We start from the raw sequence: 144,179 nt of genomic DNA, 5'->3' as shown, positions 1-144,179 counted from the left end.
TTTTCTCTTGCTCATTTCTTTTGTTAAGTTCCACATATGATTGAAATCATAAGGTATTGGTCTTTCTCTGACTTATTTTACTTAGTGTTATACTCTCTAGCTCCATGCATGTCATTGCAAATGACAGGATCCCATTCTTTTTTATGGCTAAAGAGTAATTCAGTATATATCCCTCTGAATCAGTGTTTTTGTTTTGGGGGGGTAAATAGCTAGTAGCATGCTTATTGGATCATAGGGTAGTTTATTTTTAACTTTTTGAGGAATCTCCATACTGTTTTCCACAGTGGCTGTACCAGTTTGCCTTCCCACCTACAGTGCAAAAGGCTTCCTTTTTCTCCACATCCTTGCTAACACTTGTTGTTTCTTGTGTCATTGAGTTTAGCCATTCTAACAGGTGTGCCATGATATCTCATTGTGGTTTTGATTTGCAGTTCCCTGATGATGAGTGATTATAAACATCTTTTATGCATCTGTTGGCTATCTGGATGTCTTCTTTGGAGAAATGTCTGTTCATTTCTTCTGCTCATTTTTAAATTTGGATTATTTGGGGTTTGGGTGTTGATTTGTACAAGTTCTTTATCTATTTTGGATACTAACCCTCTCCTGGATATGTCATTTGCCAATATCTCCCATTCAGTAGGTTGCCTTTTAGTTTTGTTGATTGTTTCCTTCATGTGCAGATTTTTATTCTGATGTAGTTCCAATAGTTTATTTTTGCCTTTATTTCCCTTGCCTCAGGAGACATATCTAGAAAAATGTTGCTATGGCCAATGTCAGAGAACTTACTGCCTGTGTTCTCTTCTAGAGTTTTTATGGTTTCGGGTTTCATATTCAGATGTTTAATCCATTTTGAATTTATTTTTGTGTATGGTGTAAGAAAGTGGCCTGTTTTCATTCTTTTGCATGTAGCTGACCAGTTTTCCCAACAAAATTTGTTCAAGAGACTATCTTTCCCCATAGGATATTCTTCCTTTTGATAAATATTTTAGGTTTTGCAGGCCAGGTGGTCTCTATCACAACTATTTGTGTCACTGTTACAGCATGAAAGCAGCCAGAGGCCATGTGTAAACAAATGAGTGTGGCTATGTTCCAATAAAACTTTATTTACAAAAACAGGCAGAAGGCCAGATTGACTCTGGGCCATAGTTTGCCAACTCCTAGATTAGAGACCAAAAGAAGTATTTAAGATCCAACCCTAGCAATGACATAGATCACTCCTGTTCATCTTCCACTGTCCAGAACTCAGTCACATGGTCCAATTTCACTGCAGAAATCTAGGAAATGGAGTTGTTCTGTGAGTCCCAGAAGAAAAGCAGTGGAATTTGTGAGCATCCCGCCAGACTCTGCCACAGTGTGATTCTTGTGTTGAAAGCCATTTTTTAAACATGATACAACCCTGAAATATATTATACAGTTCTACATCTCTATTACTAAGTAAAGTAGTATACACTTTACTTCAAAGGAGACTTGGAAGATTTTCAAAAGTACTTTTCATGGTGTGTGAATTTTGTTCCATGCATTCGCATTGGAACTTAATCTCCATGTGAACTGTGACGCCACATCAAGTGAAATCATGAAGACCAAAAGAGGAAGAAGTCAGATAGACATGGTTTAGCTCAGGGTTGCCACTAACCAGTTCTGGGGAGCCAGTCTCATTTCCTTCTTGATCCTCAGTGTCTCCTTTTCTAAAATGAGATGCTAATGCCCAGTCCATGTGGTTTTGGAAGGATGAAAGTGATACCATATAACTAAAGCCCTAGCCGCCAGCATTTAGTCAACATTCAACAAGTAGCAAAGACTATCAATTCTTTATTAAGTAAAGGGGCATATAATATAGGTGATCGAAGTCTTACGGGGTAACCAGATGCAAGCTTCTTCATCTTCCTAACCCTGAATTACATCTATAAAATAAATAATCAGTTTCTTCAGCATGTGTGGTTGGGATAAGAACTTCTGTGACTCTTATTATTAAAAATAAATTAAAAAATGGTAGTACTACTTACCTGAGAGTGTTGTTGGGAAGATAAACTTTATGTCAATAAAAACACATAGAGGGGGGAAAAAAACACATGGAGGGCAGAAATATGACAGGCAGTAGAGTAGGTTCTGGGGAAACAAACACAAATGAGACATTGTATTGACTATCTACTGCCCCAGAGCTCCATGATTTAAAACAATAGTTTTAGTGCCATAATTCTGTGAGTTGGCCCAGTGGTTCTTCAGCTAGTTTCACTTGGACTCACGTACATAGCTCCAGTTATCTGGTGGCTTGGCTATGGATTATGTTCGCAGGGATGGCTGGGAAGGCTCTGTTCTGTGAGAGCAATCCCCTACTTACATCATGATTGCTGATATCCCATTGGCCACGTAAAGTCACATGGCCATCAGAGTGGAAGGGAACCACACCAGGAGGAGGAATTCTTCTGGGACCATTATTGTAATAATTTACCGTAAGTATCTTATATACTCTTAAGAAAGCTGCCATGAGGGCCACCTGGGTGGCTCAGCCTGTTAAACATCTGCCTTCAGCTCAGGTCATGATCCTAGGACCCTAGCCTGACCTGGCCCCAGGTCAGGCTCCCTGCTCAGTGAGGAGCCTGCTTCTCCCTCTGACTCTCTCCTCTGCTCATGCGCTCTCTCTCTCTCTCTCTCTCTCTCTCTCTCCCTGTCTCTCCATCTCTTTCTCAAATAAATAAAATCTTAGAAAAAAATAAAGCTGCCATGAAATGGCCACCTTTTTTCTTAATTATAATTATCTTTATTTTTTAACATGAAAAGTCCATCTTGTTCCACTAGATTGTCTTCCACAGCCCACCTTCCCTGACATCCCCCAAAGAAGCATTGATAAAAGAACCACCTGCTGAGCCTGCATAAAATTGTGTAAGTCTGACTTTCCACCCACAACATCAGGCATCATAACGCCCATCTCACACCATCAAATCACTCCTATTCAGATCCCATTGGCCAGAACCCAGTCACATAGCCCCAGTATAACTGCAAAAGAGTCTGGGTAATGTGGTCTTCCTGGAAGTCCTAGAACTGAGAAATGGCTCAGTTCTCACAGAGACTCTTACATTGGTGTCATTTCTGCCTCCACAGAGTCCCTCACACTCAGGGAAGCTCACAGTGGGATCTTCCTCTACCCTTGGCATGACTTGGCTGACAGTGTAGCAGCTATGGAGAGATGGTAGGATCTGTAGAGGTTGGACAGTTGCCCAGGCCTATAGTACAGTGGGTCTAGGAATGTCCAGTCATTCCTGGACATGAGCCCCTCAAATGGACAGTGGGTGGTACAGCCCTGTAGAGTATGTCCCTACTTACCTTCTGGGAAAACAATGTAAGGAGAGAATTGGTTTTACTGTTTTCCTAGAAAGGTAACATTTCATGGGTTGTTCTGCCTCAATATCAGAAATCAATTAGGACTTACCTCTTCCCACAATACAAAGGTCAAGGCCTCTTGGGTCTTGAGAGTGGCTTCTGGATCTCCCCCACATGGAGTCTCCCCTCCACCTATCCTCTACCTCTCTTGTCTCTCCTTGGTCCTACAGTTCTCTTTTTAAGCCATTCCTTATACAGTATCTCTGCTTTGCTTTTTCCTAGACATGCCAACCATCTTTAAAGAGTGAGAGGCAGGTGTCTCACAGAGTGTTGGAATTGAGGGATATGAAAGAAGGCAAGATAATGAAGGCACTGCCAGGCTAATGAGGCTCAGAGGATAGATGAAAAGATATTTAAAACAACAGAATTTGCTAGTGTGGGGTTCTTGACTCATTTCCTTGATGTACTACCCAAAGCCAGCTCCATAATTTACAGGTCCAGTGTTAAAAAAAAAAAATGTGGGATCCTTTTCAAAAGGCAGGAAGAAAAGTGCCATCAAAGGTACTAAAATCTAAAAAAAATAATAAAAAATAAAAAATAAAAAAAAGGTACTAAAATCTTTTTTTCTCTTCTCCCACAGTCTGTTTTATGACCTTTCATGGTACTTTTTATTTGCTATTTATATTCATTCTAAGTAAAGAAAAATTAAAATTTTAAATTAGTAGCCTGAATTTTACCTTTCACCTTCATATTGTATAATGTCAGTTTTAAATACAAAAAGAAGAACATTTAACTCCTATGCAGAATCACCAAAAGTACACAATTCTTGTTTCCTGGCTCCCACATGTGGATTTCATTTTTACCAGAACAGTGGAAATTGTGCACCCAACTAACTCAGTTGTTTCCATTTTTTAATTCACCCACATTCTACCCAGAATGATGAGTAAGGAAGGAACGAAAGGAGAAGGGACTATAGGTCGTCTATGTTTCCCTCTCCTTCTATACCTACATTTTCAGCCTAAGTAAGGCTATGATAGGATTGCTCATTTGTGTTTCTTAGAACACCATTGTCTTCTTTCTGTGTTCTAAGAATGTTGTTTTAAATGGAGGTATGGCTTCTTGGGGTTGTCAGTGCCCTTACTTGGCCAATCATAGATGTAACATATTTACCTTATACTCACTTTGAGTATTACTGAACTCCTACACATCATGAATCTACTAACATTTGTGTTTGGGGACGTGACAACCACTATATGTGAGTAGGGTGGTGAGGATTAGCAGACATATATACTGAGTGTAATTCTTCTGCTCACACACATGTTCTGTTGTCCAATCCAGCTTCACTTAATTATGAAGAATTTCAAGATGGCAATAGGAGAGGATTAAACTAAGCACAGGGCTCATCCTTCTGAGCAAAAAGTCCTGCACATGCCCATGAAGCTGAAATAGGCATCTAGAATTTTCACTAACACCTCCAAAAAAAAGCACCCCAAACTGGGTGCCTGGGTGGCTCAGTGGGTTAAAGCCTCTGCCTTTGGCTCAGGTCATGATACCAGGGTCCTGGGATCGAGCCCCTCATTGGGCTCTCTGCTCAGCAGGGAGCCTGTTCCCCGCCCCCCTCTGCCTGCCTCTCTGCCTACTTGTGATCTGTGTCTGTCAAATAAATAAATAAAATCTTTTAAAAAAAAGCACCCCAAACTGATGTCTTGATCCACCACCACGACCACCATCAAATATTCTCCTCATGTTCTCCTCCCCATCTCAATAATTGGTTCCGCTGTCCACCATTGTGCTGAAGTCCCACCACCGGTAGACACCTTCCTCTTCCTTAGCACCAGCCCTTCCCCCCACCACACCCAATCCACTGCCAAATCCTGTTGATTTTCACCTCTAGAATACTTGCCCAATCTGTCCACTTGTATTTATCTCCACTTCTCCCAGGGTAAGCCATCATCAACTGTTGTCTGGACAACTGTAATCACCTCTGAATTGGTTTCCCTGCTTCCATCTCTGCCTTTTATCCATATGGCTTTCAGAGTGATCAACCTAAAATGTGAAAACTCCATTCAACACTTACTACTGGCTCCTTCTGATCTTTCAGATCGGAGCTCAAATGTTCCTTCCTCAGAAAGACCTTCCTGGGTCCCTGAAACAAAGTAAGCCCACCCCATACCTCCCTGCTTCTTCTCAGAGAGCCTGTTCTTCCCCTTTGCCATGCTTATCGTAACTTGAAACTACATATTTGTGGGTGTTTCTTGATTCAGCATATAAATTCAAAGAAGACAAAAACTGTTTCATTCACTACCTATATGCCCAGCAACTAGCACAGTGCTTGGTCTTTGATGGGTGCTCAAATTTTTTTAAGGAAAGAATGAATGGATTCATGAGGTGGAGACGAATGGAGGATCTAGGCTAACACCCAGATCTCTGGCTAAAGAGGACAGGGAGCTAGTGGTGGCAGACAGAAGAAGGAGCAGCTCTAAGGGGAAAATAATTAATTTAGAAAGAGAATGAGCTGATGTAGATGAAATTGCTTTGTAAGCTACAGATATTATAAATGTACGATAGAAAGTAACAGAAGCCAACACTACGTGCTGTAAGTTGGGTGAGTATATCATCAAAACCAGTGCACTTTAAGAGCAAATGGGATAGTAGAAATAATCATGCTTGGGTAATAGGCATAAATCAGGACCGGCCATGCAATAAGACATATGGTCACCCTAGGAATAGATTATAAAGCCGTAAAGACACAGGGCTGTGTCCCAGGGCCCAAGAGGAAGAATGTCCTGCTTTGGCCAAATGCCAACACCCTAGTTCACTCTACTAGGACCAGGGCACAAAGCCCACTTCACAGACATGGTCTTCTGGTAGTATATGAAGCAGGGTAGATATTGATCTCAAAGAATTCAATCACGAGGTATTAAGGTATTCCAACTTAGCTGGCAAGTCATGATGTTGCATGAAATAATTAGTAGTCAAATGTTTGCAAGCTCCAAGCCGGGAAAGGCAGTCAGGGAAGAGTTCCTAGAAAACGTGATTCTTGAGAGACTGGCAGACTTTGGACAGAGGCAGAAGAAGCAGAATTAGTGTTTCAGGAGAAAAGAATAGCATGAACAAACATCAGGAGGCAGGAAAAATGAAGTTAAATTGGTCATTCTCATTTGTCCTTTGATATCCCCCCCCCCACCACCACCATTTAGCTCACAGACCCTTATTGTGAAGTCTTTTTATTTGGTAACCATCTGTTCGGGGATTTGAAACTTTGCTCCCATCATCATCCTGCTCTGTGTGGGTGAACAGCAAAGAGGAGCTGACCATAACTGGCATAGTTGGCGTGGTCCAGGGGACTGGGCCTGGGACTGACTAATTAAATGGCCATTTTGTGAGAAGCTGATGAGACCATTTGCAAAAATGTCTGTAGCTGTGTTTTTCCAATCATGCATTAGTAGGTCAACCAGGTTTGGGGATTTTTTTTTTTTTAGTAATATAAAACACAGCAGAAGAGAACATACCAGAATTAATTGCAAAAGTAGGGATAAATTATTGCTTTATAAAACTTTTGTTTTAGTCACATTTATATGAATGTGAGGGTCATGGTCAAAAATCTTTAAGAACATTGCTAAGTCAGAGTCTTTTTATTAACTTCTATTCCTGAGGAAAGGGCTCTTTGGGAGAAAGTAAGGTGGAGGTCTCTGATGTTAATTGGATGCTTTTCTAAGATTCAGAAAACCAACAGAAAAGAATCCTCCAGCTTTTGGATTTTGCATTCTAAAAAGGAGTCTGAGATGGACCTCATGCTACATTATAAAGTGCTTCTCTTACCTTCCTCTCCTTCTCTACTCCTACCCTCCTTCTAAGCCATTAATAGGTCCATCCATATGGAGCAAACAAAATAGAGACAGCACAGGCTGCTAGGCAATATTGACGCATGGTGTGGACAAGAATTTGCGGCTCATCAACCTCAACATGGATTTCTCCGATGGGCTATTTCTGGAAATGCCTTAACAATGATTGATCAGGACCCTTAACTGTCTCTCTAAGGTACAGAATGACCAGACCTCCCTCCCATCCATAAACAAGATCAACCCTAATCTTCAGACAGCCATGCCAAGCATTTGGGTTCACCAGGTGGCTCAGGGTAAACCAGCCCCTGATAAGCAAGCTAAGCAAATTCCTAGGGTTCCAGCTATTAGGTCAAGATCCTAAGAGCCAGTGGATCCTGCTGTACTCTTCCCCACCCATGGAACATTGCGGCTCGGGTCACTGCATAGGCCACTGAACCAATGCCCAGTTGGCCCATGAGCCACGCCTTGATCACTTCACTGTGGGAGGTCAGTTTCCTTTTTCCCCAAGAATCCAACACTGAATTTCCCAGTCTGTCTATTCTCATTATAGAAGCCAGCTGTTTCCTGCAGCCGCCTGCTGGGATGTGAGCACTGGGCCGGGAGACCTGGCCCCGAGACCCAGTCTCCAGCCCTCTCCAATCACAGCTCTCTTCCAAGTCCACTGTCCTCTTGGAGCTTCATTTCTTCATCTGCAAAATGGGAGGGCCCTCCCTTGCCTTCCTACAGGGCTGCAGAGAGGATCTGGGGGCATGATTGCCACTTTGTTCCCCTTCTGTAAGCAGAAGGTGGTGGTCGTATTAGAAGCCACGGCTAATAGCTGCAGTCTGGGGGGAGCCTGAGGGGTGGGGGTGAGAGAGAAAAGCTGGGGTTCGTGCTCCCACAAAGTGCTGACCCAGTGATACCTCCATTGTACTTGGCCCTCGGCCCACCCACAACTTTCCCAGCAATCTTGCCGCTGCCGCACCTTAAAACCACCCAGCAAGCAAAGGGGGAAACTATTTCTCTCAGTAAAGCCCTCAGGTCCTCCCTCTGAAACCAGAGCTTCGGGGAGAGCAGCAAGCAAGCGGTGACTCAGTGTTTAGTCTGTGGCATTTTGTGTGCATACGGACTCTGGAGGGTCTAGCTGAGCTCCCAACATGGCCCAGAGGCATCTGTGGGGGGAATGAAGCACACTCAAAGGGCCACCAAACCCAGGACAGCCCCAGTTGAGGTGGCACGCTGGACCGGGTTGAGTGAGGACGGAAAGGTTTCCAGGGATGCCCTGAGTGGGCAAGTTGGGGTCAGGCACGGGACAGGCTGGGGTCAACCAGAATGGCCATCCAGGCAGAAGTTTCTGGAGCCAACATGAAGCAGCTTGGTGGTCGGAGAGTTTCTTTCCCCGACGGCGCCCTGGCTGTGAGTGTAAACAGTGCATGGTCTCCTCAGGGCCCCGTGCGTGACTGAAGCAGAGGAAGAGCTCCTGGCCCACCTCAGGCTTCTGGTCAGACCCCCCACCTCGAGCCCTGGGAGCAGCCAGGGATGATGCCCCCACATCTCAGCCACACCAGACGTGGAAAACATAACATGGGAAACATCTGCTCCTCTTCACAGGAGTAAAATGGCCTCTGTGTGTGCTTCTCTGTTTCCTCCTTGCGCCTCCCCTCTCCAATCTCTCTTTCCTCCCGACTTCTGTAAATGTAAAATGTGGTGCCAGGGCTCGCAAACCAAATCCCAGAGATATTTGGATGGGTTTGACGTGAGGTTCATTAGCAACCACAAAGGCCAGCCTGCCAGCGGGGGGGAAACATGTCTGTGAAGAGAGGGAGAGGAGGCCCAGGAGGCAGGGAGCATGTCGGAGGTGTGAAAGGAATCTGGACAATGGGGCCAGAGCTAGACTCACACCTTGGAGATGTCACCACCTTCTCAGCCCATGTGCTTCACGAGAGCCGTGGAAGCTTTGCTTTGTCCCGTCCTTGCATGGAAACCCCCTCAGCCCCCGGCCATGCCTTCCACCTGCACCTTATTTCATCCAAAGCTTACTGCCAGGACTCAGCAAGTCATAAATAATGGCAAAATAAAGAACATCCAGTGGATGTTAAATAGTTCAATAAATCAGGCTAACTAGACTTCTTCCTGCTCTCACTGAAGGGACCAGTCACAGCAAAAGCAGCTGTTCTCTGCTGGCCACTAGCCACTCACATCATGGATCTGGACCAATAATCAGATCAAACTGGAGCACCCATAATTATTTACTTCTATCGTGATTGCGAAGCCCAGCTACTTTCTTGGGCTTGGCCTTTTATCTCTCGGCCTCCCATTTCCTAGTCATAGGAGACCAGACATACTCCTGCTGATGACAGGAGTGTCTTCTGAGGAGTGTCCTGCTGACTCAGAGGCTGAGATGTGAAAAGAGAGTGTTGACCTGAACAAAGGGGTCACTCGCTTACTGGTCTGGATATGGGGAGATACTACCGGAAATAAAATAGTCTTTATGTCGCAGCAAGAGAGAAGATGCTTAGTCCCCTTCCTTCATAGCATATCATTTTAACACTGCCTGCCATCATAGTTGATGTTTTATATGTATCTTTTGGCTATTCCACTGTAAGATAAGCTCCATGAGGTCAGAGACCTTGACTTCTAGAGTTGATTGCTCTCTACTGTATTCCAGTGTCCAGGACCCTGCCTGATACTTAGTAGGCATTCAGTGACCATTCCTTCAATGGGATGAATGGTTGAATGAATCTATCTGATCAGATTGGATCAGAAGCGACAAGTAAAATGTCTAACCATATGCACACAATGGACACAGACATGCGTGCACACCCACATACCTCGGGCAGTGAGGGTTTGTGAGTGAGGATGATAATACCATTTTTTTTGTAATTTTTTTTTCGGTGTTCCAAGATTCATCGTGTATGCACCACACCCAGGGCTCCATGCAATACGTGCCCTCCTTAATACCCACCACCAGGCTCATTCAACCCCCCAATTCCCCTCACCTCCAAAAAGGAGAGTAATGATACTATTAATTTAGATAATAGTGGCTTAAAGTCAAGCTTTTCCATGCCAGGGATCGTGCTGAGCATTTATGAGCATTGACTCAGTCAATACTCTCAATGCTTCATCCTATTTTAAAACAGATAGAACTTTCAGAGAGATTAAGTGACTTGGCAAAGTTAAGACTTAGTTAAGAGCAGAGTCAGGCCTTGAAGTCAGGTCCATCTGCCTATAAAGTCCCTGTTTCTTAACCATGATACTTGCTCAAAGTCATCGTTTCAGTCAGGCATTAATTTTATTCAGCAAAACCCTAATAGATGATGATTGTTTGACTTCTCATGGGTACCTTATTTCTATCACTAAATTAGAAATTCCTCGAATTAGGGACTATATCTTATTTTTTATTATGTTCCAAGCAAAAGCGACTATGACCTGGACATAACAGAAATACAGTGCATGTCTCTTCAATTAATTAATTATTATAACCATTAAGTACATAACAAAAGAGAAGTCAACCACAGATGACATTCAAAGAAAGAAAGAAATGAGAAGACAGAAGTGTCAAAATGGCCTTACCTGGCTGGAAACCTCTGCTGGGTAGGGCCGAGTCTTATTCCTCTTTATATTTTCAGTTGTTCCCAAATTCTTGGCATCATGTTCCATGTATAAATTAGGAAAAACTGGTTCACAACCTGGAGCTTCCCATAGTGGTAAAATTAGTCTTTTTTTTTTAATTTATTTATTTGACAGAGAGAGATCACAAGTAGGCGGAGAGGCAGGCAGAGAGAGAGAGGAGGAAGCAGGCTCCCCGCTGAGCAGAGAGCCCGATGCAGGGCTTGATCCCAGGACCCTGAGACCATGACCTGAGCCGAAAGCAGAGGCTTTAACCCACTGAGCCACCCAGGCGCCCCTAAAATTAAATAGTCTTGAGGGGTTTTTATCTAGACTTTGGAAGGTTTTGATGGATAAGCACCTAGGATGATATCTAGCAGAAAATATTAAAAAAAAAATCATTGAATAGGGGTGTCTGGGTGGCTCAGTCATTAAGCATTTGCCTTTGGCTCAAGTCATGATCCCAGAGTCTGGGATCCCAGAGCCCACATAGGGCTCCCTGCTCAGTGAGAAGCCTACTTCTCCCTCTACTACTCTCCCTGCTCGTGTTCCCTCTCTCACTGTCTCTGTCTCTGTCAAATAAGTAAATAGATATCTTTAAAAAAAAAAAACTTATTGAATAAATCAGAAGTGGTCTCAGAGTACCTGGCATGGTATCTGACATAGAGGGACTACTCAGTAACTGGTCACCAAAATGTATGATTAAATGATTTTTGCTGGTCTAATAAAAATAGTTTCTATTTTCCTAGCTGGGCACATTCTTTCATTTATTATCTCATTTAATCCTCATATCAACTTTATGGAACAATAATAATATAGGAAATTAAGGGAATGGCCTATGAAAGCAGGCCAACACAATTCTGTCTTAGCCTCACCAGATGTCTTATCTGTATTTTATAAATAAAGCTGAGGTTCAGAAAGGTTAAGTAATTTGCCAAATGTCCCACAGATATAAGGGGTAGATATAGGAATTGAACTGTTTGACTCCAACAGTTTAGCCATGAAGCTTGGTCCTTCCTTGTCAGCTCCTTCTGGTAGAGGCACTGTGTCCTAACATCATGATCATCCTGGGAAACCCCTAAGCCCCATGAGCCACCTCCTAGAAAGAACTTCAGGTACATGGCAGTGGCTTGAAGTGACACTCAGTCTTCTGACTTCCCCCATGTCCCACAGCCAGAATCCTCCATGCTCTCCCTGCCTGGCAGTAACAATTTCAAAACATGGGAAAGAATATAAAACAATTGAGGACTCTTAGTCCAATAATTAGATATTGATTTTATTCCCATTTTATGGAGGAAGATACTGAGGCTTACGGAGGTTGAGATACGTGTCTAAGTTCACACAGCTGGTAAGTGGCAGAGCTCAGTTTGAACTCAGGTCAACTGGCTTCCCAAGCTCTTCACCATCAGGACTGCTTTATTTTCATTTATGGGGTCTAGAAATTACCAGTTAACACATTACTATTGATATAATAATTATAATCATGGCAACCACAGTGTTAACTTATTGTTTCTAGGCACTGTTCTGAAAGTGTATTCTTATAAATAAAATATTTTTTAAGTGTATTCTTTATTTGATCCTTCTGTTAGTGCTATGGGATGAGTACTGTAGCCACATTTTACTGACAAGAAACCCAGCCTAATGCAGGGAAGTCACTGGTAGAATCAGGACTCGAACCCAGGTGTGTTCCAGAAATAAGCATGTTGTGTTGTTATCATTCGAATCAACACTGTCAGAGCGAGTCTGACACTTAATTGAACTAGAAAATGCATCTGAGTATAACTTAATCGAGGAATGATAGTAACAACCCTTAACATCTGTATGATTTCATGGTGTGCAATACTTTTTCACCTACATTGTATTGTTTTGTCCTTACCACAACCCATTGAGAGCTACAGGATTTCCATTTTTAAAAATTTTTTAAAGATTTTATGTATTTATGTGAGAGAGATAGAGAGAGCGCATTAGACATGGGGAGGGATAGCGGGAGAGGGACAAGCAGAGTCCCTGCTGAGCAGGGAGCACAATACGGGCCTTAATTCTGGGACCCTGAGATCATGACCTGAGCCGAAGGTAGATGCTTAATCAACTGAGCCAGCCAGGTGCCCCAAGATTTCCATTTAGATAGAAGAATACTGAGGTTCAGATTTTAGGTTTCCTGAATTCAAATCCATTGTTTCTTTTATCACTCTTAAATGTAATAATAAAAAATAGTAGTAAGAATAATAAAAATAATAAAGGAAATTAAAGGAATGGTCCAAGAAAGGTGATATTACGCTCTCCCCCCGCTTACAATACAAAATTCTGTCTGGATCTTGCCTAATGTATTGGATGTATTTTACTAGGGATGATGAAAAATGAGTTAAATAGATGTGATTCCTCCCTCTGGATGACAACATTTCAGTAAGTTAATAGTGCTGCCCACCTAACGAGTATGCATTTACTCATTCATCAAAAACAAGAACATATGCCTTTGAGGGAACACAAGGAGCTTTTGTGCAAATTACAAAAAGCTGCCTTACCTTCAGAGCTGACGTGACCCCCAATAAAGGCACAACTACCAACCAGCAAGAGCCCTGGCCAGAATTTTAGCCCCCACTTGTCCCTCTAGCCAGACACCTTTGTCTAGTGCACAGATTTCACAACCAGAGACAGAGACTCACACCTTGGAGGAGGAGAAGACATATAAATGATCATTACAGTGATGTAACAGACACCATAAAAGAGATTTGAAAAAGACATTACAAGAGGGTAAGTTAGGAGTTCTGTCAGAATTTTACTTTATACAGTTGCTAAGGTTTGAGAGAGCTCAACTAGTGGTGTCCTCTTTCCCTGCCTCTGAGCCAATTGAGAAATAAAATTTAGAAATAAACTGCTGTCAGAGGATGTGATTTTAGTTCTATGGAAAAGTAAACTTCGTACTAAGCCCCAGAATCAGACCAATTGACCACCAATCCTATATTGCAGGCAGTATTGGATTTTTTTACTGTATACAACACAACTGACTCACATCAGGGCCTCACCATGCCAAACTCAGTTTTTGGAGAAGCCAAGCAGAATGCGTGCTTCCTATAAAGGGATTATATACCAGAGAAAGAGGAAAGTAAGGGTTGGATTCTCGTTCCCAGTTACCTATCCAAAATTCACAATTTCGAAACTTTGAAAGGCTGGGAGCCTCCATGGAAAGAAACACCAAAAGTGGGAAAGAATTTCCCCTCTACCCATTCCCTGTGTAACAACATGATGATGTATTCATTCCTATTCCCAACACCAGACCATAAGCAAGGACATATCTGTTCCACTTTCCACTTTATCTCCATGGTACCTAGTAGGTGCTCAATAAATATTTGCTGAAAAAAATCATGATTGAGGGGCACCTGGGTGACTCAATCATTTAAGCATCTGCCTTCGGCTCAGATCATGGCCCCAGAGTCCTGGGATGTGGGATGGAGCCCCATAATGGGTTCCCTGCTCAGTGGAGTGTCTACTTCTCGCTCTCTAGTGCTCACTCTCTGTCTAATAAATAAATAAAATCTTTTTTAAAAAATCATGATTGACATGTTGACTGAAATGATCGGGAAAGGCTTCCAGAAACATTATTTCCTTCTAGAAAGGAAATAATGTTTGGTTAAGTCTTAAAGAATCAGCAGCCAAGAAAAAGCAGCAATTAAAGGGAAACTGCAAATAGTTCAACGGACAGCAGATTTTACGAAAGGGGGAAGATTGGAGGTGGCCCGGGAGAAAGCACGCCATAACGTGTCTTGTGTGCCAATCAAACAGGTCTTGGAATACAGAGAAAATTAAACAAGGATGAGCCATGGATTGGTGGAGTGGTATCTGGGCTCACAGGATAGCCATTGTGACATTACAGGTACGCCTCCTCCACACCTCCTGTGCAAAAACCCACAGGGAGGCTCCAAAAGGTAAAAACATCATCAATAGGATGAGCAAAAGATAAGGAAGAATTATAAGTTACATAATTTCTGGAAGTGATACATGTGGTGAGAAACACTGAGAAAGAAGCGGAGCCAGGTAAGGGGATCAGCAGTGTTCAGTTGGAGGAGGGTGGGGGTGGAGTAGGTTACGGCTTTTTGCAGAGCATTTAGGGCAGGCCTGCCTGAGGAGGCATTTGAGGAAAGATTTGAAGGAACTGGGGGAATGAGTATCTGGGGGAAGTGTGCCAGGCAGAGGAACAGCCAGTGCAACAGGCTTCCGCTGGGGGAGCGCCTGGCCATTCCAGGAACCACATGCAGCCCAGGGTGGTTGAGGTGGAGTGGGCAAGGGGAGGGAGGAAGGAGGTGAGAACAGGGGGTAAAAAGGGACCTCACCACAAAGACCCTTAAAGGTCTTTGACGCTTTCTCTGCAGGAAACTGGAGACTTTGGGGGTTTAAGAGTTAAGGGTGTATATGACTGAGTCTATGTAAAAGGGTCACTCAGGCAGCTGTATTGAGGCTAGACCATGGGGGTCCAGGATGGAAGCGGGGAACCAGCCTAAGGGGCTATCACAGTAATCCAGCTCAGAGAAGACAGCGGTTTAGACCACAGTGGAAGATGGGAGATGAGCTCATTCTGGGCCTATTTTGAAGGAAAAGTCAGTAGGATTTCCTGATGGATTGCTCAAGCGATGATAACAGGATCAGTGATGATAATAACATTGTTTGTGGCCTGAGCAACCAGAAGCATAGAATTGCTATCAACTGACTAAGTTTGGGAAGGCTTTGAGGGAGCAAGTTTAGGAGTCAAAAATGTAGATCAGTTTTGATATGTTGAGTTTAAGAAATCCATCAAACATGCAAGGGGAGATGTTGGGCGTGCAGTTGGACATTTTGAGGGCAGAGTTCAGATAAGACACCTGGGATGGAAATCTGAATCAGAGTTTTCAGTGTATGAGTGGCATTTAAAGGTTGGATGGGATTATCAAGGGAATGAGCATAATCAAGAAGACCAAGTCCAATTCTTAGGGCTCTGCAATAGCAGAGGAAGGAACGTCTGGGGAAACAGAGAAGGAGCAGCCAGAGAGATAGTAAAAGCAAGAGGGTGGTACTCTGGAAACCAAGGGAGGAAGTAAATCAAGAAAGAGAAAGTGATCAGCAGTGTAACCAGCAATTGATAAGACAAGCAAGACAAGAACTAATTAAGTGAGGCTTGGGTATGTTCTCAGGTTAGGCATCAGGGACCCCGCCCATAGTAATTTCAATGGAACAATGGGGCAGATCAGAGAGGGCTTAAGAGAAAGTGGGAGAAAAGGAGGTGGAGACAGAGTATAGACAACTCTTTTTTAAAAGAACTTTCCTGCAAAGGGAAACACAGAAAAGAAAGGCTTTGGGACAGGAGAGTCACAGAAATTCATTTGTTTTTAAGATGTGAGAGATAACAGACTTGCATATGTTTGCAGGTTTGATCTAGCAGGGAGCAAAGATTGATAATGGAGGGGTGAGAGGGGCAAATCACTAGACATAAAATTGAGTGATTGGTTTTAGACTGAAGCCTGAGTAGCACATTTAGTGGAAGGAGAGGGAGGGCAAAAAGGGCGGATGTGGACCCAGGAGCAGCATGGACGGCAGGCCAGGGAGGGCACAGAATCAAGGGTTGCATGTGAACAGGGACACTAGCTAAACATGTTATGGCATTTATGGAGAAAACAGTGAACTTACTTAAATTGAAAGCCCAAAAGTATAACAAACGATTAAGTTTATATGGCTTCGCAAAAGTACATGAGAAAATGTAGTAGTAATGAGAAGAGGCTGGCTCTATAATCTCAGTTTAAAGTTGAAAAAAAAAATAAACCCTAAGATATACATGCTGAGGGAGGCAGAAGATGAAAAGATTAAAAAAAAAAAAACCCTCTTGGATTCAGGGATTAAAAGTAATTGGCCCTCAACTCTGATAATTATAGAAATATGGGTTTCAAACATAATATCATTTCAGAGATGATAAAATCTGTATTTTATTTCAAATACAAGTATTTGAAATCCAGATGCCCAAAACATCTGAGAAGTCTGATCACTTGTCCCTATAAGCCACGGGGGACAGGCCATAGCCACACCCAGAGGGAGGCCCCAGAGGTTCAAAGGGCTGCATTGGAGAAGCAGAAGCTGAGTAGCTAAGGAGCCTATTACACTTTCATTTTCCCTTTCAGGGGATATGAATCACTTATGAGATTTGCAAATTATTGAAGGCAAGCAGAAACTTCCACGCACCCACTGGGTACAATGGACAGGCCTGTCACCTGTAACAATCATCATTGTCATCAAGAATCATAAACTTGGGGCATCCACTGAGGGCTGGCTGGGGGAAAGTCGTCTCTGCTCCTTCTTAAAGACAGGAAAAAACCCATGTTCCTATTCTCTGCACTCTGAGAGAGCCCTGCTCCACCCATCCTCCTTTCCTCCCTTTCTCCTCCAATCCTACCCCTCCCAACACACACACACACACACACACACACACACACACACACACCACCCAGCCCCACTCCTTCCCAACACACAAGCAGCTGTGTTCTCATGACTGGAATGATATGAGGTCTGTTTATTTTGGGTTAAGAAGAAAATGTTTATAATTCACAAAGTCAATGAATGGTTTCCTAGCAACTTCTTGTATAACTATTGTGAAATAATATTCTCTCGCTTTCTCTCTCTCTCCCTCTCTCTCTTTCTATCTCATATCCTCTTCCTGACCACCAAGGATTTTTTTTTTAAATAACAGAATACATTGAAGGTTTGATAAAAACTGGGAATCTCTCTCTAGGAAATATATGCGAACACAAGCATTTTCATTCACAATTCAACTGCAATATATTCAATTCTATATATAGTTCAAGGAGTTCATAGGATTCCTGAAACCTACCCATGGAACCCAGTTACTAACCCTGTCCTACACATAGGTAACAACACATTCATTTCCTCTCTCTCTCATCCAGGCAAGGAAAAAAAAAAATGATGGCAGGTGATCATCCTTGCAAAAATTTGATAGGCTCAGTTCACTTCAAAACATCTCTTCCACCCTTCCCTGACATGACACATTCGAATCCCAAAGCATCAGTGGTTCTGCCTGGAGGAATCTGATCTGCCTGCTTCTGCCCACATTCCCTAGCCAGCACACACTTGAGAAATGTGAATACGCTTTATGATGGCCTGAGGAACACGCCATTAAGAAAAGGCAACTTGAAAGTGTTCCAAAACTCAACAGAAATGGCATCAGTGGTCTCCTCACCAGGCTTCATTCCAGAGGCTCAGCCACCACTGGACATGGACCATCTGTGACTGCCCAAGAGCCAAGGCCAAGTGCCGATGCTGAGTTGCCCTTCTCTCTCCCATCTCTTAACACAGCCCAAGGTTGACTTCATTGCTCCATGAGGCCCAGGAGCTTTGCAAACATCAGCTGGACTGGGGTTAGTCTTAGATCCTTGATCACATCAGTGTCACTATGTTAGAACATCTTGACCACGTCCTTCATAAAATGAAAAACACTGGGGATGCCTGGGTGGTTCAGTTGGTTAAGCAGCTGCCTTTGGCTCAGGCTGTAATCTCAGAGTCCTGGGATCAAGTCCCACATCAGGCTCCTTCCACAGTGGGGAGCCTACTTCTTCCTCCGCCTATCTCTTCCCCTACTCGCACTCTCTGTCTCTCTCTCTGTGACAAAGAAATAAATAAAATCTTAAAAATAGATAAAAAATAAAATCTTAAAAAAAGAATAAACGCTTCAAAGTATAGGGATAGAGGGAACATTCCTGAACTTCATAAAATCTATCTATGAAAGACCCACAGCAAATATCATCCCCAATGGGAAAAAGCTTGCAGCCATCCCGTTGAGATCAGGAACACGACAAGGATGCCCACTCTCACCACTCTTGTTCAACATAGTATTAGAAGTTCTAGCAATGGCAATCAGACAACAAAGAGAAATAAAAGGTATCCAAATTGGCAAGGAAGAAGTCAAACTCTCTCTCTTCACAGATGACATGATTCTTTATATGGAAAACCCCAAAGACTCCACCCCCAAACTACTAGAACTCATACAACAATTCAGTAACGTGGCAGGATACAAAGTCAATGTACAGAAATCAGTGGCTTTCTTATACACTAACAATGAAAATACAGAAAGGGAAATTAGAGAATCGATTCCATTTACTATAGCACCAAGAACCATAAGATACCTGGGAATAAACCTAACCAAAGAGGTAAAGGACCTGTACTTGAGGAACTACAGAACACTCATGAAAGAAATTGAAGAAGACACAAAAAGATGGAAGACTGTTCCATGCTCTTGGATTGGAAGAATAAACATTGTTAAAATGTCTATACTGCCTAGAGCAATCTATACTTTTAATGCCATTCCAATCAAAATTCAACCGGTATTTTTCAAAGAGCTGGAGCAAATAATCCTAAAATTTGTATGGAATCAGAAGAGACCTCGAATTGCTAAGGAAATGTTGAAAAACAAAAACAAAACTGGCGGCATCACGTTACCCGATTTCAAGCTTTACTACAAAGCTGTGATCACCAAGACAACGTGGTACTGGCATAAAAACAGACACATAGACCAGTGGAACAGAGTGGAGAACCCAGATATGGACCCTCAACTCTATGGTCAAATAATCTTTGACAAAACAGGAAAAAATATACAATGGAAAAAAGACAGTCTCTTCAATAAATGGTGCTGGGAAAACTGGACAGCGATATGTAGAAGAATGAAACTCGACCATTCTCTTACACCGTACACAAAGATAAACTCGAAATGGATAAAAGACCTCAACGTGAGACAGGAATCTATCAGAATCCTAGAGGAGAACATAGGCAGTAACCTCTTCGATATCAGCCACAGCAACTTCTTTCAAAATATGTCTCCAAAGACCAAGGAAATTAAAGAGAAAATGAACTTTTGGAACTTCATCAAGATCAAAAGCTTCTGCACAGCAAAGGAAACAGTCAACAAAACAAAAAGACAACCCACGGAATGGGAGAAGATATTTGCAAATGACAGTACAGACAAAAGATTGATATCCAGGATCTATAAAGAACTTCTCAAACTCAACACACACAAAACAGATAATCATATCAAAAAATGGTCAGAAGATATGAACAGACACTTCTCCAACAAAGACATACAAATGGCTATCAGACACATGAAAAAATGTTCATCATCACTAGCCATCAGGGAGATTCAAATTAAAACAACATTGAGATACCACCTGACACCAGTCAGAATGGCCAAAATTAGCAAGACAGGAAACAACGTGTGTTGGAGAGGATATGGAGAAAGGGGAACCCTCCTACACTGTTGGTGGGAATGCAAGTTAGTGCAGCCACTTTGGAGAACAGTGTGGAGACTCCTGAAGAAATTAAGAATAGAGCTTCCCTATGATCCTGCAATTGCACTGCTGGGTATTTACCCCAAAGATACAGATGTAGTGAAAAGAAGGGCCATCTGTATCCCAATGTTTATTGCAGCAATGGCTACGGTCACCAAACTGTGGAAAGAACCAAGATGCCCTTCAACGGATGAATGGATAAGGAAGATGTGGTACATATACACAATGGAGTATTATGCCTCCATCAGAAAGGATGAATACCCAACTTTTGTAGCAACATGGGCGGGACTGGAAGAGATTATGCTGAGCGAAATAAGTCAAGCAGAGAGAGTCAAGTATCATATGGTCTCACTTATTTGTGGAGCATAACAAATAACATGGAGGACATGGGGAGATGGAGAGGAGAGGGAGTTGAGGGAAACTGGAAGGGGAGATGAACCATGAGAGACTATGGACTCTGAAAAACAACTAGAGGGTTTTGAAGGGGCGGGAGGGTGGGAGGTTGAGGAACCAGGTGGTGGGTAATAGGGAGGGCACGTACTGCATGGAGCACTGGGTGTGATGCCAAAACAATGAACACTGTTATGCTGTAAATAAACAAATAAAAAAAAATTTAAAAAAAAGAATAAAGGAAGATATGAACAATGATCTTGTCCTGCATATGCTTCCTTAGTCCTCATAAACAACTTTCTCAAGTATCACTTCAGGAGTTAATATGGTGGGGGAATTAAACAGGTAGCCTCTAGAGACAGTCACCTGGGTGGGAAACTCATTGCCACCATAGAGCAGCTGTGTGACTGGGGACAAGTTGTTTGCCTCTCTGCACCTCATTTCCACCTGCAAAAGGAGAATAATAATAATGTTGAAAAATATCTCTGGTATAGTGTTGTCCTCAGGGTTAAATGAGTCACTACATATAAGACATTTGGACAACCTCTGGCAATTGTAAGTTCACAGTAAATGTAAGCTACCACCACTCTTCCCATTTTACAAATTAGAGACCAAGGCTTAGAGGACAAAGTGACTCTCTCAAGGTCACACCCCTAAACTGTGTCTCTAGCAAGTGATTCCGAGGACTGGGATCATAGCCACTAAGTAAGGCTGTGGATCTTTCTTGAACACCAAACCCTTTGAAACCATTGCTTTTTTCAAATTAGTCTTTATGACACTGTATTATTCCTGGGTAATTCCTGTCCAAAATGCAAACTCGTATCTTACCATATAAGGAAACATCACACAACCCAAACTGAGGGCCAGTCTAAAAAAAAAACTGGCCCATACTCTCAAAAAAAGTAGAGGTCATAAAAGACAAACTTGAGGATTATTCCATCTTGAAGGAAATTAAAGAAACATAACAATTAAGTTTAACACATGATTCTGGATTGGACCCAGAACCAGAAACATGTAGGGGGTTTTGCTATTAAGGACATTATTAGGTCAATTGGCAAAATTTGAATAAGATCTACAGGTTAGATATTAGCATTATAGTAACAGAAGTCACTTGATTTTGATTATTGTAAGAGAATGCCCTTGTTACACAAGAAAAAAACACATCGAAGTATTTTGAGACAGAAGGACATCATGTCCAAACTTCCTCTCAAGCAGTTCAGAAAAAAATGATAATATGTATATTATAGAGAAAGAGAGAGAAAGAGAGATAACATATACATAGAGAGGGAGAGAGAGCGAAAATGATAAATGGCAAAATGGCAACATTTTGAGAATCTAGGGGGAAATATTAGGGACTCTCTGTTATTCTTGCAGCTTTTCTCTAGATCTGGAATTACTACAGAATAAAAACATTTTGGGAGGGGTGCCTGGGTTGTTCAGTCAGATAAGCATCTGACTCTTGGTTTCAGCTCATGTCATGTTCTCAGGGTCGTGAGATCGAGCCCTGTGTCGGGCTCCAGGCTCAGAGTCTGCTTGAGATTCTCTCTCTCTCTCTCTTGCTCCCCGACCTTCACACTGCCTAAATAAATAAATAATCTTAAAAAAAGTTTTGAGAAACGAAACACCAAGGATCAGTCTTCTCACTGCCAGATGGCCCCTGAACTACCACGTCTAGAGCCGAATTTCTCTGCAGTGTCATCTAAAGACACAGCTTCATCCCAGAGAAACCTTCCTTGTTGATGTGAGCCCAGTAGATTTGTTTTTCTAGGAGAAGAATTACCCGAAAACCACTGGACCCTTAAAAAGAGATATATTTTAAAATTAGAAGACATCAGTATCTGTTGTCCAAGAGGACATAACGGTTTCTCATCCCTTCCCCAACTCCTAAAAAAAAAATAAAAATAAAAGTCCATGGTCACACTCATCACTTGACACCCACTCACAAAGCCCTTTTTTGTCTGCCAGATTTTCACAGGCTTCTAAAGAATGCAGTGAATTTGCTGTTCCTGAGTGTGGTTCATTTGCGCAAAATTCCTCAACCCCTTTTTCCATCCATGCTTTCATCATCTGTGCCCTTTTGTCCGATAGGCCACTTAAAAGCAACCCCACAGGGTGAGTGGATGGTCCAGGCTAGAGCAGAGGCCGTGGGTCACTCAGCTGGCAGGCCTTCATTTAGTGAGCACCTACTAGGCACCACCAACTGAGCCCGGGACCCAGCAGGGAAAGAGGCAAGCCGGGCCCACCCTCCCAGGGTTTGCACCAAGAAACAGAAGTGGTGACCATTAACCAAAGCTTGGAAAGTGTCACAGAAGGGAAGGTACAGGGTGCTAGGGGACCTGTACAAGGGGAGCTAACTTACCCTGCGCAGGTCAAGGGAAATCTTACACCACCCATTAGTTAGATCAGAGGGAGCTGGGTGGGGAGCAGGGAGGAAAAAGAATGCTTTTCACTCATAAAAATAAACATCCATACTTTCTTGAAGTGAAAAAAAATAGCACCAGGGTTAGAAAAGGGAGTGATTCTTCCTTAGCTTTTTAATCCACAGGGATAGACATTCCCAAACTTCCTGTCGACTTCCCTTCCTTCCTCCCTGCCAGCATCACGTCACCTGGTTGCACCCGAAGTTGGATGGTCAGTGGAAGGAGAGCACCTTGATTGGCACTCACCCATCGAGACTCATCCCCGGGCTAGGTAAGGGCTCAGTCCTTCCAGAACAGCACAGTCACCACTATGCAAAACCAAATTGTCCTGGTAGTGAGTACGGGAACAACGGGGCTGGGTAGGAAAGGAAAGGTGTCTACCATGTCTTAATCCCGTGTCTCTAGACTTCCTTCTCAGCTCAGACAGGCCGATTTCACATAGAGCCTCAGGGCAGTGGTTCTGCAACCTAACCACATGTCATTGTCAGCTGGGGACAGAAGCTTCTGTGATTGGGGCCCTTGAAGATGTCACCTTCTATACTACTCACCCGCTGGTCATTTGTACCTTTGCTAAAGAAACAGTAATTTTAAGTATATCCCACTCCTGAGTTCCTGAGGGAATTATCAACCAGGGTTTTGGGGGGCAAGTCATAGGAATCCCCAAATTTGTGACTAAGCCAGGCAGGGTGTGGGTAGCCTGGAGACACCACTTGCGGCTGGCATCTGAGGTAAGGGCAGCCTTGTTGGGAGCCTTGCCCTTTAACGAAGGGATCTGATGCTAACTCCAGGCAGTTATTGTCAGAATTGAATTGAAACACCCACTTGTCAGAGATTGGTGTGGGAAGGCACATATGTAATCATTATATATATGCACATATGTAATGTACACGCACATATAATGTACATACCTACATAATATATGCACATATAATATATGTACACATATAATATATACACATATGATATAGAGTATATACATATATAATATATATGCATATATAATGTTTATAATCCTTATTCCCAATTTAGAGACAAGATGCAGAGACTGAGAAGCTTTCTTGTTCCCATGATCACAAAGGAAGCAGGGGAGCCCAAATCGACACTCAGATGTTGATCTCCAGAGCCTGAGTTCCAAATCCAGGGGACGGCTCAACCCAACACCAGGGGTACAATTTCCCTGCTGTGTATATGAACGATGCAACACAGAGCTTTGGAATCACCTCCCCAGTGTGAGCCAAACTCGTCCGATCATGAATCACCTGGGGCATTTGTTAAAAGCAGGGATTCCCAGACCCCTCCCCCAAAGATTCTGATTCAGTAAGTTTGGGGTGAGGCCTGGGAACTTTATTTTTAACAGGCTCCCCCGGTGTTCCTGACAGGCAAGTTTGGTCAACACGGTGCAGTGCTGCCCTCAGCAGCCTCCTTCCCCAGCTGCGTAGATGGGCCGAATAACCACGCCCTTCTGCCACCCAGTTTTTGTCTGGGTACCAGACGCATCCCAAAGCAGAGTTTCTAAGAGCTGGATATAGTCTCCGAGCTCCACACTATTGCTCAGTCTTCCGCTTGGAAGAATTGTAATCAATTAGGCAATATGAAACTGACATGCCATGGTCAAAGCCAAACCCATCTACAGCCCCATTCCTGCTTCCTGCTACGTTCTCCAAGTCAGCAAGCTGGCGAATCCCCTGCCATCCACCCAGCACCAGAGCTGGTGATCTTTAGCATATCCTTGCTGCACTTTCTCTTTCATCCCTCATCTCCTGGTCACTGTGTCCTAGCGATTTCTTCCTCCTACATGATACAAATCCGCTCCTCCTCTTCTCTCCCCACCTGGATGATACCTCCGCAGCATTTTTCACCCATACCAGCTAACTAATGAGCCTTTCTGCCTTCCTCCTTCACTCGTACCCCATATATGCCACCCTGTGGAGGCAGAGTGTGTATTCCAAAGATGATTACAACACCATCTCCCATGTCACCTGTTCTTCTAGAATCTTGCTGCTGTTCCATAAGAGGTAGGGACTCATTCCTCTTCTCTTGAATATAGGTACATTTTTATGACTATTTCAATCAAGAGAATATGCCGAAGTGATGCTACATGACTTCTGAGGCTAATTTCTGAAGGAGACTCAGAGGCCCCTTTGCCCAACGTGACATTCACTCTGGAGAGCGTTGGTCTCCACCCATGTCTCCGTGTCAGCAGTCACCCCTGAAACTTTCCATGCTGGAAAGAAATCCAAATTGGTCCATGCAGAGAGGCCACGTGGAATGGCTCTGGGGCTACCCAAAGGAAGGGAGAAGCCTGACAGACCCTCAGTGGCTGTCTGTTATTCAACTCCAGCCGCCATTTGGCTGCAACCACAGGAGAGACCCCTAAACCAGAACTGACCAGTTAAGCCCTTTCCAAATTCCTGACCCAAAGAAATGGTGAGAGGTGATAAAAATAATTGTGGGGTTTTTTTTAAAGATTTTTATTTTTATTTGAGAAAAAGAGAAAGCACAAGTGGGGGAGGGGCAGAAGGAGAAGCAGACTCCCCACCGAGCAGGGACCCTGACGTGGAACTCGATCCCAGGACCCCGGGATCAGGAACTGAGCCGAAGGCAGACACCTGACCAACTGAGCCATCCAGGCGCCCCAGATAATTATGGCTTAAAGCCAGGATGTTTCTGGAGTGGCTTTTGTATGTGGCAACTGCTAGCTGGAGCAGCCTTCAGTGGGCACACAGTGGCCAGAACCGTATGAAACAGAGCTATTCAGAGTGTGTTTCTTGGCCCAGGGCTGGAGGGTGGACTGGTTGTTATCACTCAATATGGATTTTGAGAGTAAGTGCTTTTGACAGGGTGATTTCTTCCTTGCTGAATCTTGCCATAAGAAAAGAAAAGAAAAAAAGAAAGAAAAAAAAAACTTGGACTTGTGCTTCGTCTGGATTTGGGCAGACCTGGGTTCAAAGAAACCACTTTTGCTGGGTTGGTCAGACATTGCCCCTCTTGGAAACTGTGCTGCATTGGAAGGATGAAAAAAGCCTGTCGGGGAGAGGGGAGAGGAAAAAGCACAGCAGGCAGAGGCAGCAGTATGGGGCTGGTAGTAGTCAGGGGATGGGGGAGGGAGTCCCTATATAAGACAAGAAAAGAAGCGACATGCTCGTGGGACTACAAGGAAGTGAGGTGCCCTTCCACAGTGCTCACCTTGGGAATCCCTTCAGGTGCGAAATAGCAGAAAAACCCTGCACACCAGCCAGTCTCCCAACTGCCCAAACTTACAACTCCATAGGGGCTTTTTCCCAAGTCACAGGAGGTCACTCTGTGCGTGAGTGGGATAACTGAAGTGTGTGCTCCACTCTGGATCCTGCCGTCCCCTGCTCAGTGAAGCTCCCTGGGCCCACAGGGGATTATACGTGCTGATCACCCTTTCTTCCTCTCTCCCAACCATTGTCTCCTATCGACACTCCCTCTTCAGCATTTCCTCAGACCATCTGCCAAATGAGCTACTTGCATTCTGCAAAGCTAAAGCAGCAGCCGTAGCAAGACTGAGAATGGTAGGTGCTAATGCTGGGAAATAGGCAAGACTGAGAATGGCAGGTGCTAATGCTGGGAAATAGGCAGGGCCCAGCGAGGCAGGGACTTGCCTAAGGAGCCGCAAAAGGTGGTGGCCGCGCTAGGATGGGCCCTGCCCCTGGGGTAGTGCACCTGTCCATCTCAGGATCCCCTGTGCTCACTAAGGTGTCAAGAAACAAAGTCGCAACTGAGAGTTGCTTCCAAAACAGTCTTGGTGGTTCTTTCTGCGGATGGCCTCGCGAGAATTCTTACTTCTCGTGGCTTCTTCCCACCATGCAGCACCCACCGCACAGTGCTTCTCTGATACTGAGACTATCGAGAGGCCACAACCAAACAAAAACAAAGACTCGGTAGGAGCTGGGAGTGCCTGACAAGTATATCCACGTCCGTCAGCTTAAAGTGAAGGGAACAGCACTTGGAGTCAGACGGCTCTGCCCAGATGCCCCTTCCACCTGCCAGCTGTGCGGCTCAGCGCAACATGTGCAACTTCTCTGGGCTTCCTCCGAACAAATACAGGCACGCTCATAATGCTACCTTGCTGGATCATTTCAAAATAAAATATATAGCATGGAAAAGTGCCTAGATCATGCTTGACCCCAGTATACGCTCGGTAATAGCCACGCCCCTCCCATCTCTTCCTACACAACAAAATGAAAGACCGAGTAGAGGTGTCTTGGCCAAATAATCGACTCCATTTGTCTGGTGTTTCTCGGCCCACTTGCTTCACCTGATTATTTCTATGAGGCTACTACCTCATTACAATAACAGTGCACTCTAATACCAGTGGGCCCATAAACAGAGGCCCCACTAAAATAAAACCATTATAATCAAGGCTCAGATTTAATCACTGGCTAGTGGGCTCCCTGGTGGTTTGACCAGGAGCCAGGCAATAGTCAAGTAATCAAACTGCAGATGCTGGGATAGCAAATCAGCTTCAATTTAAACAGTGGCAGAGACCCAAACTATAGTGGGGAGAGAGAGGAGATGAGGAGGGGGAGATGCAGGCTTGCACAAGGTCGGAATTTCCCTTCCGTAGCCTCCTAAGTTAATTGGCCCATAAAATAACCAGGCTTGTTAATGAATAAGAGGCTTGTTCCTGAGAGTCTCCTAGGTCAGGCAGTCACTCTGGGCCTGCTGGCTGTTGATTCTGCACTTAGAGCTGAAAGGGATCCCGAGGGTGACATGAAGACAGAGGCATTATGATCTCCACCCTACTAGTTGCTCATGGGCCCTCGGCTACTTGGAAAGAGGAGCCTGAGTCATAGAGCCAATAATGAGAGGGAAGGAGATCCAGATCAGTTTTGGTGGGCTGAGGCTTAGACAATTTGGGAGCCCTCTTTGAAAAGAAAAAGACAAAACTCTGCATATAAAATATGTTCAACTATCCGGGACCATCTTGCATGAAAGGGTGGTCCCCCAATACCATCCAACCCAAGGAGAAGGTTGAGGGAAGGGAAATAGAGTGGGAAGAGTTAACAATCCTAGTCCACCTTGTAGTTCGAATGTCTTACAAAAACACAGGGTCACATAAACATGAAGCCACCCCGAGGCAAGTGGGGGCCTCTGAAGCTTCCATAGCTTCATGGAAAGCCCACTACAATAGGAAACTAAGACAATGAACTCCCGAATTTTTCACATTTTGCTTCCTAATATCATTCCATGAAACCATGAACACTGGTGCTCCCTAACTTCAGAGATGTGCTGAAGTCACTAAGAGCATGGTGAGCAGAGTATATCCTCGGGTGAGTATCTCAGGGCACATCAGACTCTTTCTAAAACCAACACACCAAGGGCTTTTGATTCCCTGGGTTGTAGTTCTCTCTGTTATCCTTAAGAAACTGTGTCTTTAAAAATTAGATGCTTCATGAAATAGGCAGACATAGAAACCCAGATTGCTCCAGGGAACCTAGACGTTCTGAGAGAATTACAGTTCAGACCCTCAGCAGGGAAAGTGTCAGTGGCTGGAAGGATCATGGCTAAGATTAAATTCAACAGATTTGGGTTCGAGTTCTGGCTCTGCTATTTGGGATTCTGTGACCTCACATGACTGACTTAACTGCCTTTGACACTGATTACCTCTTATGTGATATTAAGGTAATGAAAACATCTGTTTCGGGGCCCCTGGGAGACTCAATTGGTTAAGTGTCTGCCTTCAGCTCAGGTCATGATCCCAGAGTTCAGGGATTGAGCCCTGCATGGGGCTCCCTGCTTAGTGGTGAGATTGCTTCTCCCTCTCTCTCATCTCCTCCCCCCTGCTCATGCTTACACACACTCTCTCTCAAATAACAAATAAAATCTTTTTTAAAAATGTTTGTTTCATAGAGGTAGAAAAGACTAAGATAATTCATTTAAGTCATTTAGCATCATTTCTGACACATAATCCTAGGAGAATAAGGTTCTCTGAGATTAAGAATAAATCTTAATTTTAATCTTTGGCCATCGCCCCTGCCAAGATTCATACATTGAAGCTCTAGCCGCCAATGTGACTATATTTGAAGATAGGACTTTCATGAAGGTAATTAAGGTTCAATGAAGTCATAAGAGTTGGTTTCCTAATCCAAGGTGATTAGCGCCCTTATGAGAAGAGATATCAGAGAGCTCTCCACCACGTGAGCATACAGGAAGGAGGTGATCATCTCTAAGCCAGGAAGGGGTCCTCATCAGAAGCAGATCCTGCCAGACTTTGATCTAAGACTTCCAGCCTTCAGAACTGTAAGAAAATAAATGTCTATTGTCTCTTCCATAGATACAATTACTGGCCAGCAGACCCTGTATGTCCTCTCAAACATTTGCAGCCAACATGGAACTTTCGCTTTGCACATGATATCAGACCAGAAGGAGAGCACCATGAAGGGAGACTTTAGGCTGGTCCTTCCAGACTGGGTTCTAAGAGTCTCAAGAAGGAAATAGACATGCATACAAAACTTCCAGTGGTGGCCTTCTTACAAGGATCCTTGGAAATGGGAGGTGGAGGGAGAAGTTAGTACACTGAACATCAATAGTGTGATAACTTCATCTTACTCTTCTGCTCTAAGATGGCTTCAGAGTGATGGCAAACACTGCCATCAAGGCTCAGGAAGCAACTTAAGTGAAGGTACCCATCTTCCCTAAACTGAGCTATCATTTTTTCTTTCCATAGTAAACACAAATTTTGATTGTTCAAGATCACTTCCAGTTGTGGATATACTCCTCCCCAGTCCAAGAGTTCTCTGGGGACTGACAGTCACCCACTCCAGCTCCAGAATGACCAATCAGAACACATTATTTCCCTCTCCAGCCACAGTGATTGTACGAGGCAGACACATGACCTGAGCCAAGCAAGTCAGTCTTCACTGAGACTTTTCAGCTAAAGCAGTCTGGGAAGATGGCTTCCGTTATAAGGGTTCTTAAGAGGATGTGAAGTCATGCCTTCTAGTGGTCATCTTCCTCCACCACAGGGAATTAACCTGTCTGTAGGAGGAGAAAATGAGAACAATGCAGAGAGGGAGGGAAAAGAGCAAAGAGATGAAGAAATACTCTCTGAAGATGGCTGAGGCCTGGATCCAGCTATGCCTGAAACATATTTGGACTTTCCAGTCATGTAAGCCAACAAGTTTTATGTTTTCCTTGAGTTAATTTGACTTGGTTGGGTTGGTTTGTGGTGGTGGTTGTTGTTTCTGTCACTTCTGTCAAAAAGAGTCTTAATACATTTCCCATGATACACAACCTGACTGGAAAGTTTTGGAACATTTTGGCAGGTGGGTCTCTGTGAGGCGGCAAGTTTCTCACATTACTTCACACTCAACAGTGGCTAGACTCCCTTGTAGCCTCCTCTTCTGGCTTCCCAGTCCTCAACTGCCAGGTGCCATGGGTGGCATCACACCCACAGACCTATGTAAGGCCTGCTGCCCATACCACAACAGGGAAGGCAGAGTAGAAGCTACTCTGCTAAAGCCTATTCCAGACACCTTTATGTCTGCAAATCCAGTTTTCTGAGGAAAAGTTAATTTGCCAATCGAGCAGGGTCAGCAAGAGGGAGCAACTGAAGTTCTCCTGTTACCTAGACAAATGGCTTTTAAAGTGGGCACCATGTATCTACAACTTGCTCTGGAGAGAGAGGCAGTTTGTCTGCCTTGGCTTGTCTGTATGCCACAGGGAGCAGAGGGGAGGGGAGCCAGGACCTCCATCGACAGGACACAGCGAAGTGAAGTCAGCTTACATTTGAAGATCATCTAAGTGCTGTGACATGTGACCAGGGCACCAGCTTCTGGGGGAAAGCACATTCCCACATGTTTATTTGACAGCCCAGGACATACAAAACAGACCTGCTCCTGGGCTGCCACGTCACCGGCCCAGGCTTGTTGGAGACAAACAGCACATCCAGGAAACAAGAATCCAGAGCCTGATGGCATTTCCTTCCCTTGTGACCTATGAGGGACTTTCACAGGCGTGGGTTCTGACCAAGTTGAGGACAGAAGGAGGGGACAGGGCAAGAAGGGGTCTTTCCATGGAGAGACTGAGGTTACGTGAGATCAAATCGCTTCCTCAAAACCATATTTTCAGTCCCGTGCCTCACCTTCCCTTCCTTAGCCTCTCCCAGCTGTACCTCATCTTGGCCTAATGGTCACCCACCCACAAAACCCATGAAGAAAGACTTAAGCAATCCTGTGGCATCCTGCCTGACCAGCCTGCACTGAAGCAGACATTTCTTCAACACACACACAAGCAACCACCTCAACATACACACCTTCTTACACATATACACACACATGGGTGTACCCTCACTCCCGTGTTCCCACGCATGTACATATGCACTCTACATTCATGCACAGAGGCTCACCGCAAGCACACATGCAAACGTCCGTTCAAATATGTAACAGAAAGACACCCCCACACATTCACCTCTAGCGGAGTTTAGTAACCCTGGCACATTTTTCAAGTCAAGTTCATAAAACTGATGCCTGCATTCCTCCATTGAGCCGAGTCACTGAGCCTGTAAATCCCTTCCCCACACCCCCCCAGATTCCAGTGATTTCACCCAGGATGAAAATCTGAGGTTTTTGGGTTTTTTTTTTTCCACTTACAGCCTCTCACTGATGCGCCAAAGATACATTCTGTCATGACAGCCGGAACAAAATCTGTCACTAACATATGTGGAAACGCAACAGAGAGGAGGTAGGATCCCATGAAAAGACAAGGGACTCGCTTGTGCTAAAAACTAGACAAGGAGACCACACAAATAAAAAAACCATCATCCATATTCACCAAAAGAGATTATAAATGAATGAATTAATGTTAACAGATCAGACTCAGCACTCTAATAAGAGAAATACAAGAACCATGAAGATGTCTTTTATTGTAATTCACTCCATTAACATTAAAAAAATTTTTATTGTGTTATTTGAATACACATTCTTTGCCAATGTACTATTGGCTCAATTACAGAGAAGTAGAGCAAAATAGATTGATGAACATGATTGATCCCATAAATATATAAATGGAATAGGAGATTCTAGATGGAGACCCGTATAGAGAGAGTAACTTCAATGGTAAAGGTGACAATTAAATCAGAAAGAAGAAAGGAAAGACCATCCAGTCCGTGCCACTGATACAACCCTTCATTTGCAAGGGGAAAAATAAAATCAGATCCTGCTCAACGTCATTCTAAACAATAGGTCCCAGATGCATGAAGCTTCAACTTAAAAACCCAAACCAAGAAACAGACTCTTAACCATAAGGAACAAACTGATGGTTACCAGAGGGGAGATGGCTGGGATGGGGTTGGGTGAACTGGGTGATAGAGATTCAGGAGTGCCATTAGGATGAGCACCGAGTTATGTATGGAAGTGTTGAATCACAGTATTATATGCCTAAAATTAATATTACACTGTATGTTAACTAACTGGAATTTAAATAAAAACTTTTAAAAAATCCAAAAAACCTGAAACTGCAGAGTATGCCCTATAGCAAATGAATTCAGATAACACAACTAGGGCTTGCCAATCAGTTCTCCCTTTCAGCACAGTAACACTGATCCCACATTTTGAGTGATAATACATTGGGCCCCACTTCCAGCATTATGATGGGGTTTTAGGACACTACAAGAGAACATGGGAGAACACTCTTATAAGCTTGAGATGTGGAGAAGCTCTTCCTAAGCAAGATGCAAAACTCAGAGCTGCAGAAGGAAGATTAAAAGATGTGACTAAATCAGTAATTAAAATTCTATCAGGGGTACCTGGGTGGCTCAGTGGGTTAAGCATCTGCCTTCAGCTCAGGTCATGATCTCAGGGTCCTGGGATCAAGCCCCGCATCAGGCTCTCTGCTCAGCGGGGAGTCTGCTTCTCCCTCTTACTCTCCCTCTGTGATTTCTCTCTCAAATAAATAAATTAAATCTTTAAAAAAATAAAATAAATTCTATGAAATAAAGACCAAATGAAAGTTCAAATGTGAAACACTACAAACATTCAATTTTTAACAGAAAAATCATTAATCAATGTGATTATATCATTTATCGTAGATACATTTTTTTAAAGATTTTTATTTATTTATTTGACAGACAGAGATCACAAGTAGACAGAGAGGCAGGCAGAGAGAGAGGGGCGGGGAAGCAGGCTCCCTGCTCAGCAGAGAGCCCAATGCGGGGCACTATCCGAGGACACTGGGATCATGACCTGACCCAAATGCAGAGGCTTTAACCCACTGAGCCACCCAGGTGTCCCCATTTATCATACATTTTATGGAATCTTAAGTAGTGGTTACCAAAAAAGAAGCAAAGCTGTACATACAGCTTTGGTAAAATTTCCACAATACAGAGCTAAGGGTCCAAGACAGGTCCTGGAACCGGCTCCATAGACAGAGGAATACCATTCATGTTTTAAAAGTGCATGTGAAATTTCTTATAAAACTTCAGGAAAATGGACTATACTCCTCTGTAATGAACTGTTCATGGTGGTTTATCTCTGAGAAGGATGGGGGTCCATGGGTGAGGGATGAATTTCACTTCCTAGCCTATAAGCTTCTGAATTAGTGAATTTTTACAAGGAGAATGAATTCATGCATTTCCTTTGTGTCATATGTAGAGACAAAGAAAATCATAACATTTGGAATCAGATCATCAGACTGTCGTCCTGGCTTTCATGTACTTCAATTTTGTCACCTGTCGCAACGGGCTCAGTCAAACTCGGGCAACAACACCTGCCTCATCATAATGTTATGAGCACTGAGTAAGATAAATTATAACTACTGTTTACTGAGCACCTAGCGTATACCAGGCTTTTTAGATGCACCGCTACCTTTTTTTTTTTTTCTAATTTTAAATCTTGAATTTTGTTTTCATTTTCATCACCTATTTTTATTAATCTATTTTACGGAATATTTAGTATTTCTGTTTTTTTATATTATGTTAAGTTAGCCACCATACAGTACATCATTCCTTCTCTAAATACACTACCATGGTGATCCACAGTGGCAGCCTCATAAGTAGCTGTCGCTAGTGATTCACATGTAAGGAAACAGAGGCCCAGAGAGGTGAACTAACTTGTCCGAGGTCACAGAGTGGGGGGTGGGGAACTGGTTCTTTTGACTCTAAGACCAAGCCAATTTCCCCCATGTTCCTCACTCATGGTCCCTTTGTTTTCTCTCTCAGAATGGTGCTGGCACTGGGCTTAGACACAACACCCGGGAATCAACCTTGGGCCAGCTCCCACACAGCCCCCAGGCTGGACCCTGCAGAAAGGGGACCAGGAATTCCTGACTCATAGCCGCAGCCGATTGCTCACAGGCCGTGTCTGGAAGCACCCATCTCCCACTTCCTCTGAAATAGATAACAGCGATTGTAACCTCAAATGATCCTGTTCATGAATTACATGAACAGTAATAATTCTGGAGTGGGAAAAAAAAAAAAAAACCCAGCTCCTTGTAAAATAGCAGCCAAGGACTTGCATTATAAAACTCTACCCCAGTACAGCCTGCCGGGACCCCCACTCTGAGGACTCCTGGCCAAAGAAAGGGAAGGAAGAAGAGAAGACCAGGAGACAGGTACCATGGTCAGTAAGGGCTAAGTAGAACCATCAGTGGCAGAGACGAAGCAGATGCTAAAGATGAGGAAGGGACAATTGGGTGTTTGAATTGTTTACAGCAGGGTACACAATCTGATTTCTCTCTGTGAACCTGAAATTTTCAGTAAAGCCCAATATACCTACAAATATTAGCTAAGCCCTTTTAAAGGTTTACTATGTGCCAGCAACTCTTTTGGAAATTTCCACAAATTAACCCACTCAATCCCCCATGACAACTCATCCCACTTTTCCAGATGAGGAAACTGAGGCACAGAGAAGTCAGGTAAGTTCCCAAAGCCCAGACAGTTGGCATCTGCACCTCTAACCACTCTTTAAACTGCCTCGCAAATACCTGTGTGGGGAAATTGTTTGCCTAAGGAAGGAGCTGGAAGTCAGGTCTGGATTTATGTAGTGAGAGAGGTTAACATCAACACAAAACTGACCTTGAGGATATCAAGATACACAGAAGTCTGAAGAAGAGAGTTGGACTTCCCAGGGTGTGGAATGAGCTTTCAAACTGATCTGATCTAGATCAGAGGATTCCAGAGACCCAGCTGTCATCTGGGTTATGTTTCTGAAGGATGTTACCACTTCCTCTCCCCCAGATCCCGCTCAGGGGTCAAGAAGTCCGGATGTGTGCTGAGCCTGGCGTCCTCTGGTCCTTGGCAGTTGGAGTTCTCTGTCCCAGTTCTACCACACTACTGTCCTTGCTTGGTTGCACTGGGACTTAATCTCACCTCTGCCCTGCCCCACCACCCCCAAGGCAAAACACATCTAGAACTATAAATGCAGAAAAGTCAGGCAGGGGATCAACTGCCAGCTGTATTACTGCGATTGCCTGAATAGAGAACAAGACTGATACTCCCTGGCTAATTGGTTTCCATCACCTTTCCCGGAAGTTGAGCCCAGTGCCGTCCGACAGAACTTTCTATGATAAAGAGAATGTCCTATATCTGTTCTGTCCAAGGGGAAGCCACAAGCCACATGTGGCTATTGAGCAGCTAAAGAGTGTCTAGCGCAACTGAAGAAGTAAATTTTAATTTTGTACTTAATTTCAATTCTAAGTGCTACACATGGCTAGTGGCTACTGTTTGGGACAACACAGCTCTAGACCTTGGAGCACAGCCTCTGGGGAGGAGCCAGAGAGCATGGCAGCAGGAAGGGGAATGAGTCTGTATTTGTTTCCTATTGCTGCTGTAATAAATTACCAAAACATAGTGACTTAAAGCAACACAAATGTATTACTTATGGTCCTGGTTGTCAGAAACTCAAAACATATTTATTTCATGGGCCTAAAACCATGGTGTCACAGGACTGCATCCTTTCTAGAAGCTCTAGGGGAGAATCTTTTCTTCATTCCTTGCCCCAAGGCCCCTTCTGCCATCTTCACAGCTAGCAGCACTACGGGTTCTAGTCTCTCTCTTTCCTTATCACATCACCTTCTCTCTATAAGTATGTTATGATTACACTGAGCCCACCTAGGGAATCCAGGATAAGCTTCTCATCTCAAAATCTTTAACTGAATCATATCTGCAAAGTTCCTTTTGCCATGTAAGGTAATATATTTAAAGATTCTGGGAATTAGAATGTGGACATCTCTGGGAATGGGAGGTATTATTCTGCCTACCACAGAGCCCTATATGGGACAGTGAGAAAGGGACTTCCAGATCTGCCTCTGAAGCCTGTCTCTGGGACCTGACCCAGAGGAGTCTACCATTTTGGGGGCTGGAATTGGAAGAGAACGCAGGGCATCCTGGTCAACCCTAGGAGGTGCCATTTGCTCCTTTTATGTAGATGATACCCCATGGAGTTTTGCATTGTACAACCTGAGCGGCTGTATATGGGGATCTGGGAGAAAGCTTCTATCCTGCAGACAGGCCATCATGAAAGGAGAGAGAGAGGAAAGGTGAGCATACATACTCAATTCCTTCTCCTGGTTTGGATAATCGGATTACACCTTCTTCATTCTTTGGTGGAAGATTCAGTGAACAAAAAGTAGGAAATGAATCATTGCCAAGTACTTTTCACCGTCTAGAAAGTGGGGCAAAATTTCCTCATAGAAACATGAGGATAGGAGAAGAAGTTTCTCCTAAAGGGCTGTCTAGCTCACAGCATCAAGCTCCTAGTTGACTGGAGTAAAAATTCCTCCCCACACCACAACACATACCCATCATCTCCCCACCCCAAATGTTTCTGGACCGATGCAACCAGAAGACTGATAAGACCGAAAGTTCCTCATGGGCAAGGAGTGCCCTTTATAACAAGACCACAAAAATGTCCTGTGAGGTTGACCTTTCCCCACTGTGGAGAACTGAGTGAAATCAGCATTCTTTATAGCTCTCTCTGCCTTAGTCCAGTTAACCATGCCCCAGCTCCCTTAAAGAAGAGGATTTGTCATTTTAGCCACAATTTTCCCCTTTACCTAGTACCAGTAATATAATTTCTCTGGCTCTACCCCCACACAGTTGGGGAAGCTCCAACTACCATCAGACTTCCCCCAGGGAGTTCTGAAAGTCCTGGGGTGGGGGAGGCACTCATGAGTACTCACCAATGTCACCTCCCAGCCACCAGGTAGCATGGGACATTCTTTCTCTGCTGCTCCAGCAATGACATCTTGTGGTCCCTCCAATGGTCTGGGTGAATTCCAGGCTCTCCTACTTCTCTGATGGTGTTGCAAGCTGGGCCACTTACAGCCTGACCACTCTTTGTTCCAGCTCCTCCTGCAAAGGCTACCACCCCAGGCTGCCTTGAGTCACCAGGGTCTGGCAAGAGCAGCTGGCATGGTTCCCTTAACATTGCCTCCTACTTTGTTACCATCACCTCCTCCTGGGCCTCTGCTTTAGAAAGTAATGGGCGTCAGGAAGATGGTGAAACACAGAGATATGTGTGTGCCTTGAGGGTCGCAGGAGGGGAACTTTAATGGGGTGGGCATGACATCTTTGGGAAATAAGGTTTGAGCTCTCCCTTAACCTGACAGATGAGAAGAGCCAGCTGTGCAAAGGGCTTAGAGCAAGAGCGACCCAGGCAGAAGGAGAGGTTGTGCAGAGTCACCAAGGCCAGGGCAGGCTGACTTTTGTCTGAGAAACAGAAAGGAGAGCAGGTGTGACTGGCGCTAAGTGACCAAAGACAGGGGCCCAGAGACAAAGTAGAAAAGTGCCAGAGTAGAAAGGGTCAGACCACCAGGGCTTTGCCAGCCATAGCAAGACATTTGAGTGACTCCTAAGTTCGGGGGTCTCCAAAACTGGGTAGATGGGGCACCATTCACTGAGGTAGAGAAGTGGGAAAGGAGGGGAATGGGCTTACAAAGGGTATGAGGTAGAGCTAGACTTTTTGTCCAAAGGAGCCAGCAGGACTATCCGTCAGGAGGCTGGACACTTGGGACCATTTGCCCAGTACAAGACATGATTTGAGCAGGTTGCATATTGTCTGCCCAGAGAGCTCTCTGGAAGTGGCCTAACAGCCTCCTGGCTGCAGAAACAGAATGGGACTCACAGAGGCACTGACAAATGAAATTCTCATTCCCTTCATTAATCCCACCCTCACTAAGTCAGCTACAGACTCCTGTTTTCAAAATAGTAAATCAGCCACAATTTAAATCAGGTGGTCTTGTTCTCCTGCTGAAAATCTACTACTGGGCTTCCATTATATTTAAAGGAAAAAAAAATTCATGTTCCTGATCCAGGTATTAAGGCAGGACTAGCACCTGAATCAGGGACATCCCCAAATCCCAGCAGCCAAACCGAATAGAAGTTTGCTTCTTGCATATATGCTTCGGACTGAATGTCTGTGTGCCCCCAAAAGTCATATGTTGAAGCCATAATCATCAGTGTGATGGTATTAGGAAGTGGGGCCTTTGGGAGGTAATTAGGTTCAGAGGAGGTCATGAGGATGGAGCCCTCATTATGGGATTAGTGTACTTCTAAGAAGAGATTAGAGCTCTCTCTCTCTCTTTCTGCCACAAGAGGATACAGCAAGAAGGCTAGCACCTAATCCTGGGCTTCCCAGCTGAGAAATAAATGTCTTTGTTAAAGCTACTCAGTATGGGGGTGCCTGGGTGGCTCAGTTGGTTAAGTCTCTGCCTTAGGCTCAGGTCATGACCTTGGGGTCCTGAGATCGAGCCCCACATTGGGCTCCTTGCTCAGCAAGGAGTCTGCTTCTTCTCCCTCTCCCTCTGCTCCAGGCCCCTGCTTATGTGCATGCCATCTCTCTCTCTCAAGTAAATAAAATCTTTAAAAAAACAAAAACAAAAACTACCCGGTATGGTATTAATTATAGCAGCCCAGGCAGACTAAGATAATACATAAAGTCCAGACAAGTGATTCTGATGAATGGGCAACTGACCTTCTAGCAGTGATTCAAGGATTCAGGCTCCTGCCCTCTATGACTCTACCATCTTAAACAGGTGGCTTTTAAGGTCACCGTATTGGAGAAAGACCGGCAAGCACTGCACCATTGAAGATGCCATTGGCTAGAACTGTTACATGACCAAACCTGACTGCAAGGAATCCTGGGAAATGTAGTCTAGCCCTGTGGCCAGGAGGTCGAGGAAGACAATACCTAATGGGCTCTGCCCTCCATGCTTACAGAGTTCCTCACAATTTGGCCCCTGTCTACATCTCCAACCTCACCTCCCACAATTCCCTCACCTGCCATGCTTCAGCCTTCTTTCTGTTTTTTTAACACAAAACCCAAACCTCCCAAGCTTATTTCTGCCTCAGAACTTTTGTACTGGCTGCTCATCTGACCTCTCACTGGCTGATTCTTCCCATCATGTTCCCCTTCATTCAGAGATCATGTCACGTTCTTCACCCCATGAGACCCCAGCCTCCCCCATCAGTTCCTAGCCCTTTACCTGACTTTTATTTTCCTTATTCCATTTTGCACTATCTAAAACTAAATGATTTATTTGCTTACTTAGTGTCTTTTCCTTATTAAAATGAAAACATCAACTTTGTGTTGTTCTCTATCGTACAGAGACGAGGGGCTCAATAAATATATGTTGAACAAAAGGAGGAATATCACCAGGATTGCATCTCTATCAGTGGTCCTCTCGGCTGTTTCAAGACAGCCTGGAGCAGGGCTTAGCAACCCAGCAGCCGGGAATCAAGTCTCATTTCCACATGATCTGGAATGATAAATTCATAAGGCTCTAAAGTCTTAGTTCCCTTAGCTGTAAATCATAATTATCCTGACCTTGGTTGTTGTGAAGATTAGAAGTAATGTCTCTAAGATGCCTGAGACTTTGTAGGAGCTCAAATAAGTGGTAGGTGCCTGCAAAGGCAGGTGTCTTGCTATTTTAGAGAGAAATGAATTGCTATTTTAATTAACTTTTATAGAGGTCCCGCTCCATGCCAGCCACTGGGCTGACCTCCATGAATGATCACGGTGATCATATCATGACCATGAAAGGGGGGTTGCTGTTATTTCCTCTGTACAATTGAATGGGGTTGCCAAATTTAGCAACTAAAAACACAGCATACTTGGTTAAATTTGGGTTTCAGACGAATGAATGATTGTTCAGCATAAGTGTGTCCCTACATACATACCCATGCTTTTAAAAAATGAAGCACAATTGTATAGCTGTGTTTTATATTGAAATATGTATTCATATTTCTAATAGATGCCAGGCATGATCCAGTAAAAAAAAGTAATAAAACAGAATCCCAACCCTGGAGGAATAATGTTGCCCCAACTGAGAACATATGGGTCAGCCCTTTTTTTTTTTTTAAGATTTTATTTATTTGACAGGCAGCGATCACAAGTAGGCAGAGAAGCAGGCAGAGAGAGAGGAGGAAGCAGGCTCCCAGCTGAGCAGAGAGCCCGATGTGGGGCTCGATCCCAGGACCCTGGGATCATGCCTGAGCCGAAGGCAGAGGCTTTAACACCCTGAGCCACCCAGGCGCCTCCAGTCTTTTGAGGGGAAATTCTGCAATGAATGTCAAGTGTCTTTAACCTTGACCTAGAAATCCCACTGTATATGAATTTCTGAAATGTTAGCTGATGTTCTATGTCCTTAGTATATTTCATAATTTTTTGGCACAGCAGGTTACAATTGCAAAACATCACTATTTTCATCAAGAAAAATAAAAAAGAAACAATCTGGAAACAAATGGAGGGCTGCTTGAGGGGAGCAGGGAAGGGAGATGCGGTAACTGGGTGATGGGCATTAAGGACACGTGATGGAATGAGCACTGGGTGTTATATGTAACTGATGAAACACTAAATTCTACATCTGAAACAAACAAACAAATTAATAAACTTTCAAAAAAACAAAGAAATGATCTGGACTAATGTCCTTATGGTGGTAATTGGGAACTCTTTTGGATTAAAATAGAATCTTTACAGAGGCAATCAAGGTAACATGAGATCATTAGGGTGGACTCTATTTCAATATAACTAGAGTCCTTGTAAAAAGGGAGACCCAGAGGCAGACACAGGAGAGGGATGAGGACGGGAAGAGACACAGGGAGAAGGGGGCCATCCACAAGCCCAGGAGAGAGTCTGGGGCAGGTCCTTCTCTCACAGCCCTCAGAAGGACCAACCCTGCTGACACCTTGATTTTGGACTTACGGCCTCTAGGACCATGAGACAGCAAACGCTGAGTCTAAGCCTTTCACTGTGCGGTATATTGTTACGGCAGCCCTTGGCAACCTAACACCAGAACACTATAGCTCAATTTTCAAGTTCTGGAATGAAACAGATCATGAGTTTCTTTTCCCTCTATTTTGTTTAATTTGGCACATGATTTGAAACCTGTCTGCCCCTTGGGTTAAATGAATTGTGGTACGATAGAAAACTTCACAGCCATGACTATGAACAAAAAAAGATTAGGATGGTTGGGGCGCCTGGGTGGCTCAGTGGGTTAAAGCCTCTGCCTTCGGCCCAGGTTGTGATCCCAGGTTCCTGGGATTGAGCCCCACATCGGGCTCTCTCCTCCACGGGAGCCTGCTTCCTCCTCTCTCTCTCTCTGCCTGCCTCTCTGCCTACTTGTGATCTCTGTCTGTCAAATAAATAAATTTAAAAATAAATAAAAAATAAAAAAGATTAGGATGGCAAGATATTCCCGTCTATCGTTAAATGAAAAAAGTTTGGGTTCAAGCTGCCAAGATTCAAATACTGGATTCATTGTTTATGGGACCTTTTATTTAACCTCCCCATGACTCAGTCTCCTCATCCTTAAATTGGGGATGGTCATATTCATACCTACCTTATAGTATTATTTTTGAGGATTAAGCAACCTAGAACATACAAAGATATTAGAAAAACACCTACACATGGATGGTCCTCTATAAATATCAGCTATTACAATTGGTAGTACAGTTTGATCCCATATTTGGAGTCAAAAATCACTTATATAAATTATATAGAGGGTGTCAGGAAGATATATAGATAAATAACAACTAAAAATTCTGAATGGTTGGGTTATAGGTGATTCCTTTTTTATATTTTCTTTTTCTTTGTATTTATTAACTATTCTTTTTCTTTATATTTATTAACTATTCTACAAGAAGCATGTGTTATTTATATAACACGTTTTAAGGAATGTTTTTATTATTTTAGAAATGTTCTGTGTTCTGACGGTCCTAAAGTTATATTGCAACACAATGATCTACAAGGAGTTGATCGACAGCCAGTTAACGAAAGAACATTTTCATCCTGGTGACCTGAGCTTGGGTTTTTGGTGGCAGGGAAAGAGAGACCTGCAAGTTTGCCATTGACTTAGCTTAGCTCTTCTTCCTGTCCCGGAGGAGGGCTGCAGTTCCCATGAACAGAGGGAAAAGGTAACCTCTGCCAGTCGGTGACCTGACTTTTGCTGATGGTTTTGTCTGTATATAGTGTCTCGGTTAGCAAGGCTCCAAGTGTTCACTCAACTTAGGTTCGTTCTATTGATGCATTCAAGAAACATTAATGAAGTGTACCCACTACACACCAGGTCCTGTGTTAAGGATCCAAAGATGATTCAGAGGTGATTTCTGCTCTCAAAAAGCTCACAGCCCAGTGCCAACGACAGATGCTACACCATGAGCAGTGACAGTACACACAGAGAGTTAAGTGATGACCCATGCAGGAACACGAAGACGATTAGCAAGGCCAGTTGAGCCACAGAAGCTGTGGCCAGACTCTCTTCGCCAGGACCCCTTCAGAGCCCGTTTGGTTGATTTTGAGTTGTTATGTCCCATATCAAATCCCCTGCACTGCTAACCCAGGGAAAGGGTCTAACATTGCCCTTGACATTTTGTTCTTTGATATTTACACAACCAGCGGACGAGAGGAACCCAGACATCTGAGAATGAAAAACATTCCCTTCCCACAAAACACAAAATGTTCCATTTTCTGACACAGGTACTATTATTAACCTGCTAGGTTAATAATAGCTAATAAAAAAATTGTAAAGAGCTTGGCAAATTCAATAGAAGGTATTAAAAAGCCCAGCCAATGTTGAGAGATATATAAATGTAATAACTGGATAGCATTCTATAAACTCACTCCAGAATCTCAGGCCTCAGGCCAAGAAAACACCAGTGCTTCACGTCATCATCTCCGGGGTCCTGCCTTCCTCCCAAAGGCTGAGCTGCCTCCTTCAAAAAAGCTTCCCCTGTGGGTTGTGTTCTTTGCAACCCACACTGCCTGTTATCCTCAGGATGCCTGCAAGACCCAGGGAGGGGCTCTGAAGCTGAGGCAGGTCAGAAAAGAGAAAGAAAAAAAAAAAAGATCTGAGCTTGGGAAGGAAGGAGATCAATGAGTCCTCCTCATTACCACCAATGTCCTTGCCACCTTCACCATCGTCATCCTCTCCTAGAGGATTTCATTGAGCACCAACACTGTGATCAGCCCTACTGCATGAGCAAGATGGAGGAGCTTTCTGCCCCCGTGGAATTCCCATGATTGTGGAAGAGAGACAATAGGAAGTTTTCAGAAAATTCCAGACGGATGATAAATGTTTGAGAAAAGGTAGGACAAAGTGATGTGTTAGAGAGGAGCTTGGGCAAGGAGAAACTTCAATAAGGAGATGAGAGATATATCTTTGGAGGTTAGAGCATAGTGATAAGAAGGGGCCATGAGGCCAAAAACCCAGGAGGAGAGCTCTCAGTATAGATGGAACAGCATGTGCAAAGACCCTGAGGTAGGAAGAGGCTTGGCATGTTTGAGGAGCCAAAAGAAGATTGTTGTTCTTGCACAGTATGCAATAAACTGCTAGGAGAGGGTAACAGATGGGGCAGGGGACAGACACAGGGCCAGATTACATGGGGTTTGTAGACTGTGACCAGGAGGTTGAATGTTGCTCATAACTTTATTGAGCACACCTATAGTGTTTCAGGCCTTTTACAGACACTATCTCTTTAAATCCTCCTGTTAACCACCCAATGTTGAGGCAATGACCACTACGTTAGAGATGACAACAATATGACATAAGAGCTCACAGGATGTGTTTTATCTCCTACAGCAAATGGCAGAGCTGGAATTTAAATCCACATTTGTCAGACTCCAAAGCCCAAGCAGCTAACCACTACCTCATGCTTGGTAAAAAGGTAGGATTTTCACGGTGACAGGGCCTCTGTGGGTTCCTCCTCCTCCCTCCTCTTCACAGCCCTCAAATGCCTGCCCCTCCTCATTTCCCCTGCTCTTCCCCTCAGACATCTGTGGTATGTGAATAATGGGAGGGCCAGAGCAAGACAGCCTCCCTAGAACCTTACATGACTCCTAGAGCCTAGGACTCTACATCAACACACAATCCTGACATTTCCCACCATTCAGTGCAGAAGGTCCCCTAGGGTAACTCTCTCAGCTTCTGTGGACCCCTCTCTTCCCTCCCTCCAGGGAAGAAGGGGTGATATAACATGCCTAGAGAGGTTGAAAAGAAGTCCCTTTCCTTCCCTTCCCTCCTCTCCCCTCTCTTTTCTCCTTCCCTTTCCTTCCCCACAGCGCCCTGTTGGTCATGCACAATATCCGTTCTGTTCTTCTGTTCTCCTACATCACGGTAGGCTCTGACCTCACTGGGCAGGTGCTCCTAGCGGCCTGTGGTGAGTGGGTAAATTTGTCTGTTGCAGGGTTAGTATCAGGACACACAAGTTGGCCATCTGACCCACAGCTAGCTCACTTCATGCTGCTTCCTGAGGAACAAATAGCATAGGAGACCATTCATATTCAAGGGTATGATATCATTTTGAGGCAGCCACTGCAGGCCATCATCACCCACGGGCCTCTGCTTAGGTCCCCTGAGCAGTGGATGGCACAACGGTAACAGTTGAGTTAATAATCTTAGCTCTGCTTACCTCCCTAAGTGATTGTGAGAACCAGCTGAAACAAGATAGTAAATGACAAGGCAGTCCATGAACCAAGTAGCCCTATTAATTAGGGTAGAGGGAGAAGAATATGATTAGTACAAAGATACAGACATCCTAGAAGTAAAAGGATCTCCAAGGCAGGAGCAGCCAGAGTGTGTGAGGAGGAGAGATGAGGGGCAATACTACATAGCAGAGGGGCAGAACATTGGGGTTCAAGATCTGGGTCAGCAGTTTGGTGGCTTCCCTTACCAGCTGTGATTTAAGGTATCGGTCTAAGTCTCAGTTTCTTCATCTGTGAAATGGGTGAGGCATCTGTTCTTCTGCCCAGCCAGCATCCATACCCTCTCCTAGTAAGAGGCTCCTGATTATCCTTGACAACTACCCACTGCCCCCCCCCCCCAGGCCATGGTCTAAAGCTGATCTCACTCTCAGGTCCAAGGTGGATATTTGACAGAGATCTGAACTTGAGCATGACATTATGCCCAAAGCCAAACTGAGCAGCTCAGAAACAGACACACGAATGTAGTTTTGTTCTGAGACTTTTACTGAAACTCTTAAGAAGAGAGAATGTCTTCTGATTTTGAAGTGGGTGGATTATAAAACTGGAGCTGCTGGAAGAAAATTTATCAGCCTGATTGGGGCAGGCAGCCTGATTGAGAAGCAGATCCAAGGGATGGAGAAAATAAGACTAGGACTTGATGACATTTTCTGAAGTCCTGGATCTAGCCATACCTAAAGCACAAAACTCTTCCAATGCAAATAAATAAATTATCTTTATTTTGATGAAGCCAGTTTAAGATGTCACCTGTTACTGAAGGTTTCAACTAATAAAGCATTTAATTTAATAGTAGATTCCAAGTGCTTAAAGCCATGCCTGGTACACAGAATCCACTCAGTATCTGCAAGCCATTATCCTCAAGCTCATATGAGTCCACTTTAGTGATAAAGCCTGAACCGAAGGTCTCAAGGAAGCTTAAGTTAAGTCCATGTTATAGAAAGCAAAGGGAGTACTTTCCCGTCTCTACAGTTCCTTGCCTTCTACATGGAGTCTGTGAAGCGTCTTTGATCCTGGAGCCCCTGGCAGCCAACTGAACACTGTCACACTAAGTTCTCCCATCCTCGGGTCACTGAAGGAAAGGTCTCACCCCTTCTCATGCCCCAAAGCAGAGCCAGGGCACTCAGTCACCTCAAAGACAGTGTTTCTTAACTTTGGCACAATTAACGCTTGGGGCCAGGTATTCTTTATTATAGAGACCTTCTTATTCCTTGTCGGATGTTCAGAACATCTCTGGCCTCCACCCACTGGATATCAGTAGCTCCCCTAGAACTGGGACAACCAAAATGTCTCCAGACCTTGACAAATGTCCCCAGGGGCAAAAATCATCTCCGTTGAAAACCACTGATCTAGACCAAAGATATGAATGTTCATTCCACTAAGAGTAACCTTGGTGGTGAAATGTACAACCCAAAGACCCCACAATTTCCAAAGACACAAGCAGTGTGAAGTTTGGAGAGTTTAATGGACATCTTAGAAATGCAAATTACATGATAGTGATGAGAACAGCAATATGGGCAAAAAATATAAAAGTTTCTAAAGGATCATCATTGTCTAAGTAGGAACTCAACAAACACATAGCAAGGAATGACTATCACAGGGAAGAAGACACATTTTAAGTATCAGCACAGAGATGTGGAAGCAAATAATATATTAGGAATGCTTGATGTGGCTCAGTCAGTTAAGCCTCTGTCTTCAGATCAGGTCATGATCCCAGGGTCCTGGGATTGAGCCCTGCATTGGGCTCTCTGCTCAGCCGAGAGTCTGCTTCTCCCTCTCTTTGTGTATGCTCTCTCTTTCTCTCTCGCTCTCTCTTACTGTCTCAAAAAAATAAATAAAATCCTTTTTAAAAAAATAAGTTAATTTTTAAAAAAGGAATGCTTGATGCAATGTGTTAGATTGAACACTAAGGAAATAAGACTAGAAAGGCTGATTGGGAATGTGCTAAGGGGCCTGACTTTATCTGGAAAACCAGTGGTTCCCAAAGTATTTTGCCAGCACACCCCACCAGGAACAAAATTTTGTGCATGCACCCACTCCTAATGTGTATATATATATATATATATTCATTTGTTTATGTATAAATTAAGTTATACCAAGAACTACTTTCTAATATGCTACACTTATTAGGAAACAAACACAAAAAGAGAAATGTGTAGAAGATAAAAATGAAGTAAGTAATATTTTCCCTCACTGGAATTATTTTTCATTAATTAATATCTATTAATATCTATTACATTAATGTGGACCAATGTTATTGATCAATAACTTATGTAACTTCTATAATCAATAAATGAATATGCTATGCTTCTGTTGACAAGAAAAATTTAAAAATTAAAAAATAAAGATTGTCATTGTCACCATCATTATCATCACAAACCGACATGTATTGGGTGTTACCAGGCACTTTTCACTTATTATCTTTTATAATCCTCATAACAACCTCATAAGAGGGACTAATATTAGACATAAATCACAGATAGGTAAACAGAGGTGTAGAGAAGTCAAGTAACCTGGCCAAGATCACACAGCCATCAAGGGCAAAAGTATGTCTTACTTCACAGCCCAAAGTTTTAACCACCATGCCGTCCTTAGATTTTTTCTGAGATTCCATCAACTGAGTTCTTAATTTATTTGATAATAATCATAGGTAACATCTAAGGAATTCCTGAGACATAAGCCCAGATAAGATGGATGGATGGATGGATAGATAGACAGACAGACAAATAGAACCAGAAATATGGAGCCAGAAAAGGTGCTAGATATCATTAAGGTCTGTGAGCCCCATCCCGGAGTGTGGGCATGCTGACAGCTTACCAGATGCTGATTAGAAGCCCCATTTGGCTCTCAGAGTAATCATAAGAATTCCTAAAATGTGATTTTATTATATAATCAGAAATATTTATATATCTGAATAATAGATAGCTGGAAAGAAAATTGGTTACTATTTAGCAAATAGCCCAGAAGACAGTATCTTTCAAAACATGGGAAGGAAAGGAATCAGAAAAAAAAAAAAAAAAAAAGACCCAGGCACTAAAAAGTGTGAGACCCTCCTCCAGTCCAATCTTGTTACTCCTAATGAAGGTAGGAAATTATGTGAGCCACTTGGACAAAACCATAAATGGGAAAATACAATTTTCCTAAATTCGTAGTTCTGAGGAAACTGTCAGAGGAAGAAGTGTGCATATAAATGTATTTCTTTTTTCTAGTTCTATGTGGATTGAACTTTCCAAAGAACTCCTTACTATGGCCACCCAGTTGGCCAACCTCTCTAGAAATGGAAACACTCCCACAGAGCCTCATAAGATGATCATGGGACCAGAAGGTAGATCTGGAGAAGGCAAACCAACAAAATCACCAGCCTCCTGCATCCTACCCAGACAGAGGCAAGAGTAGGACGAAAGTCTGTCTTGTCCAGTTCACATAGACCACCCACATGATACGCACATACCTAACAGATGGAAACTATAAATCCTAACTGTTTTGCCTGTTTACTGATCTTCCCTCTGTAGGAAGACTATAACCTCTTCTTTGTATCTTCAGTGCCCGACACATTTCTTGCCATAGAGTAAGTACTCCATAAATGTTGACTGAATTAATTCATTTCCATAGAAATGTATATTGCATTAGTCAACAATGATGAATATGGACTTAAAGGCCCAGGGTTTCAAATCCCGACTCTTACTGGAAAATTCTGTGATGCCATCGAGGCCCCCTTGCCTTATCTGTAAAAATGGGTAAATTCATAAAGTAAAAACTCTATGGCATTTTGGTGGAAATGTCAAGGATTACGGACACTTCAGGAAGCAACCCACCAGCCCTAAGTGAAATAGAATGTGCGTATGTCCCGCTGCATCCATATATCCCAGAGAAATTCTGGCTCATGGTAATGGGTGATGCCAGGGGGGAAAGAAAGTTAAATATAATGAATATGGTCTGTAGGAAGCAGTGGTGCAAAAAGAAATAGGGAACTAGACATCCCTAGACCAAAGTGGAGAGATGTCAGCTCAGTATTAACAGGCAAAACAGGCAAGCAGCCAGAAACATATGGAGAACCCTATAGGAATAAACAGATCGGAAGCAACCCAAACTCCAACAACAGGAAATGGGGGAAGAAACTATCGTGCTTTGTCCCAGTGCAGCACCAGGCAACTGTAGAAAGAATGAAGATCTCGATCTACCAATTTGAAGTAACTCCAGGACATATGAAATGAAAGAAAAAAAAAAAAAGAGCATAGAACAGTGTTTATATAAGCACTACATTTCATATAATAAGAAGGGAGTTGTGGGAAATTGGAAGGGGAGATGAACCATGAGAGACTATGGACTCTGAAAAACAACCTGATGGTTTTGAAGGGGTGGGGGGTGGGAGGTTGGAGAACCAGGTGGAGGGTAATAGAGAGGGCACATATTGCATGGAGCACTGGGTGTGGTGCAAAAACAATGAGTACTGTTATGCTGAAAATAAATAAATAAATTAAAAATAAAAATAAATTTAAAAAAAGAAAGAGAAATATGAATGTATATATACACATATGTAGATGTGTTGCTTTTTGCCAAAAACCATCACCACAAAGGAAAACCAATATTAATAATGGTTACTCTTCATGGGAATGGCAGCCAGAAGATAGGATCGAGGGGGAGGGATGGAAGGAAGATACCTCCTAGTGGAATTTGTAAGTTGCTTTTGTCTTTTCAACTATGTGTTTTACATAGACCAGAAATAAAGCAAAAAGGTGGGGGAGACACACTTCAAAATGGAAGGCAAGCTTTTAAACACAATGTCCTAACTCTTCATCCTGAGTGGGCTTTACTCTAAGAACCACAACAACCCAAGAACTTTACAAAGAATTCTTAAATTTTACTCAGTAGATTTATTGTGAGTAATAATATTTTTGTGTTTTTAATAATAACATAGTTCAGGTGAGAAAATTAGGAAAGAAGATTTATAGCATAATGCCATTTGTGAAAATTAGAAACACATATACTAGTACTATTTTATAAGGACATAACCCATGGAGTTAGAGGGAGTGCCATTGTAGGAAGAGAGGAGGTCACGGGTGTTAGGAGAAAGGGGGAAAATGGGTCAAGAGAGTCTTTGCACAGATTACTGGTGACCATGTGCTACGGGCCGAGAGGAATGACTCACAAGAGTCTTTCAGCATGAAGGGAGAGGTAGGACGGGCATGAAATCAAGTGAAATGGATGGGCTGACTTGAGTATTGGCTGGAGTAATTTCTCCTTTCTCACATCTAAATTTTAAATAAAGAAAAATCGAGAAGGCTGTGAGCAACATCACGTCATTCTTTTGTTTCCAGAACCACAGCTAGTCATTACATGTTCACGGAGTAGATGTACATCAGCTATGAAGTGCACTTGACTGCCACACAGAAGATGTGTAGAGGGAGGCAGAGCGGGTCAAGGAGGGTGGATCCCTGATCATGAGGGACACAGACATTTATCTTTCTGCTCCACTGACCCCATCTTATAGCTTTTGTCTCAAGGTCCCTCCTTGGTCCTATATGAATGCCAGAGTACCAGCTATTTCATCTACCTTACAGGCCAGACGAAGGGGGAAATGTGAAAGACCAAAAAGAAAGGACAGTTTGTCCACTCCCCTTTTAAGGAAACTTCCGGAAGTACTAAACAATATTTTCCATTCCATTTCATTTGATATAACTTAGTCACTTGGTCACCCCTAGATATAAGAAGCCAGTAAGGGAAGTTGGAAAACATCATCCCTTATTCTGGATGATGTGCTCAGCTGGAAACTGGGCTCTGTTACTGAGGAAAGATAGTGATAGTTAACAGGAGTTGGTAGGCAGCCAGTAGTCTCCGCCTCTGGAGAAGGAAACAAGACTTTTTTGAGTACCAATTATGTGCAAGGTGTTTAACAGAATTTGTACACCTATCATACAGCCATATTGCATGGGAACACTTATACTAAAAACTTGTTTATCTGAAACTCAAATTGCACTGGGCATGGTATTTGTTTAGCAAGATCTGGTAATCCTATACCTTCAAGATGTAGTAAAGTAAATCTCCCATTGATTGGGAGGCAAGTGGCTTAGTGGTAAAGCAAGCAGCCTCCAGAATCTGAATGCCGGAGTTCACACTGATGATATGAACTTGAATCATTTCTAATTCCTGCTGGTACTACTGGTCACGCTCTCAGATGACTTTTATTGGGGTTGAGCATGGCTTGTTTCCATGTAGCCTGGCCCTCACACCAGTGTAGACAACTCAAGTCTCTTCTGATCAATGGCCTGTGCTTGGACGTGCTCTAGAAAGCTCCTGAGTCCAGAAATGGGCTCCAAATGAGGGCTTTTCTTGCTTGTTTGTTGGGTTTTTTGTTTGTTTGTTTGTTTTTTGTTTTTTGGGTTTTTGTTTGTTTGTTTGTGGTGTTAGCCTGGCTCAAAGCTAAGGGGATATATGGCAGAGGAGATAACTGCATGAAGGTTGTCAGACGATGCTCAGAGCACTGGACGCACTATGACCCATGAATGCTGGGATTTGGTGCTGGCGTGCCCAGGCACAAGCCTGACTGAGTGGGCTTCTCGGGACTCCATCTCACCTCTTGTGCAAGGCCAGGTGGAGAAGGATAGTTAGCAGGGGAAGAGAGCTGATATCTGGCATGGTGTGTGGGGCGGAGAGAATGGTAAGACCTCTCCATGGTGGTCTCACCAGAAGAGTTCAGACATCCCTTGCCTACATCTGGGGTTGACAGAGGGCAGACCCATGTCACACAATAAATAGTAACAAAAAGGGGACGGATTCAGAGTAGACGTTAGAAGGCCTATTTCACCAAATAGGGAAAAGCAAGTTCTGCCATGCTTGGGCTGCACAAGCGAACAGGTCAGGACCCCATTCCATCCTTCTCCCCAGAGTCCTCTGAGCCAAGGACTAAACGGGGTCCACCTAGCTCCCCTTTTCTTCAAAGGGGATCTGAACCTTGACTTTTACCCAGCTGGAGTCAGCAGAGACATCCCATGTGATGAGCTGGAGACTCAGATGAGCTGAGTTCAAGCAGTTTTATCTCCCCAAGGAGACTCAGTTCCTCCCCTACTGAATGGGGATAATAAGAGCCCTCTGCTGGGTCATTAGGTGGATTCAATGAGAGGACATTGGATGATTTATCATTCCTTGTGGGTCATTTTTGGCTTCCCAGCACCTGAAACTTCTAAGTCTATGACCCAGGTCAGAGCAAGCAGACATATCTGCACAGGATTTCAAATCTCAGAGTAAGGATCCCCAGAAGCAGGGTAAGGGAGGGGTTCGTTTTGTCTGTTCTGACCTGAGCCATCTCATTTCCTAGGGCAGCAGTGCCCCATGGCCAGAGGTCCGACCTGGGGTCCAATTTTGGCTGAGGTCTGGCTACTTGCTTCCTTTATATCCCCAAGCCTTTAGCTTGCCAAGTCTTGTTTCCCAGACTTTCTAGAGATTCTGGGGGGTTGCCTCATATTCTTTCATGAATTCCTTTTCTGCTGAGATCAGCTGGAGCCCCTTTCTGCTGCTTGGCGTTCAGGGCCCATTCTGGCCCAACAGTGGGAAGGACCGGCCACAGTACCTGGTCAGCAGCAGGTGGGCTGGGTGCGCTCCTTTCCCTGGGAACTGGCCTCCTGTTTGCATGACTTTGCTAGGGCTGCCAGAGCAAAGGACCACAAATTGAGGGGGCTTAACACAGCACCCATTCGCTGTCTCACAGCTCTGTCATTCCGCCGTCCAGCTTGACGTGGCTGACCTCTCTGTTCAGGGGCTCTCTGTTCAGGCGGTAGGCAAGTTGCTGACAGAGCTGCGTTCCTTTCTGGAAGCTCTAGGGAAGAACCCACTTCCGAACTCATTCGCAGTGTTGACAGAACGCAGTTCCTTGCAGCTGTAGGCCTGGGATTCCCATTTCCTTGACCTATGGCCCCCTCCATCTTCGAGCCAGCCATGGCGGCCACTGAATCCATCTCATACTTCGCATCTCTGTGGCTTTCCCTTAGCCTTCCTCGGCTGCTGGGAAGGGTTCATGTGATTGCCCCCAGACCCACTTGGGTGGTCCATGATCATCTCCCTGTCTTAAGGTCAACTGATTCTCACCTAAATCACATGTCTCAGTCGGAATCTCATGGTGGGGGTCCCCCAGTGTGCCCACCATACCCTCTTGCCCAGAGCCCACTTTGCAAGGTGTCAAATTCCCCTCCTTGCTAAGACTGTTGATGTCAACTAGGAGCTGTTTGGAAGTGAGGTCCTATCTGTGTTTTCGAAAGACAGCTCCCTCCAGAGGCAGCGTTGCAGGAGAGAGGGGAGAAGGGGCAGGGCGGTTGGGGAAATCAGCTCCCGAGAAAGAAGATGAAGGTGGAAACGAAGGTGGTGGCAGTGTGGAGACAGAGAGGGGGAGGTGTAGGAGAGGCAGGAAGCAGGACTGGCTCTTCCTGGGTTTCTATCCAGCGCTCCACCAGGGCCATTAAGCAAAATGGGAACACAACAAGAATTGGGAGCAGGTTCGCTGAATGGGAAGAAGTGATTTTGATTTGACTGCAAGGAACTGGAGAGGCCAGAAGTATATCAAGGTGGAAAAATGCCTCCCCGAGCCTTGGGAGGCTGCTGGGAAAACCTGAGAACACCAAAGCTAAAGCAAGAAAGAGTGGGAGCAAAGCAGGGAGGGAGGAGGGAGCAGGAGAAAGTACAGTCGAGGCAGAAAGGAGGGGAGCGGCTCAAACATATGACAAGGGGGCGGAGGCAGATGCTGTGGGTGGCCCCCGTGCCAACGACGTGGGACTTGCGGCTCCCATCTGCGCCAGCGCCTTGCATGCAGGCCCCTTCCCAGAGCCCTCGGCTCGTCTGCTTCCCTGGGACGCTGCATCCCAGCACGGACCTGCACTCCTGATTTTGTAGGAATAAATGCTGCGTTGGGACTTAATGGCAGTCCAGATGGCACTCCGGGATCCCTGCCCACACGCCTTATGCTTCCAGGCCCGAGAGGGTTGTCAGCACCTGAATTCTTCTCCATCCCTGCCTACCTTCTCCAAATGTCCCGCACGACAGCCACTTCTTCTTCTGGCTCTCCTTCCTCCTTCCTCTCCCTCCACATGCTCCTGCCCCATGATACAATGCAAAGATCGTGGGCTCTGGAATCCGACAGACCTGGGTTAGTGCCTTACCTAACCAGCTATGTGACTTCGAGCAAGTTACTTAACCTCTCTGAGACTGAGCTTCTTACACACAGGATGGAATCGGTAATACCTGTTTCAACAGGCCTGTGGCGAGTACCTGCCTTGTACCCTGGCACAAAGCAGAAACCCAGTCGATGTCAGTCCCCATCCTCCAGTCTCGCGTGCAGGCCTGCAGGTCTCTTGGCAGAGGCAAGAAGCTGCAGCCAGAGGCCCCAGGGCCAGAATGACTGGTAATTGTGAGCTTTATAGTGAGGGGAATGAGTTGCCGTCTGTCTATGCCACTTCTTACGGATATCATCTTGGGCTTGTTATCAATCCAAAATCTCTGAGACTTGGTCTCCTTGTCTAGAAAATGGGGACAAAAAGAGCCTATGCCTCTGCTGCGTACCTCCCATTTGCCCCTCCGGCTCTACTCTCCACCTTGTTCCACCTACGCTGGGCCCACCTGCTCAAGGTGACCTGTGTCAACTAGGCCAACGCATATCCCTGCCTTCTGGCTCCAGCTCAACCGAGGGGCCCACCAGCAGATCAGAGGAAGGGAGATGAGTGGGCCAAGGTTGTCATTTCCAAGTCTCCTCCTCCCCCCACCCCCACCATGCACCAGCTCCAATCCCAGCAAGGACTTGAAACACTTCTGTCCACCGCATCTTGGTATCAGAGTTGCAAGAAGAACACAACATGATGAAGTATTGGGCGGAATGGGGCTTTAGGTACGCAGAGAAGAGACAGAAAAGGTCAGCTTCCAGAGTGGGCACGGGTCCCTCAGGGCTGGTAGGTCTCTCCCAGCAGCTGATACCGGGAAACTGGCCTCCATGTACCCCTCTGTGTCCCAGCAGAAGAAAACTGTCCCCTCCCCCTGAAGGACAGAGAATAACAGTGGGATTGGCCAAGTGCCACAGGACACACATGCTTTGGACAGGAGTATCCGTCGTGCCTGAAACCAGGGAAGATATTTCCACACAAGGTGATAACCTGGCACAGGCTGTATCAGGTCATCTCTCCAGAAGGAAGTATTCCTGTCCCGAGAAGGCCTGTTTGTCCATGGCCAAGCAGGGCTTGAAAAACTGCATGGGAGACAACATTTGCCCCTGGTCACCTCTGGGCGGCCGCTTCACCTGGTGACACCTCTTGTCAAGGAGACCTTCCTGACACCGCTGTGTCCTTGGAGCCCAGGACCCGCTCCATCCTTGCACCTTCCCCACCACCCCTGGGTACCACGGCTCCTGGGCATCTGCCTACTGCCTACCCATCCCTTTGGAAATTGTCCTTTTATTAAAATCTCCTCAAGTTCTCCTATTTCGTGCCAGAACCCTGCTGGTGAGGAATGAATGAATATATGCCAAGGGCTTAGAACATTTGCTGGCACAAACACTAAATAAGTGTCAGCTCTTATGGTGTTATTTCATCAGGTTTTCATGAAAATTCAATGAGATCCCTTTCATAATGTGCTCAGTAGCATGTCTGAGGCGGAGGGAGACCCCAATTAATGATGGTGCCAGGAGAGCACTTACTGCTCCTTTTTGACAAAGGAGAGGGAATGACCTTCCTCGTCCACAGAGGGAATATTTTGAAGAGGGGCACGTCTTGGCCTTCTCTTTATTCCTCTCTCCTATGGTGCACCGTGATTATCTGGCTGGTGAGACCAGAAAAGGGGCATAGGGCAAGCTCACTCCATTTTGTGTGACTCTTGGGCTTACCACCTACCCACAGGAATTCCAGTTCCTTCCATTGGTCCCAGGGGATTCACACTGCATGGTGGAGGCTGGGTTCATCCAGCCTCTCTTCCTCTCACGGCTTCGCTTGAAAAGAGAAAGAGCAGTAAAGTCCCCTGTGGCCTGGGATCCAAGCCATAGTCTCTAATTTTGCTTTATCAGGAATAAAGCTAAAATAAAGCTAACACCTGGGTTCGTTTCTCACTAGACTCAGAGCCTAGAGCAGAAAACGTGAGATGACTCATTACCTTATCAATCTTAAAGGAGAGTTGATTTTGCCTCATGTTTATTAGGATGATTCCACTAAAAGGTGATTTGCAAGCAAGAAAGAATCAGCGTTTGCCACGTGGACGTCATGGGGAGATCGACCACATAGGCCCACTTTGCAAAGCTTGTCCAACCTGGGTCTTCTATGCAGCATACTTCGTGGTTTTGTAGTTGGGTCTGAAGATGGTGTGAGCTCAAACTTAACCTTCACGGTGGGTATTTGTCATCCGAGCTGGTTCTAACGTTTTTAAGGCATGTCCTATGTCCAAAGAAGTCCCCATTTTATGAGGTGTGATGCAAGGTAGAGGTTACCATAGAAACCAGATGATCACTTCCCTTGCCTCCAGAGTGCAGGCATGCCACCCAGACCCCACTATTAGACAAATCTGTGCTTACCTTTGACCCAGAGGGAGACCCCCACAGGACGTCTATTCCAGGAAGGGCGGTGGGGACGACCTCCAATTTTCAGAGGCAGCCACAGCGACAAATACTATTATTAGTGGCCTGTCCCCAGCATCACCCTGTCAGATGTCAGCAGTGCAGGGGACATTGTCTGTGACCACTGGGGCTGGCTGGGGATCGAGGAGGGGCTCCCCAGCTGTTCAACAACAGAATTCAGCCTCTGCCCCTGTAGTCTCAAAGTCTGGCCCTCCTGAAGGTTCTCTGCTTACTGGATAGCCTTTGATAATTTCCATTTCTGCAAAAAAGAACCAGAACTGTGTCTGCAGTGTCTGATGCTGAAAACGTGGACTGAGAGAGTCACTGAAGTGACAGCGCCTGGGACCATGAACAACGAGGGACAGAGGGCAAGTTATCTTCACCACCACTGTACGACTGATGAGTTTCTTTTGGCTTTTTACTCCATGTTATACTCAGAAACTGTATCGGTCAAGAATCTTTTGGTTGCAAGTGACAGAAACCCAAATCAGATGAATTGAGCGAAACAGAGCAAAACAAAGGGCTACGTCTCACAACTGCGAAGTCTTGGGTTGCTTTGGGGACAGCTGGACCCAGAAGTTCGAGTGAAGCCGGGGCACACCTTTAATTTACCTTCTTAGTTCTGCTTTGTTCTCTATTGGCTTCTTTCTCAGGCCAGCTTTCTTTTCACCTGGTGATGAAACTGGCCGCCATTCATGTCTCTAGATTTACAGCTTTCTCAGGGTAATTCCAGAAAGAAAAAATAGAAGGAAAAGAACACAGTCCCCTCGCCCCTGACATCCACACCTAATCACCCAAGGGGCACTGATTGGCTCTGTTCGGGTTTTGGAGTGAATCCAGGACCAGTCGTTGGGACCAGGAGAAAAAGAAATCCTACTAGTTAGGGTAGGTGAAGAGCTCGTTCCTATAAGTTAGAAGGTAGTTCGGCCAGGAGATATACCACTGGAGCCATCCTGCATTGGGAGGGGCAGGTCCCCAAAAGAAGTGGTACAGAACCAACCAAGAGAGCAGATTTTTACTATGAAACTAAGTGATGGCGTTATTCAATTAGAGCTACTAGAATGGAAACTGTAAGTATTCTCCTAAGATTAATACCTCTCTCTTTCTCCTCTCTCTGTTTCTCTCTGTCTCTCCCTCTCCTTCATTCTCTCTCTGTCTCCAGCCCTCTCTTTCCCTCCCTCTCTCTGTCAGTCTCTCTGCCTGCCCCCCGCCCATCCCCATCTCACACACACAGACAAGGACGAGGTTTCAAACAGCCCCTGTAGCACTAACAGGGAAATTGCTGTGAGGAGCAATCTCAATATAACTCGGGGGACAGAGCTAAAGTCTTTGGTTACATCAAGAGGAAAAGGAAAATCACGAACTGAAGGATAAACTTGCAAATTGTAAGGACCGTGATTGGTGGGCAGAGAAAACCTCCTCGTTCTCCAATAGACCATCATCTTCAGGAAGCCTTCAGGACATAACCTGCTACTTTGACATGAATAAAGTGAGAAGAAGCAGGTTGTGCTGCCCCAGGAAAGGCTGAAAGAGAAAAACGAAGCTCACTTCTGGTGTCCCTTTCTGTCCCCATCCGAACTGAACTTGAATCACCGCCATGAGCCAAGGATCATATTCTCGAAAAATCTGCCAGACATTCCTGCCATTGCAGCTTTATTGAATTACTATGGAGTGCAGGGTGAGAAAGATAAATCATGGGGAAGCAGGAAGCGCGTTTATTTCATTAGCTCACATAGCCTCCATCTGAGGCCTGCCGGTGCCTCTCTTAGAAACAGCTTCGCAACCTCGCCCTGCAAATACACTGTATTTTGTTCTCCAGTGGCAGCAAGCCCGGGGCTCGGCTATCGTTTTGTTCCTGCTTCTCCACGGAAGTACTTTCTGCCCAATTTCATTGCGCAGATGGAGCACAGAGCTTTAAGACGAGAACATCTTTGTGTCCTTTTGTTTGTCATCTCTTGGTCTCCCGGGCAGTCGTTGGACAGTCCTGCTTTCACTTCCATTCCAATCCACCAGCCACGCAGGGGAAGAACTCATTCCCAAGATGGACCACAAACATCTGGAGGACATGCGAGAGCCCGGATGACCTTCGGCACAAAACGCAGTGCTTTGTAGAGGGGCTGCCCATGCAAATGGCTTCATGGATGGCCGGGGTAATGAAGGCAGAGATGGTATGGTCAAAGCAAGCGACTTTGCATGCCAAGATGACACAGCGGAATGAGGATGGGAAGCCCCAGAGTTGGATGAACTGAGTTCAGATTCGGGCCACGCACTCACCAGCTGCGTGACTTGAGCCCCTAACTTTCCTCCTCCAAGCTTCCATTTCCTCAGTGGTATTAAGGTTTACTTCCAGGGATGATTGAGAGGTGGCTGTGAGGACAAAAGGAGTGTGTTGAGGCGGGAGGGCTGTAACCTACAAAACACCCCTCACCTTTATCGCCGTTATGACCCCAGACCAAAGAAGGCGAGAGTCAGATTCTAAGGCAGCTTAGCGTGAGGCAAAATCACTGTCTCTCTCTGTCTCCTTTCTCGTGAGCATTCCCTTGCCTTCACATCCTGTCCTGTTGCCCAAGGGGTCTGTGCTGTTCTCCCTTCTTATTCCCAGTTCACACTTAATAAATATCTCCTGAAACATTAACGGCTGCCTAAGGTTTAGCTGGCAATGAATCATGTGTGATTCATCCCAGGGGTACTGGTATTTATTTTGATAGGGAAAGAGGCCCTAACTGCTCTGCTTAACCACTCAGAAGCTCCCCCAGAGCCAGGGAGACATCCTTAAAATGTCACCACCTGGGCCCTTCCCACAAGATCATGTTGAAGGTTTGGGAGAGTGAGCGAAGAGAGGGGAAAGATAGCAAAAGAAAACCTTTAGGAGTTTCTTCTTTCCCAATGTGAAGAGAAGCCTAGTGCCTGGAACATAGTCAGTGTTTCACAGATAAGCGTGAATGGGGGACGCCTGGAGGCTCAGCTGTTAAGCGTCTGCCTTCAGTTCAGGTCATGATCCCCGGATTCCTGGGATTGAGCCCCGTTCCTGCTAAGTGGTGAAGCCTGCTTCTCCCTCTCCCATTTCCCCTGCTTATGTTTCCTCTCTCACTGTGTGTGTGTGTGTGTGTTTCTCTCTCTCTCTCTGTCAAATAAATAAATAAATCTTTTTTAAAAAGTGAATAGATAAATAAGTGATAGAATTAGTGAATGAGTCAGTAAATAAAGGAAGAGTTGCCCCATACTTTCTCCACTCACTCCCCAAGGTAAAAAATAAATGAAATCTCACTTTGGCAGGGCACTTCTGAGAAGCAGCCCAACTATAAGAGCACACTCCCCAGCTAATCCTTTTTACTGAAATTAACAGCAAGTGGAATACCCAATTTATGTTTCACTGATTGGGTTTTTACCTGACTTCTTTCGGGTCTGTGGTTGGGCAAATGGCTTAATTTCAACTTTCACTTCTATCCATGAAGGAGGAACTCCTATGAAATTCCCCTTGCTCCCATTGTAAATACAAAAGATAAGACAGAACAGATTATATGAAACAATTGCTGTTTCAGGCAATAAGCAATATCGAACTATGACCCTCAATAGAGAGGAGAAAACAAGGTAAACCCTCCAATTGCACCAACTTAGCCTGGGGGGCAGTTTCTGGAGAAAATCTTCTCACAGAGGGAGGAACCCAAACAGATCATGGAGGCCAAGGACAGCCAGATTTGGGAACACAGAGCACTGGAAAGAAGGGCACTATGCAATCAAAGAGCTCCAGAAATCTGCATAGGGACACTCTGAGCCTTTAGCTAAATACTAATCTGTTCATGTGTAAGGAGAAAACCCATGAAGCTGTGAAAATAAAGAGATCAGAAAAGAGAAACAGAAATCAATCACTGGGGAGCTACAAGCTGAATAATTTGCAGAGCTCACCCAGGGCTGGAAATATTCAAGTTCCCACCAGTTAGAGTACAAAGACATTGCTGAATGCATATGTATACCAAATGGAACTTTTAGGGATGAAAAACACAATATATGAAATACAATTTCACTGGATGGAATTAAGAGCTATTAAACACTACCAAAGAAAAGATTAGTGAATTTGAAGACAGACCTATATATATATATATATAAAACAAAGCACAAAGAGAAAAAAAGACAGAAAAGATTAGTGAATTTGAAGACAGACCTATATATATATATATATATATATATATATATATATATATAAAACAAAGCACAAAGAGAAAAAAAGACAGAAAAGATTAGTGAATTTGAAGACAGACCAAAAAAAAAATATCTAAAACAAAACACAAAGAGAAAAAAAGACTGATTAATCAACAGCCTTATTGTCAAAATTATCAACAATATTAAGTGTTCTAACATGTATGTAACTGGAGTTCCATAAGGAGAGGAATAAATATTAAAAGTATTTGAATACACAATGGCAATTTTAAAAATCCAAATTTTGATGAAATCTATAAACTTAAAAAGTAAGAAGGCAGTGAACCCAAAGAAGGATAAACGCACAAAAAAACACATCAAGGGAAAAAATAATCAAATTGCCAAAGAAAAAATGATAAATAGAAAGTATTAGTATAAAAAAATGTTACACACAGAGAACAAAGAGGAAAATTATCAGGGACTTCTAATAAGAAACTACCCAAACCAGAACATAGTCGAGTGGTAACTTCGAGGAACAAGAGAGATAAAAGTTATCACCTAAGGTGTTATAGCCAGAGAAAATATCTTTCCAAAATGAAGTCAAAACAAAACTTTATATTTCAAAGAAACAAAAGCTGAGAGAGGTTGTCACCAGCTGACTTTTACTACAAGAAAGTGTTAATGAAATTTCTCTATGAAGTGGAAGAATGATACCAAAGGGCAGCTTAGAGCACAGAGGACTGAAAACACAGCAAACATACAGTTATGCATAAATATGAAAAATATTGTCTGGTTTTCAATTTTTTTAAAGAAAAGTGAATTTTTTAAAAGATTTTATTTATTTATGAGAAAGAAAGAGCACAAGTAGAGGGAGAGGCAGGCAGAGGGAGAAGAAGGCTCCCCACTAAGCAAGGAGCCCAGTTTGGGGTTTGATTCCAGGGATCATGACCTGAGCAGAAGATGGTTGATTAACCAACTGAGCCACCCAGGCCTCCCTGGTTTTCAGCTTTTAAGATAACTCAATTTTTCTCTTATTTATTTAAAAGATCATCTTAAGGTCATTTAAAACCAAAATGGTAATAATGTATAGTCTTCTCAACAGATTACACTCCAACAACTGAAGATCTGTATGTAAAAAAAATGAAACTCAACTTTTTTCCCACATGGCAAACAAAAATTACTTCAAAATGGATCATACACCTAAGTGTAAAAAATTAATGTAAAGCTACTAGAAGAAAACAGAGGAAATCAGTACATGAGTGTAGGCAAAAATTTCTTAGGACATGAAAAGCACAAACCATTACATATTTGATGAAATGGATTTTGTTAAGGCTCAAAATAGGTGCTTTTCAAATCACTCTGTCAAGAAATAAAAAGACAAACCCCACAGAATGGGGAAAAAATATTTGCAAATATATGTCTCACAAAAGCCTCTGTCTAATATATATAAAGAACTCTCACAGTGTGAGATAATATGATATGAAGATGATCAATCCAGTTGATTGTATGAATAATATGATCAATATGATGATCAGGGGCGCCTGCGTGGCTCAGTGTGTTAAAGCCTCTGCCTTCGGCTCAGGTCATGATCCCAGGATCCTGGGATCAAGCCCCACGTCGGGCTCTCTGCTCAGCAGGGAGCCTGCTTCCTCCTCTCTCTCTCCCTGCTTCTCTGCCTACTTGTGGTCTGGTCTGTCAAATAAATAAATAAGTAAAATCTTTAAAAAAATAATACAAAGATGATCAAACCAATTTCTAAAGTGGTGGACAAAATATTGGGGAGACACTTCACAAAAAGAAGATATTCGGCCCAAAAACACATGAAAAGATATTCACTATCATCAGCCATCAGGGAAATTCACATTAAAACTATAAAGAGATACTAAAAACTCAAGAAAATGACTAAAATTTAAAAGGCTGACACTGTCTAGTGTCGGAATGGATGGGGAACAACTGGAACTCTCCCCTTTATGTTCTTGGTGATAATGTCAAATGGTACAAACACTATGGGAAACTCTCTGGTTCTTTTAAAGTTAACATCCAAGTAGAATATAACCCAGCAGTTCCACTCCTAGGTGTTTACTCGAGAAAATGCTAACATACGTCCACATAAGGATTTTTATACAGACGTGGAGAGAAGCTTTATTTTAATACCAAGTTGTAGTGTGTTCATACAATGGAACAGCACGTAGCCATAAAAAAGGATGAAAGACAGCTCCTTGAAAGCACTTGGATGGATCTCAAAAGTACTGTGCTGGATGAAAGAAGCTAGACACAAAGGAGTACATGCATATGCTTTCATTTGTATGAAATGGTGTCGGAAGGCAGTTTGCTAGTTGACGTGAGACCAAAGCTGTGGAGGGTGGACAAACTGGGAAGAAGCACTAGAAAGACTCTTGGATGGTGAGAATGTCCTAGATCTTCACTGTGGTGATGGTCGCAGGCACAAACTCCCCCAAAACAAATTCATGTATATTTTATTATATGTAAATTATGCCTCAATAAATTTTATTTTTAAAAAGACATCTTTTTCATAATTATGTGGATAATGGAATGATAGCCCCTGAACCTCTAAGTTGTAGTGATGAAGAGAGAAGGAAAAGGCGTGCAAAATACAGTAAACGCCAGGATAGAAAGTGAGTTTTTTCCCATCCAAAATGATCTCTCAGGAAAGAGATGGCCGCCTCTTGTGCCGTTCACCTGGCATTTCCACTGTCCCAGATTTGGACTGCTTTTCCCTGTCCCTCTACAAAGGATTGCATTTCCTGTCCCTCTTCAAAGACGGGATACGTCTGTGTGACTTGCGCGGTCCCATGAGACCTGAGCCCCACACCGTGTTATCACTCCCAGTGGAAATGTGAAGAGCCAGGATGCATTTTCCCCACACTCCCTTTGCACTGGTGCACTGGACATAGAAGCGCATTTCCAGATGCTCTCTCATGAGCTCCAACTTAGCCCCATGGGCAGCAGCATCCCAGGATTCCAGATCCCAAAATGATCTGAGCATGTGCTTATGAGTAGCTTCTCTGAAAAGGGGAGTCAATGTTTCCCAAGCATCCATGACTTTCCTTTATCACCATGGTGCCCAGATTTATATGTTTATGAGAAGCCATCTCAGCAGCTTCCACTGCCAGGAACCATCTGGACCTCATAGGGACGGAACCCACAAGCATGGGCTCTTAGTTGCTGACCAGCAGGCCTGGTTCAGAGGTCTGCATCTGGCCTTCTGCTCTGCACACATTCTTCTGTCTGGGCGCCAAAGCCTGATGGCTGAAGCTTCTGGAATACTCCCGAAACATCAGATGTTTCTCAGCTTCAGTGATTCATGAATTCCTATTTGAAGGACTTTCTCAGGGTAGCTATACTTTTGGAGGCCCTTTTCTCCAGCTGACTCGAAAATGAGCTCTTCTCCACCCTCGGTTTCATCTGACAGTGAGGTGTTCCTCTGGAAATTGGATTTGAGGCCATGCCTGTATCATCCCCCTGCTCTTGGCTTTGAAGACGTGGCACTTTTCTGTATTTGTGGTGGAAGTTGTTGCAGTGCTGGGTGCCAGGCGGGTCCCTACAGCCAGCCTGCAACCCTGTGTTTCCATATGGCTCCAGAGCAGTCGACTGGCTATGATCTCGATGCTTTGAACTCTCAGTACCCAGAAGTGGGTCTCCCCTGAGACCCATCAGCACAGGAAAGAGTGTAGAGAGCACGGTTAGGTGTGTGTAAGTACACAGCTTTGGACAGAAGAAACCCAGCCACTGAAGCCCTACTGCCCCACAGCATGTGCTCAGGATGGAGAAAGACTCATTCCTCCATCCCATTCCCCTCTAGAGGAGTTAAGAAACCTGAGCCAACTCTATTCATCTTATCTACCGAGACTAACCCTTCTAGCACCTGATCCATATTTGTTTGGACAGTGCATTGACTTGAGTAAATGTCATCATCCCTGATGGAGTCCACAGCTCCTGCAGGACAATGTCATTTCCATGGACAAGGATAGTGACAAGATGGGGCTTATGATCAAGGAGTCTGACTTAAGGATTATTCCAGGGGCACAATGGAGCAGTTAAGAGCTTGGGCTCAGAAGCTGGTCTGTCAGGCTTGTATTTGAATCCAGCTCCACGTTTAATAGTGGGGTGACTTCAGCAAGATACCGCACGTTCCCAACACTGTTTCCTCATCTGTAAAAATGGAGATCAGGGAATATTAAAACATGAAAGGAGCATTAGAAGAGAGGATGCATGTAAAGGGTAAGCCCACTGTCTGCAGCTCAGTAAACGCTCAGGTAATATCTATTGATATTATGCTGCCCTTCCCTGTGGGAAGCAGAGAGAAGCTATGACAGAGCCATTGTGATGTGTCCATCTGACTCCATTATATTTTCCACTTTTTAAGTCCTACAGACTCGAAGACTTCCCAGGAAGTCAGGTTGGTGTCAGGGGATTGAGTTGTGGCCAGTGGGAGGAGGGTACACGTGATGTACCCACATTCAGGTCCGACCCTTGAAAGGTGCTCACTTGTGCTCTCTCTATCCCTCATTTGCATAGCTAGAAACAGAGGACCCCAAGACGGCAGACCCACGGGTTGGAGGAAGCTCATATCCCTGAGGGCCTGTGCGGAGAAGACATGACAAAGAAAGCTGCCCAATGCATGCTAGACTTGGTGATAGTAAGAAATAATCATTTATCACATTGAGCCACTGCCATTTCAGGGCTTGTTATTTTAGCAAGCTAGTTACTTTAACAAAGAGCCTATACAGACTACTACACACATGAAAACTAGCACGGGGAGTGGGTAGGGAAACCAGCAGTTCGAGACACAATGCATCTTCCCGGTCAGATGGAGATGAACACCATAAATTTTTCATCACTAGAACAATAATTGGCACAATGTTTTAGAAATTGATTGCTCATTTTCCCCACAAGCTCCCACTGGAACCACACAGTTGTGACAGCTTGGGGCAGGTTTTGTGACATGAAAACCTTAGTCTGCATTTTCTGGTCTTCATAGAGCACCACAGCTACTCCACTTTCATACCCCAAGCTTCGCACGATTCGGTGGATTAAAAACATCTTCTCCATAAATTTCAATAAATTGTCAGTGAATTTCTGCTGTGGAAACATATTCTTATTTAAAATTGCACGTCATGGCATGTATCTCATCTGGGGACCACCTGTCAAAGGAAGCGGTCATTGTAATTAAGGGTACACGAAGTCCTAAATGATCATAGCCAGTCCACGTGAGAACTTGGCCACATATGTTTAGCAAAATACCACCTTCCCTGAACTGTGGTTGCCCTATACCAATGGACCTGCAAATTAACCCTATAAAGCTCTGTTTTGAAGACCCCAGGGCCTTTGCATATACAGTTCCCTTTGCCTGGAATACTCGCTCTTCATACAGCTAGTTCTTCAAATCTCTGCCCAAATGTCACCTCTCCAGAGATGGCTACCCTGACTACTCTTGCTGTAAGAGGTACCTTCTCCCTTAATTCTCTATCTCTGCACCCTATCCATTTCCTTCATATCACTTACTATAATCTGTAATTTGGGGGGAGGGATTATTAGTTTATTTATTGTCCATTTTCTCACTAGATCTAAGTAACCATGAAATCTACCTTATTTCTAAAGTCCAAGGTGTATGAGCTAATAAAAACCTTTTAGTGTTTAAACTAGTTTCAGCTGGATCTTCTCATATTATTACAATAAATTTGACAACTAAAATCTTCTTAACGAATGTATTTACTTTCTATAGTTTTATATTGTTGTCTTCCCTGACACTATCAGTATAAATTAGAAATCCTCTAATGTCAGAGCACCTGGATGGCTCAGTCCATCAAACATCTGACCCTTGATCTCAGCTCAGACCTTAATCTCAGGATCATGAGTTCAAGCCCCATGTTGGATTCCACTGCGAGCGTGAAGTGTACTTAAAAAAAGAAAGAAAGGAAAAAAAATTTCTATGTGTCAAGGCCTATATTGGGTACTTTATTTTATTTAATTTTCACAATAACTCTGAAAGCCAGGGATTTTTTTTTAAAGATTTTACTTATTTATTTGACAGACAGAGATCACAAGTAGGCAGAGAGGCAGGCAAGAGAGAGAGGAGGAAGCAGGCTCCCCGCTGAGCAGAGAGCCTGATGTGGGGCTCGATCCCAGGACCCTGAGATCATGACCTGAGCTGAAGGCAGAGGCTTTAACCCACTGAACCACGAGGCTCCCCTGAAGGCCAGGGATTATTTAATGCTATTTTATAGGTGCGGAAATTGAGACCCAAAAGTTGTAACTTTATTTCATTAGCTCTTCCTCCCCGTTCTTTTGGATGAGCTGCCTCCGCGGACTTCCTGCGATTCTGAAGGCGCCGTCATTCAGGTATACCAGGAGGGTGGGCGCATGATCCAGGCAGGCCAATCAGAGCATCTCTCCATCTGGCCCCTGCGATGAGGCAAGAAGAAGACACGTGACCCCCAGCAAAGTCAATCATACTCCTTCCTTGGCACGTAAATGCTGGAATAGTGCGCATCCCTCCCTGACTCCAGGATCACACGCTAAAAAGACCTTGTAACACTGCTACTACCAGAAGCTATCTTGCTGCCATGTGAGAGAACCTGCCTAAGAATGAGACCAAGATCCAGGGAGAGTGGGGGTGCTAAACAGGGCCTTGGCTTCTCTTGAAGCCTGGATCTAGCCGTGCCTGAGACAGACCTTTAGACTTCACAGTTACATGAAGCAGTAAATTTGTCTTGTTACTTAGCATGGTCTGAGCTGGGTGTCTGCCACTCGCCACTGAATAAGGATAAAGTGAGCACCCTGTAGCAGTTCCATAAATACCGTTCTCTCAGTCTTCCTCCTTAAAGTGACTTCTCATTGACCTCACCAACCTATCAGTTAGCAGGTACGCCATGCCAATCCAGCTTCTCCTATTACCTCCCGAATCTTTATATGTCAGTGGATGTTGCACTGTAACGAAAGGATTATGGACTCCCATTCATAATGAGTTTTACACTCAAGGCATCTTCATAGAAGTTCTCTCATTCCTTCTTTACGATAAAGGTAGCAATCCATGTACCCATCAGACAGACGAGAAAACAGAGGCACAGAGACACAAAGCAGTTTGCTTCATTAGCAATCAGCAAGTCCAAGTTGGAATTGAGATTCCTCCCATTGCAGCTCAGCTGCAGAGGCACGGACAGAGAGGTCCTAATTCGGCAGGCCGCCTCATAAACATCCATTCCCCAGCCTTCCACCTTATCAGGTACCAGGCCATTTTAGCCAAATAAGCTCCATCAGATTGGGTTGCCAGATAAAATACAGGAAGCCCAGTTAAACCTGAATTTCAGAGAAATAATTTTTTTTTTTTTTTAGTATAAGCATGACCCACATATTGCATGGAACATACTTATACTAAAAAATCATCTATTGCTTAACTGAATGCCCTGTGGTTTTATCGGCTAAATGTGACAAGATGTATCAGATGTTCTCCCAGTAGACCAGATAAGGGGTGTAAGTTGCAATTTCTTTGCAAAGTCAGACTTCTTGCACGGATCCCCAAACACTGCTATTCAGCATAGAGCATGCTCTGTTTGATCCTACAGGAGGGTTTGATGTCATTTGCTATTGTGACTGGGATCCAGCCTGACCCTATTATTCATTCCTCTAAGAGCGTCCTAGAGGGTCTGTTCGTGCAAGGAATAATGGTAAAATGGGACTCCAGATGTCATTTTATCAGAAGCAGAGCAGTGGCTTTTCCCATTGGGAAATACGGCCCATTGATCTTGGACCCTGAGCAATCAGATTAGCAGTCTGGCCGCCCTGAGAACAGAGGGGGTTGCTGAAGAAAGGCCAGGCAGAGGGAGCTGAGCCAGGAGGAGAGAGCATGACTGGGTGTTAAACCTTCCATACTGTCTCTAGTCCAGTTTGAAGGAACCCATTCCGTCGTCTCTTTCAGAACCAGAACTGAGAGCATGTAAATTTGGAAGCTGTGGGGTAAATCAAGGTGGGTCATAAAATCAGGGAGAAAGCTAGGCTACAAGAGGAGGAGGAAAAGAAAGCCACTGTGCAAAGAGGAGCAGAGAAGAGGGCCTGTAGTTCTCTCAGCTCTGCCTTCTCCAGTTCTGGTTCCAGCTGCGTCGCTAGCTGCATTTCTTTTTCCAAAAACTTCAGATAAATTCCCCCTTTGTGTATAAACTAGCTTGGGTGGGTTTCTGCTACATATACGTGTTCGGTCACTTACTTCATTAAGTAAGAGGAAATCAACCAAATAAAGAAGCAAGGTCCCAGTTCAATTCAGCTCATTGCAATTTATTTAATTTAAAGATAAAAATGGAAACAAACAAACAAAAAAAAAAGAAAAACAAAACAAAAGTCAATTTCCAATGAAAATACAAACACTTTGGGTTGTTATCCAGCTTTTTTCCCCCTGTAGGCTGTTCTGGGCTCAAACCAATCAAATGAACAAAAACCAATTTTGACTGGAGCCATAACGCATGTTGCACCAATTAAATTACACCAATATATTATTATAATACCTTTGAAATGCCTTTCAGACCAATAAATAAAAAAAGACAAATTCAAATAAAAAAGTCAACTTTTTATTACCAAAACAAAAAAAAAATAGAAATTAAATAAAAGTCACAACACGGATTAAAAAAAAAATGTGCAGTCAAGTTTTTCTCTCTCTCTCTCTCTCTCTTTTTTTTTTTTTTCTTTTTTTTTTTCTTCTAGGAATGATACCATGCCAGTAAATCCCTACAGAACATTTCCAGTTTGGCAAAAAGCAGTCAGTTGATCATTCACATTTGTACTCAAGACAGCAGGCCAGGGCGACACTCCCCTGAATTTCCCCCTGAAAAGTGCTCCCCATCATCTGAAGAAGCAGCACCTCATAACAGGGATGGAAAGTCAGGGAGCACTTAGCATTTTCATTTCGCCTAGGGTCTTGAAGCACTTCCTGAAAACTGATCATGCCTTAAAATTTACCTGTAAAAAGAAGTATAATTCTACTCCTTTGGCATATGTGTAAACTAAGACATGGAAAGGCCAACAGAGGCCAGAAAAGGACCAGGAGAGCTGACATGGAATCTCCCGCTCGGTCCACCAGGTCATAAAAGTGTCTCTCACTTGTAATTCCATGGAAATGAATCACACATGACTTCCTTGTTCGGGGATTGGCTGGTCGGGATGATAGGACTTAATCAGGAAGCAGGGAGCGGCATGTCAGGGCTTTTCTATTCCAGGTTTTTCCTTGAAAGGACAGAGTCAACACAGCTTGTAGAATCAGAAGATGTTAGCAGAATGTCACAAGCAGGCAGGGGGCCTGAGAGACGGGCTACCCCAGCCCTCCAGTCCTCATTAAAGGGAAAACTTAGCCGCCCAAACACTGCAGGTGTCTCAAGCCACCAGCTAGTTAGCAGCACACCAGGACTCAACTCAGACCCTCTGCCTCTGAGTGGAGGACTGTCTTTGTCACAATCCACGGTCTGGGTTGATGGACAAAAGAGAACATGCATGTGGGGGGATTTTCGGGGGGAAGGGGAGAAGTAGAATGATTTTCCTTAATAATGTCATTGTAGAAGGATGGAAAATACTAAACGGACATAATCACTTGGCGAAAGGAAAAAATGTCTCACCAAGTAGGTAGGTGTTATACCTTAGGCATATTGACAGCAACCAACTAGGCCAGCTGCCATGCATGCGGGACCAGCAGTGTGGCCATACAGGCTGTCCAGAACAGAGTACACAAAATGAGACAAGGAATAGGAAGCTTGAAGGCTGCAGGATGCCCCCCACATACCCACACTTCCCACACACACAATTGACTATCTACAGATTTTTTTTTCCCTTTGAACCTATACTGGAGCTCAGGAAGGAGGTATAATTGAATCAAAGAAACCAGAGAAGCTTCCCGTAACACACCACCCAGGTGGACCTGAAGGCATGCACAACCCCAGAGCTGGTGGCAAGGGGAGAAACGGAGCCATCTTCTTAGGACAGTTTTACTCCCATGAATGTTCTCAGTGCCTTACGGTGAATTCTTTTGCATTCTCCCTATAAACTACTGTTGGTTTTCCCAAAAATACCCCCCAAGACTAGTCCTCCTTGTATATCTTTGTGGCTAGTAGAGGCTGACCATCTTGAAACAAGGCTTCCCATTTGCATAGCCAGTAGGATCTGAAGTCATCTCAAATTCCCCTATGAAACATTCCTTCCAAACCCAGAATCTGAAGATGTCCCATTGTGGGACTGACATCTTATCACCTGTAATCTGGGTGTCTAGATGTTAAATATCTAGTTACATTACTTTTTATGATAAGAGTCTTGCTATACCTCTTTCCTGCCTCCTCCAGAACCATCTGGATGGCTTCTTGGGAAATGTTCTCTCTTCTATATGCTTCCTCCCAACCCACTCTGCTCTTTCAACACCTTATTTATTTGAATGGGTGGAACTTTCTTCTCCCCCAAAGTCTAGGACTTCAAACCCGTGACAGAATCCCTAGATACAGGGGGAGCACCTTATGCCTACCTTTCTTTTCCTCATCCAAATATCCCACCTACACACTAACTCCCTAGAAGCAAACTTGCCCGCCTCTGCGGATTCTACACTTGGTGGATGGGGAAACCGTTTGCTAGTAGTAAACAGGGTAAATGGTTGAGTCAGTTACTCCTTTGGAGACTGTGGACAGCATCACATCCAATTCATGCAGGTGAGAACCCAAGAGGCAGCATTCCAGTTAATAATGAGATGTTAAAGAAATCGACAAATTGCCCTCTTGTTTGTGTGGACCAATTTCCATTCATCTGCCCAAAGACCTCAGAGGATCCCAAGTTCTGTTACACACCAGAGTTTTGATCTCTGACATCATCCTCCTTCTCCCTGTCCACCCTTGGGAGGTTGTGCTAAAGAGCAAGGCAGACATTGGGAATGAAGTGGGAGACAGCAAGAAGCCCAAAAATCACCACGGGCTGACTCTTAAGTCCTTAGTGGTGTTCAGAGCATTCTCTCTCTGCCCAAGGCCCTGTCTTCCATTCCAGGTAGAGGACCAAATTAACAAAGGACCCAGGAGAGGCATGAAAGACAAGCATAGATCCCACAGGATGCCTCGACGCAACACTTTCAGGGCTTAGCCATGTCAGGGATGGCAACCACATGGCATGGATGTTACTGCTCCCCTTCCCATTTCCAAGGCAGCCACTGCTATTCAATCACAGCACTCCTTCCCATGTGCCTAGGGTACTGGCACCAGCACACCCAGCAGCCATTATCAATCGATCACCGATTCAGGTTCAGGTGGCTGAAATCTACTTGCCCACCCCATGCAGTCAGACCAAGCCTGTTCACGTGAGGAGGGAAGAAGCAAGGTCTGAGCTCACCCCAGGCAGATGGCCCCAGTCTCTCTTGCCCTTCCTCCAGGAGTATTTGGACAACTTTTAGGTATATGATCCCTCTCCCATATGCTTCCTCCCCCCCTCCCTCTTAGTGCTGGCCAACACCACCTCGCCTGGACAGTTGGTCCTCTGGGAAGTGCCACAAAGTAAATGCCAATTAGGACCTAAAATCTGACTAGCAGTGGGCAGGACTGGCAGACAGCCCACTTCTCCCTTTCAGGTGCTGGCTCGAGGCTGCACACTGGGCCAACCAAGATGGCACCGAGCCTTCTTCAGTCTGTTGTCACGGCCAGCAAAGAGGTAACCAGATCACTAGCACAAGTCATCGCTCCCACAGCGCCCCCAAACCCACCCACCACCCAGTCCCACACCCTGGGGAGCTAATTAAGCTTGCTGCAGATCTCCAGAGCTTTCTTGTAGACCTGAGTCACATCGTCCATGTCCATGAGGAGGGAGAAGCTGCTGTCTCCCAGCCGGTTCCGGTACCGCTTCAGGTACTGGGGTCGGGGCCGGTTCTGGAGCCCCTCAAAGTCCTGGATCTGGAGGAAGTTCTCAGCAGAGACGCAGCTACGGATACGCTGGCGGGCAGGACGATTCTCCTGCAAATCGAGCAAGTCAAAGGAGTCGCTGGACAGGACGCTGTCGTCACTGATGACGCTGGAGGGCCGGCTGTAGCTCCGGGAGAGGCCCTCGGCGGGGACGCCGGGCTCCAGCAAGGATTCCAGTGTGGGCATTTCAGGGCTGACGAGGGCCGGGTCCGTGGTCCCTGCTGAGTACTTGCTGCTGTGTTTCAAGATGCCCTTCCTGCGGCAGGAGAGGCCGTGGGATGTCCCCCTGGCAGGGTCCGGGGGGCTGGGGGAAGGCAGCCCACTGCCCAGCCCGTCGTTCCCGTCCAACAGCTCCGAAGACTCACTGCGCTCCGGTGATGAGTAGTAACCCGACTCTCTCTGCTGGGTCTTCTTCAAGATGCCCTTCTTGGGCATCGTGGCCGACTGCTTGGGGCTGAGCTTGCCCGGCACCTCCGCCTCGGGGGAGCTTGGGAGGGGCACGGCGGTCCGGCCCAAGTCGGGCTCCATCTTGAAAGCAGAGGGTAAGGCAGGGCTCACGACGCCCTCGATGAAGCCGGTGCTGTGGGAGCGGTGTTCGCTGTTGCTCCGTTTCTTCAGGATCCCTTTGGGCCTCTTGGAACTCAGCTTGGATGGGCTCTCGGGCATCAAGTCCTGGCCGGACTGGACAAAATCGTTCTCTTTCTTGGACTTTTTCAGGGACCGCTGCCGTTCCAGCATGACCTCGGAGGCCCCGGGCTTGGCTAGGCCCTTGATCTTGGCCTCGGCCTCGGCCTGCAGGCCCGTGGAACGGTGGTGCCAGTCGATGATGCGAGCCAAGAGCGGCGACTCGGAGTTGGGGAGCGCATCGCAGTCACAGACGCTGCTCTTGTAGCCCCAGTTCACCCACCAGTGGTTGGCGATGTCCTCGATGGTGGCCCGGCGATCGGGGTTCACCATCAGCATCCACCGAATGAGGCCTCGGGCATCTGTGGCACGAGAGAAAGAGAATGATGCATCACGCGAGCCTTTGGCCTTGACGGGGCTGACGCTGCTGGCGGGTGACATGCTCTTGCAGGCGGAAGACCCGGTCCTGCCACCCCAGGGAGCAGGAGCCCAAGTCTTCCAGACGGTCCCTGGAAAGCATCATCGGGACATGGAACCACAGGCTAGGGCATGATCAAACTCTGGCATGTTTTTCCATGCAAAGGAATGTTCTAGAACTACCGAGCTCTCCGTCAACTCAGATCTTCATTAAATGGGGAAGGCCAGGTAACTGGAGCAGATTCCAGACCCGACCCCAAGCGGGGCCCCACCATTCCTTCAGTGGATATCATTTTACCGAAAGGGAAAACAGGGGGAGATGACCTTGGCTTTTCTGTAGTCCTGTGAGGTGGTCTCATATAAACACGCAGTGCTCAAGGTCATGGGGAAAGTGTGTCGGCATGAAAAGGACATCTAGGGCTGAGACGGTGAGAGCAAAGCTCCTTGTCAAAGAGGGAGAACGAGAAGGATGGCACATGTGGGCAGTGCAAGGGGCCATCCCCAAGGCCGGCCTGACCCTGGGCCTTGGCCAGGTCCGGAAACCCACGCCCAGTGAGCTCACCTCCTCTCCCTCTCTGACAGACGCCGCAGCCTACCTAGCCGGCAGCTCACACAGCTCATCTAGACCTGCTATCTGCTTACAGCCTGGCTGAGACATTCCCTGTGCACGTTTTTGCTGCCAGAGAACTAGAGGAAAGCCCCGAAGGGATGTTGAGGAGGCCACAGGAACCAACCGACTCTCACAGCATATAAATGGACTTTTAAGATCAAACCGTGCTCCCCCAATGGGAGGTGAATTATATCCTGGGAAGGTGCTGCCTCGCCCTCAGCCACTTATGTGGGCTAATGAGTAGCTGGCAGGGGTCCGGCAATGCAATCAGGGGTGAGCTGCGCCCCTGAAAAGTAACAGGATGTTCCTTCAGTCATTCAGGAAATATTTTCTAGATTCCTGCAATGTGCCAGGAGCTGTGTTGGTACCAGGTGGGTCACCTGAAATGTCTCAAAAAATACACACACACACACACACACACACACACACACACACACACACATCTATCTGCCTATCTACCTATCTATACGCATATGTATTCGTTATTCACGGATTCTGTATTATAAATTCTCCTGCTCACTAAAATGTATTTGTAGCCCCAAAATCAATGTGTGGGCACTCTCCCTGTCATTTACGTCCATTTGCAAAGTGGCAAAAAATCTGAGTCTCCCCCAGCATGCCCGTAAGCTCCCAGCCAAGGTCGAAGGAGACGATGCCACCTTGCCCTCCTGTTTCCACTCTCATACTGTAAACAGGTGTAATTTTCGCAGCCTGTATAGTCCATGTTTTTCACATTTTTGTCCTTTTTGTTGGCGATTTCACTGTGTAAAATGGCCCAAAGCGCTAGCTCTGGTTACCGAGTTCGAGAAGGCCGCAATGATGGGCCTTACGGAGAAAACACACGTGTTAGGTGGGTTTTGTTCAAGTACGAGCCATCGCACTGCTGACTGTGAGGCTGGTGTGAAGGAGTCAACAGGATATTTTAAATGAGGTGTCTCTGGACCGAAATATACATGAAACAAGGCTATGTACTGATCAGTTGACACCAATACTGTGATCAGAGCGCGGGCCCTATATTTGCTCTAGGAGCCGTGCGGCCTCGGTATTCACTCACTCCGTGCTCATAGCAACTTTGTGGAATGTAACTACTGCAAAGAGTGAGAAATTGGCTGTGCGTGTGTCTGTGTGTGTGTGTGTGTGTGCACGCGCGCGCGCGCCCGGGCAGCCTGTCTATATAGGAAGGTCTGTGTTAACTACTTTCCAAAGACAGCCAGGTGGACACACTTTTCAGCCACACATCACACTTTCCTAGCAAGAGATGGAGCTTATAATCTTGGTTGCTTTGACCCATAGAGCGGGGTAGAAGTGACATTATCTGCCTGTCCAGCACAGAAGGCCTGGAAGCTTCTTCTTCCTCCATCTTAGAACCCTGAGCTGCCACGAAAGAAGTCGAGGAGGGCTCCTGGAAAGAGGGGCCTGGAGAGGCAGCTCGTGGAGAGGGAGCCCATGGGGAGGAGCACTGAGCAACTGTCACCCAGCCAGACCCAGCCCAGCTGCCACCTGAATGCCACTGTAGAAGCAACCCAAGCAAGGCTAGAAGAGCTCTAGCCAACCCAGGGAACGGAGAGCTAGGGTACCTAGCTGTTGTCTAAACCACCAAATTGATTCAGGGCGGTGGAGGAGGAGGGGGATCGAGTTGTTACAGCAATAAATAATGAATAATAAAACAGCACCTGTGGGCCATGCCCCAGCTGGGGGCACAGTGGTGAAAGAAAGCAGTTGTCCCCCTCATGGCACTGGGTCTAATGACAGTGGTTTATATGACCACACAGACTAGGAAGGACTTCATGTGATCTCTCCTCCAAAATGGAATTTACAGTGGAGAAATTGAATCTACATGGTAAAGACTCGCCCAGTTTCACCCAGCAAGCGCACAGGACTCGGCTTGCCTGGTGTAGAGGACATTTGGTCTAGAAATTCCATTTGGGAAGGTTTGGGCAAAGCAACCTAGCAAGCCTCTTTGCCAGAAGGCAAAAATCTGGAGAGAAAAAGAAGGGGAAAAGCAGGAGACTCCTTACAAATGTTAAAACAGAAGCAAAAAAAGTGTGAGCTACAGCAGGTAAGCCAACCACTCCCGCTCAACCACTGACCCTCTCAGGGCACACACCTGATGGCTGCGTGGGCTCCCGGTACTCTCCGCTGCTGATCTGCCGAATGAGGTTTTTGTGATCGAAACCATCGAAGGGCATTGTTCCGTAAACGAGAGTGTAAAGCAACACGCCCAGGGCCCAGCTGTCCACCTGGAGCAGAGAGATGGGACATACCGGAGGTGAGAAGCCACCCCTAACGACCCCAGGAACTGAATTTAGCACGACGTAGCAGATGGGTTCCCCCCTTCCGAAGCCTGACAACTGATAGGCGGTGCAGTTGTGGGCTGCAGCAGAGCCTGACCTTCCCATCTCAGAGACCGGGAGTCCCAATCTGTAGAAGGGCTTTCTTAAAAAGATAATCTCCTTAAATCCTCAGGATGGTGTTGTGAAACAGGGAGGGCCTGGATTATTTTCGGCCCCATTGGACAAGAGCTAAATGATTTCTCCAGAGCCCCTCTGTATCTCCAGGGTGGGTGCTAGACTGGGACACGGGGCTGTTCACTCTAAATCCAGGCACCAGGGCCTTCCAGCACCTTCTTCAAATGGATCAGGGGCTCCCAACTCAAATGCTTACAAGAACCAGGCCTGCAACCAGGACGAACAGAGCAAGTGAGAATGTGGGGTACAATGTGGGAGTGCACGGACCCCCCCCTAACAGAGGCAGCCACCCCTCGGCTAACTGCTGCCCCACAGTAATGTAGGCCCAGCACTGCCAGATCTTTTCAGGAAGTCAGAAACCAGACTTTTATGCGAAATCTCCCAATTATCGAATGTTTTGTCCATTTTCTTTTAGAAAGACTAACGTGGCCAGATAAAGCATGCTTGCTAGACAGATCACAGGCCGCAAGCTTAGAATCCCAGAAAGAGATCATCGAAGATCAAAGAAACATTCATTACCTATGATGAATGGACAGTGTCAAGTTTCTAGAGTTTTATAAATTGAATCCGATATTCCTCCCGTACATTCTTATTTTAGGAAGACTTCCTCGTCACTGCAACTGGCAGAGCCCCTTGGCATCCTTCTCTCCACCTCCAGCCCTGCCTTCCAACACTGTCCAGCAGATAAATATTTGGAGGGAGACATTTCAACCCACCGAGCTGCTGCAATTTAAAGGATAAGGAGGGGAGGCCTCTCTCTGGAAAGAGAACCATCCTTTCAAAGAGAGTAATCACTCACAACTCATCCATTTGCAAAATAGCGTTTTCACATACACATCTCTTACAGTGGCCCGAGAGCTTTAGGCATATAAAGAAATGCGTTTCTCGTGCATTAGAAGTTGTGATTAAAACTGTATTTCCTTAGCGGAACCTCGCAGTTGGTTGAGCTGGGCCTCTTGGCTCCAGCTCAGATCATGATCTCATGGGTCGTGGGGTCACGTCCTGCATTGGGCTCTGTGCTCAGCTCCGAGTCAGCTTGGGATTCTTTCTCTCCCTCTCCCTTTGCCCCCCCACCCATGTTCGCTCTCTCTAAAATAAATGAATAAATCTTTTTTTAAAAAGCCTGTATTTTTTTTGTCCTTCCACATACATTTTATTTTTTTTTTTATTATTTCTTTTCAGTGTAACAGAATTCATTGTTTATGCACCACACCCAGTGCTCCATGCAATACGTACCCTCCCTATTACCCACCACCTGGCTCCCCCAACCTCCCACCACCCGCCCCTTCAAAACCCTCAGATTGTTTTCGGAGTCCATAGTCTCTCATGGTTCATCTCCCCTTCCAATTTCCCTCAACTCTCTTCTCTTCTCCATCTCCCCATGTCCTCCATGTTCTTTGTTATGCTCCTGTATTTCCTTAATTGAAGATACATGCTGTCAAAGATATATGCAAAAAGATATTCGTTGCAGAGTTAGGAGTTTTTTTGCTTGGCTTTTTGGTTTATTCTAATAGGGAAAAACTAAAAACGATCGGTCTAAATCTTGGGAAGTGATTAAATTAAGGTATATTCATACAGTAAAAGATTATATCATCTTCCAAAACCACGTTTTTAATAATAACAAATTCAAAATACGTCACAATATAATTTTAAGCCAATAAAAGGCCACACGCATATATGGATACACGTATATATAATGATGGCTATTATTTTTTGAAATGTAAGAGATCAACACTGGAAAAAAGTATAAAAGAAGAGTCACAAAAATATTAAGTGGTTATCTCTTGTAGGGGAAATTGTAGGTAACTTTATTCTCTAGATTTTTCAAATTTTCTCCCAGGCATCTATATTGTGGCTTTTATGATCATGTGAGGAAAAGCTTTCTTCACTTGCTTGTTTTTTTGTTTGTTTGAAGTATTTCTTTTTTTTTTTTTTTCAGCGTAACAGTATACATTGTTTTTGCACAACACCCAGTGCTCCATGCAATACGTGCCCACCCTATATCCCACTACCTGGTTCCCCCAACCTCCCACCCCCCCACCCCTTCAAAACCCTCAGGTTGTTTTTCAGAGTCCATAGTCTCTTATGGTTCGCCTTGTTTGAAGTATTTCTTATATGCAGTTCCTGCCGTCCCTGCTACCTTTCCTTCCCTGGCCACACCCCCATACACCCCAGCAACTTGCTCACCTCAGGCCCCCGGTAAGGCCTCCCATTGACGATCTCAGGAGAAGCATAGAGTGGGCTCCCACAAAAGGTTTGCAAGAACTTGTCTTTCTGGTACAGGTTGGAAAGCCCGAAGTCGGCAATCTACAAAGAGAAGAAAGACCCAGAGAGGCCGGTTAGCGTTCCGGGGGTACCTACCTTGAATCATCTGAGCACTAGAGCACCTGGGTGGGTCTGCCAGCTAGGTCACTATTATTTCTCCAGTCCTCAGTTCCCATCAAAGAACCAGCCCACAGGACCAGGCCAGTGACTGCCAGCTGCCGTCCTCAGCATCACAACAGAGTCTGCTGGGTCTGCACCCTAGACCTTCTCTCACTTACTCCACCTGCTCCTTGCATGGACCTGACCTTCACTTCGGTTTAGACCTGCTCTGAGAAATATCCACAGAATCACAGGCTTGACGTTTCCAATGCACCGGACAGCACACAACAATTAATCCGGAAACAGTCCGCCTAAAATCACATAGTACCCACTGACTCTGGAAAACTGTGGCCAGTGCCATTAATTCGACCCCCTTCTCATCCACCCCCACTCTACCAGGAATTCCATTCTGCCAACCTCGTGACTCTAGATAAAACAGACCCAGAGTCCAAGGTTTTGAGTCACTGGATATCAGCCCAAAACTCTGCCACTAGCCATCTGTGTGACATGGAACAGGTCCCCTAGGTACTCTGAGCCTCAGTTTAGCCACCTGAAAATGGGAACCCAGGATCCTTTCCTGTTCTGGATCACAGGATTAGTGCGAGGGGAAAAAAAAATCAATCACTCAAGATGAGACCATGAATGTTAAATCTGTTAAGTCTTCAAATTCTGTAGGAATGCTCTGCCTGGCCCTCTTTATCTGACAGGCACACCCGTGCAATCACTCTCTTCTCTCCTGGACTCTTGAAGTGTTTTATTCATTATCCTTTATGGCAGCACTCTTCCCTGTGTGAGTGTGCGCGTGTGTGCATAGGTGTATAAGTACATAGAATCCCATATATACATGTCGCATAGATACGTGGTCACGTTATGTATGTACATATACATGTATGGAGCATATATAAATACATATGCATGCACACACACACACATATATAAAGAATAAATTCTCCTTGTCCGTCCGACTCTGAGTCCCCTGAGGCAGTGGCACGTTCCACATTTTCCCTCATCTATGTTTCATCCATGGCTTAGTACCTGCCTCCAACCCAAGAAATACTTGTCACTCAAAATATTTTGAAAAGCACAAGACAACTAATAGAATATGCAGAAGAAGAAGAAACTTAGTCCCCACGTACCGAACAACTTCTTTTTTTTTTTTTTTTTTTATTTGACAGATAGAGATCACAAGTAGGCAGAGAGGTAGGCAGAGAGAGAGAGAGGAGGAAGCAGGCTCCCCGCTAAGCAGAGAGCCCGATGCGGGGCTCGATCCCAGGACCCTGGGATCATGACCTGAGCTGAAGGCAGAGGCTTTAACCCGCTGAGCCACCCAGGTGCCCCCCGAACAACTTCTAATTACCAGGCACTGCTCCGAGCACCTCACCCTCGGGAATCCAAGAGCGTTTACAGACAACGCGAGCATACGTCACGCCACTGAACGGTAGAGCTAAACATGGTTCCGGTGGCAAATTTCATGCTCTGGCTATTCTGCTGAAATTTTTTAGGCAGATCAAGAAAGTGGGGTTTTGGGAGATGTGGGGAAGCATCTCAGGAAGGCTGGCTAGCAGGCGGCAACACAAAGCCGTGTCTCCAAACCTTCACTCCAGCCTTCTGAGATGAGCCGCTGTGGGTTTCTGCCATTCTCCGGGCGGATTTCCATTGGAGGCTTATAAATAGGCTGAGCGATTCACATGCCCGGGGAGCAGCCCAGCCCCGGTGGCGCTGAGGCTCTGTTCTGAATGCAGCCCTAGAATAAGCCTATTTTCTAAAAGTCGCCCCTGAATGAATGAATAGAATGCCATTGAAAGCAGCTGGTGTCTAACTGCCTTCAGAAAATGCGTTCTCTGGGCTCAGATTGCATTTAATTGCCCTGAATTCCACTTTCTTATCAAGGCCTCTGATTCGCTTGCAGGAAGTTGGTTGGAAGCTTATGAAGTGTGCCCTGTCCGTCAGAAAAGGAATGGAATGGCCACAGCAGCCCCCGAGCACATCCCAGGGCTTTGTCCTCAGTGAGCGCAGCCAAGGCCAGGCCCCAGCAGAGTACGAAGTGGGGGGATGGGGGAGACTTCCTCTTCCCACCCCCAGTGTCCACGGCTTCCAAATACATGCACCTGTGAGAGGTGCCCACGGCTGCAGTGTGCGGATCCCTGCGTGCACACGCGCACACCGGCTTGCTCCCAGTCCCGGCGCCCTTGCTCTCTGCAGCCGTCCTGAGAAGGGTGTTTATGTTAGGGCCTAATCCCGTCCCCACACACTGATGTTTATCAGCCTCTCCCAGTAAAACTGTCATTGCCGCTGACAGAAGATTAATAGAAATGTAGATTAGCCTATGTTCTTGGCACTTCAACGGAAAAGGAGTATTAATCAACACACACACAGTTCTCAAACCTTGAACCACCTAAACTCGGGCGGCAGCTCTAAGATTTCACGCCCTAGGGAGGCGACCAGAAGCGCAGCAATGGCCACTGCTTATAAAACTCCTCAAAGCCTCAGCTTCTCATCTGCAAAGTGGGAGGAGGAAAGGAATGACCTACACAGTGTCGTAGCGAAAATTAAATGATGAAAAGTATGTAAAGTGCTTAGAACCATCACTGGCACAGAGTTGGGGCTCGAGAAATCTTTGCTTCTCACCCTTAAATCCATAATAGTAGCTTTATTAACCTCACAATACTCGAAACAACACTGGTTTTTCCATTTCGGGTAATTATTTTAAGGCTTCTTTCTCAAATAAATATACTTTTTAGAAGCGAACTGAACTAAATAAAAACATTTGAGTAAAAGAGCACAGAACATTTGAGGGGAAAGGCAAAAGCCAAGAAGACAGTGAAAGAAAAGAAATTTGGGAAATTTGAAAAAAGCTGAAATTTGGGAAACAGTGATTTTAAACATAGTAAGACAAAAACAACTGAATGAAAGTCTTACATTGCTGACACATGGGTAACCTCTGGAGAAAGCTAACGACTCCACATTTTTGCTGGTGAGATGGGATTACACCGCTGCCCACTATGGGCTCCAAATCATGTCCCCACATGGGGCTGATATCCCATTCAGCCTGGTCTCTGGAAAGGAATCTGAGAAGCCAACTCTCAGGTCCTTAATTTTTGGAGTTTTTGGTATTACCAAGCCGTTCTAGAGGTGTGCGCTGCTGGATAAACATCAGAGTTAGAAAGATAAAGTAGGAAGTCATTACTCACACTTCCAAACAATGAGCCTCCCTACAACACGGAAGCACCTTAGAGACGCAGAGCTAAGTGAAGTGAACCAGACGCAGAAGGATAAATATCCACGTCTATGCGGGACCTAAAGGGGGTTTAACATCAGATCTCTGTGAATAATCACTGTGAGCTCACCGGGTGAAAAAGGAAGTATCCGGTTGCTGGTGGGTAAATGCCGGGGGAAAATACTGATGAGGTCGGTAGTAAGTGACAGACTGATGGCCATTTGCAGGGTCTGAGGGGAAGTACAGCGGACTGGACAGATCAGAAGAACCTGGGGCTAGCCTCCGACTTGGCCCTACTGGGTGATGGGCGGGCCCTGCCACACCACTGGGTCTCCTCATCTGCAAGGTGGGAATAATCACAGAACCCACCTCAGAAAGCTTTGTGGGGACTGAAGAACAGGCATGAAGAGCCTTGGAACAGCTCCCATGCCAGCTGGCTCTAGATGACAGCAGTTAGGACACGGCTGGTGGTTTGGTCTGCTTAACAATGGTTTGTTAAGAGCCAGTGCCCACCCCAGAGCCCAGAGAAATTATCATCGCCCACTTCTGGAAGAGGCATGCCCAGAGTGAGAGGCAGCGCTGCCTGATGGGAGAAATAAAGAATGCAGGGTTTGAGGGTCTGGGTTCAAATCCCAGCCCTACCTCTTACCAGCACTGAACTCAGGCAGGTAATTGATCTTTCCCTGCTCCACTGAGGTCCGTGGACCTGCAACTTCAGCACCAGCTGGGAAATGACTGACCCCAAGAGATCTGGGGAAGCTCTTAACTGAGGGCACCTCCAGGAAGCAGTGTCTCAGAGGACCCTAATGAGCAACCCATCACGACTCATCACACATTCAACTCGGGCATCCGTTCATGGGTGCTCTGGCTACCAAGACTCAGGCAGCCTGGCCATCGATGGGCCACCATCAGCCCTCGGAGAGACCTCCCCGGGAACAGCTGTCCGCAAGCTGCCTGCAGACAAGGTAAGGTAGACAGAAGCAAGGACCAAAAACATCCCCTCGTGTGATGCTCTCTTAGATTTGGGGCAAATTTGGGTGGTAGCCATAGTGGGTAGAATTTATCAGGTGCCCGGGCCTTAGAGTTGAATGGTCTTCGGTTTGCAGCCAGCCCCATTGCTAATATTAGCTGCAGGAACCTCCCCATCCATAAAATGGGGGCATCATCAGACGCACCCTGCTAGAGACATTCTGAGACCCAAATGAGATAAGGCACGTGCAAGGTCTGGCACAGGTCTCTGGCTTCTAGCAGAGAGGCTCAGGAAAGGTCACTTTCCTTTTCCAGCATCTATGTCCTATTCCTGTGCTTGCTGCTGCTTCCCTGTAGAAGGCTGTCAGCACATTTCTTTCTGTCAAACTCCTACCCAGCCTTCAAAACCAAGTTCAATCACCACTGCCTCAGCAGAGGCTTTTGGTGCATTTATAGTTAACAAAGGCAGCACTTCCTGCTCAACGCTTCCAGAACACATGACATAGGGCACTATGAGGTATACAGAGCAGGGCCGCTGTGGCCCTGCCAAGAAGGGAGGATAAGGGAAGGCTTCCTGGAAGAAGAGGCATTCAAGCTGAGACTGAAAGGAGGGGGCAGGCAAAGAGCAGTGGGAAAAGCATCCCAAGCGCAGGGATCCAGGTGTGCATAAGCCAGGAAGCCTGAGAGAGCTCACTGGGTTTGAGGAGTGTGAGTCCTACACAAGTTGCTTTCTCCCACCGCCTTAGCTAAAACAGCAGCTGCCAGCCTCCACTCTCTGCACTGACTCTCTTCACCACCAGAAGATTACGTTCTGCTTACTGTTTTGCTGCTTGTGTCCCCAGCTGGAATTCTAAGTCCATTGGAAGGCAAGTGCCTTCTCTTCCTCACTCATCTCCGTATCCTTCTCCTGGCAATGTGTTTACTGCTGGCTGGACAACTGTGAGATTCCAAGCTCAAGAAGGACCTGGCTGTCTGGCTCACTGTCCAATGCCAGCATCCAGCATGGGGCCAGATGCACGGTAGGAACTTAGTAAATATCTGTTGTCAAGTATACCCTGCCCCCGGGTGATACACAGTTTGCTGACTGCGTGAAGTGCAGGAATAGAAGAGTGAACGTGGGCAGGCGTGGACACACACGTGCACACAAACACATACATAAATGGATGGATGAACAAACAAACCAATGGGTTAATTAGTACCTGAATGCAGACTTCTCACACGCATATAATTAAAGCCCAGGGGCCATATCCCGAGCTGCCCAGTGTGGCCTCGGAGATTTCTAGCTTCTCTTAGCCCAGGCCATTCAAACCTCCTTTTTTGTCCGCAGCTGTGGCAATTCCATTGTCATCAGAGCAACAGGCCACTTCCCCTCTCTCCCTCTACTCTGAGCCCTGGGAGCTCACCCAATTCCCAGCCCTCTTTGAGGAGGCGAGCTGACCCCAGTGCCTAGACCTCTTCTTATTGTAAGACATTTTTACAGGACCCTTCTATGGGAATTGCCGGCATTCCATTCTCCCAGAGAGTGGGATGTGAATCTGGCCCATTTTTATTAATTGCAAATTAATGCTATGCTGGGTGTCTATTTTAGTAGACATAGGCTTACTCCACTGAGGCTTTAGCGGGCTTCTCCGGAGGGCGGAATGCAACCCAAAGAAGCACATTGCTCTCATTCCTTCTGCCAACAGACTATGTGAATATTTTTAGAAGCCACACCCTCTCGCACTGGCCAGATAAATACTTTCCAATGCCAGATGTGCTCTTTGCAAATCAACATCAGGCCGAGAGGAGGGGAGAAATGAGCTACACGGCTCACACCAAACTACCAGGACAATGTGACCAGTTTAAACCAGTAACATTTTTACAGGCCTCCCACCCCCGGAGGACAGAAGACGGAACCTCTGCTAGAGAGGCACCAGAGGGGGCTCCAAGAGGGACCTGGCTGCCCATCTCCCGTGGGCTTTCTCTCCCCTCCCTGGCCTGGGGCCAGATGCTGATGCCACGGGTTCTCCTAAACACGGAGGCTGGTGTGTGGCCATGTGTCCGCTGCCTTTGCCACCACAGTGCCCTTTCTAAATATGCTCCCAGCGAAATGCTGAGTCAGGAACAGCCAGGCAGATACAGCCGGAAGGCAAATCAACACCAGCTGAAACGCATTTTTAAAAAAAATCTTGGAAGTGCATGTGAGATGATGAAAGAGAATTTGCCCAGAAGTCAAACATGGGAGTTCTCCTCCTGGTTGTCATCCCTTGACCCCAAACCCAAACAACTTAAGGGTACCTACTGTGTGGCAAGCGCTGGGCCACACCCCAAGGAAACAGAGACACAGTTAGCCCATTCTGATTCCCTGCTCGTGACCTAGACCTACAGGGCCTTCATCACGTGAACAAGGGGGCTGGAAAATGACCCTCAGTGTTCTTGGAGCTCTAGGATTCTCAGATCCTAGTGGTATCCCTTGAACAGGCAGAAGGAAGAATCCGTGTTGGGGAATAGGGAGGGTTTGGTTTCTGTTCACGTGTGTGTATGTGTGTCTGTGTGTGCGCACACGCGCTCCCAAGAGTTTTACCCTGGGAAATGCCAGGAGGAGATATTCCTAAGGAAAAGACAAGGAGGAAAAAAAAAATGACCAAAAGTTCAATTTTTATAATGTTCAATGTATCTGTTATTTATCTATACAACAGACAGGGAGCGCAGATGGAAGGACGTGGTCCTGGGAGCTGGGAGGCTCCACACCACTGCCCCATTGCTCATGCAAATGCTCCCTTCCCCAGGGCTCCTGCCCCATTGTTCCCAGCACAATTGCTTTCAGAATTCTAACTATTCTTCTCCTCCATTGGGAAATTCTATGACTCCATAGGAAGCTATGTGCCTTATCACTTCTGGGACTACATCATGGGACCAAGAGGTCACACTGTCCCACAGAACCCAATCCCCAAGCCAGAGGCTCACATTCCAGGCCTTGTAAAGACTACATTTCGTTTGGAGAGCTCCAGGGGGCAGGTGGCAGGAAGAATCTGCAGACAAAGTTAGCAGGGCAGATGACACAAAGCCTTAGAAATGTGCCCCTCGAACCAGAATCCAGTTCTTTAGCCGTGGCCTGGCCACCAACTCCCCAGGACCCGGGCACCTTCACAGCAGCTGACTCCCCGTTCAGTGTCCTCTCTGGTGACCAACTGCTGGTGCAGGGACCTTGGATACTAAGAGTTGAGTGCTAGGTGCTCTGCGTACGAAAATTCCCACATTTGCCCTTGACTCCCCAGGTGCCTCCGGCACAGGGCACAGCACACATAACTGCTCAGGAAACTACTCACTGAGAAAATGAATCCATAGACAATCACCCCCAGAGGCAGGACTGGCATCCCTACCAGGCACGCCAGAAAACTGAAGCTTAGGGGAGTCATTTACCCCAAACACTGCCATTAGTCAGGGAGAGAGTCGTGATTCAAATCAGATTGCAGGCTACCCAGCTCCAAAGCCACCGCTCTTGATCTTGACTCACTACACAGTGCTCAGCAGTGTACAAAGCTAAACACAGGGTATCTTGGTTAGTCCTGAACACAAGCCTGTGAGCATGACTGCTACCCCCATGTTACGTCGCAGGAACAGAATGAAGTGGCTCCCCTGATGGCATGCAGCGAGGAAGCCACACAGGAGGGAATTTTCTGACTGGACAGCCAGTGCTCCTGCTAGAAGAATCCAGAAAGGGAGAGACCTTGAGCTCTCACTTCCTGATCCTAGGAAGAACTGCTTTGACCAACCATTTCCTCTGTATTCTATAGACTAACACAGAAAGAGGTCAACCTCTGGCAAAAACAAGAGGTCATCCCCGACGTGACTTCGGGGAGCCTCTCAAAGGAAACAATGGTGACTAACGGCGGCCGCCATGATCCGCAAACAGAATCCAAACACGGAGCAAGGAAAACAGTCTCCCTGCGATGCACCCCCTCCACTGGGAGCAAGAGCAACTGGGAAAGGGGACAACAGAAGGTCGTTCCCATGCCTTGTCCGGGGACCAGGGATGAGGCACTAACGTCACCAGTGGCCAATTACAGGGATCCCCTGGTGTCAGGAGTACTGAGGCCATTTCATAATGAAACCCATGCGACGAGCTGCGTTTATTTTGAAACTGCATTTGCTTATGTTGCAGCCGTGATCAAAAGGACATTCAGAGGGCCCCGCGGGAGGCGCTTGAACCCTGTGGGCCAGGAGAGTTTGCTTCAACTCCAGCGGCAGCCAGCAAAAACACTCTCCGTGGAAGCCAGCCCTGTCACCGGACGGTATGCTCCTTTCCCAGAAGCACACACCACCACAGTCAGCTTCCCAGTTCCTGGGCAGGTTTGAGGGGTGGGAGGGTCCGGAGAGACAAGGAGGAGGCACCACAGTGACAGAAGGCTGGCAGGGAGACAGTTCCAACTCTTACATAACTCGGGGCCCTGCTGACAACTCAAGCCCTCGTGAGTCAGACACAGGGGCTCAAACCCCAACTCCACTTTGGTACCGCTGTGTTACCTTGGGTTGGTTACTTAACCTCTCTGTGCCTCGTTCTCCCTATCTGCGAAATGATGTCAATAATGGTGCCCACCTCATAGGGTTGTGACGATTAAAGGTAAGCGAGAGCCGGCAAACATGATAGGAAATACACATGCAATATGTTATGGTTGTAGGTGTTTTTACGGTGATGACTGCTTCCTGAGGACAGGGATGGTATTTTCATCATCCTTTTTATCCCAGCACAAAGATCGAGGTCTGGCATGTTGCTGGAGATAGAAACACGCTGGTCGAATCGGAGGGCTGGGACTGAACCGAGGTGACCCCCACACGCCTGGTTCCGAGGCTGCAGCCTGGGGCACCTTGAGTCCTCGCCCTGTGAATCAATCAGTCCACAGGCAAGAGCCTTACCTTAATGTTGCAGCTGTCATCCAGCAGGATGTTTTCCAGCTTCAAGTCCCGGTGGACCACGCCGTTCTGCAACGAGAAGACAGGCGCGGACGTGAACGGGGCGGCCGGCCCGAGAGACAGAAAGAGGGGGCGGGAGGGTGAGCAAAGGGAGAGGTTTGACAGATTAAAGAAACGCGCCAGCCCTGGTGGTCTCTGCCTCCATCCTTCAGGGCTCCCCTCGCTGTCATGACGCTCCCCGCCAGCCAGCGACCAGCGACAGGAGAGCATTAGTCACTTGCTGTGTGGTGAGGGAAAAATGACTGGAATCCATTCTCCCCCAGAGCTTGTAAAACAGCAGGGGGATTCTTCGTCGGAATGTCATTCCACTGTGTAAAAGCAAGAGAGTCGCGGGCGGGGGCGGACAATGTCTGTCTGTGCTGCCCTTCTCAGCGAAGAAGCAGATTTCTCTGCTGGAGACTCAGAATGTGGGGTTCACGGGCCCCGCTTGTCTGCCTGCCTGCCTGCCTGCCCCTCCACCCCCGTAATGGACATTTCCTGAATGGCTGGGAGGGATGTTCTGCAAGACCCACTCTGCTTGGCTAGACTCGAGGGTGAAGGTGGAGGGGCCGAGGAGACCCCAGCCACTAGGCTGACCCAAGCAGGGCATTGCCCTACCGTGCGACCTCTCCGTTCTAGCAAACTCTGGCAAGTCTGGAAACAAACCTGCACTGACAGGCAGGCAGCCCCGCTGAGGCTGAAAAGGAGTCATTAACCAACAGCCTGCTGATCTACCCCACAGTAACAAAGGGTACGCACAAATCTCGGTAAAAGCCAGTGATCTTTCAATGGGGTAGGGGAGGGCACGGGCAGAGGCGGAACGGAAAGAACCAGCTACTTCGGGCTGGGTGGACCAATAGCAGGGAGTCAGTTCTCCGTGTCATTCGGCATAAAGGACATTGGAGATTGAAGCTGTTCTTTCGAGCAAACCAACGGGCTAGAACACTTCTGCCTTTTAATCGAGATTTCTTTAGTTCACATTCGACCTGTTTATTATAGCTGGTGCTTTCTTGTTTATTTTCCTTTCCATTTGACAGTCCCTACTATCTCCAAAAGCACTGGCTGAAGAGATGAAAGCTGTATTTCTACTCCTATCTCGCAAACCTTCCTGGATGTGTTTTGATCTCAGAGAGGCACAAACCAAGGCTCCTGGGGAAAAGATACAGAATCTAAAGTCCCCGATTTGTTTCTAGTTTTAAAGACTGGGAGCAATTTGGGTTTATATTATTGCATTCCTACTTTTCGGAGTAAGAGGGAATGAGCCTGATAAAGCCCCATTCATACAAAATCCAAGTATTCACCCACCTCAGATAATGGAAATCTGACCTGTAGAGCTTTATGCTGATGCGTGCCTGAGGATAACATACAAAACTCCATATGATCTGAGTCATCAGTGCCTTTTGAGTCGGCAGAGAGAAGCCCAACAGGGTTCACAAGGGTTAAGGGTTTTAGATTTGAGTAGTATCTTTTAATTACATATGGAACTGCTCTCGATTAACCGGAATATTTAACAAACCAGAAGGCCCCGCGTTGCAATCATCTGAACAAAGAAGTTGACTCTATTTTAGATGCCATGTTGGATTCAAGTCATTATTGTCCTCAAAGTGAAAGACTGTTCCAGGTGTGACTGTTCTGGCGGAAAGTACGAGTACGATGGGAATCATGACTAACATGATTAACAATGACGATGGCTGAAATACGTCTTGGAATTAGGTGCGTACTTCATTTCCCTCTCCAGAGACAAATGGTGAGCTAACCTGGCTTTATTATGTGTGTGTAGATAAAATGTGTGTGTAGGTACGTAACCTATGTGGATATGACCTATGCAAGGAAAGATATTAAGAGCACAGCAGGTTCACAGCCAGTGACTTCACTCCTGGAATTTCCCTCAGGTGAATCACTCAAATGAGAGGAAAAGGTTAATATATAAAGAAATTGGAACCAGCCTTAAATGTCCAGCAAAGACAATAATTGCAGAGAATTTTTAGTAACATAGGCACGTGTTCAGATTAAAATAACTAAGTGACAAGGTAAGACACAAATGTAAAAATACATGCACTGTGGTACTCTGGGTCCTGAAGTGGAGGAAGGTCATTGGCAGAGAAACTGGGGAAAATCTAAAAAAAAATCTGGAGTTTTGTTAATAACACTACCCAAATGTTGGTGTCTCGGTTTCAACAAATGTATTATAGTAAAGTAAGCTGTTCCCATTAGGATAAAGCGAGTGAGGGGCATACGGGAACACTCTGTACCAGCTTGAAAACTTTACTGTACACCTAAAATTATTCAAAATAAGAAGTTCAAATAAAAAAAAAATTGTTAGGAGTTGGAGATGGGAAAGAAACGAACAAAAATGTCCATCATGGGTTATGCTGGGGTTCCGGAATTATGGGTGATGCTGATTTTCTTCTATTTTATAAATTCTCCATGCAGACAGCCATGGGTATCACCTATATACTGTGAAAACAATCACATGACCATCAAAACCATCGATGACCAAAGCTGTGGCGGGGCTCGGCCGTACCTTGTGACAATAATGCACAGCGGAGACGATCTGCCGGAAGAAGTGTCTGGTCTCCCTCTCGCTGAGGCGTCTCCGCTCGCTGATGTAATCGTACAGCTCCCCCTTGCTTGCGTACTCCATGATGATCACAATCTTATCTTTGTTCTCAAACACTGTAGGGGGGGACAGCAACACACAAAACCCTGTTTATCCAACAAGCCCGCTTATGGCTCCAGAGGGTGCAAGGGGGGACAACGGAGATGTCACTGAGCAGGGGCCAAGAGCGACCGGTCAGGACACAAGTCAGGCCATTCCACGTCACGAGGAGCTGGGCAAGTGTTCCAGCCAGGTGGACAATGACATCCCCGCTCTTGTTACCGGACACACCTCGGCAACCTTAAGGGGAAGGTGCCCCTCCTTCCTGAGGGCCCCACACCCTTCACCAAGATCATTCTCCTGCGCCTCGCCTCCAAGAACAGCCCCCTGTCAACAGGACAATGGATGATAACAGCTACCTTCTATGAATCGTTCGATATGGACCAGCCACCCAGACCTTACGAGCTACTCTGAACCCAAAATGGGTAGCTGGACTTGTCACCTCTTTGCTCAAATCTTTCTAGACTTTCCATCTCACTCAGAATAGAACCCAAAGTTGCAAACGTGGCCCCGCAGGTCCTGTTTGAGCCCGTGGATCCATCACAACCCAGTTCTGTACTCTGTGTATTTATTTAGTCTGTCTCCCCCACTAGCGTGTACATGAGGGTTGCTCTGTTTCATTCACGGATGTCTCCCCAGCACTCGGAACGCTGGCAGAGGGGCTCCGTTCACAGTTATCAAATGAGTGAACTCAAAACTTCCTAAGTGCGTTCTGGACAATTCAGGAAAGAATTACCTTGCCCTTACTGTGTGCCAGGCTCCTGTAGGGTTTTGAGTACCTGACATGTACTGACTCATTTAGATCTTGCAACAAACTGTCAGAGAAATACCACTAATTTTACCACTAAAAACAATGGGGACACTGAGGCCTGAAGAAGTTAAGAGACTTACACAGTTTGGCTGAGCCCACCAGACTGGACGGGGCTCAACTCTGGCTTCCGGGGTGGACAGAGACCCATGATGCCACAGCCTGGTGGCATGTCAGGACATTGCAATCACCCCAAGCTGGGTTCCCTGCCTCATTTCCTTCCCACCCAACCCCCACACCACCATGGAAATTGTTTTCCCAAATGCTTATAAATGCACACACACGCGCATACACACTGCTGTTTCCCACCTCCTTCCCTCTGTCTTTACTACCTGCCTTACCTGTGGAGGAAACTCAAATATGACTTCTATTTGCCACCCTCTCCCTCTCACTGTGCTACCCCATACTTGTACAATAGCACTTTCAAATTACATGGATTTATTTGTTGGCTTACATATCCATTTCTTCTGCCTGGACTGTGAGTCTGGAACTTTAGGTGTAAAAAGTTTCCTTTTAGAATCAGACCCTCCTAAGTGGGATTCCTGGATCTGCCTCTTACTTGCTGTGGGACTCTGGGGGAGTTGCTTGCCCTCTCTGTGCCTCGGTTTCCGCAACTATAAAATGTAAATAATACTGCTTCTTAGTACTTCTACTATTACTCAGTACTTCTTAGAACTGTTGGCAGTGTTTATTGATATTGGGTATGTTAAATGCTTAGAACAAGGCCTCCACTTACGGCATGCACGCAGTGACATGAGCTATTATTGTTACTATTGATATGATTGGATCCCAGGGCCATAGCCCTGAGCCAGACTCCTAGACACACTCAATGAGAATGGAATTGAACTGGAACATGCCCCAGGCCTGGGTCCTCTGTCCTCCCACACCTTGTCACTGGCTGTTAGAAGCGCAAGGCCCTCCAGTTCCTTCTTGGCTCCTTCAAGTCCAGCCAAACCTCTCTGATAAAAAGGAAGGGGGAAGGAGGAGAGAGGGAGGAGGAGGAAAGAGAACAGCCAGATAAAATTGGCTGCTCCCGCGTCTGCTGGCCTCGGTGTACCCTGAAGCCTTGGCTCCTGCCAGGGATTTCAGCCTGTTGTGCCCTTTCATTAACAATAAACTTTGGAACCTAGGAAAGCTGCCTCGGGGCGTGGCTCAGGCTCCGAAAATGACGGAATGATAGGCCGAGAGAGGGCAGCGGGCTTTCCAATTTTTAAAAGCGGCGGAGGAAGAAAGAAGGAGAGTACTTTGACAGGGAAATAAGCAAAGAGGCTCATAGCCCCAAGAAGTCTGATGCATCCCTAAAGGAGGCCAAAGTCACAGGTCCCTTCAGTGACTATCAGAAAGTATGGCTCGCTGGTCTCGTGCGGACAAAAGGACTGTTTCGGTGATGGGATTCTTCCCTTTCCAACTGGCCAGCGCAGTATCACACGGAGACAAGCAGCATTCATTTCAACACCAGATATTTGACTCCGTGAGCAGTCTCCATCAGTGAGTCCTGCTAGGCCACCTCTAAAACACAGCCTGATTCTGTCCTCCCGGCTGACGTCCTGTCCCTGCGCACTCCTCGCTCTGAATCTCCACCCTGGCTGCTTTCCTGCCTATCTCTCCTGCCCCTCAGCTGACTTTCTGTGTTTAGAAGGGGCTGAGGAACAGCTCCACAGGCACATGCCATACAGCACGGGCCCTGCAAGATATTCTGCAGGAAAAAAGTGTCCTGTGATCAGGCATCAGCAAATTTTTTTCTTTTCTTTTTTTTTTTTTTTGGAAAATGCTAATACCTGATTGCCCTTGGAGGGTCTGGCTTCTTTGACTCTGAATTTTGCCAGTTGATTTGGCCATTTCAACCTCCCTCCTGATATCAGGAGGAACGACCAGGAAGCCGGTCTGGTAGACAACGGGTGAATGAGATGAGAGGCAGGCCTCGGGGGCAGCCAGGAGGCTCCTCGGAGGGAGCTGTCCCAGTAGCCACATGGGGCTCTGAGACCCCACCTCCACCCCTCCCACAGCCGAGCCTCAAGGTCAAGACCCTCACTGTAACGCTCGATTAACTAAAGGCAAATAGCAGTTCTAGACGTGGTACACCGGTGATCCATCAAGGAGACCCCATGGTGTTAGGTATGAAGCTTCGAGTCCTTTCTGATAACGGCAGCCCTTACTGAAGGCCTACTGTGCGCAGGCACTGAGCTAATAAGCACTTCGCTTGAATTACATCTTATGGCTTTGGTCCTGTGAGTATCCTCGTGGTGTCTGTGAGAAATTCTGAGTACAGCCAGGTTAGTAACTACGTGACTAGAGCGCGAGTCCGAGATGGAGGCAGGCCTAAGCCTGCAGTCGGACCACACGTGCCACGCTCCTAGCCACTACACCATTTAACACAAACACGACCCCCCTCCCCGCCCCGAACCTCGGTCTCCTCATCAGTCAGATGCAGGGCACTTGGGGAGCTCCCAGGACCCACTCCTTCGGCAGGGTGCCTCGGCCGATGCTCAATAATGAGAAACTATCCTCAGAACTACCCATCTGCCTCTTAGCCAGCTCCTGCGAAACAAAACCCTAAGACTTTTCTCTCCGAGCTGCCATCCCTCTTTAAAACGTGTTGTGGCTGGAACACCCGGGTTGCTCAGTCGGTGGAGTGTCTGACTCTTGGTTTCAGCTCTGGTGGTGATCTCAGGGTCGTGGGATCGAGCCCGGCTCTGAGCTCCATGAAATCTGCTCGGGTTTCTCTCTCTCTCCCTCTGCCCCTCCTCCCTGCCTGACATGAGCACACACTCTCTCTCAAATAAATAAATAAATCTATAAATCTTAAAAAAAAAAACAAAAAAAAAAAACCTACTTCTGAGAAACACTTGCACATTTAAAAAAATAAATAAATTTTTTTTTAAAATGTGGTGTGGCTGCCACAAGAATCACAAAATTTTCAATCAGGAAGGGCCTTAGCGATCAACTATTATTTTTCCAGAATAGCCCAGGATTTCTAATGTGTAAGAGCAAGGCCCTGGGAATTTGTCCTGAAGAATGACCAGCTTCCGCACTCCTGGCCCAAGGCTCCTTGCCCACGTTAAGGTCACTATCAGGGAGGTGATAGGAACCCTCCTGGCCATTCTTCTGGCAGAAAGGGCCGCTTCCCTTGGGTACTTTTACAACTGGTTATTTATAAGCCCAAAAATCTTGTCTGTGTTTATGTTATTAGTCACTAAGCAAAAGCTTATTTTCCACCAGTTGGGAAGGGTTTCCTTTCTGAAAAATGAAAGCCTGTGTCTCTTGGCCAGACAGTTTTACCCAGAAGCCCAGTGGCTCCAGAACGGTAAGGAAAACTATGGCCCTTGACATGCCAGGCCCTACCAGGAAAATTGAAACCCTGAATAGAAACTTAGCTCAGCGTGAGTGAGCCCACAGCACGGGGGCCATGTCCATGTGTGGCAGATTCAGGCTTTAGTTCTAACAATACACTTGTGTAAAGAATTCACTGTGGGCCTGGCACTGGGCTACTGAGGGAAGACTTTACTAGGGGAAGAAAGGGGAAGGCAGGCCTGGCAGAGGCAGAGGCAGCAGCAGGAGCAAGGGTCGAAGCAGGAGCAGAACCACCAGGGGATGGCAGGGGCTGGGGACTAAGGGACAAGAAAGGAGAGGCAAGCTATGAATGAGCCACTGAGGCCTTGAACGCCCACAAGGAGCTCTATGGGGGGAGTCAGATGGGCCCAAATATTACCAAGAACAACAAACAGATGGAACAAAGGACAGGGCAAGCACCCAGCATCCTGGGCTATGAAATAGCCCAATAGCCCAGAGGACCCTTCTTCCCAAGAGCCTTCCATGCTGGACAGTGATCTCTCCTTCCTCCGAAGGCTTATTACTGGGAACAATAGATAACACGTATTGAACAATGCCTCAATGCCATGGATTGTCACATTTAATTCCAACAATCCTAGAAGGTAGGTATTAACATTATCCCTACTTCGTAAATAGGGAACAGCACTTAGACGGGGGAACAACGTGGTCAGCACCCGGCAAGGCCTACCTTCCCTGTGTCCTTTTTCTGTCATTAACCATCTTCCCAAGCACATCTATAAGCCAATACCATGAATAGGATGATTATAAATCAGTTCCATAGATAAATTCTACCAATTGTCTATACATGGAATCATGCTGACTATATTCCTTTGTGTCTGGCTTCATTGGCTCAACAGTGTAAGAATAATTCATGTTTGTTCCGTGTAATGGACGACTGTTCACTCTGCTGGAGAGTAATCCATTTTATGAATGTACCAAGGCTGTATCCAGTCTACTGTTGATGGGTATTTGGGTTGTTTCCAGGTGAGGGTCATTATGAAGAGTGCTGCTATAAACATTCTTTCGAAGCTCGTCTGTACCTATTTCTGTTGGGCAGATAACCAGGAAGGATTTGATCCCAAATGTATGGGACTCAAAAGCTTCTGTTCTTCCCACGACTCCCCACCACCTGTCTCCATCATCCATTTACTTTCCTTGCATAATACTCAATAGTCTCTTTCATTAAAGACACCAGCATCACTGTTGTTGTTCTTGTTGTTGTTGTTGTGAAAATGCTTTTTTTCTTAATCAATCTGCAGCATTTTCTGCTTTGTGTTAAAGGGGATACGAATGCAACATGAGGCAGAGTCTTTGCCCTGGAGGGGCTGCAGTGTAGCTGGATAGCACAGTAGTGTCCATAAAATAAACCAAGTGCTAACCTGTATGATACAGGATCAAATGATCAGAGAGAAAAATCAGTGAGATAATGTACATGGCCTGAGAAAGTTCCTAGAGAAACAAGCATGCAAGTGAACCACCCAAAATGCCTCGGGTTTTGCTCGCCTGGGGTGGTTTTACCATTGTTTACACATAGACCGATATCCAGACTCTGTCCGCTCTCTTCTACTGTCCCACAGAAAGTCCTTCTTCCCAGACACCAACTTGAATGATTTCTCTTGCTTTCTGTTTATTTTCCATTTCAAGGCAGAGTGGGGATTGGTTCCTATAGCAACAGCTACTTCTCCAAATTAATTCTGAATTTCATCAGATGTTCAGTTTGACAGTCCAGCTCTGCCTTCTGATTGTCTGGCTTTCCCAACCATGCTAATTACCCAACTCCTAACAACTCCCTCCTGTTGCCCCCGGGGGTGAATAACACAATTTGTATGACTTGAGCAAATGCGGATTACAAAACAATGCTCTGGCCCGGGAGAAACGCTGATGAGTGAGGAGATCTCGGGATTTTAACTGTCCATCAGCCATTCTAGAACCAAAGATGCGAGGCCGTTTGGACAAAAATGGGCTTAGGAAGGGAGAGGATGGAAATCCCTTTACAGAATGCTGCATGGACAGCAGCTTACCAAAAAAAAAAAAAAAAAAAAAAAAAAAGGAGGTTGTCTTTCTGGTCTACATGTAACCTCAGAAGAGGAAGATTAGTTTGTTGGTTTTAAGCAAAAAGGCCAACAGCCTAGAGTGGACCAGTCAAGATTCTCCTCATGCCTTTGCTTTCAATCAACCCCATATCTTAAGTTAGTTCCTTCTTTCCATGGGGTAGTCTCCCCACATGGCAGCATTTTTACTGATTTCCTGACACCTCAGACAGATGGACCATTCCACTCCTCAGTCGTCCATTACACGGAACAAACGTGGATTATTGTTAGAGGTCATATGATCCTCATGGAAAATAGATTATTTTTCATTTCAGAAACGAGTGGTCTTTCTTTTGCAAGAACTGTCTGCAACCTAATTAGGTCCTTTAGTCAATGCAAGATCCATTCTTCAAGAATTTCCTCCCCAAAACTAAATTGCAAGCACCTCAGAAGCTCAGGGCTTCACAAAATGGTCTTCTGATCCCCTAAGTCTAAAAGCCCGTGGCAGTGAGAGTGACAAAATTATACTGGGCTGGCACCTCTCCCACTGACAATGAGTTGGTCCAAGTTGAATCAATGTGTTTCCTAGTCAGGACAATGAAAGGCTCTTTGGTTCACTAATTGTCTTTTCTTAAACCAAAACTCTCTCTGGATGTTGGTTGGCATGTGCAAGGAGCACCATAGCCGACAAGGCTGCCCACTACCAGCAGTGGACTCCACAGAAGGCAGAAAAAATGGTAAGAGAGTATATAAGAAGAGGGGATGCAGATGGTCTTGCCAAGAACCAATCATTCCTGCTAAGATCAACAGTGCTATCTGGGGGCCCAATAATAAATCCTAGGAGGGCAGGGGATGTGGCCAGGATAAAGGAAGGAGCTACATGGGAGAGAGAATCAATGGCACCATGTTGGTCCAGCCATTGGATTCCACCCTCCTTCTTCAACCATCCCAGCGGTATTCCCATGGGAACAAGCAGGACTGTGAGGTGATGTGGTCCATCGACCATCACCACACAGTCATCAGCCACACCCCACAGTCTCCCCAATCATTTGCTCTGCCTGGCCTTTTGTCTCACACACACACTCACACCGTGGGAATCTGAGAGCACTGGCAATTTGTCAGAACACCTCAGAACCACCCCAGGCTGACGCTAACCCTCTTGTACATGACGCAGTGAACTCTGAGAAAAAACAGGCTTCTCCAATTCAGGCAATGAACATGGTAGAAACCCATCACCTGTGAAGACAGCCCTACTGTTGCCCTCCCCACCCAAGGTTTTGCTACAGGGGCTCATCCCACCCTTACCAGCAGCCAAGGTGGGAAAAGTCAGCCCTGTGCTTATCACACCTCTGCTTCTCACCATCACCTGCCCCACCATGGATGGCTTAGGACTCCCCTATGAACTCTAAATTCGGGCCCACCTCATCGTGGGCGTGAAGAGCCTGACTTCCCAGAGCCAGGTTACCTGGGTTCAAATCCAGACTCTGCCACATACCAACTGAGTGACCTTGGCAAGTTACCTAAACTTTCTGAGCCTCAGTTTCTTCATCTGTTAAGATGAAGACCACTGATCCTCATTGTGAAGGTTATCACAGCATGCATCTGTGGGGTAGCCTGTTATTAGTAGGCAGCAAGCCTTAGTCATGCCTGAATCAAATCCAGGATTATTAAGGACAGGTACTAGCAAAATCTGCACCTGAGATCACATGTGTCCCCTTGAGGGATGATAGGGAAATGGGAGAACAGAGAAATGGTGGACTAAGTCTCAGAGATGTCAAAGGACTTACAGATCTTTAGATCCCAGTGGTGTTCCAAAGCATGGATCCCAACCTCAGAGCTATCCCTGCCAGAAGAACCTACTGTCAGAAATCATCAGGGGAGGGACCTCTTCCATACCGTATAATCGTCCTGCATGCATGCTATCAACCACCAAGGCAAATTAACAGAGCCATCACACTCAAGTTCAAAACGATCCTAAATTACACACCAACACGGTTCCATTTTTTTTTTCTTTAAAAAATTAACTTCAAGGGGCACCTGGATGGCTCAGTGGGTTAAGCCTCTGCCTTCGGCTCAGGTCATGATCTTAGGGTCCTGGGATCGAGCCTGCTTCTCCCCCACCCCCGCCTGTCTCTCTGCCTACTTGTGATTTCTCTCTCCGTCAATAAATAAATAAAATCTTTTTTTAAAAAATTAAGTTCAAGTACAAGTGGTATTATTTGAGGCACTAGAAAATGTTGAATTCCAGGAAGCCCGAGAGGGCGAGGCGAGACAGCCAGGGAGCAGCATGCGTTTTCAGTTGTTTCATTTCTAATCTCCAGCCTCTAGAAAAATGACTTGGGTGTAATCAAATGAAAACAATGAAAATAATACACTTGAAGGTCAAACAGCTAACTTAATAGGAAACTCATTAGAAACGTGGCTGGACAGATTCACAGCTGAAGAGCTCGCGCATGTGACTGAAAGTGAAGGGAGCTCTGGTGCTGTGTTATTAACCAGGGCGAGTCCTTCCTCTGGGATGGAGCCTGCAGAGACTTCATGTGGAATTTGTGGGTCTGGCAGCAAGGGGAGTGTGTTAAAATGCTCAGCGATTCGCCATGGGTTCAAAAGAGTAAACACAAGCATAATACACCCCTTTGCCAAGTTCAACAAACTATTTCATGGGGCTCTGAGTCCCTGATGAGGGCAGCAACCAAATGGCCAAGTAAGTAAACCCAAGCCCAAAGGTATCACTCCCTGCTCACTGGTGATCACTGCCAGACACACGTTCTTCTCTGGAATTCACTGATGACAAATGATCGGACCAAGACAAGTTTCCAGAGCGGGGCTCATTTCCTCCTGGTTGCAGGATTAAGGCCATATTTCTCAGTCTGGCCAATTAAATCTAAATCCCCAGGCGTAAGGCTCGGGTCTCAGCATTTTTTACAGACGTCCCATGAGATTTTAATGTGTATCCAGCACTCAGAATCACTGGTGGATGCAATCTGGCCATGACCTTCTCTTCTAACACCTCTCCAAAGTCATTAAGGACCTCTCGGAGCCCTAAATGTCACAGCAGGACAATATTACTTATTGAGCATATGTATCTGCCACTGGCCTTATCGATTTTATCCCTTACCTGATTTAACCCTCACAACCTTATCTAGAAAGTAGTGAGCTACTGGCCCCCATTTTATAAGTAAGAGAACTGACCCTCAGACCGGTTAAGTCACTAGCCCAAGGTCACATAATTGCAACCGGAAGAGCAGTTGGCTCACCCGAACCGAAGCCTGCTTGGGGCGATAAAACATATACTCGCCCTACTAGAACAGTACCTGGGATATAAGTACTCAATACATTTTTGTAAGAGCAATGAGTGATCACGTGAATGAATGAGAACACTGGGTAGTACCAACGACCAACAGCCCTTGTCAGATCAATTCAGCCACTCCTTGCCCTTGAAAAGGCCTCGATCAGGATCTGCTTGCTGACTGAGAAGGCTGGGTTGGGGCACTGGAACCTGAGAAGAAAAATGTGAACTGCTTCAACTATAGGTATTTCCATAAATAACTGATGCGAGAAATGAGCCCTGCCTCGGTTTCTGTTTCGTGGAGCAGTTGTTTCTCTAACACTGTGGTTCTCAAACTTGAGAGTGCATTAGAGTCCCCTGGAGGGCTGGTTGTCACACACACGTGGAACTAGGATGGGCCCAGGCAACACGGATGCTGCAGCCCCAGGGTCCCTCTGAGGACCGGGGCCCACATGCCTTGCTGGGCCGTTGATCAGGGTCTGGGCATTCTCAAGGGGTTCCTTTGCAGGGGCAGCCACACTTTGTGACTCTAGGACCTCTGCTACATCTTGTGCACACATCTTGCAGCAGTCCCACCGCCCCTGGCCAGAAGTTGAGGGGGAGGAGAAGGCAGGAGTGGAATGCCCCATCATCCAAGCCTATGGCTCACCCTACAGCCTCTGGGCTCTCACGCAGACCCCGTCTCTTGGTTTCTCCTCTGCATCTCTGCCTGGACTGTTAGAGCAGTGACTTTCACTACCAGGCAAGAACCATCTGCCCTTCCAGAAAAATCTGTCAAATTCTCAGGAGGCACAGGTAGCTTGAAAAAGCATTTGTAAAGTATACTTCTAGGAAGACAGAAGGACCTTCTCACTGATAAAACACACACACGCACACGCACACACACACACACACACACACACCTCATCCAAAGTGTCTTTATGGCAGGAATTCAGAGAATTTTCTAGAATATAAACTCACAGCTGACCAATGTCCAACAGGATTCCCATTTCGTTCCAGAAAACCAGGATCAGCGTTACCTAAGACAGGGGATGCAATGAAAGGATGAAAGGGTTGGCCCGTTCTAGCATTTCGTAATGCAAAGGGTCAGTGAAGCCATGTAAACTCGCAGGGCCAGGAAGAGAGATTTCCAGGAACAAAACCAAGGGTATACAAGGGAAGGCACCAGTGGAATCTCCCCCACTCATTCCTGTGCCTTTTCATTCCCCTCCCCCCTCCCCAGCGGGACTGTTACCAGATGGGGTGCTAAGTTTCCCCAAAGTGTTTTGTGGCAAGACAGTTCATTCTCTGAGATTTTGCAGATTGGGTCTCCTAGGCTTTCAAAGGGGAAGCCAGGGCGAGACAACGTGCCTTTGATGTTTACACTCAGGTCTTGAAATCAGAACCTCAGGCAAAAACCGTTTTTATCTCTTCCACCCTAGGCAGCCAAGTTGAAAGCTCTGGCGGGCACTTCCTTTTCAGCTGTTCTTTCCATATTGTCAATTCCCACCCTGCTGAGAGAATGGAATTCCTTTGACTGGAAACAGGGGTCCATCTCAGAGATGGTGCCAGAGATTTTTTTCTTCCTTTTCTCTCTCCCTTACGTTATTACCCTCAGCATCACACACTGGAAGGTGTAGTTCTATCCTCTTTTATTTACTTAGCATTAGAAACCAGTTCTGGTTTGTGTTTACACGGAGTCGACAAATTTGAGGGTTAATCACCTTCACCCACAGGTCAATAGGAGAGTAACCCCAGGGTCTCGTTCGAGAAAGAAACATTTGAAAGGAATTATTTTTAAGATTTGGTGAACAGCAGCATTAATTCAGTAAAGCTGCAGATTTCGTGAGCCTGTGGCATTTGTGAACAATGTTCAAATAACTTACATTTGCATGGACTGCAATTTAGAAAACACCTGATCTTTGAGTCAGCTGGATTTGGGCCCCAAGCTTCTTCCTGAGATGTATGCGAAATATTTTCTAAAATACCCATGAAGCTGGCATTTAACGCTCTCGCGTATTTTGGACAACAACCCCCGTGAACGCCAAGAATTCTCTGCATCACAGGGTCCAGAATAATGCCTGCCCCCAGTTAGGGGTCACTGAACACCACCAAATGACCTGGCTTGTCTTAGGGGCACCAACTTCAGAGTGACTAGGTTCAGCCCTCAGATCTCCTACTTCTTAATTGGTGTGACTTTGGAAAACGTACTTGGCTTCTCAGACAAAATCTCCTTACCATAGAATCGGGATGTTAACAGTCTGCATTTCATGGACATAAGGATTAACTGAGATAATATATCCTAGCACACATCCTAGCACAGGGTAAAACTCAGTAACTTCTAGCTATTATTAGTATTATTTTAAAGTGTAAATAAAAGCTACTTTCTTCTTCAAAATCTGTGGCTTTGCCCTATTTCTGGTAAAAAACCCACGGCCCTCCTTAGCCAATCTGGTCAAAACCTGGTCCTCCCTGACCTCCTCTCTCCACCACCCTCCTGCTCACTCTCTCCCTCAGCCTCACAGACTCTGTCATTTTTGCCCACATAAGCTCCTTCCCTCCTCTGAGCATTGTTTGCACTTGCCGATTCTCATGCCTGGAATGCCCAGGGCTTCGGGCTGCTCACTCCCTGCTCTATTAAGGCCTTGGCTCAGTAGCCACTTCACTGTTTACGTGCCTACTCATGGACTGTCCGCCCCATGAGACCACAGTTTGTCCTGTTCACCCCAGCACCAGTGGCTAGAACAAGGCCCTGCATGTAATAAGCACTCACTCTGTATTTTTTTTTTTTTTTTTAATGAATGAATTGCCTTTTCTCTGGAACTAGTATTTCAGTATCACTGGATAGTACAGTCCAAGATGGTGCATTCCTGCCCAGGAAAACCCAAAGTTCCTAAACACACCGGGTCAGACGCATCCTTGCTTTGCCATGTGGCTGCTTTTTGCTGTTACTGCTGTGCATGCGTGCATTTTAAATCACAGACGTGCCGGCTGAGGAACTCGTAAGGTTCTTCCACAGTTGCATTCACTTGGCTGATATCCAAACGGCCAGTTAGATGCCTGGGCACTGATTTTTCATTCAGCAAAATCTGTGCCTTGCCGCATCCAGCGAAGGCTCCTGATTGGCCGGTCACACAACCAATCAGCTTCCAGGGAGAAGGTTCCTTTTCCCACTGCAATTGGCCCAGAGACCACAGACTCAGTCTGGTCCACACCATAGCTGCCACCACACTGCCCCTCCCACACCTCAGGGCGAAGAAGGAGAGAAAAGGTCAGCCTGAGGGGGATGCCTGGGGCGTACAGGTGGGCTGCCCAGCCAGCAGAAGAAGAACACCACAGGATCAGAAACATAGGGCTGAAGTCCCGTGGAGGAAAAAATAAATGAGGTCAGGAAGCCTAGGTGTCTGGGCCACCAGCTAGCCATGGTACCCGGTGTCATGAACTGAATGGGGTCGTCCAGATTTATAGGTGGGAGTTCTAAAGCCTGGTACCTCAGAATGAGACCCTAGTCGGAGACACGGCCTTTACAAAGATAAAGGTTAAATAAGGACATCAGGGTGGGCCCTAATCCAGTGTGACGGGTGTCCTTCAAAAAGGGGAGATTTGGACACCGACACAGAGGGGACAGCATATGACGGTCATCTATAAGCCAAGGCAAGAAGCTTGGAAGAAAGCCACGCTCTGACACCTGGATCTCGGACTTGTAGTCTCCAGAACTGAGAAACGGCACATTTCTGTTGTGAACCCACCCAGTAGGTGGCGTTCTGTTATGGCAGCCCTGGCCAACTAATTCACCCCGTGAGTCTTAGCATTCCGGAGCCTCGATCTCCAGAACTGCAAAATGGGACACCTGGGCCCCCCCCTCCCACAGGTGTGTCGTAGGGATCAAATGAGGCTCGAGGTGGGGGAGCTTTGTAAACTATACAGAAATCCACGGATGAACTCAGGAGGTCTAATTTCATTCTCAGGGCCGGGTCCCGGGGTCCTGGAGAGCAAAGCAGATAAAGTCAGAAGCCCCCTGGAGGCTGTGGGGTCACATTTAGTGGTGTAGGAACTGGAACCTCGCCTTGGAGATCCACTGTTCCAAACCTCCGGGGAAGGGAGGGGAGCTGCCCTCCTCCACAGTTATTTATTTAGTGGATGTGGGAGAAACAGAACTTGCGTGGGAGAAGGGAAAGAGAAGAGAACAGAAACCAGAGATTTCTAAGAAATCAAAAGGAAAAAAACCCACATCCCTGGGAGTTTTCTACATAAAAACAATGCATTTTATTTGTATGGTACTCTGCAGGTCACAAAATACTTGATGAAAGAAGAGATTTTTTTTTTAATCTGAGGTCAAGGATCTCTCTGGTAATCTGATGAAAGCTATGCACCCTCTCCTCAGAAAAAATTAACCCATATGCTCACCATCTAAAACATTATACACCAACACGGTCCTATCCTGCAATGATGAAAACATTTTGTATCTATACTATCCAATATGGCAGCCACTAACCACATGTGGTTATGGAGCCCTTGAAATGTGGCTAGTGGGACTGAAGAACTGAATTTTTAATTATTTTATTTTATTAATTTTAACCTAAATATCCATCTATGGCTAGTGGCTTCTATATTGGACAAAGCAATGACACGATATTCCAGAGGACTTGCAAACACCCTGCAGTCTCACTGACCCCTGCCAAAGGACCAAGTTAGGAACCACTTGTCTTAACAATAATTATTGTGAATCAACTGTGAACCAATTGTCTTCACAAGAACTATCTTTTCTGAGCTTACTACCAGAACATGTATCATCTAATTTAATCCTACCAACAACCCAAAGAAAGAGGTAGAACTGTTATCCCCATCTTACAGGTGTGGTTATTGAGGCCCTAAGAGATGCCCCAACTTCCCCAAAGGCTCATGTCAAGGCCATAATGAAGGATTTGGGACTAAAACCCAAGAGCCCGATGTGAGAACTCAAGCTCTTTTCTGATTCTCCAAAAACCTGTTGATAGGGTTTTATGAATGAGGCCCAACCTCCTACCTGAGGCCTCGGTGGAAATTATTTCTAGCCAGTAACCCAAAGAACTTTAAATTACGTGGTACCTGTCTTTAAAGTTATAAGCAACGATCCTTCTCTATGCCAAGAAATCCCAAACACAGCACTGCTCACAGCACACATGTGACCCACACTGGTCTACACTGTAGAGGTCATCTTTCACAAGTGCCTTCAGGTGCCCACGGTAACCAGGCCACAGGGAGAAAAACCACTTGGAATTATATAAAACTCACTCTCCTCCTTCATTGTGTATCTCCACTCACTTCTAACCTCTAGACGTTCCCCTCATTTGCAGGCCTGTTTGGACTTGTTTTCTCAACCTGGAATTCTGCTTTCTCCAATTCTTCCTCAAAATAACTCCTTCAAGGCCCAGCCTGTATGCCACGAAAACTCCTAAGCTCCAGGACTCTATGGTCCCAGAATACGTTGCTTGCCTATCTACAGAACAGTCTTCTGTCATGCCTTGTATGACATACAGGTCCATATCCTGTTGTTCTTTCAGTTTCTAACCACATTGAACACGATGCTTAACCAGACACAGTCACTTGGTAGACCAGTGGTCCCCACACTTGTTAAAACACGGATGGCCGGGCCCTACCCTGGAGCTGCTGATTCAGCGGGTCTTCCGTGGGGCCCTGGAATCTGCATTTCTATCAATCTCAATTTATATGGATGTTACCGGTTCAGAGACTGCACTTTGAGAATCCCCACAAGAGATGTTTGTGGAATGAATATACAATTGAGTGAATGAAAATTTCCCTTGAGCACCCTCTCCCCAAGGGCTCCAAAAATGAGCTTTAGAGAAATCAAGATAAAAACTGTCACCAACATTTACTTCTAGATGAGGATCAAAAATAGAAGCAACAGGGGGGGAAAAATGGCCAAAGACGGCAGGGAACCAGAAGGAAAACTTAAGATAGATAACAGAAAAACTTGTAGGTTACCATCTGGTTTCCTCTTAGCCATTACTGTGTAACATATTATGATCAGACCATAATTAAAAATACTATGATGAGGCCAAGTTAAAAATAGGTTCATTTTCTGACTCAACCATATATTAAAAAATATTCTGGAGAAACACTCTGACTCAGTAAGTCCAAGCCTAGAAAATTTTTTGTAAGACAAAAATAATAATTATCAGAAATGAATATAAAAATGATTACAAGGAGGGTCACAAAAGCCCTCCTTATAATCACCAGAAATTTGAAACAACTTAAATGTTTAACAAAAGGAATTAGATCCACTAAATTATGGTACGTCCATAAGTGGAAGACTCTAAAACCTTTTAAAATGTCCTGACAGGGAATATTTATTGACAGGAAAAGGTGCAGGAGAGGTTAGAACTAAAATGATTTTGAAGTTTTAACTTGTGTATCTCAATCATTTCTGCAACAAACACATATTGCTTGAGCAAATTTTTTTTACAGATATTAAAAAAAAGAGAGAGAGAGGCTAGAGGAAGTTCATACTCGCTATTTCTTCCCCGGAAGGAGTAATGAGTTGAAGCACGAGAGCTTTTGTAACTTTCTCCCCGCCCCTCTCTCCTACAAACACTGACTACAACTCGGATTCCAGTGGAGAAGCATCTGCCCCCCCAAGAGATCCCTCTTCTTTCTTGCTACTTCCTGGACCTGCTCAAAGATCATTCCCAACTCAAAAAGCCTCCACTTGGAGTAACTCATGACTCCACCACTGGGGCATCTGGGTTGGGGAACGACATTGACAATGGCTCCATCGTGACCCCGGTCAACAGCAAACTGCCATTTTTCAGAAACAGTGGCTGTCTCGCATACCGGCTTTTAATAAGGCGGGTTGCTTAGCAACTGCCAAGAACTGGCAAGAAGGCAGAAGAAGGCACCAGCCAGAGCTATTTTATGACCAAAGTGAGCTGTGTTACGTGTGTCTGGTTGCATGCAAGGTAACCAAATGAGAGATAACACCCAGCTATTTTTGCATCATGAGGAAAAATACTTGGCTCCTACCCAGAAGGGCAATTACCTAAAAATCTTGGCAGGCCCCATGGTATGAAAAATGGTAACTGATACGAGGGTGAAAAAAAAAAAATCACTGACCTTCATAAATACTGATGATATGAGGATGGTTGAGGGATGACATGATCTCAATCTCTCGTCTGATGTGAACCATGTCTTGCTCATCCTTAATTTTGTCCTTACGGATGGATTTTATAGCAACCTATAAAGTCAGGAAATGAAATGTTACCCAGAGAACTAAACAGATGCAAATCAGCCATTGGGGGAGTTTGGAAAATAAATACAGATGTTACTTGTTGGCAGAACTCACAATAACCAAAACAAAGCTTCGAAATACCCCTTGTCACATCTTTCTTTTATAGCAAAAATACCCTTCTCCCAACAACAGAAAACATCGGGTTTCAACAGCCGAGGGTTTGGGATGCTGGGTTGGGTTTTTTGGTTTTTGAGGGGGTTTTTTGTTTTTGTTTTTGTTTTCCATAAAGCACAGGCTGCTTCACGTGGCCAGATTCATTTACTCTAGGAATCCTGATCCTTTGAAAAAAAGGAAAAGGGAGAGCTCGGTTTACAGGGCATCGATGATTAAACATGGATGGGTGAAATCAGTGTCACTCTGCTCCACCGGGCAGCTGCCACAGCACAGGCTAACAAGAGCTTTCCTGCATGGGGCTTCTGGAGGCCAGTTCTGCTCAAATGTTTGGGGCTTCTGGAGGCCAGTTCTGCTCAAATGTTCGGTTTTAAGACTCCAACCTAGACTGTGTTTGTGCAATTGCTCGGCGGCCAAATCCTTCCTTCACCCTTCCTCTTGCCCAAGGACCTTTGATACACATGACGAGACCAAAAGTCTCTGCTGTAGAAAAATCAGGATAAAACAAAGGGAGGGACACAGACTCCCTGCCCAGGCCCAGCTGATCCCCGTGCCAGTGTCTGCAAAGTTGAACTGCAGAGAGCTGCCTGGGCCAATGCACAGAGCATTTACTCAAAAGAAACACATACACAAAAAAGCATTAAATGACAATGGGAATCTAATAAAGGAAGATCAGGTTTGCCAATGGATTCATCTTCGCTCATAAGCAAGTTGCTTCGTAATTTAATCCACCCTGGGCTCTAAGGGAGGCAAAAAGTACTCTGGAGGGGGAAGGTGTCCATGGATAACAAGGAAGCCTGCCAATCAGTGTGTGCCCAGGTCCAAAAGCCTGCTTAGTCCCCTCCAAAGTGGCCCTCCTGTGATGTCAGCACACACACACACACACACACACACACACACACACACACCCCACCGGCCCCGGACCACACTCTCCTAGACTAAAGTCTCTTAGCCCATCCCCCAGACCACAAAGCCATGAAGTGCTCCTTGTTACCACCAGGCCACCGTCACACCTGGATTAAGACAGGTTCCTATCAGCCTCCCAGGGAATGCACTCCCATCTGTGATCGTTAGCATCTTCTGGCTTAGACCAGGTCGCCGACAAGCACGATATGTGGAAATATTTCTAAAATACAGTCGGTCCATCTATAATTCAGTAAGAACTGGGTAGCTATTATCATCAGCATCGTTATTATTATTGTTTTTGCTGCTTGCTGACCTCCCAACAAATGGGGTAAACGGATGGGCAGGTCCCCATATGTCTCCTCTGCAGAATCCTCCCCAGCTGTAATGAAATGAGTATTCACGTCGTCACTTGGCTCTACGGGGATTTAACTGGGGATCTAATTCACATATTGATCTCCAGTGTGTAACTCTGGGTTGGCACAAGGTAAGCCTGAGAAAAGCCTCAGTGTAAGCAGGTGGGCAGGTGTTAGGTAGACAAAAGGGGAGGACGGGGGTGGGGGGTGAGGGGGGTGATATCTGCCATTAGGTTATGAGAGCCCAGATGGCCGAAGTGATAGTGGAACCCGAGCAAAAAAGGAAGGACCGCCCTAATCAGACACTACCCCGAGACAGGCACCCTGGGAAACTGCTTAGTTTTTCTCTGGCATCCTACCTGCAAGGGGAACCCAGGAATGGACAAAGCAGAGCGGAAACACAGGACGCTGGGCTGTAAACCCAGGGGCCGGCTCCATTCTCCCTCAGCCTCCCAAAGCTGCATAAAAGGAGGCTGCCCAGAGATGAATGAGCTTCCAGCTTCAAGGCCCTTTTCACCAGGGTGCCGGGCTCAAAGCCACCCCAGCCCCTCCCGGAGCCCCATTCTGTATGCAGCAAGAAAAGCCTCCCTGTACTGAAGTGGAATGTAAAGATATGACTGGCAGGCTTTATTTTGTCTGAGCTGGGACTGTGATCCTGGGAGCCTGCTCTTGGAGGAAGCAGACAGTGAACACACACAGGCCTTGGAGGATGTGGGTGGCTGTTGGATCGACTCCTGCATTCCTCCAGGAACTAAAGACGGGCTAGGGGAGAAACCACCCCTTGGATTATGCAGCAGGCTGAACTTGGCCTCCAGGAGGCCCTATTGTCAAATAACAATAGGCATAAATTCTTTCCTCTTCCAGGGTCAGGGGAGGCTGGTGACAGGGGGGGTAAGAAAAGAAGCCCACTTGTCAGTGGGCTCCCCCCAACAGTGGGGCAGAGGCACGTTTGCCAGGGGGATGCTTCCAGCCCAGTATGAAAAGGAAAGTGTTCACATTCTAATAAAACCCCACTCGGCGCTGAGGAACTCAAAGGGCTCCATAAATGTTAATAACCATGGTCTCTGCCCCGCCACAAAAGCTTCCCTCTTCCTGCAATGAATCTTCTATTGACAATGTAAAAGAGGGCTCATTCTGTCCCCTCTTTCAAAGGGTTGGAGGAAGTCAGTCGGAGACAAATGTTAGAAATCACTTAGAGCCATGTAACTGTCAAGGCCAGGGCGAGACCCTCAGTTCGACTCCCAGGAGCAGGGAGCTGACGCCCCCAAGGCTGCAGAGCCATTCAGTGGCAAACCTCGGACACTGTAACACCACCGGTAAGAACAGCAGCCCGGCCCTTCACACCCCCGATCTCTATATCCTCGCTCAGGCGCCAGCTCCGGGATGCCTTACGCAGACCTCCCTGACCCCTCTTGCCACACCGTCCCCCACTTTATCTTCTTGGGGGCCTGTCACACCACATGAAATTCTCTGGCTTCTCTGTTTCCTGCATATTCAGCCTGCGACCCAATCCAGCTTGTGGCCTGTTTCTGGAGGACCCAGAAAGCTAAGAATGGTTGTCATATTTTTAAAGAGGCGTTTATAAAAGGAGACAGAGATCTATAAATGTAGCTGCTGTAACGTAAGGTAGCGCCTGCTTCATGAGGTTGAGGGAAAAACGGAGCCAGCATGAAGGGAAGCACGGTTGCCTAATGGTCAGGGGCACAGGGGCACAGCTTTGAGTCCTGGCTGAAACCACTCACTAGCCCACTAGCCGCTGTGTGACCTCGGGCAGGTTGTATACCTTTCTGTGCTCCAGTTTCCTCATCCATCAAGGAGGTACTCCTGTGAGGATTAAGTGAAGAGGGGAATAAGAGATTCCCACTCAAATCAAAAGTCTGTCTCAAGACACCCCCTTCAGCATCTCTGGATTTGGGCTGCTTGTTCACTTCTTTCTTTGGAACACCAACCAGGTACCAAGCAGAGCGCTGGCAGGACCCAGAAGAGAACCAACAAGATTCCGTCCCAGCCCTCAAGGTTAGGGGGAGGAGGAGGGGTGGTGGCAAAAATTGCACAAATAATTATGTAATTTTCCTCGTGGCCAAAGGCCACCGAACAGACACAGAGAGGTGTGGGCATTCCGGAGAAAATGTCCTCTTCAGTTTTCTGCAGTCCTCACCCACATCGACAAAGAAAGATAGAGGTAAGGAAAAAAGGGCCCAGCAGGAAGAGATTACCAAATGTCTGAAATCATACACCTTCAAAAAAAAAAAAAAAAAATCCAATTTGTTGCCGCAGGAGCCAAAGAGATGTCACCCTGCCTGCAAAGCGACGGGAACTCACGTGCAGTACAGCCGCATTCATAAATGTTCCCAAGTCTAGACAGCACCGCGCGCCTTATAAAATGGTCTGCTTTAAATAAGGCCACCCTAGAGTTTAATGTCTAAACCGTTTGCAGCAGCAGGTCTGGCGGGGGACCTGTGAATTCTGCCCTGCCTCTTTAAGAGGCGCTCTCAGCCCAGCCAGCCCCTAGCCCTCCTAAAAGGGAGTAGGCCCTGCCTCCTCTTCCCTATGGGGCACTATTTCCTTTTTGGAAGAATCACCTGTTCTGCACCCTGCTGGGCGTCCTTTGCCACAGTAGCTGCCAGGAATGTTAAGGGCTTGGTGGCTGGGCAGGGATCTGGGAGGCAGTGTCTAGCTGACCTCAGGGGAGCCAGAGCATCACAGATCTGTTCTCATCTGCAAAAGGGGGCTAGGAAGCACAGCCCCCCAACCCCTTCCTAACCCCCACCTCTAGCCCACTCCCTCCTGGGGCTGTTATAAGGAGTGGGAATGATGGGAGTTAAGTAGCACACAGAAGGTGTTTACTGAATGGTGGTGACGATAGATGAGGCCTGGAAGATATGGGGTCCTGGACGTCGTTTCAGGGGTGATGAGCCCCAGCAAATCATCTTATAGCCCTCCTCCCCACCATGCCCCACACATCCTCCCCTTCCCCACATTTGTACTGAGGCCAGAGCAGGTTAAAATTCTGCCTGCCTGCCGGCAGAGAGTAGGACAACCAGCTGTCCTCCTGGCCTGCCCTGGGGCCTGGGGTAGTTCTGGACAAGCTGTGTGTTTGCCCCGCCTCTAAGCAAGAACATCACTGCCCTCTTCCCTCCAGAGCCCTCCCACGATGCTCAGTCACTGCCATCTCTCAGCCTGCAGGGAGCGTCATAGAACCCTGGTTCTCAAACAGGGGTCATGGACACCTTATTAAAATGCAGATTCTGAGCCCAAGGGTCTAACAGGGGGCCTGGGATTCTGCATTCCTAGCAAGTTTCCTGGGACAACAGTGAAGCCGGTCTGAGGGGCGAGATCTTAGTGCTCTGTCTTTGGCCAGGACATAGCCACATTTTAAAATCAGCGGCAAGTTCTCAACAATGGCGGTCACGAGCATTTCTTAAGCGTCAACTATGCATCAGTGGAGCTTATCTCATTTAATCCTAACTGCAACCCCATTTTACGGGGGAGGAAACTGAGATACAGAAAAGACAAACACTGCCCAAACTCATATAGGTTGTGAAAGACAGAGCTAAGACTTCCACGGAGGCTGCTGATTCTAGCGGCTCTGGGTGAAGCTGGCACGGACGGGCAACAGGGCAATTGACAGGATCTCTCCATGGATCTTAAAGAGTCTCCAAAACTCGCTGTGATGGGACTCCCTCCAAGCAGGTGAAGTTTTATAGGGTCAGATGTGAGGTGCGAGGAGGCAGCATTTGGGGTTTTTGAGTAGTAGCGAAGAAATGCAGCCAGAAACACAGCATTAGCGTCAACTTCGTAGGAACAAGTCTGCATTCTAATCCCTGCAACGGGAGCTGGCAGCTTCCCTGCCATTCACAAGGTGTGATCTCACCCCCCCCCCCGCCATGTTCCACGGGAGCTGCAGGGCACGGAGTCAGAGGCAGCTTGGGGATCTTTGCTCACCGAGGGGCCCGGAGGCCACTTGCAGCAGAGATAAGCTGCCAAATGAGGTTGGAGGCCAGTGGAGGGGTTCCTGCTCACGTCTGGTTGACGGTCAGAGTTCAGGGCAGGACACAGCTCCACACCAGCCACACAAGAAAGGCTGTGCGCGGCCATGACCGCGGCAATGCCACCCAGGAGGCCAGCCTGCAGCCAAAGCCCCTAATTAATTAAATGACCTCCAGCTCTTTGCGAGGAGCCTGGCCAACTCGGGACAACACTCGAGCAAGCTGCCATGATGCAACCGACCCCACAGGGACCCAAGCCAACTCCTCCACGGGGCCCAAGGGCCTCTTCCTCTCCGGCCTGTTGATTCATGTCATTACATGGATGTTTTTTCAGACAGAAGCAGACTGGGAGCCAAGAGTTGTAGCAACAGGCGCGGAGGAGATGCACCCCGACGCCAGGAAGTGCGGCGTGTGGAAGAAAGAGTTTTTCTTCGAAGAACGGCATCCACAGTGCACCACCAGCAGCCCTTGAACCTTATCAAAGGTTCTGAAACTAGAGTCCTCTGTTGGAGGTGGTACTCCAGCCTCGATTTCCCAAAACTCCCCATCAAAGGTGATGTGGCCTCAGGTGAGGCTGGTTTTTCTCCCGCCATGAAAAATGTGTTCTATTTCCAGGGACGCCTGGGTGGCTCAGTCAGTTAAGAGTCTTAAGAGTCCTACTCTTGGTTTCAGCTCAGGTCATGTTCTCAGGGTCTCGAGATCGAGCCCCGAGTCAGGATCCACGCTCAGCCGGGAGTCTGCTTGAGATTCTCTCTCTCCCTCTCCCCCACCCCTGCCCTTCTCCCCTGCCTGCTTGCGTGCTCTCTCTCTCTCTCTCCCTCTCTCTCTCTCGAAAATAAATAAATAAATCTTTTTTTTTTTTTATGTGTTCTATTTCCAGAATTGAATAGCAAATCAGATTTTTATCTGACGGGACTGCTCAGGAGGACCTCAGAGAGGCCGGGATGTCTTTATTTTATCCCCACAGTCCCTCTGCAAGGCCTGGGGTTAGCACGTCATTATTACATGGGGTGATGCCACAAGGGAAGTGGAATTCACGGCTCAGAAACTGTGGGCGCATTTACACTCCCTGTACCAAGCCGGGGTTTGTAAACACCAGACAGTGGCCACGGCTGGCCAGGCAGGAATCAAAGGAGTGGCGGGGAAAAAAAAAAAAAAAGGCCCATGAAAACTTCACAACAGTGTCAATGCCAAAAGCAAGCAGTACATGACCTGATTCTCTGGGAGAGCACACTGCCTGAATCAGATCTGGGGGTTGGGGGGCTGATTGTCAAAATGCAGCTTCCAACCCCCCCCCCATAATCTAATGAATTCCAGCAACAGCATTTTTGACAAGCTTCCCAGGGGACTCTGCTGCACTCTGATGTTTGCGAACCGTCAGAGAAAACGCGGCCATGATGGCACTTCTTATTCTGTAACTTAAACACTGCGCGGTCATATTAAACATGAGATGATTAATGAAAATTAATGAACTGTCCATCCATATAGAGGGGAATTAAAAACAAGCTGCTTCCCTGAGGGGACTCTGTGACAATTAATTAATTAATTTGATTTTTTTTAAATTTTATTTTTTATTATTTTTATTTATTTATTTATTTTTATTTTATTTTTTAATTTAACCCTGGCAAATGGGAGGTTTGATCCCCGGGGATAGTTTGCTCGTGTGGACCTGTGGCTGCTGTGAGGCCCCCAGAAGCTGGCTGATAATGGTCTCCTCCCCATGCTCTGCACTCAACCCGGGGCTCCCACGTCAATGTGTCCAAAGGAAGAGAGAGGAAGTGAGCCCTGGAGCCTCCTGTCCGGCCGGCTCTGTGACAGAAAATCTATCTGGCTGGGACCTCAAGGAGCTTCCTCTTACCAGGATCCTCCAGAAGTCTCTCCAGGCTGACCCCAAGGCCCGTGGCACGCCAAGTCCTCTGGAAGCACAGAGATGGGACCCAGGCAACAGCAGCGCTTACAGAGGGACGCAATTCGTAAGGCTGTTTAGCTGGAACCCAAACGGCCAAGCAGCCGTTTATTTTTGGACTTTCACATTTCCGAAAACCAAATGCAACACCGACTCAGAATTCTACAGTGCAGCTGCTTTTCTTCCAGGTTCCAACTGTCCTGGGGAGGGAAGGGAAGGGCCGGACCCGAGGGCTGACACTGGACAGCCTCGACTGGTAGCATCTGATTGCTCTGGCTGTTCATAACCCAGCCTGGATAAGCAGAGAATTGTGCAATTTTTATTTATCAACCTCCGAGCCCCACTGAGCCAGGCCAGAACGGCTGAGAGACCACATCAGCACCTTGGCCTTGTCCTCACGCACAGCAATTTGGCCAGGTGCCCCTGCTCAGGGGTACCCAGGCCAGCACGCCAGAGGCTCAGTGCCCTCCTCTGCCAATGAGGATGCCAACAGTGCCAGACCCACGAGGTGGATGGGGGGAGGGGATCATAGATTGTTTGCAGCACGGAGGGCGGAGAAGGCAAACAGTCTTATGGCACGAGGTGTGATAATCAGCAGATGTTAGAGCTGCAAGAACCTCAGAATGTTCCATCCCAAACCTCTCATTTTATAGGTGGGGAAACTGAGTCCCAGGGAGGTAAAAGCACAGACCCGTGTTCACGGAGTTAATAGCAGTCCTGGAGCCCCAGTCTGGGACAAATACTCCGGGCTAGGGGTGCTCACCAACTCCCAAGCCACATCTAACAACAGGACCAAAACTGCCACCCAAAGACTTATCACACAGCTGGGAGGCCCAGCCCCAGCACAGCCAGGGGCCCGGACTGCCGCACTGCCGCACTGTGAACAAGCTGACATGGAGAATGACAGATACTCCTAGGCGTGCTGGCAAATTATGACTCGTTTCACGTCATGACACCTCCCGGTCATGCCAGGGGCCATCCTCCCACAGACATGCCAGAGACGTGGTATTCACTCCAATTCAGCCCAAACCATGTTCCAATTTCTGAAGTCTTATTTGATATCACACGTGAGTAGGCATACTTGGGGAGTTTTTATCCCCTTATTTCTTAATTCGCTAAAAACACTGCTTTTAAATATTAACCTTGGGCTGCTACTAAGTCACTGACCTTGGGAACAATGAACAAGGGACTCAGAAAACCTAAGAACCAAAATTAGTTTTCCAAAGAGGGAAAAAAAATTAGCCCATTGAATTTAGTTGATCCAGGTGAACAAAAGAAAAGGTTTTTTTAATTTCTTAAGATGGTAAAATATATAGGAACATGCAAAAAAAAAAGTGTGGCTTTAAATTATATTGCATATTTTAACTGTGAATGATTTTATAAATCAGTGAAAGGGAAGATTCTTCAGACGTTATCTTTATCCCGACAAAACTCCTGTTGGGAAAACAGATTTGTGGCAATGAGAGTGTGCAAAGACACACAGGACAGGTAAGGAACAAGGGTCTGGCTGGGATCTGCCCCCCTGGAGGCCTCCTTCAGCATCTCATCACAAACCAGAGTTTCTTTTCCTTCCAAAGGAAACTCTCACTGTCCATTGCCCAGAGAGTTAACAGGCTGGGCCCTGCTCCAGAGCCCTAGGGTAAAATCCCCGCAACCCCACCCCTATCCCTGATGCTTATCAGCCCGCTAATGAGGCCCCCTGCAAACCTGCCCGGGGAGGCTTGTCACAGCAGCTCCTCCAGCTTCACAGGCACAGCCCCAGGCAATGCCAGCCGGACCCCCAAGGAGCATGCGCAGCCCCCAGCGGGCATTTCTGGCCACCCCATGAGGCAGGTTAGCTCTGTGACCTTCATCCAACACCTACCACTCTGTTCCTACCCTCACGGAGTTCGGGGCAGGGGTCTGTGGCTCTTACAGGGACCCCAAAGAACAGCCTGGGTGGAGAGTGAGGCGCACCCAGACATTCGTGCTTGTCATTTTCTCTGCAGGGACCCCTCCACGCCCAATCATCTGCAACTGTCTTCGACTGACCGCCGGCTCCTCCGTATCTGTCCCCCGCCAGGAGCCCCCCCCACCCCCCACCCCCCCCCACCCCCCGCTTCCCTAACCTCGGTCGCCACTCACACAGAGACCATTTCTGTCTCCACGTCTCCAGCACCTCGCAGGTGCCTGGCACATAGTAGACGCCAAGAAGCTGTGGCTCAAATGGACTCCAAGTGTTTAAAAGGACCCTTAAGAGGGCGCCTGGGTGGCTCAGTGGTTTAAAGCCTCTGCCTTCGGCTCGGTCATGGTCCTAGGTTCCTGGGCTCTCTGCTCAGCAGGGAGCCTGCTTCCTCCTCTCTCTCTGCCTGCCTCTCTGCCTACTTGTGACCTTTGTCTGTCAAATAAATAAATAAAACCTTTAAAAAAATAAAATAAAAGGACCCCTAACATTTTGTGAAAGTGAGATAAATCAGGCATGGAAGGCAAATCCTGTATGATCTCACTTATCTGTGGAATCCAAGACAGCCAACCTCATAGAGGTAGAGAGTGTACCTGTGGGTGCACTGCGGGGTGGGGGAAATAGGAGATGTGGGTCCAAGGGCACCACCCCCCAGCTCTAAGCTGACTAAGTTGTGAGGACCTCAGGTGCAGCGCAGTGACTACAGTTAACAATACTGTCTTTGATACTTGAAAGTTAAGAAAGTAGATCTTAAATGTTATCACCACACATGTGCGTGCGCGCGCACACATACATGCACACACAATGACGATTAGGTGAAAGGATAGAAGTGGTAACTCACCTGATAGTGGTAATTATTTTGCAATATACCAAATTGCAAATATATGGAAATGCATCAAATCATTGCACCATACACCTTAAACTGACGTACATCCTATGTCAATAATATCTCAATAAAGCTGGGGCTGGGGAGGAAGGACCCTTAAAAAAATGCAAAACCACAGGAGAACATCTCATCATTCCATAGCCACCTGCCACTGGGTCTTTTTTTACTCACTCATCTCTCAAGCGTTGAATCCCTCCTTATCCTGAAATCACTGAGCCCGAACTTGTTCATCTCTAAAATGGAGAAAATATGATGGTGTTTAGAAATGGGGCCTTCAGGGGTAGATTAGGTCCTGAGGTTGGAGCGTTCATGAACGGGATCAGTGCCCTTAGCAGAGAGACCCTAGAGAGCTCCTTTGTCCCATCTGGCAAGTGAGGACATGTGAGAAGATGGTCGTCTATGAATCGGAAAGGGGGCCTTCTCCAGACACAGAACCTTTGGGTGCTTGATCTTGGACTTCTACCCTTCAAAACTATAAAAAATAAATTTCCATTATTTATAAGTTCCTAAAAAAATAAAACGGAGATAAGAACAGCACCCACTGCAGAAAGGCTGGGAGATAATTCACAACAACAGCTCACAGCGATGCTAATAATTACAGGCTATCAGGCCCTGACTGTGAGCCAGGCACTGGGCACCATCCTGTTGCTCAACCTTTCCCTCGTTAAATTCTTGCAGAAACATTATTATTTCTGCTTCTCCATGAATATAAACTGAGTCTGAGGCAGGTGATGTAACTTGCCCCAAGGGTACACGACTCACAAGTAGGGAAGCTGGGTCCCACAAAATCCAATAACCATATTCTTAAGCTCTGGACCACACCCACGAAGCAGGTGCCACAGCGCCAGGCACAGTGCGGGGATGTGATAAAAAGGGGCTGAATCTGAGTCTCTGGAGATACCACCTTGTCTCCACCCTGAGTCTTGTTTTAAGCTAGTTTTTAAACTGCTTTCATCTTCAAAAGCACCTCCGTTGGCATTCCTTGCTTTTCTCTGTGAGGCCAGCCCACGCAACCGGACAAAAGGCGGAACTGGAGAGGGGTCTGAGAGGTATGTCCTTAAAAGTGATGCCATCGTGAGTCAATTCTCCAGCAAGCAATCCGGGCAAATCTGATCTAGGCCCTGTATGACATGATCTAGACATTCCCTTCAAGGGGCTTACAACCCTACTGGAAAGGGCAGTGGACATCAGGGCTTCTCCCTGCCCTGCACCCGTTCACCCTTCTACTGATAGGAACACTCTGAAGTTGCTCCGGGGAGCCCACCACGTGCAGTTTTTAAAGAGAATGTAAGTCAAGTTAAAGCACTCTCCCAATGCCAACAGGTGGGCCCACGATCCTAGGATTGGGCTAAGAAGAGGCTATTTCCCCAGAATTGAGTTTTGAGTGGTCTGAGAATGGCTGGGCCATTCATCCCAACAACAATCTCTGAAAAGAACTAGTTCCCTGGGGCTTCCTTGGGTTTTGTCTTTTCCCCAGCCTGGTCCTCTGGGATCCACCAGACCTTCCAAGTTCACTTTCTCCTTCATGAGTCACAGAGTCCATTTCTGTCACTAGCAACCAAGACCCCTAACTTCTACTGAGAGACGTTGATGGGTCAGCATGGGAAGACAGAACAAGGCTACTAAGCAGGGAAGCACCTGCTGTGTTTGGGGCTAGAGAATTCAGGGCAGGCTCTTGAATTCAGGGCAATTGAATTCTAGAGAATTCAGGGCAGGTGGGATGGGGGACTGGACCAGAAGATACACAGTCTTTGGCACAAAGAGACAGGAGACTACCAATCAAGACATCTCACCCTCCTCAAGTCAACAGGCAAACACATGAGCCTAGAGTTTGGCCAAGATGATGCTTTTTCTAGGACTGTAAGACCCTTTCCAGCAAAGTGTCTTTTGGGGAGATCGTGAACTGTTTGAGGTATGCAGAGTCGGGGCCTCCTAAGAAGTCCGTCCGTGCATCACCCCCTACCATTTCTACCTCTGTGTTTCACTCACACTCCTAAATAAGACCAAAACTGAGTCTCACTTTGCTCATTCATTTTTCCTTCCCTACAAAGGACATATCTGCACTGTCCCCTTTGCTCACACATACTTCATGCCTACACTCAGTCACCTCCTCCACGAAATGGGCCACGTCTCACTTGCCTGGAACAAGTCAAAATGCCAATCTTCAGGGACCGTCCAGATGTCATTTTCACAAGAATTTCCTCTTGCACCAAAATAAAGCCATAGTAAATTATTATGGAGTTTTGCCTTTTGTTTTTCTGGTTTTTTTTTTCTCGCTGTTTGGGGGTTCAGTAGGGTTATTTTTTACCTATCGTGCAGAAAAGTAGAGAAAGTCTAGCCATATTCTCTGCCCAATAATGTTCGTATCTATATTTACCAGTTCTTATAGAATAAATTGTGTTCCCCAAATTCATATGTTGAGGCCTTAACCCCCAATGTGACTCTATTTGAAGGCAGAGCCTTTAAAGAGGTAATTAAGGGTAAATGAGGCCATAAGGGTGGGGCCCTGATCCAACAAGCCCGGTGTCCTTATAAGAAGAAGATGAAAAGACACCAGCAGCATTCACATACCCATGACAGAACATGTGAGGACACAGCCAGAAGGTGGCAGTCTACAGGCTGGGAAGAGAGGCCTCATCAGAAACCAACCCTCACGGCACCCTGATCTTGAACTTCTAGCCTCCGGACCTGTGAGGAAATTAATTTCTGTTATTTAACCACTCGGTGTGTGGTATTCTGTTATCCGGCCTGAGCCCACTCATACTCTACTCCTTGTCCAATGGACCTAAATCACAGTCAACATATCATCAACCAAAGGGAGGGTCATTCACAGTCAATACCAAGCATAACAAGCAGAGCCTACAGTGCCTTGTCCATCCCTGTGTCTCCAATATCTAGAAAAGAGTCTGGCACCACAGCAGACATTCAATAAATAGTTGTCGAGTTGAATCAAGTGAATAGTAATAATCAAGTCATAACTTTTGTAAGAATGAAAACACCCATCCGTTCAGGCCACCAACCTGGCCCAGCACCTGCAAGTTGTTAAAGTCAGACGACCTACCCAGATGATACCCCGGATTCCACGCTAGTCCATGTCACCTCTGTCCTTGCGGGGTAGACGGGCAAACCCAGGCACGCAAGATCAGAATGGGTAAAGGACCCTCAGGCGCTATGTGTACAATTCCGTCCCATTTCACTGTACTCTACCCACCGGCCCCGGAGACAGGCTCCTCGTGTTGCAGGAAAGGAAAACAGAAACTGAGAAAAAGGGACTCCCTACATCACAGGTCATAAAGGCCACACCCAATGGTCAAGGGGGTACTTGGATTTTGTGGCCAATGCTGCCTCCTCGGGGCCACACCTGTTCCCATGATTCCTTCAAATCCCCAGAACGGCAGGATAAGGAACGAACACCCTACATCCTGGCTTTGGGATGCTTCCTTTCTCGGGAAGTTAGGCCTGGGGGGAAACAAGCTCAGATATCAGACTGTTCAAATTTCGTGGACGATCCAGCCGGGGAGCTAATCAGAACAATTTGGGTGTGCGGCTAAACAAGGACACCCCTTCCTGGATCGAGCACCGCCTTTATGGCAACACTTCATAAGAACCATTCCCCTACAACAAAACTGTCAAACCCAGCAACCGCAGGCCAGAAACATCCCAGCTGAGCCCCACCAAGCTGCTTTCTGATGTACTGTACACACAAATACCAATATTCCCCAGATGTTCTCTATGTAAAACATTTGGTTTGAGACGCAGCCCTTCTTTCCCAAAAACCCTTACATTTGTTTAATGGACTCATACAGTTCAGCTAAAATGTCCTGGATCAGACATCTGAGGCCAGCCCGGCTCTGATGTAAGCATCCCATCTGCAGAAAAGACGAACAAGTAAATAAGACAGTCTTCCCCAAGATTTATGCTCCCTGCATCTTTAAGCAGGTCATAAAATGTAAGCTATGTATGGCTAATAATGCAAGTTGCTTTCAAGTGTGTTTCTGAGTCTATCTCCGAATTAATTGAAGACCGATGTTCCAACAGAGAGTGGGTCTGGCATGCTGAACAGGAGGCCACGTTCTGCTTCTCACTCCCACAGGAAGGAAGTTTTCAAAAAATTGGTCATCTGAGCCACCATGAGGTAAAGGTAGGTTTTTCCTGGTTTTCGTCATTCAGATACAGTGGTGTCCCCTGTGTCCCAACGCCACTTACCCTCTAAGCCACACTCCAAAACACAGGTAAGAGATGGGGAAATGGAAAACATACTCCCCAAGTGACCCTGGCCAGCCCTACTCCCCCCACAACAGCTCATCCTGTCACATGAGAAAAACGGAAGTTCACGAGACTCACGGTCAGGGCCCCTTCAACTGTGAAGATTATAAGAGGAAAGGAAATAAACTGTTAGAAAAGCCACCCAAGAAATGTCATTGAATCCATGCCCCAAGTCCCCACAGACAGCAAACCACAATTTTTCTTACTAATATTTATAATAAACTTGGTCACAGCAAATCTTTGGGGAAGTGGAAAAATGGAAGGAGAAAGCTGTCAGAGGGGGCCTCACTCACAGAACCAAGACAGGACAGCTGATTTTTACCTTCCATCTCTAACTTCCGTGTCTTGTGGGTTTTTCAGTATGGGGCAGGCATTATTTTTGCTATTGGGAAAGAAGGATTCTATCCTTCAAAAGGGTCACAGAAAGGAATAAAAGTTGATGAGGGAGAAGACAGACAAACTATAAATAGCAGACACGAGAACCCCAAAATAAAGTCCTGAGGACCAGTTAGAAGAAGTTCTCCAAAGACATCAAGGAGAGTTTAATGTTCAAGTATTTTGTTTTAAGAAGGAAAGAAAGTGTATGCACACTTGAAAAAGAGTTCCAAAATAAATCCATTTCTTTGACTGAGACTCATGGCAGGTTGAACCCTAGGGGCTGCTCGGCTACTCTCTGCTTTCCCTACAGCCTCCTTGGCCAGTCAGCCGACTATCCACCCACCCTCATCCCAGCCAAGTCAACCGCCCCAAAATGGCAGCCTCTACAGCCCACGGAACTCCTCATCCTCCAGCAAGGCTAGCAAATCATGACATGATTGTAAGCCCTTCCAGCCTAAGGATAAAAAGCCCCAGATTTCAGACTTTTCTTTCATTTCTCACTGCCAAGAAAAGGCAAAATGCAAGAAGATAATACAGAAAATACCCCACAGGGGTCCCAACAACGCTAAGTGCTCCAATCCAAAATGCTTTTATGATTGTAGTTAACAAAGAGCCCTTATGCAGAGAGATACATAAGTAAGAAAACGACTCCAATGAGACCTTCCAAATCTTGAGAGGTCGAGAGGACAGTGTCGGGGGCAGCGTGAGAAGGGGCTGGGAGAAGGGGAGCAGCTGGGGCCGCTTTCGAGAGGACATTTCAGGTCACCCCACGGAAAGAAGTCCCTCCAAATGTACTTCTGTAGCCCCCAGGGAATCGATTTTGGAGGATGGAATTATTTCGCTGAAATAAACAGACACACAAAGGTCGCTACAACTGGGGCCTAGAAAGAAAACAAGCCAGCTGCCGCGTTTACGGGCAGCCTCTGATGCAACAGGAGCAAAAGGTCCCGGCCCAGATCCAGGCGGATGGCTTTGGACACACCAGTCCTCCCCAGAGAAAGCAAGCATACCAGGGGCAAGGCTGGGGGCTGGCAAGGGGGGGCCTTGCCTCCCCGTGGGTGAGGTCCCCACCTGGCCAGGCATCGATGAGGCGTCTTCAGGAGTGCAGACCTCAGACCTCTACACTCAGCGTGCACCAGCCAGTGACCTATCGGATGATTTAAATGCGGGTGCCTGGGCCCCATCCCCAGAGAGCTTTTAAAAGGTTATTCTAATGCTCAGCCAGGACCGAGAACCAGCAGCGTAGCGGGAATTGCCCTCAGCGGGGTTGGATGGACCGGAGTCAACGCAGGTGCAGCCTTGACCCTGTGGGCAGATCAGGCCAAGGGCAAGTCTCTCTGTACAGAGCTGGCATGTAGTGGGCCCAAGGGAATGTCTGCCAAATGAATGAGTTAATTCTGCTCCTTAAGGCCAGGGATGGACATGTGTAGCTCAAGAGCTCATAACGCCCATCCGTGTTAATTCCCTAAACAGGCACTGCATAAACACACCTGAACTCTGATTCCAGGGAACTGGCAGAAAAGGCTATGAAGGTCCATCCTCACTCACAGAAGGCAGCTGCTCAAAGCCCAGTGACCGTGAGCAGCAATGTCACCCAATTTCAGGGTTTGGATCCTGCCTATGAGCACAGCAGGTGTGGGCAAATGACCTTATTTTCTATGCCTCAGTGTATCCACTGTAAAATGGGGATAGTCATGGTGTGCACGTCTCAGGGTTACTGTGAGGATGAGTTTAGGTCGGTGATTTAACACACATAAGCTACAGCCAGCTACAATCTCTGCTATGCCATTGTTTGCTATTATGATCACTCCATGGAAGGGACAGCAGGCAAAGACACCTCACGCTTCAGGCCCACTCTGCGAACCCCTCTATGAACTTCAGACCACTCTATGAAGGTCTGAGGGCCCTCTGGTTATCACGAAAGAAGGTGTGGACTAAAGAAAGTGGGGTGCTATATCCCCAGACAAATACAGCAACGAGCTTCCCATTGTCCAGAGCTGAGTTTGTTGTTGTTGTTGTTGCTGTTGTTGTTGTTGTTGTTTGTTTTTAAAGATTCCTTTATTTATTTGAGACAGAAGTGGGGGAGGAGGGAAGATAGGGAGGGGGAGACAGAATCTTAAGCAGCCTCCCTGCTGAGCACAGAGCCCAACGCAGGGCTCGATCTCACAAGAGCTCTAGAGATCCGACCTGAGCCAGAACCAAGAGTCGGCCACTTACCCTACTGCGTCACCCAGGTGCCCACAGCCACAGCTGTGTTTCCCAAAGTGCAGACCGTGGACCAACCCCATCACGCTCACTCGAGTCGTCTGCTTCAAATGCCGCGGATTCCCAGGTCTCCCTACGTCCCACCCCAGCGCTGCTGGGTCAGACTCTCTGGGGCAGATGCCAAAGATGGTACATTTTGACTGGCACACCCAGGAGAGCCACAAGTCCCCTCAAATTTAAGAACCATTGGATTGGCTAAGCTAGAGGATCTGGGTCTATATCCCCCAGAGCCTTGCACTGTGCCTGACCCACACACAGCAGGTGCTCGACAAACACTAGGTGACTCTCGAAGTGTTCGTTCAGTGTTTTGAAGGCCCACTCTGTGTAAGGCCCGTGCAAAGCAATGCTGAATCAGACTTCATTCATTCACTCTAAACATCATTACTGGGTGCTTACAACATGCCAGGCAGTGTTCTAGACACCAGATACAGAACAGATGACGGATGGGCTTGCTGATTACAGATAGTGACAAGTAAAGGGCAGCACGCTCCTCTCATTAAACTCAGCACCTAGAGCAGCTCGAATCAGAATTTCTATGAAGATGGGAAAGACCTCTTCAGCCCTGCCCAATGGTAGGAAGACACTGGCCACAAAGAGTTATCAGGCACTATAAACAAGGATTCGAAGTTTTCATTTTAGTTGTAATTAATTTTAACAGCCAGTCATGTCCTTGTTAGTGCAGGTCTAGAGGCAGAAGAAGAAATGGAAATGGGAAATGATAACACAGGCATTATGTCCTACGGGGGGCGCGGGGAGGGGGGGCGGGCAGTGCGCTTAGAGCACCATGTGTTATCAAATGCCTCTCACCCAATTACCAGATGCCCTAATGTTCTCTGGCTCCGAGGACTGAAAGAACAAGGTCAGGTACAAGGCATTGTGCTTGGTCTGGAATTTTTATAGCCCATGATCAGTTGGAAGAGGTATGCAGCCCTGCCAGGCCCCAGGGACCGTGGTTCGGGAACACACTCCTGCCCTCAAAGCCTGCCCACAGCTGCCAGAGAGATCTCTTTCAGCTCCGCCGCTCCGCGGATGGTCAGTCATTCTGTCCTTGGCTAGAACGTCCCACTGGGCCCAAGACACGGCATGGATTTTATGAGATTTCTCCGCTTCAAGCCTAAGTACGAATACAAGCCTCCTAAATTCCACCGGAAAATTGGTGGCTAATCCAAACATTTCATAAAATTAGAACTCATTGTGGGGCTGAAAGGAATTCAGGCTGTGCCGCCACCAGAGAAATGGAAGATATTTGTTATAATTTTTTCCTTCATGAGCTGTTTTAAGAAGCAAGTGCCCTTTCTGCTTGAAATAAAGCAAGCATGCAGGCGGGGGTGGGGGTGGGGAAGAAGGGGAGAGTTTTTGTTTTTGTTTTGTTTTCTCTGTGGTTTGCCAAAAGCACCACCAGATGACAAATGGGGGGAATCCTGCAGCCCTCCCTCGCCCCGCAGCTTGCGGAGATAATAAACCTTCCTTCCCAGTCCCGGCTGCATCTCGCTTTTGAAAGACGGTGTTTTTCCTGGAAAAAGGGGGACTTTTGCTCCTTCCTTTTCTTCTTGGGCTTTAGCCCCAGAACGTTCACATCCAGAGATTTCGTGAGCGAGAGGGACTTCCGAATCACTCCGCCAGGCATGCGTGCATATGGCTCGCCAACACGGCTTCACCAGACACTGGACTAGGCACTTGGCATACATCGGCAAGTGAAAGCAATAAAAACCCCTGCCCAGGGGCAGCGTGCATTCTAGTGCGAGAAGACGAGCAAGGGAGGACTCAGTGACCGCTGCATCGGAGTCATGCGGGGACAGGACCTGAAGACTCGCCAAGTACAGACTCTGGAAGAGGCGGGAAAGGGGGCCCTGGGAGAGCAGAAACCCCGTCGTCTGACCGTCAGTCACTCTCCCCTTTCACTCAGAGCAGAGCAACGTCTGACACACAGCTGGCCCTCAACAAATATTTGTTGAGTGAATAATGAAGCCTGACACCGAAATCAGTCCCAGAACTCTCGTCTCACAGATGAGTTAGGCGACACTATAAAAGGGATGGATGTTGCCCCAGCTCGTGCAGCTCAAGTTGTGGCCATGAGGGGACTGACCCCAAGTCTCCGGACACCACCCCCTGACTCAAGATGCCCCACAGCCACTCGGCAAGTATTGACGGCGTTCTTACTGTGGGCCAGGCCCTGAAGTAGGCACTGGGAGGACGTAAATGAGTAAGACACAGAATAATTGAGACTAGACAACTTCCCTGAGCCTTAAGTCTGGGTTCAATGGGTACCTACCAACCAGCGTGCAAGTAAAAAGCCAAGAAGGAGGGTTGCCTAAGCTTCCAAGGTCCCAGACCCATGAAAGGCTAAAGGAACCCAGTGGTTATGACCACGACCCTGACATCAGATAGCCCAGCCCCAAAATCCCAGCTCTGAGACTTTGGGCAAGTCACCTGAGCTTTCTACAACATCTCTTCCTCATGTTCAAAATGAACAGCCTAATGATACCGGAGAGAAGGAGAGAAGGCCTGTCGAGTACTCAGAACAGCACCTGGCATCCACTGGTCACTCAATTAAGGTTTCCTGCTGCTAACACTGTTAGGGAAAGGACCCTCCCTCCGCTCTGGATGACACACTCAAGCAGATGCACAGGACTCAGGGGAGATTTCCACTTAATTCCTCTCCTCTCCAGGATTTCTGTTCCCAGCTGCTTGCATACCCATTGCACACCGACCGGTTCCCTCCCTGAACATCCCATTTGATTCTTCCTGGGAAACAGATACCATTTGACCATGAGGAAGACACAAGGTAGGGTTCTCCCTAGAGTGAGCACATCCCTGCCCTGCCTTTCCGTCCAGACACATTCACATGCTGGGCTTGGAGCTCACCCGCCCGATCAATGGAAGGCTAGACCGTTCCCTCCCACCACTTCTGCTAGGTGAAGGAAAAGTTCACATTCAGCTCTACCAAGAACCATTATTACAAGGTAATTCCTTGGCGTCTAGGACCACTGAAAGTTTCTCTAAGTTTTTTGGCATCTTTTTTAATTGACTCTGAGAAAGTCAAGGGTGCATGAGGGATGTACTTGAGGCCAAGGGATGAAATTCCAACCGACTAAAGCAACACACACACACACACACACATACACACACACCCCCCAGGGAATCAGTCTCCTTAAATAGACCATCTAAGACGGGTAACTGTAGGCCACAAAAATTGGGATCTGAAATAACCAGGGGGAGCTGCAAGTTCTAGAGCCAGGAGGTGGTTGGGCCCCCTTGGGGCAGAGGTTGTATCTTGCTCTTTTCATCTCCCCGGTGCCCAGCACAGTGCCTGACACACACGTTCATCAACTATCTGAATACATATTTAAATGCCATGTGGGAGGGGCACAAGGAACACCTGCCACAGGGGGAAAATGATAGCAGATGTTTCCATTCCCTCTTGGGAAGCTGTCTAGGCTCATAGCTGAGAGCTGAGACAGACATGAGTTAAATTCCTACCATCATCCCCAGGTGACGAAGAGTGGGGCCCTGGGCCTCAGTGCCCTCCACGGTTGGTGGGAATAGCTGTGGCATCTCTCCCAGAATGGCTCTAAGGACGACAAAGACGTCAGCGAGGTGAGCAGGTGACGCACTTACACCGAGGCCTGGCAAAAATGAAGTGCTCCCTAAAGACTAGTTTGATCAATTGATCAATTGTCTTCCTCTTTAAGGATAAAATAGTAGCAAACCCATGAGTCAGTCTTCCTTTTAAACGAAGCTGCCAAAAACATCTCTTGCCCTGGGAAGAGACCCTCCTTCGTCTTTTCCTCAACCCTGGAGTCTCCCCTCCAGGATGAAGGAGCTGAGCCGCACCCCCTCCCCCGCCCCCCATGATGCCAAAGGCCCCCATCACTGCTAGAGCCACGGGGGGCGGGGGGGAATGTTGTCTTCAGGGAGAGCCAAAGGCACAACCAAAAGCAGAGACAGCCATGGGCTCTGGCCTCACAGGGACCCATGGAAAGCTCTAGAAACACTAGGTATCTTTGGAATAAGCAAAGATTCCCTCCAAGCAACCCCAAAGAACATGAGCTAGCCCACCTCCAAACCTCAGATGATCACAGCTAGCACTTGTCAAGGACTGGCTGCGTGCCAGACATGGCTCTGGGCACCGTCCCTGAATCCATGGGACCACCTAGGGGACATGTACTACTCTCACCATCCCACTTCACACATGAGAAAATGGACAGGCCCTTGGAAGGGGAAAGTCATCTCTCTCACGAAGAATTTAGCGCAGAACCCACCTCACAGACGTGCTTTAAAAAGCACCGCCTGCCTTGAGCTGAAGGGCATCCGACGGGACCAGGAGCCAGGGAGTAAGACGGCCTCCCCAGGGTGGGCCGACACTCCACATGGGGAGACTCTCCTTACACTTGTCAAAGCCTGCACCAGACAACCTGAAAAGAGTTTTGAGAAATAAAGATACTTCCCTTCCCCCGCAACACGCGTCCTTCTGCCAAAAACCAGGCAACAGGAAATGAAATCTACATTTCACCCGTTTCATTCATGAATCCCAGGATTCTCTTCCTGTGAGCCTGGAGACCAGTCTGTCTCGGCCCCTCGATTTACAGGTGAGGAAAGGGGGTTCAACACCGGGGTACCTACAACACGTGATGTCAGTCGACGGGATGTCCTGCTTTTCCCAAGAGGGTTCCTTCTAAGAGTAACACTTAAAGAGCATTTGCTGTGGACCACACACGTTTCTAAGCCCTTGACACCCAGTGCACGTATCCTCACAGCCACTCCCATTTCACAGATGAAGAAACTGAGTCAGGCGGACCATCTTAAGGTTACCCAGGAGGCTCAGGCAGGCTCTCAAACCCAGGCAGCCTGGCTCAGAGGCCACACTCAGCGCCCACCCTCACGCTCCCTTTCAGATCCACAGGTGGGATCATCCATTTCCCGTCCACCTCTGTCCTGTAGAAGACACGAGAGCATCCCTGCAAACCATACCCGAGCGGAGCCCAATTCCTGATGAAATGACAGGAGCCAACAAGGACTCCCAAACCCACAGCAATCCTCTGTCTTTGTGGCTTTGGAACCACAGCAATAGGAGGCTTGAGGCAAGCAGAGGTGTTGGGAAGGGGACAACAGGGGAGGGGATGAGGCCCTCGGGACATACCAAGACAAACAAGCAACTCCCTTTATTTCCCTGGGAAGTTGTCCTCAGGCCCTGAGCCACTTGACTGTCCCTCCCCTCCCCTCCCAGGGACAGGGGACCCTACCACAGCTGCTCCCAGCACCTCCACCCAGAAACCTCTTGCTGTCTCAGGATCGCTCACGAAAGTAAGCGACATGGAATTGTTTTCTCGAGTTTAAAAGGCAAATCATGATGGTGTTTTTTCCAGACATACATTAACTCTGAACTCCAGCCGGTTTACAATTCTTAAAGTACTTGATTTACAACCCAGGGAGAAAATGTTTTGAAAATCTTTGCAGACGTACTTTGCATCTAAAGCCTGCCTACTCCTACAGAGCTGATCACCAGGGCTTCTCAGATGGGGGGCTGGGTTCTCCAGGGAAGATATGAAAGTGTGGGAGCAGCTGCCCAGGGTAGGAAACAGGCTCCCTCCCCCTCTCTGGCAGGGGTGCAGAGCTGCAGCTCCCAATGCTGGGCTCTTAGGGCACCTGGGTGGCTCAGTCGGTTAAGCATCCAACTCCCGTCTCAGTTTTGCCTCAGGTCATGATCTGGAGATGGTGGAATTGAGCCCTGCATCAGGCTCTGTGCTCAGCATGGAGTCTGCTTCAGATTCTCTCTCTCCTTCTCCCTCCTGCTCATGCTCTCTCTCTCTCTCAAATAAATAAATACAATCTTTAAAACAAACAATGCTGGGCTCTCCACACTTGTCCACACAGCGCTGAGAGGGGCGGTGAGCCAGAAAGGGAAGAGGGTGTGGACTCAAGGGGCCTTCTTTTCCTGCTGCCTCCATGGTCACAGAGCTCCCCTTCTCAGGCTTGGTCCTGCACTTCTCATTCATTCATTCATTCATTCATACTTACTGAGCACCTACTACAGGCAGGGCACCGGGCCACAGGCCAGAAAGCGGTGAAGAGTAAGACAGCACCCCTTCTGCCCTTCTAACGTGGGAGGAAGGGGAGGGGATCCACACACCAATCATCAAAGCCGCGTAGTTCACGTGTTCTGAAGGAAACGGACAAAGGGCCAAGATAGAGGAATGAAGAAGTGGGAGTTTGGACCCTGGTCGGAGCCTTGAAGGACGTGGCAAATTCCGAGTTTAGTCCCCACACAACCCATGGCAGGGTTTCAAGCAGACAGACTCATGTTCTAGGATAAAAGACCACCAGGTAGGTGCTACTGGTACTTCTCACCAAAATAAATAATAACACCAACCCCGGTTTTCAAAAGCCTGTGAGGCAACCAGCCTCTGTATCGGAAGCTTCCAAATCCTATTTCTCGTGGTAGTTCCACTTGGTAGGACGCTGGGAGGGAGCTGCACTTTCTAGGTGAGAAAACAGAAGCTCAGAGAAAACGTGTAGCTTGCTCAGAACCATCTAGCCACCGAGTAGCAGGGATGAATTTGAACCCAAGTCCATCTGGTCCTACAACCATGAGTTCTTCCCCTGCACCTCATTTCGATACTACCTTGCATTGTTCCAAGATTATTCCAGATGTATGACTCACATGCCCCAACTCAAGTCTCCGTATCTCAGTACAGGACTTGGTCATGTTCTCTGAAATGGCCAACAGTCCTGAGCACATAGGAAACACTTATTCCATACATCTGGTTGACCACTGGATTAGAAGGAAAATGTACGCCAACCCTCTACATATGTTGGGTGTTTATTGTGTGTTTTTAGTATGTTGTGTCTGAACGTTACTACTCAGCCACAGAGCAGGGATAAGTGGTGGCTAATGAAAAGAATGATGAAGGCCACTAGCAGCACTAGTTGACCATGGGACACAGGACACTGCCTTCCACTTCTGACACAAAATGAGCATGAGAGTTCTGGGGACCCACAGACTGGAATCTTGAAGGCCTGACTGGTACCGGCTTCCATTCCCATCCCCACTCCCCACCCACTCCCCTGAGCCCCGCCTTGGTTTTTTTGTTTGTCTTTTTTTTTTAATAACAGCTTTATTGTGATCTAATTTACATATCACAAAATCCACCCATGCAAAATGTACAATTCGGGGACTTTCGGTATATTCACGGAGCCGTGTAACCGTCACCACCATCAATTTTAGAGCATTTCCATCTCTCCGAAAGAAACCCCACCCCGATTAGTAGCCACTCCCCATTTCCTCCCAACCCACTCAAGCCCTAAGCAACCACTCATCTGCGTTCTGTCTCTCCAGCTTTGCCGAATGTGGACGTTTCACAGAAATGGGAGCATACGATATGTGATCTCCTGTGACTGGCTTCATTCCCCTAGTGTCACGTTTTCTAGATTCACTCGTGTTGTAGCGTGTCCGTCGCACCTTGTTCCTTTTGACTGCGGAACAATAATCCCGAAATAGTCCCTAAATAAAATTATGGAAAGGATCATATGCCACATTCCATAAATAAACTGAGCATGCCACATTTTCTTTATCCGTTCATCAGCTGATGGACATCGGGGTTGCTCCTACAGAGGGCTCTTAGGAGGAACGCCACTAGGAACATCTGTGTTCCCGTCTCGGTGTGGACGTGTGTTTGCATTTCTCCTGGGCAGGCCTAGGAGGGGAACCGCCCATCCCCATCTTAAAAGGCAGTTACAAGTTTACCGAAGAGCCCCGCCGTGAAGTCAACATCTGCCTGCTCCTGGGCCGTTTCCAGAGAATTTTATCAATACGGCCAGACTCCACTCACGGGTGGGTCATCTGGCCGAGCCCCTCCTCTTCTGGGGCCTGGGATTCTCTCATTCCTGCGCTGTACAGTGTCGTCTGGGCCAGCGCAATGATAAATGCGTTCTGCCTTAAAACAGATACTTCACAAATCATAACTTACAGATGCTCCGGGACTTTCATGTGGGAAACACAAATGAGACTTAGGCCGTCTGACTCCAGAGCCACTGAGGACAGGAAGCCATGGCCAGGAAGCCGACAGGCCCTGGACGGACATTGCTCTCCCTCACTAGTGCACGAGCACATGTAACAGATGGGGAATCCGTGCTCGGAACGGTCCGCCTGGCTTTGCAGACTTTGCCATGTAAGCCGCCATCCATCCCCAGCCCTCGTTTTCCAATCCCAGCCAATCAGACAGCTCCTTGGGGTCAGAGAGCTGACCCCATTCACATCAGTGTCCATCCCACAAGCCTTTGTTGAGGACCTACTATGTGCTAGGCATGCTGCTAGGTGCGACAGGAGGTTTGAGACAGCAAGGCAGGGGTTACCACCCGACGAGACACTGGCCTCAAGCCTCACCTGCTGCTGCTTCCCAGGAGGAAGTGAGATGTCCTGCGCGCTGTGGGTGCATTTCTATGTGCAGGCAGGGAAGTGCACCAGCTGACCTCTCCAGGCCTGCTAGGGATTCCAGAATCTGAGGCTACTCAAGGAACAAAGAACCCAGTGTGTGTCCAAGTGGAGAGCTCCCTGACTTGATTCATTAAAACAGACTCATGGCCCAAGAAGCAGACAGCTCGCCAGAAGCAGACATATAACTGCGGTTCCGATCCTTATCTTCTCATACCTCAACTCTTGTGAAAACCTCCAGGCTCCCCTCCCTGCTCCAAGCCAGCACACCAGACTGCTGGACTCAGAGTCCCGTGGAGACCAGAACCCAGCTCAGCCCACCTAGAGGAAAAGATATGGTCCAGGTCTCTGCATTCACACTGCCCGGGTCCAACCCCCAGCCCCTGCTGCTGCGTGTGACCTTTGTAGTCTGTGACTCAGTTTCTTCATCTGGAAAATGGGATAATAACAGGCGCATTATGAGAATTAAATCAGTGAACAGGTACCTGGCCCATGTTATAAGCACTCAGAAAGCATTAGCTGCTATTACTATTACTAAATATTATTATTACAACCCCATCCTATCTTGTCAATCTTGTCTCCCACTGCATCCCAGCACAAACCCTCCATTCCAAAGCAATCTGACCTGCTCACCCTACACTCCCCCTTTGCCTGAAATGCCCCGTATCTCGATCTTCTGAAACCCAAATCAAGGATCATCTTCGACATCAACTGTCTTCCCTAATCCTGCAGAATGTCACAGCCCCTTCTCTATATCCCTTTCCTGAATACTGCACAGAAACCGCCCCCCCCCCAGGAGAAGACTCACCCCACGGCTAGTCTTCCGACACCATGAGCAGGGCACCATGCCCAAATCCAGAGGTCATCCGTTGTGCAACATAAGATAAGGAAGGTTCTCCATTTCTCTAGCAGCAGTGGGTTTTGAAACAGATCACCTGACCCCCCAGCTGTATGACCCCAAGCAAGTTACTTAACTTCCCTATGCATCCTTTTGCCCATCTGTTAAATGGGTCTAACTTGAGCGCACACCTCTCAGGGTTGTTTTGAGTGTTAAATGAGAGAAGATGGCTGGAAAGCGGTTAGCCCAGCATGACACACACCAAGCTTTCAACAATGTCAGCTGGTAGTAATCACAGCACCCGTGGCTACACGGGGAGGGAGTGTTCCTGTCCAGAATGGAACTCGATTGAACAAACTAAGCTTCACTGAGGGGCATTCCAACTGGAAAATCACCTGACACAACCCAGTCCCATACAGCAGAGGCACTCAGACCTCGTAACTGCTTGGAGCTTAGATGATGGGTAGTTCCGCGGGCCTCGGTCACACCTGGGTCCCAGCACTTTAACATGGAAAGCAGCATTCGGGAGACGGTAATAAATCTCGCAACTACACAGAACTAGTTCAATATCTGTGAGTACGTTTCTCTTGGCTACTAGACTACGAGCCCCTTAAGAGTGAGCATCACGTCCTGCTCTAGTAAAGATTTATTAAAAGAGTGATGAAAAAATATCAAACCGAGAATCAGGTTGCTTGGATCCAGCTCGGTCACTTAGCAGCTGTGCAACCCCAGAGAAGTCCCTTAATGCTTCCATGCTTTATTTTCCCCATCTCCAGGATGAGGAATTTGGCCCATGTGTTGGCCAACGAGCCTTACTCCCTGAAACTGGGTTTGGGCCTTCGTTGCATCATGGCACCTGGGCCACCACAGATGACAGCCATCTGGCCCAGCAGGCCAGCTTACCATATGACAGCACCCCTCATTTGCAGTTTTCTAACACCGACAAGGAGTAACTTTGGGCCAATACTTCAAACACCTATTTTTGGTCAACTCAGTTCCTTTGCTGAGTAAGGACCCCCCATCACCCATGCTAGAGTTCTGGGACACCCAGGGACACCAACGGCAAATGGGGGCATACTCTGCCCACTGGGCCTGCCACTCCCATGCCAGTCCCCTCCCAGAGACCTCGCCTCCTGCCCACCCCACAAAGCGTACTGCTCCCAAGAGACAACCTGGTGCAGAGAGAAAGTTGAACTTGGCCCTTGGTGGGAAGGCGATCACATGACACCTCTCCTCAAAATGGTGTTTGTTTTTGGGTTTGGGTGTTTTGGCAATAGTTTGCGCAGCCTGAAGGTCCAGGCAGTTTGGCTCAAAGAAAATGCATGCCGTGTTATGCCACAGGGGCTCCACTCAACAGCCCTGCCCAGAACTGTAGCAAAACAAAAGTTGTGCAAGAAACAAAGCCCAAATTCAAGGCTTTAGAAATGCATTCAGATCCTATCAGAAGCTGGCTGATGGTCTTGGCTTCTTATGCGCGCACTTTTCTGTGAATCTCACCTTCCCTAATTAATCTGAAAAGTGGATTCTTCCCTCTACTGCTCTCTGAGTGATGATAGCACACTGGTTTGTCTGAGCTTCCAGGTCTCTCTGGTGGTCTTAAAATCTAAGGGAAAGTCCACGGAAGGAACTAAACTGGCTAATTTCACCTTTTGAGGCTTTCCATAGATTATTTGACTCAGTTATTACACAAGTCCACGAATGTGGTACTATTGGTAACCCATTTTACAGATGAAGAAGCTGAGGTTTGAAAAAGTTACAGAGCTCGCACAAGCTCACGAAGCTACCAGAAAGTTGGGATCCGACTGTCCACCAGGGCTCTTGGCCCTTCTGCAAGAGTGCGTCCCTGTGTGGTGTGTTAATCTCTAGAACAAGCCACTTGGAGTCCTTGTGTCATGGACACCCTCCGGCCGTGGCCACAAACCACATCTGGGAATTCAGAAGGGAGCGTGCCTGGACGAGGCCAGGCCGAGGGCCACTCCAAGCTCCCGGTCCTGCAGCCCTCTGCAGAAGTGGCTTTCCCAGAACACAGACGATATGCTGCATGGTGCTCTGTTTGATTCAGAAGGCCCTTCCAGATGTGCAATTAAAAGCCACAACATTTTCGTTTTTAAACACTTCTCTGTCTCTGAGCTGCTTTCAGTAGGAGTGCTGATCCCACAGTGTCTCATGCCCGGGACGTCAGCCACCCGCGCTGGCAACGAGGCTTAAAGCCTCTGTCCTCTTGAGAGGTGCCATAAAAGACAGGGGTACGAATGACATGAAAACATCACTTCGGAATTCTACCCGAAGCCCGAACAGGCAGACCTGAGACAGCCCTATCTCAAATCTCTTCCACCGCACCCCAAAAGCAAGTTGTAGCTATTCAGTCCGTCCCTAGAACCAGAAGCAAACTCCAAGTTCATACTTCAGGTGAGAATGTCTTGCTGCTCTTGACAGACTCTGAGTCACCAAGCACTGTCCAGGCGACAACGACTTGCCAACCTATTTTTTTGTGTGTTTGTTTTATTTTCTGTTCAGCCAGGCACAGGGAATTTTCCACCTGACAATTCCTTTTTCTCACTTAAGTTCTTACGCCATCTGTGAGCACTGTGCTCTGCAGGGGGAGGACTCAAGGCCAAGGAGGACTTCCCATCCCCAAACCTCAGCTTTCCCATCTGGTTAATGCCTTTCACCAGACGATTCTGCTAACGTTCTCAGTTTATCTGTCGAATAGAAAGCAGTTTGAGGACTGCTAGTTTCTGAGCCTGGATCTGCTACCATATTCAAAATCTTTATGTAATGTTTGAGTAAAACAAGAGATTTAGCTGAAATTAATAGCACAATGGGAACCGACCAGGGCTGGACAATAACGGAGCAGGACTTCAATCTCCAGACGGAGAAACGAGCCTCTCCCGTTCTCAGGGCGCCCCCTAGTGGCCATTCGACTAAATCCCGCCGGAATGTTCGGAGTTTCTGCAAATAAAGGGAAAGACACCCACCAAAAGAGAAAGGCAGGCTCCTGGCTACTGATGCAATCCCTTCCACTCTAACCTCGTCTGTGGATCAGACCGCGAGCTGAAGGCCCGACAGGAAGCCTCAGTGAAGCTCACAAAGGAGTTGGCCCTAAGACAAGATTTCACTCTTTCAAACAGTTGACGGCAGGTCCCCAGCATTCAGGCTTCCGTGTCCCCTGGCAGATCCCAGACACACCCTTACCACTCAGCCCCTCTTGAGCTCACATCCTCAACCTGCAGCCCCGACCGGGTCTGGTTTTCATTATTCCGCGTTCCAACTTCCCAGCGCGATTCTTCAACAGCTATTAAGACAACCCGAGCAAGGAGCCAGGCTTAGTCCTTGCTTATTCAACATCCAGCCTGGGGAATATCACCTCAGAAGAAAAGCATGAATGAAGTGCACGTTTCTCAGTCTGTTCTTCCGCAGACCTGAAAGTGTGTTCCTCAGAGAACATCTCTACAATCATCTCCCCCTTTAACATGTTCAACCTCTGAGGGGGAAATGGCACCTGCCCAGAGTGAATTCTTCACTACTTGCTGGCTATCGGATTTGTTTATTGGAGACAGCTTTAAAAATACAATGTACAATGTCTCAAGTTTCCAATTAACCTCTTGCAGACATTTTTTTAAGCTATAGAATACATTTGGATCAACCCAAACAATGGAGCTTAGATGAGGGAGTTATCCAGCGACCCAGAAGTTTGCTTCTGGTTTGAGAATTCGGGGGCAAAACCTTCTGATTAGGGCCCCATTTTCTCCACAGAACGGTCCCTGTACAGACTGAAAAGAAAAATAGCAACATCAACCCACCTACCACTTCATTCAACAGTTCATTTTGCTTTTACCCCGGGGTCATTCGTTAAGTTTATAAGCAACCCTGGGCCCCAAAACACGCCCCCCAAAAGTGCACACAAGGCGTACCATAATTAGTTCCTGACTTGGGCCCTAAATCGATTAAAATACATCTGATATGCTTCAAATCCAAGAAGCATGTTAATTTTCTGCCACACACCACACAAAAATCTTTCTGCAACAGTCAGTCACTTTGAACCCAACCCTCTGGCCACAAGCAGTGTGCATTTCAAGGGCCTGTTCCACAGAAAGGAAAAGGACAGCGCGCCAAGTTAGGGAGGAGGCAGAGACCCCAAGGTACTCCAGTGGCTTCCAAATAGGGCTGGGACCCTGGCAGGGATTCAGCTGTCACAAAGAGTGGGGGGGCTGGCCCAGTCCCCTAAAGCAATTCAGCAGCCCTCCAACCAGGACCTGAAATGCAGTGGGGTCTGCTGCAATTTGGCATCTGTGCGGCTACCCATGCCCTGGGCATTTCAGTCCCCCGAACTGTCACCACCGCCAGGCGCGCAGCAGCCTTCACTTTTGCTCCCTAACCCTCTCTCTTAAAAAACAGGCAGGAGTTCACCCTCCCTTGCAGCTCACAGCAGCACCCTGGTGATGGAGAATAGGAGTGGGAGAGTGGGGGGTCGCCCTCACGTACAGGACACGGGACTCCGGGGACCTGCTCCCCGATGAGGATGTGGTTCTGTTCGGAGTTAGAGCAGTAAGGCATTCCAGGGCTTGGTCTGAATGCGTGCCCGGGAGAGAGACCTCCATGGTCCCAACCCTGCAAAGTGTTTGCAAATCATAAACACTACTTTGCTGCTGGGAGAAAAACCCCCAAAATATGCGCAGACAGGATGTAACAAGTGTTTCAAGAGAGAAACACGCCTGAGTCACGGGGAGCTGGGGAGAGAGTGAGGAGTCTGTCTGGGGGTTCCCGGGAAGCCCCTCTCGGACAAGAGTCTCAGTGTTCCAGCGCCCCCTCCCCCGGCCCGGGCGCCCTCGGTCCGCAGCCACGTCTGGCCCTCGCTCCAGGGAGGGGGTGAGGGTTCCCCACTCACCACTCGGCCCGAAAACCTCTCGGTGGCCCTCTTGACTTTGCCGTAGGTGCCTTTGCCCAGGGTCTCCTGCAGCTCGTAGCGGTGCTTCAAGTTGTGCTTGTGGTGATGCCGCTTCACCCCGTGCGGTTTCCTGGGCTCCGGGGCCGCCGCCGCCGCCGCGGGGGCTGCAGTCGCCCTCGCCACCACCTCCGGGGGAGAGCCCGGAGCCCCCGGCCGCAAGTCGGGGCCGTCCACGGCCGCGGGAGCAGCGGCCCCCTCCATGTCGGAAAGCAGAGCGAGCCGGGCTGGAGAGGGCTGGACCGGGCACAGCGTTCGCGGTGTGGGGGTCCCCGCCGAGGAAGCCGGGGCGCACTCAAGGTCGCCCCCGCAGCATCGGAGAGGCTGCCCGATCCCGCTCGGGCTGCGGCTCGGTCACTGGCGGCGGCGCGGACTGCACATCTGGCGCCCCCGGCGCGCACGGTCCGCGCACCGCCCCCCGGCCGCGGCGAGCTGCGGAGCGTCGGGCGAGGTGGCGGCGGTGGCAGGGGAGGCGGCGGTGTTTGCAGGAGGGAGGGGAGAGCGGTGGCTCCGAGCGCGAGCGGGGGAGTGTTATGTGGGGCGCCGCGCCCCCCGACCCCTCCCCGGGAGGACGGGCAGACTGGACGGGGGCGGAGGCGGCGCGCGCTCGGCCGGCCCCCGGGGGAGGGGAGCTAGGGGCGGCGTGGCCGGGGCTTCCCCACCTCCCCGCCGCCACCCGGGGCCGGGGCCACCCGAGCTGGGAGGGGGATGGGTGCGTGTCGCGACTCGCCCTTTGTGCCTCGCGGGGTAGGCCGCAGCGGCGGCCAGGGGGCTTTGTCCTCGCTGGGCTGGGACCCGGACTGGAGGCTTCCAAGTCCGGGCGCCCCCTCCCCGGGCTCGCTCGCCGCAGCTACCGCGGGCCCGCCGCCGCGGTCTCCTGCTCCGGCCGCTCGGCCTCCCCGCCTGCTGGCGCCCGGGCGGCGGCGGCGGCGGCGGTGGCGGCGGCGGCTGCTGGCCGAGCCCCGGGGCGGGAGAAGCGGGAGCGCTCCGAGCCAGAGGCCGCCGGGGCTCGCTCGCGATCCGGCCGGGGGCGCCCAGGGCCCGGGCGCCCCTTCATTTTGTTTTAGGTGTCGCCGCGACCGCCAGGCCGGAGACGGAGGAGAGGCTGGGGGAGGGGAGCAGGGCGGGTGTTGGGTTACAGGCGGTGAGTCACGGCCCCTCCGCCGCAGTGCGCACCCCTCCCGCCCAGCCGCGGCTGGCACCCGGTCTCCGAGGCCCCCTCCTCGGGCCGGGACCGCTGTGCTCCGCGGAGGACTCCAAGAGGGGCGCCTCGACCTCGGCCCCGCTCCCTCGCCGAGGAAAGGCTGAGGCGGGGAAGAAGGGAGGCCGGGAGCTGAACCTGGGGCCCGCCGCCGGCCCGCCGGCCGCCGACAATCAGCCAGGACCGGCCGCCTTGGAGAGGAGGACAGAGTTGGGGGCGTGGAAGATGTGGGGCTCTAGGGGCGCCGGGACGGAGCCGGGCGCCCACCCTGTCCTCGACTGCTGCCTTCGGAGGCGGGAGGTGGGCGAAGCGGGGACCTCAGAGGGAGCAGGGCGGGGAGCCTTCTGAGCGAGAGGCGACTTGCAGGCCTCTTGGCCCCCTTGGGCCTTGGGAGTTTTCCTTGAACTGAAAGGACCAGATCTTGAAGTTGGTAACGGCGCTTGTACCCCACAAATTGAGGCTCAGGCAGGAAGGACTTCAGACATCCATGAAGCTGCCCCCCCACCCCAACCCACCAACACACACACACCTTTTCCTCAGAAGCTCCAAGGCCAGAGAAGAGGCTTTAGGGAATTTTTTTTATAATGGTGCAATAGACTGGGATAGGGAGAGTGAGGTAGGAAGACTGTCTGCCTGGTTGGTCTTTACTTTTTCACCAGGGTGCCCCTCTCGACCTTCCTCTGCAACTCTCTGGTCCATCCCTTCTGCATTCCTGCTGTCTTCACTCCTGTCTCTGGCTTATCACCTTACTCTGGACTCCTGCAACAGCCTGTCCTGCCCTTGGGCTCCCTCCCTGCTGCAAGAGAAGCGGCCTAAAATGCTCCATCATCATATCCCCCATACCTGTGCGTCGTCTGCCCCACTCCAGTCCTTATCTGTCCTTATCTGTCCAAGCTTCTCTCCTGGGGATGCTGACATTAACCCCTCTCAGCCCCTTCCTGCCTTCCCCAAGAGCACACTGGTTATTGCATGATACAAAGACAAAGGCCATGTCTGTTCCTTACTACACTGTTCTCCACAATTGCAGGGCCTCCCTGACCCCATTCTGAAAGCGTATTGTTTTTTCTATAAAGTCTGTAGACATTGTGCATCCACACTGTGTGGGCATTGTACGACGTTGTGTGTGTAAATTAAAGAGTCGAGGTGAGCAAAGTGTGCATGATGCTGGCTCCCCGGTGGGTAAGCTGTGTGACCTTGGTCAAAGGACTCAACCTCTCAGAGCTTCTGTTTCTTATCCTTAATATATGGATTAGCAGAACTGTTTTACAGGTAAACAGACTGTGTCTGTAGTGGGAATTGAAACTCTTCACCAAATATTTCCTGGTTCTTTCCCTCCTGAGAGATGTGGTAGGAATCCACTACCCTATATGACTCACTTAGGCCAGTAGAATGAGAGCAGAAGTGCTATGCATTGCTTTCAGGTAGAAACTGTTAAGGGCCAATGGGCAATCCCAAAAATTCAATCTTGGCACTCTTACGTTCTCAGCCATGGAAGTGCAATGGCAGAGCCTTCCCGGGCCAGTGTGGGGCTCTGCAAAGACTGCCGAGCAGGCCTAGCTAGCCTGCATTAGAAAAGTAGTGTGAGCAGATTTTAAACTTGGGTTATGTTCAACCAGTGAGATTTGGGGTTTGTTACAGCAGCATAACGTAGCTTATTCTGGCTAACAGCATTGCTCCCAAATGCTTGGGACTTCACTGGTGTTTGTTGAATGAATAGCATCCTGATACGATTACGATATTATATGATTATGATATTATTCTTTTTTTTTTAAAGATTTTATTTATTTGACAGAGATCACAAGTAGGCAGAGAGGAAGGGAAGCAGGCTCCCCACGGGGCTGGATCCCAGGACCCTGAGACCATGACCTGAGCCGAAGGCAGAAGCTTCAACCCACAGAGCCACCCAGGCGCCCCTCGATTATGATATTATTCTGATACTGTTTTATCATAGTATCTGATACTATTTGATAATAGTAAACCCTCCACTGGAAGGTGGCTGTGATAGTCCCTATTTTCAACTAAGTAATTCGCCTGGAATCACAAGGCCGGAATTTAAATCCTACCTGTGCATTTCCAAAGCTCACGCTCTTCTTCTTTCTACACATGCCATGCCATGTCTCCTTAAATGGGAAGGATGTAAACACCCAGTACAATGCCTGGCACACAGTCCTACCCAGGCACTGGGAGTTCCTCTCCAGACTGAATTCCTATAGCATTTATAATCTGAGCCACACTTCAGCACAATGTTATCATGCATTGCGCTCAAGTGTTTTCACGTAGATAACGCATTTCCTCTGACAAGATCCCAGGCTGCTTGATTAAGAGCTTGAGATCTAGAGGCAGACTGCCCGAGTTCAAATCCCTGTTCTGCCAATAGTAATTTACCATCTTGGACCATTCTTTTCACTCTCTATGCCTCCCTTCTCTCATCTTCAAAACGCAGGTGGTATTAAGGGTGCTAACAATAATATGCGTGAGGGCTTGTGTGAGGATTAAGGGATATCATATATGCACTCAATAAATTGTGGCTATTGATATCATACTTGTTTTTGTCATACTTATTCTTCATCTTGCATGGCTGCTACTGGCCTTGAGGCGATTAAAAGCCATTTAATCATATTACTTACTCGATTAGACTCTGATTCCTGGCTTCCTTCTCATTACGGGACAGAGGTAATAACATCCAAAGTTGGAAGCGTGACATCGGCACTGCCCTTCGACTCATATTTACTTAAGGCTCATTACTCGTTCTTTATTACACTTTTCTATTTTCAAAGCAATTTAAAAGAAAGTATGTTTGCTTTCTTGAGGACTATTTGTTCAGAAAACATCACAATACCAGTTATCCTGCCATCGACACTCTGCCAGGACCTTTATATGTGTTGTTTATAATCACCATCATAAAACTGGAAGGTGGATGTTGTCAGCCCCATTTGGCTGCAAAGAATAGGGAGCCTCAAGAGGTTAAGGTGCCTATGACCAGGCGGTAACTGCTCGGGTCAGAATGGGAACCCAAGTCTCTGACTCAGGTTTTGCTCTGACTCCTATTCCAAGCTGCCCAACATCCTAGTTCATATCAATGAATGGCTGTGCTTTGGCTGACACTCATCTTCCATTTCTCTAGATGAGGTTCTAGAAGGCTGCCTAAGATTGTGACTATTGTTTTTTAAGAGAGAGAGCATGTGCACGCATGCATGTGAGTGGTGGGGGAGGGGCAGAGGGAGCAGAGGAGAGAGACTCTTAAGAAGGCTCCATGTCCAGTACAGAGCCCAGTGTGGGGCTCCATCCTATGACCCTGAGATCATGACTTGAGCCGAAACTTAGAGTCAGAAGCTTAACGGATGGAGCCACCTAGATGCCTCAGATCATGTCATTTCTAATGTAAGTATATCGTCTGCTAGACATTTACACTAGGGAACAACCCGAGAAGGTACATATTCTTCCCTGTGGCAGAAGACTGCTAACTAACCACCAGATAGTCACGTTTGTCCTTCCACAGGGTGCTGACAGACAGCTGCTCAGCTGGGGATGCGTCTCCCAGCCTCCTCTGCCTCCAAGCCTGGCCACGTGACTAGTTCTCTCCAATGGAATATGAGCCAAGTGATGTTCACGTCTTTCTAGGCCGGGGTGTTTAAAAAGTGCCTAACCGGAAGCCGAGGACTCCAAGGCACCAGAGGGTTGTGGAGTCACTAGATAAAAGAAGCTTGTTGGGGCGCCTGGGTGGCTCAGTGGGTTAAAGCCTCTACCTTCAGCTCAGGTCATCATCTCAGGGTCCTGGGATCGAGCCCCATATCGGGCTCCCTGCTCACTGGGGAGCCTGCTTCCCTTCCTCCCTCTCTCTCTCTGCCTGCCTCTCTGCCTACTTGTGATCTCTGTCAAATAAATAAATAAAATCTTTAAAAAAAAAAAAAAAGGAAGAAGAAGAAGAAGTTTGTGTCCCTGAATCACCTTGAGGAATAAAGCCACCCTCAGGGCAGGACATTTGACTGGTCCAAGAGTGAGAAATAACCTTCTATTAAGTCCCTGAAATTAGAGGGTTGATTTGTTACAACAGCTAATACTGCCCTAATACATACAGCTTACACTAAGTCTGTATTTACGCAGGAAAAGCAAAATGGAAGACAATCACAACCATCTGAAGAGTTGGAATCAAAGATGCCACGTGTATGTGTTCTGTCTACTTGCTGACTTCAGGAGGAAGCAGATTATTTCAGGCCCGAACTTTTCTTTTAGTTTTTCCTGGATTACATGTGTCAGAGATCAAAACAGAAAGCTGTGTTTATTCCTCTGCTGAGTAGCTAGAGAACTAGCTACAGAACTAGAAACAGAAGGGTA

General features: G+C 47.0%; 1 protein-coding gene across 1 annotated transcript; it reads right to left on the bottom strand.

Annotated features, from left to right (window-relative positions):
• Positions 1–68,803: 68,803 nt before the first annotated feature.
• On the bottom strand, positions 68,804–139,169 carry NUAK1 (NUAK family kinase 1). Its single transcript, XM_046012862.1, has 7 exons — positions 138,587–139,169; positions 107,253–107,373; positions 90,569–90,720; positions 88,009–88,074; positions 78,750–78,869; positions 76,202–76,334; positions 68,804–73,429 (listed from the first exon to the last, which is right to left on the bottom strand). The coding sequence occupies exons 1-7, from the start codon at positions 138,845–138,847 to the stop codon at positions 72,276–72,278; spliced, it is 2,007 nt and encodes a 668-aa protein (XP_045868818.1). The 5' UTR covers positions 138,848–139,169; the 3' UTR covers positions 68,804–72,275.
• Between the last annotated feature and the right edge of the window lie 5,010 nt (positions 139,170–144,179).

Source organism: Meles meles, chromosome 7 (genome assembly GCF_922984935.1).
Source record: "Meles meles chromosome 7, mMelMel3.1 paternal haplotype, whole genome shotgun sequence".
NCBI classification, from domain to species: Eukaryota; Metazoa; Chordata; class Mammalia; order Carnivora; family Mustelidae; genus Meles; species Meles meles.
Note: the sequence above shows the minus strand (reverse complement) of the source record. Positions and strands in the feature narration are given on the sequence as shown.

Excerpts from the sequence above, each read along its gene's own strand:
- NUAK1 (XM_046012862.1), bottom strand. The coding sequence starts at position 138,847 with ATGGAGGGGGCCGCTGCTCCCGCGGCCGTGGACGGCCCCGACTTGCGG. Across the intron at positions 107,374-138,586 it reads AGAGGTTTTCGGGCCGAGTG|GTTGCTATAAAATCCATCCG; the intron begins GTGAGTGGGGAA and ends CTGACTTTATAG. Across the intron at positions 78,870-88,008 it reads ATGACAGCTGCAACATTAAG|ATTGCCGACTTCGGGCTTTC; the intron begins GTAAGGCTCTTG and ends TTCTCTTTGTAG.